Below are 144,179 nucleotides of genomic sequence, written 5' to 3' on the forward strand. Positions count from 1 at the left end.
GACAAATATTAATACTTTTAAATAGTAAGTGTTACTCAGAGGCGTAAAACTGTCACATGAACATCTAAAAACCTCAGCTTGCTTAACTATGGTCAGAGAGAAATATTTAAAATGTGAACTCCTTTCCCTGTAAGAAAAAAATACCCTAAGGATAATTAAATGTCTGGCCTCATACAGAAGTCTTAAAAAAACAGATTTTTTTTTTCTCCTTGGAGCCCTTGCAAAGAGCTAAGTGTATTCACGTTAAAATAAGTCTATTATGTCCCTGCAGGACTCAAGTTAATTGTAATAACAAGCTATATATAATTTTATAATAGTAAAAAAAATCCTTGCTCCCTGTGAGGCAAAAAGACAAATACATAGACAAAGAAAGTTCCTCTTCATATGGATTCTCTATCTCTGTCACTACCTCTGTCTCTGTCTCTCTTTCTCTTGTACTTTTTCTATTATAAATTAGAAATAAAGTTTAAATCACTTAGAAGATTATTTTTTATACCCAAGAAGCCAAGCAGGAGTATAATCTATTCTGAAATTCATGAGAAAATCCTTTAAAATGTCAGACAACATTTAAAACATTCTATGATTAAGGCATATTTTAATTTTCTTAATGTCAAAACTCTGCTGTGGGAAAAGCTTATGAACACTCATTTGATATTCACATGAGCTGATATTAAAATGGAGCCACACTCTTAGAAGTATCAATATCAGGAATTGAGAGTATTAAAAAAAAAGAGAGAGAGAGAGACCAGCCTGACCTTCAGAAAAGACAGTGCAAAATAAGATGAACCAGAAATGAAACAATTTTGAAACAATAATTTTTCTCGTGGATGTTACTCATTAAGCACACTAACATTCATTAATTCACACTTACATTCACTAACAGACCTGGGACAGGTATGCGTGAGTTTGGAATCTAAGATATTTCTAGCCTTTTAAACAAAATATGGAGGAAAATGAAGGGGTGAATGGCTGCTTCCCAGGCATTGATAGTGGTTGACTCATTGAGTACATTCAATATTTTACAAATATTTCTTAAGAATATTCGTAAGAGTGTACCAAATTCTATATATTAAACAATTTCTTCCTCCATTAGGCATAGGTTTCTTTAGTGGATTTTTGTAGGGCACTGAGCTATGTGCTGTGAATACAGGAGTGCCTGCCCACAGAGGGTGGCAGTGTAATGAAAAATACACTAAAAATATAACTCAGAATTGAATGTCATGTAGTGAACTGTGTTATGGAGGAAAAGCAAGAGAAAAATATGGGGTACAATATGATGGGGAGGTGCTTTTCTTGATGATGGTCAGGAGAGTTCTTTTAAAGAGGGACGCTGAAGCAATGAGTGCAGTAATCTCGGAAGTTGAAGATGTAGGAGTTAAATATATGGAGAAGAGCACTTGTGGAAAGGGCATAGCAAGGTCAGCAGTGTTGAGTTGGAAAAATGCTTTGCCTATCTGTGGAAAATTACTGGAGCAGAGAAAACAACGGCAGGAGAATTGTAGGTGTGAGGTTAAGTCCAAGAGATTTATTTCCATGTCAGGAGGAACGTTGTAAGCCAATGGCAAGAGTTTTAGACGTTATATTAATTGTGGGGCGGGGAGCCATTTGGGACTTCCCTGGTGGTCCAGTGATTAAGACTCCACACTCCCAATGGAGCGGACGTGGATTTGATCCCTGGTCAGGGAACTAAAATCCTGCATGCTGTGTGGCATGGCCAGAAAAAGAAAGAGGCAGAAGACATCCACTACATCCATGTGTAATAAATCCATCATGTTAAAAAAGGAAAAGCGATTAAAAGGTTTTCAGTAGGGCAATCACAGAGTAAAATAACCCGAGTCGCACTTCAAAAGGCTGCCAAGAGTAAGTGTACTCTCTTCTATTTTGACTATGAAGAAATGCATTTACTCTGGGTTTGGTAATAGCAGCAACCAACAGCAAACTATATGTTATCTCCTATTCTACAGCTGACTTGCCAGATGCCAAATCTTACTAAACGAAATATAAGAAGTCATAGTTTATCAGGGAAATATCAGTGTCTTTTGCAAATTCTCTTTTTACCCAAGAGAAGCTTTTGACCATGGTCTGCTTAAGAAGGGCAAAAGAAATCCAAAAGCAATACATTTTGCTTGAAAAGTAGTGAAAAAGAGAATAGAGAAGACCTGACATGTTGAATGGTTATCAACATAATTATCAGGATGTTCAAATGGAGCATATAAAAAACAACAAGGAGATAGAAAACAAAAAATCTTTTATCCCTAAAATATGTTTAATATAAACATTGCAAAATGAGAATACCACAGTCAATTTAAAATAATGCACTTTTATCCTAACTCTTCTCTGAAACATCTGCCTTATTATGATACACATGTGTGGAAAATACTTTGCCAAATGGTGGACAGATTTCTTGGCAAAATGCTGGTTTAGAGGTCTCTGGAAACTGTACCAAAATAGTAACTTTATGAATAACAACTTTTAGAATACACTAACTCACGTTATATGCTACTAGGAATTAGTCTTTGGTTATACATAAAATTGAAATTCAGGTAATTTTTATTTACTTACAAGAATACAGGGAAGGACTAGAATTTCTGGATGATTTTGTAGACCAACAGGAAATATTTAACCTACTGAAAAACACAATTCAAGTCCAAGAAATTTGGAATAATATCTTGACATTTAAAAGGAAACATTACTTTAATGTTTGTTACTACCATAAAAAATTAGGTAATGGGAACATTATGAATATTTAAATGAAACCTTAGATGAAAGTACTTTTTCATGTAAAATTAAGGACAATGATTTTGTTGAATCTTCACTTAACATACATAGCATTCATTTATTGTTTTATTTGGATTTGTTACCTTGTTAAAATCTTTATTTTCCCTTAAAAAAAACAACAAAAGCAGTTGAACTGAAAGTAAATATGCTTAATCAGACCTAGGATCATATATGTTCAAATTGATGTTATATTTATTTGATGTTATTTGGATACACAATACTATATTTTTAAGTTCTTTAAATGCACAGTAAACTCAGAACTTGAACAAAAGTTTAGTCACAAGTATCCCTATTTTTCTTAAATGTAGTCCTTAACTTCTCCATAGCCTAGCTTTTTGTGTTACTAATTTTACTGCATTAGAAAAACATTTAACATATTGGAGAAGAATACTGCTAGACAGATTTTTCTAATTGTATCTTCATCTGATATATATGTGGATATAGGGTGACACATAATTTACATAGCCAATTGTTTGACATGAAACTAAACCTCCATATTATATTTGCACTTTAAGATACAAAAATGACCCCTTATCTGCAGTTTTGTTTTCCACAGTTTCAGTTGCCAATGGTCAACCAAGGTCTGAATGTATTAAATGAAAAAATTCTAGAAATAAATAATTCAAAAGTTTTAAATTGCTGGTTGTTCTGAATAGCATTTTTCTCTATACATATTTTCCTTCCAGAGATGCTTTCTTTTTTTGATTCTGCTTCGATATTACATCCATTCAAACAACTTTAAGTATTTTCTATGCATCATTGACTTTCAAATTTTTAATTTCAGCCTGTTCACTCTTCTAAGCTCCAGACTTTTGGCCATACCACTTGCTTGTTATATCCACTTAGATGTTTCATAGGCATGTCAAATTTGCTAAGGTTAAATTAGAATATTTGACTTTATCCAACTACCTAGAATATTTCTCAAGTCTTCCTTCTCTCAGGGCTCAAGATAGAAACTTTTTAAGTCTCTTTTGAAGCTGAAGTATCTCTCCTCTTAGCCAAAATATCAGCAGGTTCTATTGACTACTTGCCAGTGTATCTTGAACCTATGTGCTGTGCTTAGTTGCTCAGTAGTGTCTGACTCTGCACCCCTGTGTACTGTAGCCCAACAGCTCCCCTGTTCTTGGGCATTCTCCAGGCAAGAATACTGAAGTGGATTCCCATGCCCTCCTCCAAAGGATCTTCCCATCTCAGGGACTGAACCTAGGTCTCCTACATTGCAGGTAGATTCTTTACCAGTTGAGTTACAAAGGAAACCTCTATCTTGAACCTATGCATGCTTTATATTTTTACTGTCACTAACTTTATCCATGGTCATCATCCATCATCTCAGTATCCATGATATACCTCTAACTGATTCACTTCTTATTCGTCTTCTTGCCTCCCTACTGAAGGAAACCAGAATATGTCATCCAGAAATATGCCTCTTTGACATAGAAATTATTTTGAGCTGAAGGCAAATAAGCAGCAATAAACACAGACAAAGCTCCCCTTTTTGTGCTTAAAGGTAGGATTTTTTTTTTTTGGGGGGGCGGTGCCTAGACTCTTGTTAGGAGTCTAGAAAACTTCCTTGGTGGCTCAGATGGTAAAGCGTCTGTCTACAATGCGGGAGACCCGGGTTCGAGCCCTGGGTTGGGAAGATCCCCTGGAGAAGGAAATAGCAACCAACTCCAGTACTATTGCCTGGAAAATCCCATGGACAGAGGAGCCTGGTAGGCTACAGTCTATGAGGTCACAAAGAGTCGGACACGACTGAGTGAATTCACTTCACTTGTTAGGAGAGGGTGTCAAGGGAATCTGAAAGGAAGAAATCCATGCTAAACTCACTCTTATCTTCCTAGTTAAGTAAGACTCAGACTACCATACCCATAGAGCAAACTGCAGCTGCTGCTGCTGCTAAGTCGCTTCAGTCATGTCCGACTCTGTGTGACCCCACAGACAGCAACCCATCAGGCTTCCCTGTCCCTGGGATTCTCCAGGCAAGAACACTGGAGTGGGTTGCCATTTCCTTCTCCAATGACAAAAGTGAAAAGTGAAAATGAAGTCACTCAAAAACTGCTAGATCTTGTCAATTCTTCACAAGTCTATAATTTCTCTGTCTTAAAAAATGTAAAAGCTTCCTGAGCTGGTCTCTTCTTTGGGTCCTCATTCTATGAAGGCTTCCTTGTACATGTAAAACTTTAATAAGATTTGTATGCTTTTCTTCTGTTAATCTGTCTTTATCAGTTTAATTTTCAGACCCAGTCAAATGAAAATGTTCAGAAATATAGGGTGTAACTTCACTCAAGTAATAGTATTTGCTATGTATTTGTACTCGGTCTCCCAGTTGGGTCCAACTCTTTGCAGTGCCATGAACTGTAGCCTGCCAGGCTCCTCTGTCCATGGAATTCTCCAAGCAAGAATACTGGCTGCTGCTGCTGCTGCTAAGTCGCTTCAGTCGTGTCCGACTCTGTGTGACCCCATAGACGGCGGCCCACCAGGCTCCCCCATCCCTGGGATTCTGCAGGCAAGAACACTGGAGTGGGTTGCCGTTTCCTTCTCCAATGCATGAAAGGGAAAAGTGAAAGTGAAGTTGCTCTGTCGTGTCCGACTCTTCGCGACCCCATGGTCTTCAGCCTGCCAGGCTCCTCTGTCCATGGGATTTTCCAGGCAAGAGTACTGGAGTGGGGTGCCATTGCCTTGGAGGGTATGCCATTTCCTACTCCAGGGGATCTTCCTAACCCAGGAATCGAACCTACATCCCCTGAATTGCGGATGGATTCTTTATCACTGAGCCACCTACTGGCATATGCTATGCATCATAATAATGTGCTAATTTCTTGCTTTAACATTGATCTGTGCATTCTTAGTAGAACATGATCACAGTGCTGCAAATGTAACCTTCATCAACTTGTGATGTATATCATACACAAATAATCTGTGCCTGTACTTAAACAACTATTATTACTTTTGGGATATGATCTCTGAAATATTTTCTGCCCTATTAGTAAACACGAATGTCACAGTCATCAGTGTTTGCAACCTTCCAGTGTAAGCTGGTGTGCCCTAAGGGCACTTTCAATGGAGAAAAATATCAGCCATCAGACTGCAGCACCCTATGGTGAGCCCCAAGAAAGCTCAGGATGTTACAAACACAGGATACTGGCTCCAAAACCTGAAGTGAATATGAAATGGATGATTTCAGTGAGCTCAGACTCTTGCATACTCTCATATATAGAAAAGCACTAAACTCCTTAACTTGGGATATCTCATTTTCTTTAACTAACAATAACATTTCGATGTTAAGACTACCTGCCCTTTGCTACAAAACTTCTATATAACCTGGTTCCTCCTCTCACCTCCTTGGAGCAGTTCTCTCAGGGTCACTTGAGATGCTGTCTACTGGGCTTGAAGTCTTAAAAATTCCCATGGAATAAAATATAACTTGCACCTTTTAAATTAAACTTAATTTTAAAAAATTAAGTCGACAGAAAATATAGAGAAAAATACATATATAAGAAGGTTTTTAAGATATAGGTGCCAAGTGTAAATTTGAAAAGGATAATAAAATGCAAGTATTTTTGTGGGTTGAAAATAGTAAGAACATGGTTGATATGTGTTTATTTTGGTAAATAATAATCTCTGGTGGCCTTGGCCTGCAGCAACTTGAAGCAGGGCTTCAGTCCACCAGCCAGAGATTGAGGTTGGGTCACAGTGGTGAGAGCACCATTCCTAGCTGCTAGATCAATGGTCAGTAACAAGGTCCTGGCCCTCCGGCTCTGCATAAAAAGAATTCCTGCAAAGACAGAGAGTAGTAAAACAAGTAAAGTATTTATTAGGAAGAAAAATAGTACAATATGTTTGGATAGATACATTGGCAGACTCAGACAGAGAAAGAGTCACTGAATCATGCCCTCGTGGCAGTTTGAATTATTTTTATCAACTATTTCTTCTGGTTTTCCTCTGACCAATCATTTTGATTTACCTGATTCAGAATTCATATCTGATATATCTCAAGATTCTCCCACTCATCTCTTAGCCAAGATGGATTCTACCAAAAAGGCATATGGGTAGAATATGCCTTGGCATCACTCACCTTTTGACCTCAAAGGAGCCTTTCTGTGCATGTGTAGTCTGGGAGCTCCCCTGTCTCTGAGAATGAGAAATATATGGGAGCAGGGGGCAGGGTCAAGCCCCCTTTCTCAATTGTCCTGCTATCCTTGTACTAAGTTTCCATCCACAAGGAATGAATCTCCATTCACCTTACCCTGAGGTGTTGGGGGGGGCGGTATCTACCTCCTGCCTCAATAGTATCATGAGAAAAGAGTTGGGGACCATGAAGAATGAAGGATACAAGTAGGGACAACAAAAGGTATGTGAAAGAGTTGGTCACTGCTGGGATAAATGGGTTCATCCCCATTTAGATCTTCCGAAGAGACTTGTCATGAACTTCAGAACTGTCTACACAAAGAACAGAAAATGTATCTAAGTTTCTATTCTTTTCTACTCAGGGAATGCTTATAGGTGTGAATTCCCTTACACTTCCAGGCTTGCTCAAGCAGAAGGGCTTCCCTAGGCACCCAGGAGGGTCATTTTCCAAAAAAAGATGTTGTTCTCTGCTCTTGACTCAATTTAGACTTTTCAACATTTGGATTCTTATGATTGTATGCTTCAGAGGGATGGTCTGGGAGCAAGGGGCATTGATTTCTCTCTTGGCTTCAGTCTCTGGAATGCTCTTAAAATTATGCAATATTCATTCAGCTGAGTTTTCTTGAGTGAAAAATTAATCTAGATGCCATTAGAGTAAAATATACTTAGAAATGCATTTCAACTTGAATATAAAACTGGTAATTAGAGAACTTTGCATATAAAAAAGAAAACTCTTCACCTGAAATAACCCACTGCCTGCTGTTCATTTGCATATCCTCACTTTAACAGTTAGATTCAAGCAGTCAGAATATGTTAATAGCTGCACCCATTTCATATCCTAATGCAGGAAATCCAATAGCTCAATGATAGGCATATATGTGCTTTACAGAGAATCTCTGAAATTACTTGGCAAAGAAAAATATTTCTTGCAGCTCCGCACAAGTTCTCAGAAAGCCCTTTCAGGCACTTCAGTGAGCAGTCCATCGGCACCAGTTTTAAACTGCAGAAATGGCATCTTTCTACCACAGGCACTATGTAATCTGAATTTTAATCATCTGCTTTTCTTACCATGTCTAATCCTTCTCTATCTATTCTCAAACAGCCAATCAATATAGCTTTACCTTATAAAGAAATCTGTTACATAAGTTCTTCTTTGGGAGAGAAATTCTGTGGCAGCTAATGAAATGTTCTTGGTTCAAATTAGGAGGTAGAAATTTAAAACTTAGTTAAGTAACCTTATATGACTCCCTGTTACTACACTAAATCTCTGTTTAATTTCATACTTCAGATTGCCTAAGCATCACTCAAGGCATTGTTTGGAATGAAGGTCTCTAATACCTACACCTGGAAATGTAAATTTAATTAGTACAGATGTGATCTGCATTTCAATACTTTTAGCAATCACATGGGTTATTCTTATACCATCTTGAGAAATTTTATTTTAGACTGTTGACAAAAAATACATGAATTGTGTAGCAAATGTCAATGGTATGCAGGAGTTACAAACACATACCTATATATGCTTAGTCGTTCAGTCATGTCCAACTATTTGCAACTCTGTGGACCATAGCCCACCAGGTTCCTCTGTCCGTGAGATTCTTCCAGGCAAGAATACTGGAGTGGGTTGCCATGCCCTCCTCCAGGGGATCTTCCCAACCCAGGGTTTGGACCCAAGTCTCTCCCTTGCAGGTGGATTCGTTATGGTCTGAGCCACTGGGAAGCCCATCTATATAATAAAATCTAAATCAAATATTTTCATGTATTTCAATAACTTCCTTCTCCCTAGTTCCCAAATATGTATATATAATTTTGTTTCTCTCTATGTGTGTGTATATATGTATGTATATGTATGTATGTGTGTGTGTGTATATATATATATATATATCCAACAGGAGAACATAATTGCAGTTGTAAATTAGAACATTGAATCCTAACTAGAAAGTATTAGCTCAAGTTGCCAAATGCTCAACACCTGCCTGGTTCTTTGGGATAGTATATAATAAAGTCAACAGATGTGATTTTTCACTGGACCAGAGGAGGATAATGTCAATTAGTTAATAAACTCAGCTTTATAGACCACTTGGAGATAATTATCCTAGAATGTGAAAATGTAGTACATGCTTTCACAATATATAATAGTTTATATATAATTAATCCCAACTCTGGTTTCTGTTTCATGTTCTATTTGCTTATTAATTTCTGAATCTGCAGTTCCTAGACCTAGAAAGTACTCAGTCAATGTTAGTAATTGAATAGATACTTGCCTATGAGTATATTTTTGGAAACTACAACAGTTAACTGGTATACTCGGACCCAAATGGTATCTCTCTTTACTTCCTTGTTTTGCTTGTCATAACCATTTGTATTAAAAGCCAATTTTGGGGGGAGGGCTGGTGGCAGCATTTCAAACTGAAGAGCCCTGCTTGGTGAGATAGTTTTAACACTTCATTTCTTGAGCGATATTTTGGAATACTTCCCAGTACTACCTTGAAAACAGGTGGGACAGGGAAAAGATGAGTCTGTCAACAGGGCTCTATTACTACTTCAGTTTCTGTCAAATAGTCCACTGGCACATTTACTTTTCCTTCTTAGCTATTCAAGATCCAAACATCAGGCTGTTGCCTGATGAACTGCTCCCTGTCAGTGTAGGCAGCAGTCTGGACAGAACACCAGTACCTCAGCAGCCTACTCAGATGAGAAGCACACAGCAACGTTCCATGTAGGAGGAATAATTAGTGGCGACCATTTGAATGCGTCAAACTTAATCCACATGGAAGTAGAATGAGCTTTCCATTGTGTCTGAATCCCCAGTTTAAAGTCAAGTTCACTTTTTTAAAGAATGCTTACTGTTGTCTGATTGAGTTTGGTTGTATGACGGAAACATAAATCTGGCATATAATGAACAGCATGCTAAATATACAGAAACCACTGTTTGAGCAGTTTGATTCAGAGGTTTAAATAGGCCACATTTTATTCATCTGCCGTTCACTGAGTTAAATAAAACACCCATGTGCCAGGAACCTTCTCGAATAAAGGACAGTGTATTAGTATAAGTTTAATAAAAAACAAGTGCTACTGTTTTTATCATATTTGTTTATTAAAAATAGCCCGAAAAATAATTTAGGAGTGCTCCCTGAGAGACTGTTTTGTAGGTATTTTCAACTGTTTTTATATATTTTTGATTTACTCTTCTGCTTCTTGTTTCACATTCATTATAAAGTTGTTTTATTGTATATATTGCATGAAGATAAAAATAAATTAGAAATTAAAGTGAACTTTAAGTATAGGCTTCTTTCTGATTTTGCTTAGCTGAAAAGGTAATATTTAATAGGTATCAAAGGATTCACTTTTGAGAAAATTCATTCAAAAAACACTTCTTTTGATATCTAATCAATTCCCAAGTATACACTGACAAATTTTGAAAAGTATGCAAAAATAGAAGTGATAATATTGTATATTTCCAAAAGTGATTTATAAAATTGTTCACTTTTGTCACAGCAAAACTATTTTCTTTTTTACTTATACTTTATAAAATTACTGTAATAATGTTGATTTGCCATAAGTTCTGCCCAGTAAAGTTTTCAATAACTTCTAGAAAATGGTCAAATCTTACAAAATTATTTTTCAACTTCAATTCAAATTAATTGAAAGAATTGCCCTGAAATAGTCCAACATAATAAGTTGGAATAAACTAGAAACGAAGTAAAATTTTAAAAGAACATTTCTATTTAAATTGATATTAAGAAATAATATCATTTTACCAGTCAACACTTTCATAATGCAGAGATATAAAAGAAGCTTCTTATCTGTAAGGAGGCAGATGCTCCTGAATTAATTTTTGTATATCACTTGGAATTTACTCTTTAGGTGACATAAAATTTATCATACATGGTATAAGGCAGAAATATTACAAAGAACCTCTGTGTCATTTATTGGACTCTTTTAAGAAAATAACTGAAAAAGACAAGGATCATTCTCTTAAGTATTCTTGTTGATGAGTTATTTTTATTCTATCAAAGATGTCAGCATTCTCAATTTTTAATAATCTTAAAAATTATATTTAAGTAAAAATTTTTAAATTTGGAAAATAAGTAAAAGGTTTAGGAAAGTTAACATCTATTGAATACAATATCACATAAAATATTAGAATTACTCAAACTAAAAACTATTCTACAACTAACTCTAATATGCTCAGATTTTCATAGAACCAACGCAGTATCCTCTACTCGATAATTTATAATCTAGTTGGATAACCAGGATAAGAAAATTAAAAACACAATAAAATTGTGTATTATAGTAATTTCATTTTTGTTATACATTTTTCTGGGCTCCAAAATCACTGCAGATGGTGATTGCAGCCATGAAATTAAAAGAAGCTTACTCCTTGGAAGGAAAGTTATGACCAACCTAGATAGCATATTGAAAAGCAGAGACATTACTTTGCCAACAAAGGTCTGTCTAGTCAAGGCTCTGGTTTTTCCAGTGGTCATGTATGGTTGTGAGAGTTGGACTGTGAAGAAAGCTGAGTGCCGAAGAATTGATGCTTTTGAACTGTGGTGTTGGAGAAGACTCTTGAGAGTCTCTTGGACTGCAAGGAGATCCAACCAGTCCATTCTGAAGGAGATCAGTCCTGGGTGTTCATTGGAAGGACCGATGCTAAAGCTGAAACTCCAATACTTTGGCCACCTCATGTGAAGAATTGACTCATTGGAAAAGACTCTGATGCTGAGAGGGATTGGGGACAGGAAGAGAAGGGGACGACAGAGGATGAGATGGCTGGATGGCATCACCAACTCAATGGACATGAGTTTGAGTGAACTCCAGGAGTTGGTGATGGACAGGGAGGCCTAGCGTGCTGCAATTCACGGGGTCACAAAGAGTTGGACACGACTGAGTGACTGAACTGAATTGAACATTTTGTTAATATTATATATTACTGTATATTAGGTGGTCTTCACAGATGGCAGGTAGCCATTGCTGGATATTCAAGAGATTCTGGGTTTGATTCCAGGGATCGGGGAGATCCCCTGGAGGAGGAAATGGCAACTTCCTCCAGTATTCTCACCTGGAAAATTCCATGGACAGAGGAGCCTGGCAGTCTACAGTCCATGGAGTCATAAGAGTTCTATAGGATTTAGCGATTGAACAACAATTATATAGTGTATTCTTGCCTGGAGAATCCCATGGACGGAGGAGCCTGGTCGGCTACAGTCCACGGGTCGCAGAGAGTTGGACATGACTAAGCGACTTCACTTTCACTTTCACACTACTACTCAGTGAAGGATAAGACCTCTAAGTAAAAGCCTGCTTGGTGAAGAGTAGGAGTGCTAAGTAGTGGCTTCATGAAGGAAATGGACTTGATAGGATGGTTTGTTGTCGTTCAGTTGCTAATTTGTGTCTGACTCTTTGCTGCCTCATGGACTGTAGACTGCCAGGACTTCACTAACTCCCAGAGTTTTCTCAGATTCATGTCCACTGAGTCAGTGATGCTATTTAAGCAACTTATCCTATGCCTCCCCTTTTTCCTTTTTCCTTCAGTCTCTTTCATCATCAGGATCTTTTCCAAAAAAGAAGAAGCAAGGTCATCTCAGAGATAGAGGACAATATATTAGCGGGGTGGGGGGGGGGGTGGGGGAGGGAGCGCAGAGAAGAAAACTTAATAATTGAGTATGGAGATAAGGAAACTGATCTGACTAAATATACCTAACATTTCTTTAAGGACTTCTTTTATGTATAAAGATATGAAATCATCTAGGAAGAGAACCAGTCCATATAGATTTTGAGAATTTAGAAAACAAAGATGTTTTTGCACAGAGTATTTCAGAAGTGAAAGGGTGAATTATTTTTCTTTGTTTCATAAAACATTGGACTGGAATGAGCTTGAAATGTTGCCAAATTTGTTATGAGTTCCTATAATTAGTACAAAAAGACACCAATAATCTGAAATTGCTGTGATCTTTACCTCTAAATGTATAAAGAAATTTTCAATGATCGTTTCTTCCACCCAAAGTTGGAATTAAATGACAAAAATCATAAACATTAAAAGGCATATCTTCTCTTTCCTTCTTCCAATCCATTTTAGTCCAGCAGAATATATTCTTATCCTTCCAAATATACTTCCATATATTAACACTGTAAATGAAATAAACTAATCTCTTCTTATTTTATGGAGACAATTCTCTTCTTCTTATGGCTTTATCTCCATATTTTTTCTACTTTTCCTATTCCAAAGTATTAAAAAGTTATTTTTCTCAGAATGTTATTTTATGGTTTTGAGCATTCACAAATTTTAAGAATCAAGTAGAAGAGTGATAAAGAAAAGAAAAAGGGGGGGTAGTGAACCTGATTTTTTCTCTTTGTGATTCATTTTAATAAGGAGCCAGAACCATTTACAGTAGTTCTTTAATACAACAATCAAAATTAGAATTTGAGAAATACTTGATGACAAAACAAAAGAATGACAAAGAGGAGTGAAAAAGATAAATGGAGAAATTTTAGTTGAAATAATCTTGTTTTACATTCTTCTAATGCTTAAGTTAAACACATGGTCCTAATTTTGTCTGTTTTGTTCAGATACACAGCAATATTCTAAAATTGAAACAAAGAGCAATAGTGAAATATCCCTCATTAAAAGATATCTGTTTGCAACTACTCTGTTTCTCTACTCAACAAAAGGAAAACAAAAATTCTCAGATTTCTAGAAGTGGAAGAAATAAAAGAATTAGTCAATCAAGTGATATATATATAAAGCCTAGAAGATTTGTAATTTTGAAGAACATACATGCAATACAAAGCTTACATTTATTAATATAACTATGTCTTTTATGTTATTTATTTTTAATTGAAGGATAATTGCTTTACAGTATTGTGTTGAAGTGAAGCGAAAATCTCTCAGCCATGTCCGACTCTTTGTGACCCCATGGACTGCACAGTTCATGAAATTCTCCAGGCCAGAACACTGGAGTGGGTAGCCATTCCCTTCTCAGGGGATATTCCCAACCCAGGGATCAAACCCAGGTATCCCTCTGCAGGCAGATTCTTTACCAGCTGAGCCACCAGGGAAGCCCCACAGTGTTATGTTGGTTCTACCAAATATCAACATAATTCAACCATAGCTTTATCTATCTTATATATATATCCAATTCTATATATAAATATATCCTCACATATCCATCTATCAGATCTATATTTCCATTCTAATATTTTTTCTAATATGCCGAAACAATTTTATCCCAAACAGCATAACTACTGTAATATATAATATCACATACGTATACATGCTCACTGAAGAAGAATTAGAAGCATGAGAAAGATGAAGAGAATGAGGAGAAGGAGGAGGAAAAAGTGGAGAGGATGGGGGAAGGAACGAAGAAGGAAAGAAGAGAGGAAAAATAAAGCTTAAAAAATCCTTTAAGGTTTCTCAGGATATATGAAAGATCACCTACTATGTTTGCATAGTGTGAAAAATTTTTACCTTGATTCAATTTACCTTGATTCATGGATTTAACATTCCAGATCCCTATGCAATACTGTTCTTTACAGCACTGAGCTTTACCTTTGACACCAGACACATCCACAACTGAGTGCCATTTGTACTTTGGCCCAGGCTTTTCATTCTTTGTGGAGCTATTTCTCAGCTCTTCCCCAGTAGCATATTGGATTACCTACTGATGTGGGGGTGGGGGTGGGGGTGCAGAGCGGGGCTCAACTTCTGGTGTCATTTCTTTTTGCCTTTTCATCCTGTTCATGTGAATCTCAAGGCAAGAATACTGAAGTGGCTTGCCATTCCCTTTTCCAGTGGACCATGTTTTGTCAGAAGAGGTGGTAAGAATACACAAAAGAACTATACAAAAAGATCTTAATGACTGGATAACCACAATGCCATTGTCACTGACCTAGAGCCAGATATCCTGTAGTGTGAAGTCAAGTGGGTCTTAGGAAGTGTCACTGCAAACAAAGCTAGTGGAGGCAATAGAATTCCAGCTGAGCTATTTCAAATCCCAATAGATGATGATGATAAAGTGCTGCACTCAATATGCTAGCAAATTTGGAAAACTCAGCAGTGGTCACAGGACTAGAAAATGTCTGTTTTCATTCTAATTCCAAAGAAGGGCAATGCCAAAGAATGTTCAGATTGCCTCACAATTGTGCTCATTCCACATAATAGCAAGGTAATACTCCAAAAATTTCAAGCTAGGCTTTAGCAGTATGTGAACCGAGAACTTCCAGATGTGCAAGCTGGATTTAGAAAAGACAGAGGAACCAGAGATCAACTTGCCAACATCCATTGAATCATAGAAAAAGCAAGGCATTCCATAAAAATATCTAGTTCTGCTTCATTGTGCTAAAGTCTTTGACTGTATGGGTTACCACAAACTGTGGAAAACTCTTGAATAGATGGGAATAGCAGGCAACCTCACCTATCTCCTGAGAAACCTATATTCAGGTCAAAAAGCAATAGTTAGCACTGGATATGGAATAACAAACTCTTCCAAATTGGGAAAGGAGTGTGTCAAGGCTGTTTATTGTCACCTTGCTTATTTAACTTAGTGGAGAGTACATCATGAGAAATTCCAGGCTGGATGAAACACAAGCTGGAATCAAGATTGCTGGGAGAAATATCAACAACCACAGATATGCAGATGACACCACCCTAATGGCAGAAAAAGAAGAAGAACTAAAGAGCCTCTTGATAAGGGTGAAAGAGGGGAATGAAAAATGTTGGCTTAAAACTCAACATTCAAAAAACTAAGATCATGGCATCCAGTCTCATCACATCATGGCAAATAGATGGAGAAAAAGTGGAAACAGTGACAGATTTTATTTTCTTGGTCTCCAAAATTACTGCAGATGGTGACTGCAGACATGAAATTAAAAGACACTAGCTCCTTGGAAAAAAAACAGCTATGACAAACCTAGGCAGCATATTAAAAAGCAAAGACATCACTTTGCCAACAAAGGTCCATATAGTCAAAGCTATGCTTTTTTCCAGTGGTCATGTATATGGCTGTGAGTGTTGGACTATAAAGAAGGATGAGTGCCAAAGAATTGATGCTTTCTAATTGTGGTGTTGGAGAAGACTCTTGAGAGTCCCTTGAATTTTAAGAAGATCAAACCAGTCAATCCTACAGGAAATCAACCCTGAATACTCATTGGAAGGATTGATGCTGAAGGTCCAATACTTTGGCTGCATGATGCAAAAGGCTGACTCGTTGGAAAAGTACCCTGATGCTTGGAAAGATTGAGGGTAGCAGGAGAAGGGGGTAACAGAGGTTGAGTTTGTGCAAACTCTGGGAAATAGCGAAGAACAGGGAAGCCTGGCATGCTGCAGTTCATGAAGTCACAGAAAGACAGGACTTAGGAATGGAACGACAATAATAATTTTTGGAAATCTCATGTGTAGTGAATTGTTTTTTCATATAGAAAGGTATGGGGAGGGGATGCTTATTCAATGCCTTTCTGCATATCTTGTGATAACTTTTTGCCTAGAATATCTTTTTAAGAATGTTTTTTATAGCATTCTTCTGATTTTATCTGCACCGCTCCCCACCATAGGACTATCAGGTAAGGGAAACCCATGTGAACATAAAACATACAACATTTGTTGTGTTATAGGTAATGAAGTCATTTGTCTCTGACCCAGAAATCTCATGTCCTCTGCCATCTCATGACACCACGGTGGGATAATTTGTTAGTTTGCAAGTATGGTAAAATCTCAAAGACTTCAGTTTTTGACTGAGGGAGATTTCTCTTTTGGGGGAAAGTTTCAATGAGGACCTTATAGACATGCATGGGGATATTAGATTAGTTGTCAATTCTACTTAATGAAACTGTGATTAATTTACTCTGTAGTCCAATGTAGTCAAATAACTGTATAGTAAAATATAATCACATCACAAAATCTTGCTCAAAAATGAAGCATATTCTGTAATGAATGAATTCTTCACTTTACCGAGATGATGGGCAAGCTTGGCTTTTGTTGTTTGGAGAATGAGGCAGAGCTTCAACCTCCACATTTGTCAATCTGTGCCCGTTTATTAGCACTGAAATTGTTCTAGAATCTAGCATCTAGTTAAGAGTAATTGGTAGATGATTTGATTGAAACTGCTGTCACCCATGTACCTGCTTTTTACAGCAAGACTGCAGATGTTAGAATATTATTTGTCAAGCACACAGTGAGTTAGAGAATTTAGAGATGCTATTTTTCCATGCCACAAAAATTAGAGAGGATATGCTGAAAAGATAATATACTGTACAGCTGGGTCAATCTTCCAGGCCAAAATGGAATGTCAAAGTGTCAGTTGTGATAATTATAAGATACATTATGATTAAATGGACTTCCATCTGGAGCTCTGGCAGAAGAATTATGCCTTGAGAAATTATGCCTTGAGAGATATAGCTCAAAGGGTTGATGGCACTTAGTACTGAGTAACCCCTGAACACATTCAATTGGCTATACAGCAGAATTCAGATTGATGGTCACTGACCAACTTTGGCACTCTGCTGAAATATTGCTACAATAGACATATCTTAATTGACTGTTAAAAATAAAATAGGAGCTTCCATATGATGTTAATAACCAAAAAAAATAAAACTTAGGATATGAATTTTTAATATTTAACTTAATTCTAAACATATTCTCTTTCTACTCTCTTAATTAGAATAATTAATGTTTTCTTTCCAAAAAACAGAAATTGCCTTCATGTCTAAATAACCTCAAATGATTGTAGTGTATCTTTCAAATAAAACCTTCATATCTTTGTACTGAATTAACACTGATGTGAGATTTAGGTGATCTTGCTCTCCCCTAATAACTTAATGTGATATTAACAAAATTTGTACTCAGAATTTGTGAAAATGTTCAAAAATTTAGTATCTAATTTCACTCAAGTAATAGTATTACTATTTGCTATACACATACTATTTCCAAAACATTTAATAGAGGTAATACAAAAGGAAGATATTTTAAGGACATTGATATTGAAACACTTACAAACAAATTAGGGATACAAAATTTATATGTTTGAAAGGAGGCAAGCAGTTAAATTAATTTAGAGATTACTAATTTGGGTATATATATGTGATTTGAAATTTTAATGCTCAGTACACTGAATATTATTTGTAGCAGTTCATTGAAAGTGCATGAATAATGAAATAATCAGAATATAAACCTTCAAATCATGTTAATAGTCATGATTTTCTTCTCTGGATACTACTGTGACATTATCTTCCTGGCTGGAAGGTTTAATTTTATGTATAAATTTAATATGTAAAAATATTAAATACTGACCTGTACATAGAATTTTAGAAGGCACTGAACTTAGCAATCTCACCAATGTGACTGTGATTCATTGAAGAAAAAAAATTGTTTTTTTACATTAATCCCTACTCTTCCTACTAAAAACCTGTGTTTAGAGAAAGTCAGTATATTCTTGGCTTTTTTAGTCTCACAGAAAAGTATAATTCATCTATACAGTTTACCTCAACTCTCTTCTTTCTGAGTACTGAGTACGTATTTAATACAAGTCTATCTGTTTCAAATGGTTTACATAAATTTTCACTGAAGTTAAACAATAAACTCTAACCTACTAGGTCTTATTGCAAAGAATTAAAATCTCAAGTTTTCAGTGAAAAATAATTATTGAAGTATAATTAACAAATTTGTAAGATATTTAAAGTGTACATTGTAATAATTATATATATATGTATGTATATATATATAGTGAAAGAATTTCCTGACTAGTTAATTAATGCATCCGTCAGCTCACATTTCTCACACATTAATCTTTGTGTGTGTGTGTGTGTGAGAACATTTAAGTTCTATACCCTTAGCAAATCTCAGTTATATAATACAGTGTTATCAACCATGTGCTGTGCTTAGTATCTCAGTCATGTCTGACTGTGACCCCATGAACGATAGCCTTCCAGGCTACGCAGGCCAGTGGATTCTCCAGGCGAGAATACCGAGGTAGGTTCCCATGCCCTCCTCCAGGGGTTCTTCCCAACCAAGGGATCAAACCCAGGTGTCCCACACTGCAAGTGCATTCTTTACCACCTGAGACACCAGGGAAGCCCGGTTATCAACTATAGTCATCATGTTAAACAATCATCATGTTATACATAAGTCTTGATTCATTCTACAGCTGAAAGTTTATATCCTGTTACCAACCTCTTCCTAATTCTCCCACCACTAGCCCTTGGCAATGCACTTTTCTAATCTCTGTTTTTATAAATTTTACTTTTTTCAGATTCCATGTATAAGTGATACCATGCAGTATTTGTCTTTCTCTATATGGCTTCTTTAACTTTGCATAAAGCCCTCAAGATCCAGCCAGGTTGTCACAAATGGAAAGATTTCCTTTTTCCTATGGCTTAATAATATGCTATTGAATACATATGTCTCACATCTTTATTCACTCATCCATTGACAGACATTCAGGTTGTTTCCATACCTTGGCTATTATAAATAACGCTGCAACAGATATGAATCTAGATACATCCTCAAGATATTGATTTTGTTTTGTTTGGTTATACACCCTGAGGAATTAATGAATCATATGATTGTTCTATTTTTAACTTTTTTGAGGCACCTCAAAACCAGCATTTTTTTTTATAATGTTTATAGTGGTTGCACCAATTTACATTCCATCAACCATACACAGTGTTTCCCTTTTTCCTACATTCTTGCCAACACTTGAAATCCCTTGTCTTTTTGATGATAGTCTTCCAACAGGTGTGAGGTATGGTTTTGGTTAACATAAAATCTCATTTTAATAAGCTAATATTTATGACTAATTTTCTTTCTAGATGTTTACATTTTCTTCTCTATTCATCTTTACTTACATTAGAGCTTGGGATTTGATTTCTGCTGATGGTGATATCTTGTTTTTCAATTTTTAGTTTTGCAAATGATATTTCATCTGGGGAAAGTGATATATCCACTGACAGATGAAAACTACATAAAGTGCATCAAGAGATTGGCATATTTTCTAATATCTCTTAAGTATCTTTTTTATCCACTGCTTTTTTTCAGATATGTGCTATCTTCTCATCAGATATTTTTACTTCTCAGGCATATTTCCCCTAGTCTTTATTTTAAATTCTCACCTTGTTATTTTGAATTTAGCTTCCATTGCTGATTTTCTAAAGCTTTTGAGAAAGGCTGGCAAAATGGAAATGAGGTCTGGCACAGGGGTGTTGAGATCTCCTGCTACTCAGAGAGATATAAAATAGATAAGACCATGAAACAAAATGTCCTTCTGGGTATTGGCAATTGTAGTGCAACTTTCATTGCTGTTAAAATAGTTTAGCCTCTAAGTACAAAGACCATTTTGTGGTTCATGCAGCTGTTTCAACAGATTGTCTTCTCCAGTGAAGTACAAGAAGAAATAAGAAGTGGATATTTGTAAATGACATCTGAATTTAATTATTTCTTAATTAAGAAAATGTTGTTGCATGATACCAAAGCACAACACAAAGAAATAGAATCAAATGGCTAAAGAGATTTTTTTTTAACCAATACAATATGAAGCAAAATGTAGAAAGAAAATGTCAGTGAAGATAAAAAGCAATAAGAGATTTAAGGAGAGACCTGACAGAAGATAAGTTATATCAGGAGCAAGACTCGTCATTTTGTTTTATTGCTTTTCTGACATTAATTATAAATGACAGGTGACCCGTCAGCTAAGTACAGGGTGTTCACAGAGACTGAGAAAGTTTTAGATCCTCTAGCAACTAGCCTGGGAACAAAGCGTACAATTTCAAGTTAATTTTAGCAAGACTACATTATAAATAGTGGTGTTAGCACTAATCAGCTATTCAAAACATTACAAACATTTGCTAATTAATTCTTGCACTGTTGATAAATAATGCTTTCATTTACCAAGGCATAGAAAAAACAACTCTCACAATGTTAAATCTCCGAAGTTTCTAAGTTTCAGGCAGTACAAAAGCCTATCTTTTTCATTTCTCAAATCGCATACATGAGAAACACACATATACATGGACTTAAAAATATACTTTCATAATAAAAATTAAATAACATTTTCATCACAAAAGAATGTTCCATAAGACCTAGTATAGGCATAGGGTGCAAACCTGTAGCCCATAAATTTTCAGTTTCCACTTCTTCATCACCTGACCTTCCTAAGTCCACATTAGATTGCTTCTTACTTCTGCAATTTAGTATTATCTTGATTATTCCCTCTCTGCAATTTATATTAATTTTCAAATTTGTTTTTATTTGAGATTTTTGACTATTTTATGTCTTCTCTGTTAGAAAGCACAATCCATGAAAGTAAGGACCATGTTTATTTCATTCATCACGTATCAGGTAGTCAAATATTTATTAAGGCAATGGCTTATCTAGAGGCATATGAAAGTATTATACTTTATACAAAGTGAGATTCTTGTATATTCTAAAACAGAAAACATACTTTTATTAATGTGTTTGTGTCTCACACGTGTACAGCTCTTTACAACCCCATGAACTGTGGCCTGCCAGTTTCCTCTGTTCATGGGATTCTCCCGGCCAGAATACTGGAGTGAGGCGCCATTTCCTCTTTGAATGTGTTTACACCTTTGCAATATTTAAGTAAATATGCATGTACATTTTAGAATCAATGTGAGTAGAAAAGTGCAATTTAATTTTAAAATATTTTCAAAGACTTCCTCTGTCCCTTGATTCTAAAACAGATCATTTCAACCAAACTAAGTACATTATTTGTTTCTTCTTTCTTGGCTGTGGAAGATGTTGAATTTTGAAAAGAAACACAAGAAATTGTAGGTGAATAATGAGAGCTACCATTTATTGCACCCTTATTAAAGGTCAGTATACTTTCTTAATGGCAGACGTATAAACTAGGTATTATTAGTATGCCTGTTATGGCCACTGACTCCAGTATTCTTGCCTGGAAAGTCCCATGGACAGAGAAGCCTGGTGGGCTGCAGTCCAGGGGGTCGCAAAGAGTCGGACACGACTGAGTGACTTCACTTTCACTTTTCCCTTTCATGCATTGGAGAAGGAAATGGCAACCCACTCCAGTGTTCTTGCCTGGAGAATCCCAGGGATGGCGGAGCCTGGTGGGCTGCCGTTTATGGGGTTGCACAGGGTCAGACATGACTGAAGTGACTTAGCAGTAGCAGCTATTTTGCATATTTAGAGAGTTAGGTAACTAATCAGAGTTATAAAATGAAAATACTTGTTTTTACTAGGGAATACACCTTCTAGCAAAACATTGCTGAAGGTCCTTTTTTTTGTTTATTGTGACACATCATCTTGGTAAGATAAAGAGTGCCATCTCTGCTGACAGTAAATAGCCAACAGATACAGATCTGGCATTTCTATCTCAGACCAGTACGGAGAGAAATGATGGCCAAAACTGTCCAGGAATTCAAGCAGCAGATCATTCTAGTTCTTGTTCACAGTAGCCATGATACTAAGTAAAATCTCAAATAAGATTTATGCAGTAAGGTCAGTATTGCTATAGGCATGTAATCAAAATCAAAGTTCCTTAAATACCTATAGCAAACTATCAAAGAATAAAAACTATGTAAGAAGGGATCATAGTTACGCTCTTTTAGTACTTCAGCCTCATCTCCAAAAGACAGCTCTTCATAATTTGGTATATAACTAAAGTCTCATGGGCTTCAGCTCTTAGTGAGGACAGGTATTCTATATTTGTAGGAACGTCTACATCTAAGCAATACTCTCAACACCTACACATCTGCACTAACACCACCTCTGCCCATCCCCAAAGATATCTGCAAGTATAATTTGAACGTTCCCTATACTCCATCAGTTCAGTTCAGTTCAGTTCAGTTGCTCAGTCATGTCCGACTCTTTGCAACCCCATGAATCGCAGCATGTCAGGCCTCCCTGTCCATCACCATCTTCCGGAGTTCCCTTAGACTCACATCCATCGAGTCGGTGATGCCATCCAGACATCTCATCTTCTGTCGTCCCCTTTTCCTCCTGCCCCCAATCCCTCCCAGCATCAGAGTCTTTTCCAATGAGTCAATTATTCACATGAGGTGGCCAAAGTACTGGAGTTTTAGCTTTACCATCATTCCTTCCAAACAACACCCAGGGCTGATCTCCTTCAGAATGGACTGGTTGGATCTCCTTGCAGTCCAAGGGACTCTCAAGAGTCTTCTCCAACACCACAGTTCAAAAGTATCAATTCTTCGGTGCTCAGCTTTCTTCACAGTCCAACTCTTGCATCCATACATGACCACTGGAAAAATCGTCACTTGGGTGCTATCCAAGATCACTTTCCCTTTAAAAGGTCAGATTAATTCCAGTTTTTATAAAGACTTCTGATTAAGCCCTTGACCATGTAACCTATGTGCTTCTGCAAGATTACAGGCAAACTTCTCTGCCTTTAATCTCTGCCACTGTCAACCTCTGTAGGAGATATTTGAAAAGACAAGTATCACAGTTTATTCCTTTGTCCCAGAGATTTCCTTTCCCCATTCTTTATTGGGGCAAGGGAGCCTCTTAACATAGTATATTATGACACTATGCAGTTTTTCCTTGAGAATAAAGCTGCAAGGGCTAACATCAAATGCTTGCCTGTTAGACAGTGGCTCAGCATATACAGGTATAGTTTAAAAAAATCACAAGACATTGAAATAATGCCAAGAAGACTAAAATAAAATGTGATTATGTGTTCAACTACTGGGAAAGTTAATTGTATTTGTAACATGAGCAAGAACTACTCAGGGAAACATCATTCTTTAGAAGCCCATGGGATTAAATACTGAGTGACTGAGAAACACCACCTATTTTGGGGATCATTTTAAAAGATGTTCCTTAGATTTAAATATTAGAGCAGATGGACATAGAACTAGACTGAAATTTAGAGATTTTTTTACAATATAAAGACCAAAATCCTTTCCTGATTTAAAAGAAAGAAAAGTAAGGAAGAATACAGTCTAAATTATCTGAGTTCATTTTGTACTTTTATCCTCCACATAAGCCATATTCTGCCAAACTATATTGTTTTCTTAAGTAGTAGTGAAGGATCCAGAAGAAGAATAAGACGCTATAATTTTCAGAGAAGGATATGGTGATTTCAGTAAATTGTTATTCTTCTATAGTGAAACTCTAGAATTGTTCATCAAATGGAGCTTATGTGACAATTGGGGAACATGGTAAAAATATGAAATAGAAAAGAAATAGGAAAACTGTAAGTGATCAAATGCATTCTCAAAAGCTATGCAATTTTTAGTCTCCTTTCCTTTTTTATTTTTCAATACATTATCAGATTCCTAGTCAAGAGAATGTTTGAGGTATGAGACAATGATTTAAAAAATCTTCATGTTTGGGGGTGTATTTTGTACATATGCATGAATAGTTAGATATACTCATAACGTATTAAACGGCTTTTAAAAAAGAAGGTTTTTAAGGATGAACATTAACCTGAGAGGAGATCTCTATGTGTACGTTCTTGTGCTGTCATGATAAATGTATTCATTGTGTTGAATTAAAAAAAGATAAAACATGCTCCTCAAATTTTTATATTTCTTTTCTTATTCAACAAACATTTATTAGATTATCAAATTACTATGTCCAAAATGAATAAGACATAGCTCCTACCTTTGAGAAACTCACAGTCTACTAGGGAAGACAGATGTAAATAACTACCATAAAATATGAAAAGTGCTATAATGGATGTGTATGTCAATGATTTAAAGGGAAATCTAATGGATGACAGAGGGTTGCATTGATTACAAGATCAATGAGTCAACAGTGTGATGACTGCCAAAAGATTAAACAAAAAATCTAGCTTAGATTTGCATATATTTAGGGCTCCAAATGAAGGAAATTATTTTATAATAGTTTAAAAACTTGGCCATATTTGGACCATTTCTCACTTTGGGCTATTACATTTTAAAAATAACTCAAAGTAGGACCATTCTAGAAATGGAATCCAGGATAAAGATTTATGATGTTCTGATATTGAAATACATAGAAAATGATAGGACTGTTTAATGTATAGAATTTAATGAGGAGAGTACATGGGTATATAAGTGCAGACTTCAAATATTTGAAGAGTTGCCACATTAAAAAATATCCAGATAGTTTGGAAGTGTATAGCTAAGATGATTTGAATCATTGCAGGAAGGAAATTTCTGTTATAAAACAAAAAGCTGCTTTCTAATACCAGAACTACTCAGAAATTGAAGGCAATATCTTAAATTTGCTCTTTTTGACTTCCTCAACTTAGAGGTGGTGAATGAACTGCCAGAACTGTTGCAGTGTGGCTTGGTATACTGGGTGGATGATGAGTGAACTGGGTTACTTCATGTTGTTTCTAAAGCTCATCTCTCTCAATTTCTCTGTCACACACACACACACGCACACATACACACACTCATCGAATCTGCATTATTTCTCTCAATCTTCCTCATAAAATTTCCCATCATTCAAATACACATTTATATATATGCAGTATATATCTGTGTAAATATTGATAGAAAAAAACAACTATCTGGATTATTTGGAACAATTTTTATTTGAAATGAGGCGAGGGAAAATCCTTTAACTATGGAGCATGTCAACAAAGACACATTAACCAATGATTATACATAACAATGAGTATATGCAAAAGAGATTATTCTAAGGAACTGCTTAATCTTTGAAAGTGGAACTATTTTTAAGTGGAGAAAATTATAAGGACCTTAATATCAGTAGCTTATAATGTTAGCATCTAATTTATTTTATAATAGGCTTGGCCTTCATTTTTTAACCTGGTTCTTATAAATAGGCTTTTGCAAAGATCCCCAGTGCCAGACCCATTCCTTGCACTCTAATTTCCATGTGCAAACCTATTTTTCATTTGCTTGTTTGTCTAGCATGAGGATGCTCAGTGGTTTCCAAATCTTTGTGACCCTATGGACTGTAGCCCACTAGACTTCTCTATCCATGGAATTACCCAGGCAAGAAATACTGGAGTGGGTTGCCATGTCCTTCACCAGGCAATCTTCCTAACCCAGGGAACCCCCAACACAGGGATTTAACTCGCAGCTCTTAAGTCTCCTGCACTGGCAGGCAGATTCTTTACCAATTGCATCACCTATTTTTCATTTGCTTGTTAATTTGTTTTTAAACTTTTGTCTGCATCCTTACCTTTGAGTTCTGCTTAGTTCCCCACTATTTCTAAAATCCCCACACCACTTTTCTCACACCTGTTATCTCCCAAGGACTTAGTTCCTGCATTGTTAGACTATTGATGATTGCATCCCACTTGCTTTGTTGCTGGGCTTACCTGGAATCAATTCCCTGGTTTTATATCTTTGTGTTGATTTCTGAGCAGATCTCCCTGAGACTTGAGCCATTTTTTAAAGTTAGACTTACCTTTCAAGTCTCTGTTGTTGACTTCCTATTACAAACTGAGCTACAAATATGACATTATTGTTTTTAACGGAAACAGTTGTCCTTACAAAAGTTGAAGGCTCATAATGTATTAGACGTCAAGTTAGTTCTTTAAGAAACATTTTATCATTCACCGCTCATAATACCATCCTATAAGCTGAATTGTAATTCCTCCATTTAAAAGAGATAATGACTAAGTCTCCAAATAAGATTTCTGTCAATGTCTCACACACTTTTAGTATTGAAGATAAAAATTAAACCCAAGTCATGTATTTTAAAGTGAAGCACTTTATAAACAAGTTAAAATAGGAATATTCCTCCTAAATTTTAGAGTTTAGATTTCCATCATGTGCCAAAAATTAATTTCCTAGATAAGCACAATAAAAAATTAATACAGTAGCACAAACTTAAAAATGGAATGGGCAAAGTAATAATATAATATCTAATATCATAAGAATAATCTATTAGGGAAAAATAGACTAGGATTTAGACATTAAACTATGTATAGTTACAAGAGATGAAAAAATGAAAGAAAGTTAATAGATATGAAAGAATATTACATCTAAATCAAACTTATTTTAAGAGCACTTATAATTTGGCTTTCTCAGTTATTACTATGTTCTCCATATTGTTTATCATGTATTTTTATATCAGTTTTCCAAGTAAATACATTAATATTATTTTAATGGTAAATGACATGTGCCAAAACATAAAACTGACTGAGATTAAGTAGGGTTAAAGAAGCAAAATTATTTCTATAACAGAGAAATAATTCTTTTTTTGTGCACTAACAAAATAATTATTTTGCTATTTTCCATAGTACTCACGGAGAAAGTGACGGCACCCCACTCCAGTACTCTTGCCTGGAAAATCCCATGGATGAAGGAGTCTGGTAGGCTGCAGTCTATGGGGTCGCTAGGAGTCAGACACGACTGAGCGACTTCACTTTCACTTTTCACTTTCATGCATTGGAGAAGGAAATGGCAACCCACTCCAATGTTCTTGCCTGGAGAATCCCAGGGACGGGGGAGCCTGGTGGGCTGCCATCTATGGGGTCATACAGAGTCGGACACGACTGAAGTGACTTAGCAGCAGTAGCAGCATAGTACTCAGGGCCCAGAATCCTGTGCCTACTCTGTCTATAGCATTAGAATACTCAGTAGAGAAAGGTCAGGAAGTTAGTTTCTTGTAATTTCAATTTTTTATTTTTTGTGACATTTTTAATAGAAAGAGACAAATCCCTAAAATTAGTACTTATTATAGATATGATTTTATTTTTTAAAGAGGCAAAGATATTAGGCTATGGTAACAATCTTAAATTTCAGTATCATACATTTAGCAGATATTTGAAGCTCATTCATATGACATGTTGACTATACATTGGCTGCAGCTTTGTAGCTTTGATTTCTCTTATCCTTTAATTTGTGATTCAAGCTAAAGGTATAACTGGGTTTTGTGACAGAAGGAAAAAAAGACATTAATAAAGCACATAACGGCTCTTAAATCTACTGAGTGGATACGGCATAACTTACTTCTACTTTCTCTTTTCTATTGGCCACTAAATCAAGTCACATGATCACGAGGGGGAGAAGTATATTACATGAATGTGGGAATGACCAGGAATATATAATCTCTTTTAAGGTAAGAAAGTAAATAACTATTAACAATAATATAATATACTATCTACTGTTTTATTTTCATATATTCATTTCCTATCTCTGTATACAAAACACATCTGCATATATTCAAGGAAGATGCCAAAATTTCCACCTCATCAAGACTCAGATTAAAAGTCTAGAATTTCAAGATAATCCATACATCAGGTCTGAATGTATCTCCACTCGATTTACATACCTAGGAACTAAAATATGATAACACAGAATGGTTCAGGAGGGTCAGATAACTACCATAAACACTTTGTTGTATTCTATAAAAGAGTAGACAATAGAGATGCATAGCAAAGTTAAAATACTGCTGGGCAGATGTTTTGAAGACCCTCTCTCTTGGTGGTATAAACTATTGTTTTATAACGCCCAGATTTTATTCTCTGTGATCAGCTCTTGGTTTTGACCTCTGGAAGATTTTTTTTTCCCCCCATTACCTTCTTTGGATAAAGCTGAAGAAGACATTGGAGATTGTCATTCTTAGGTTTGAATATCTTTCCAACTAGCTTTCTGCTCATAAAGATTAATGTATCACATAAAGTTTGCTTTCATCACCCAAAAGAATGCCGATGAATGTATCTTGTAGTCAAGGAGGCAATGCTGCCTACTACCCCTGACCATGATTTCAAGTTACCCTAGGGGCAGAAGTCACAAAGCTGAGATCAAGTCATAGGTAAAGCAGTTATTACTGGACACATTTAAAGTCCCAGGCCACAGTCAGTGGCCTATTAAAGAGCAGTAGACCCTGAAAGAAGAATCCCACAAGGGATATTCTTTATAGTATCCATTTTAGAAGATGTTATGGATTGCAAAAGAAACTGATTTTTCACAGATCAGAAGCTTATGAGAGTCAGGTTTTCTGCCATTTTCAATCAAAAAATACTAAATGAGATAAAATTCCCCCCTTTCTACATATTTATATTAATGGTGTGGAAATTACATGATTCATCAATTTGTAAGGAGTCATTCTTTAAGAATGCATTTATTATTTTTTGGAAATATGTTTTACATGAATATTTATATGAATCTATTTTAATATTCATTATTTTTATAGGGAAAAAGTACACTTGTGTAGGTAAAGGGTTATTGGTGAATATTTCTACTTCCTTCCATTGGGCACATGCTGGGTGTGGTAGATTACAATAATGGTTGCCATTTTTTACCTCTTCATATATTTGCAACCTTTGCCATGTGATGTCATTTTCTCCTACTAAATAGGAAGAACATATTTTCCAGTTTCTGAATTTATATTTGGGCTTATGACCTGTTGTGGACATTTGAATAAAATAGAAATGTCATTGTGCCAGTTCCAAGTCTAGGTGTTAGGGGGACTTTCATACATCTGCTTATCTCCGTGTACTTCTACTATTATTAAAAGCAGAACTTGCCTGAAGAGGCCTTTGACCCAGGACAAGGAATGGAATATCTGAGTGAGAGCTGATGTCTGAGATACCAATGAACCCAACATAAACAGCAGAGCTCCCAGGTCAGCCAGCCTAAATCAGCCATCACCCAGCTGATACCCAGACTGATAAGCTCATTGTTTGCATATTTATAAGGCTCTAGTTATGTGATACAGTAGAGTGATGTTCCCTTCCACTTAAATCTAGCTGTAGCCATGTGTCTGCTTTCCCTTTGGAAATTTAGGAACTGATATGCAATTTGCAAATCTCTGTGTGTCATAACAAAAGAAGTACTCTGAAGAAAGAAGGCTCCAATAATTCATATCTTTGAGTGCAGACAAGTTATACTAAAACTGTAAGAGAATCAAGACAGGCAACAGACATAAATGAGAAATAATACTGTTGTTCTTAGCCCCTTGTAACTGGTAAGTTGTTGTTTTTTCCTTTGCAAAATATTTAAAAACAGAATTAACAATAATAAAATAAATTTTTTAAAAATACTTATTCTAACATACATTGTAAATCAACTACACTCCAATAATTTTTTTTTTTTTATTTTTTATTTATTTTAATTGGATGTTAATTACTTTACCATATTGTGGTGGTTTTTGCCATATATTCACATGAATCAGCCATGGGTGTACATGTGTTCCCCATCCTTACCCTCCCTCCCACCTCCCTCCCCATCCCATGCCTCAGGGTCATCCCAGTGCACCAGCCCTGAGCACCATCTCATGCATAGAACCTGGACTGGACATGTATTTCACGTATGATAATATATATGTTTCAATGCTATTTTCTCAAATCATCCCACCCTCACCTTCTCCCACAGAGTCCAAAAGTTTGTTCTTTACATCTGTGTCTCTTTTGCTGTCTCGCATATAGGATCATCATCACCATCTTTCTAAATTCCATATATATGTGTTAATACACTGTATTGGTGGTTTTCTTTCTGACTATACTTCGCTCTGTATAATAGGCTCCAATTTCATCCACCTCATTAGAACTGATTCAAATGCATTCTTTTTAAAAGCTGAGTAATATTCCATCATGTAAATGTACCACAGCTTTCTTACCCATTTGTCTGCCAATGAACATCTAGGTTGGTTCCATGTCCTAGCTATTGTAAAAGGTGCTGCAATGAACATTCGGGTACACGTGTCTCTTTCAATTTTGGTTTTCTCAGTGTGTATGCCCAGCAGTGGGGTTGCTGGGTCGTATGGTAGTTCTATTTCCAGGTTTTTAAGGAATCTCCACAGTGTTCTCCACAGTGGCTGTACTAGTTTGCATATCCACCAAAGAGGGTTCCCTTTTCTCTGCACCCTCTCCAGCATTTATTGTTTGTACACTTTGATAGCAGCTATTAGGACAAGTGTGAGATAGTACCTCATCATGGCTTTGATTTGCATTTCTCTGATAATGAGTGATTTTGAACATCTTTTTATGTGTTTGTTAGCCATCTGTATGTCTTCTTTGGAGAAATGTCTATTTAGTTCTTTGGCCTATTTTTTGATTAGGTCACTTATTTTTCTGGAATTGAGCTGCAGGAGTTGCTTGTATAGTTTTGAGTTTAATTCTTTGTCAGTTGCTTTATTTGCTATTATTTTCTCCCATTCTGAAGGCTGTCTTTTCCCCTTTGTTATAGTTTCCTTCGTTGTTCAAAAGCTTTTAAGTTTAATTAGGTCCTATTTGTTTATTTTTGCTTTTATTTCTGTTACTTTGGGAGGTGGGTCATAGAGGATCCTGCTATGATTTACGTCAGAGAGTGTTTTGCCTATGTTTCCCTCTAGGAGTTTTGGTCTTACATATAGATCTTTAATCCATTTTGAGTTTATTTTTGTGTATGGTGATAGAAAGAGTTCTAGTTTTATTCTTTTACAATTGGTTGGCCAGTTTTCCCAGCACCACTTGTTAAAGAGATTGTCTTTTCTCCATTGTATATCTTGCCTCCTTTGTCAAAGATAAGGTGTCCATAGGTGCATGGATTTATCTCTTGGCTTTCTATTTTGTTCCATTAATCTATGTTTTTGTCTTTGTGCCAGTACCATACTGTCTTGATGACTCTTGCTTTGTAGGATAGCATGAAGTCAGGCAGATTTATTCCTCCAGTTCCATTCTTCTTTCTCAAGATTGCTTTGGCTATTCGAGGTTTTTATTAATTTCTATACAAATTGTGAAGTTATTTGTTTTAATTCTCTGAGAAATACCTTTGGTAGCTTGATAGGGATTGCATTGAATCTATAGATTGCTTTGGGTAGTATACTCATTTTCATTATATTGATTCTTCCAATTCATGAACATGGTATATATCGCCATCTATTTGTGTCATCTTTGATTTCTTTCATCAGTGTTTTATAGTTTTCTATATATAGATCTTTTGCTTCTTTAGGTAGATTTATTCCTAAGTATTTTATTCTTTTCGTTGCAATGGTGAATGGAATTGTTTCCTTAATTTCTCTTTCTGTTTTCTCATTGTTAGTGTATAGGAATGCAAGGGATTTCTGTGTGTTAGTTTTATATATGGGACCCTTACTATATTCATTGATTAGCTCTAGTAATTTTTTGGTAGAGTCTTTAGGGTTTTCTATGTAGAGGATGATGTCATCTACACACAGTGAGAGTTTTATTTCTACTTTTCCAAACTGGATTCCTTTTATTTCTCTTCTTCTCTGATTGCTGGGGCATAAACTTCCAAAACTATGTTGAATAGTAGTGGTGAGAGTGATTATCCTTGTCTTGTTCCTGACTTTATAGGAAATGCTTTCAATTTTTTACCATTGAGGGTAATGTTTGCATTATGTATGATATTGCATTATGTTTGCAATATTTGTATGATAAGGTTTATCATATATGGGTTTTATTATGTTGAGGAATGTTCCTTCTATGCATGCTTTCTGGAGGGTTTTTATCAGAAATGGTTGTTGAATTTTGTCAAAGGCTTTATCTGCATCTATTGAGATAATCATATGGTTTTTATCTTTCAATTTGTTAATGTGGTGTATCACATTGATTGATTTGTGAATACTGAAGAATCCTTGCATCCCTGGGATAAAGCCCACGTGGTCATGGTGTATGATCTTTTTAATATGTTGTTGGATTCTGTTAGAATTTTGTTAAGGATTTTTGCGTCTATGTTCATCAGTGATATTGGCCTCTAGTTTTCATTTTTTGTGGCATCTTTGTCTGGTTTTGATATTAGGGTGATGGTGGCCTCATAGAATGAGTTTGGAGGTTTACCTTCCTCTGCAATTTTCTGGAAGAGTTTGAGTAGGATAGGTGTTAGCTCTTCTCTAAATTTTTGTTAGAATTCAGCTGTGAAGCCATCTGGTCCTGGGCTTTTCTTTGCTGGAAGATTTCTGATTACAGTTTCAATTTCTGTCCTTGTGATGGGTCTGTTAAGATTTTCTATTTCTTCCTGGTTCAGTTTTGGGAAGTTATACTTTTCTAAGAATTTGTCCATTTCTTCCAAGTTGTCCATTTTATTGGCATATATTTGCTGATAATAGTCTCATGATCCTTTGTATTTATGCATTGTCTGTTGTGATTTCTCCATTTTCATTTCTAAGTTTGTTGATTTGATTCTTCTCCCTGTTTTTCTTGATAAGTCTGGCTAATGGTTTGTCTATTTTAATTATCTTCTCAAAGAACCAGCTTTTAGCTTTGTTGATTTTGGCTATGGACTCCTTTGTTTCTTTTTCATTTATTTCTGCCCTAATTTTTATAATTTCTTTCCTTCTACTAACCCTGGGGTTCTTCATTTCTTTTTCTAGTCGCTTTAGGTGTAGAGTTAGGTTATTTATTTTATTTCTCTCCTGTTTCTTGAGGTAGGCTTGTATTGCTATGAACCTTCCCCTTAGCACTGCTTTTACTGAATCCCATAGGTTTGGGGTTGTTTTGTTTTCATTTTCATTCATTTCTATGCATATTTTTATTTCTTTTTTTATTTCTCCTGTGATTTGTTGGTTATTCAGAAGTGTGTTGTTTAGCCTCCATGTTTGTATTTTTAATAGTTTTTTTCCTGTAGTTGACATCTAATCTTACCTCATTGTGATCAGAAGCAATGCTTGAGATGATTTCAATTTTTTTGAATTTACCAAGGCTAGATTTATGGCCCAGGATGTGAACTATTTGGAGAAAGTTCCGTGTGCACTTGAGAAAAAGGTGAAATTCATTGTTTTGGGGTGAAATGTCCTATAGATATCAATTAGGCCTAACTGGTCCATTGGATAATTTAAAGTTTTTGTTTCCTTGCTAATTTTCTGTTTATTTGACCTATGCATAGGTGTGAGTGGGATATTAAAGTCTCCCATTATTATTCTGTTTCTGTTAATTCCCCTTTCATAACTTGTTAGCATTTGCCTTACATATTGCAATGCTCCTATGTTGGGTGCATATATGTTTATAACTGTTATATTTTCTTCTTAGATTGATCCTTTTATTATTATGTAGTTTCCTTCTTTGTCTCTTTTCACAGCCTTTATTTCAATGTCTATTTTTTCTGATAAGAGTATTGCTACTCCTACTTTCTTTTGGTCTCCATTTGCATGAAATATCTTTTTCCAGCCCTTCACTTTTAGTCTGTATGTGTCCCTTGTTTTGAGGTGGGTGTCTTGTAGACAGCATATATAAGGGTCTTGTTTTCATATCCATTCAGCCAGTGTTTGTCTTTCGGTTAGGACATTCAACCCATTTACATTTAAGGTAATTATTGATAAGTATGATCCTGTTGCCATTTACTTTATTGTTTTGGGTTCGAGTTTATAAACCTTTTTTGTGTTTCCTGTCTAGAGAAGATCCTTTACCATGTGTTGAAGAGCTGGTTTGGTGGTGCCAAATTCTCCCAGCTTTTGCTTGTCTGTAAAGTTTTTGGTTTCTCCTTCGTATTTAAATGAGATCCTTGCTGGGTACAGTAATCTGGGTTGTAGCTTCTTCTCTTTCATTACTTTAAGTATGTCCTGCCATTCCCTTCTGGCTTAAAGAGTTTCTATTGAAAGGTCTGCTGTTATCTTATGGGGATCCCCTTGTGAGTTATTTGTTGTTTTTCCCTTGCTGATTTTAATATTTGTTCTTTGTGTTTGATCTTTGTTAATTTGATTAATGTGTCTTGGGGTGTTTTGCCTTGGGTTTATCTTGTTTAGGACTCTGTGGGTTTCTTGGACTCGGGTGGCTATTTCCTTTCCCATTTTAGGGACGTTTTCGACTATTATCTCTTCAAGTATTTTCTCACGGCCTTTCTTTTTGTCTTCTTCTTCTGGGATTCCTATGATTCAAATGTTGGGGCATTTAACATTGTCCCAGAGGTCTCTGAGGTTGTCCTCATTTCTTTTAATTCTTTTTTATTTTTTCCTCTCTGTTTCATTTATTTCCACCATTCCATCTTCCACCTCATTTATCCTATCTTCTGCCTCAGTTATTCTACTGTTGGTTCCCTCCAGAGTGTTTTTGACCTCAGTTATTGCGTTATTTATTATTGATTGACTTTTTTTTTTATTTCTTCTAGGTCCTTGTTTTTGCATCTTCTCAATCCTTGTCTCCAGACTATTTATCTGTAACTCCATTTTGTTTTCAAGATTTTGGATCATCTTTCCTATCATTATTCTGAATTCTTTTTCAGTTAGACTCCCTATCTCCTTCTCTTTTGTTTGGTTTGGTGGGCTCTTATCATGTTCCTTTACCTGCTGAATATTTCTCTGCCTTTGCATCTTGTTTAGGTTGCTGTGTTTTGGGTGGCTTTTCTGTAGGCTTGAAGTTTGTGGTTCCTCTTTATTGTGGAGGTTCTTCCCTGGGGTGGGGTTGGATGAGTGGCTTGTAAAGGTTTCCTGGTTAGGAAAGCTTGTGTCGGTGTTCTGGTTGGGACAGCTGAATCGCTTCTCTCTGGTGTGCAAAAAAAGTGTCCATTAGTGAGTTTTGAGCTGTTTATGGGTTTGGTGTGACTTTTGGCCACCTGTATTTTTGTACTCAGGGTTATGTTCCTGCTTTGTTGGAAAGTTAGTTTGGTATGTCTTGCTCTGAAACTTGTTGGCTCTTGGCTGGAGCTTGGTTTCAGTGTAGGTGTGGAGGTTTTTGGATGAGCTCTTGTCAATTAATGTTCCCTGGAGTCAGGAATTTTCTGGTGTTCTCAAGTTTTTTATTTAAGCCTCCTGCCTCTGGCTTTAAATCTTATTTCTACAGTAGCCTTAAGACTTCTCCATCCATACAGCACTGATGATAAAACATCTAGGTTAGTGGTGAAAAGATTCTATACAGTGGGGGACACCCAGAGAGGTTCACAGAGTTACATGGAGAAGAGAAGAGGGAGGTGGGAGATAGAGGTGACCAGGAGGAGAAGAGGGGGAATCAAAAGGGAGAGAGCAATCTAGCCAGTAATCAATTCCCTATTTGCTCTCTACAGTCTGAAACACTCAGAGACGTTTCACGGAGTTCCATAGAGAAGAGAAGAGGGAAGAAGGAGATACAAAGGAGATACCAAGAGGAGAGGAGTGGGATTCAAAAGGAGAGAGACCAGTCTAGCCTGTGATCAGTTCCCTAAGTGTTCTCCATAGCCCAGAACACCCAAAGAGATTCACAGAGTTAAGTAGAGATGAGAGTGTCAAGGGAGGAGATAGAGGTGACCTGGGGGAGTAAAAGGAGAGTCAAAAATGAAGAGAGCAATCAAGCCAGTAATCACACTCCTAAGTAAAAATGGGTATGAAGATTGCATTCTTAAAGGTACAGAATTGATAACAAATACCAAAAAGCAAAGATTAAAACTCTAGAGTAGAGGTTAGACTTTCAAATATACAATATTAAAAAACAAAACAAAATCGCAAAAGTTATTACAAAATATGAAATTTGCTTTAAAAATAGGGTCTGTTTTTTATAAGGTAATGCTGCTGCTGCTGCTGCTAAGTCGCATCAGTTGTGTCCAACTCTGTGCAACCCCATAGACGACAGCCCACCTGGCTCCCCTGTCCCTGGGATTCTCCAGGCAAGAACACTGGAGTGGGTTGCCATTTCCTTCTCCAACGCATGAAAGTGAAGAGTGAAAGTGAAGTCGCTCAGTCGTGTCCGACTCTTAGCAACCCCATGGAGGGCAGCCTACCAGGTTCCTCCGTCCATAGGATTTTCCAGGCAAGAGTACTGGAGTGGGGTGCCATTGCCTTTTCCATTATAAGGTAATAGTAGGTTTTAAAAAATGAAAATTAAAGGAGTAATACAGAACTTAAAAATTAAAAAAATAAAATAATTAAAAAATGATAATAGTGAAATATATCTAGGAGTTTCTCTGGAGCTGTTGAGGGCAGTGTGTGGTCAATTCAGTTTTAGACAGTTTCTTGTTCCAGCTTATACTTCTTCTCAGGGTCTACAGGTCCCTTCCAATGTAGCCAGTGCTAACTACAGGGTTTTAATCTCTTGCACCTGTCACTTCCAAAGCGATTCCCTTTTCTTTGTTCATTTTGGCTTCCTCTGTTTGCAAGTCTCTTCAGTATCTAACTTCCACCCTGACACAAGGAGGTGAAGGTGATCATTTATTTAGGGCCACTTGTTCAATTGTGTTTGCAGGGAGGGAGGAGCATTGCAAACCAATATCACTGGTGGGTTTGGGGAGTCCTCTCAGTGTCTGGGCCATACTGGGTTTGTCCCCGCTCATGGAGTATGCTCTTTCCCAGTCTACACTTCTCAGGCTCCAGAGTGCTCTGCAGGGGAACTAAGGAGGGGCCTAGGTTGCGTGCACTTCCCAGGTGTATGCTGCTGAGGTTCAGGTTCTTGGGTACTCCACAAAGGCACAGACTCGGTTGAGACTGTGTTTTGTGCCCTTCCCAGGTCCAGGCAGCTCAAGCGACCAGGTGCTTGGCGAGCACACTCTCCCCAGGTGCAGTGCATCTTATCACCTCCCGGTTCCAGCCACTCGGTTTCTCGGGTGTGCAGTGGGAGCACCATCTCAGGTGTGCTGTGTGTCTCCTCTGGGGAGCTGATCTCTGGCTGCGACCCTCCTGGTGGATGTCAACGATCCAGGATCCTAGGAAGACTTGTTTACCAACTGGGAGCCTGCTCGCAGTTTGGTACAGAATGCGATCTCTGGGGCCAAGTTTGCCCCTTGCCTTCAGGCTCTGGCTGTTGCCCACCTGCCTCTGGAGGGTGGGTAGTGGGTTGATCTGCGGCAGGCTAGCTCTCCTCTCGTATTTGCTCAGTCCTTTGTTGTGTGAGCAGCCAGCAGTGCCTTAGGTTAGAGTTTTTTGCAGGAAATTTCTTTCTCTTTCTTTTTTTTTTTTTCCTCTCTCTCTCTGGCTATCCCACAATTTGGGTTGCTGTCTCACGTTAGCTCCCTCAGATTGTCCTCAGGGCATTCAGGCCCGTTCCTTACCCTAAGCAATGCAGCCCACGACTTCCTGTTCAGCCCCTGCTTGCTGGTGGCGGACGCGAGCATCTGGGTTACCTCTTTGCTGGGAGTTGCAGTTAGGTGTGTAATCTGTGGACTTTATTTATTTATTTATTCCTCCTGGTTGTGTTGCTCTCTGAGATTCCAAAACTCCCCACAGACCCGCGGGTGAGAGGGTTTCCTGGTGTTTGGGAACTTCTGTTTTACCACTCCCTCCCCAGGATGGCTCTCTGTCCCTAACTCTTTTGTCTCTCTTTTTATCTTTTATATTTTGTCCTACCTCCTTTCAAAGACAATGGGATGCCTTTCTGGGTGCCTGGTGTCCTCCTCCAGCATTCAGAAGTTGTTTTGTGGTATTTGCTCAGCGTTTAGATGATCTTCCAATGAATTTGTGTGGGAGAAGTTGGTCTCCTATCCTATTCCTCCACCATCTTCTATTCTACCCTCCAATAATTAAAAAAAAAAATTTAGTCAATTGGGAATAGCATAAAATAAAAATAAGTATTCAGTTTTCTCAGACTCTGATAAAGTATTGAAATTTTGATCTCATAGTTGTATATTTTGAACAAATAGCAATAGTTTCTAAACAGGCAATTAAAACATTTTAATGGCATAAAGAGCTTTATTTTGTTTATAAAATTCTCTCAGATGTTGAATTTTGATACCCGTTCTCTTACAAAATCCAAACATTTTCATGTAAGTTTTATTATATTATGTCCTAAGTCTTATAACTAGAGGATAAAAATAAATCATACTGCAATAAACATATGGATGTTTAAAGACAGTTATCCAGAAATAAGAACACACACCTAAATAAATCAGGTGTGAAAATACGCTTTTATTTGATAAATATTTAATATGTATCATTCCCTGATATTTCAGTTGGTAAGAATCTGCCTGCAATGCAGGGGACCCTGGTTTGATTCCTGGGTAGGGAAGATCTGCTCAGGGAGGGATAACCTACCCACTCCAGTATTCTTGGGCTTCCTTTATGGCTCATCTACCTGCAGTGTGGGAGACCAGGGTTCAATCCCTGCGTTGGGAAGATCCCCTGAAGAAGGGAAAGGCTACCCACTCCAGTATTCTTGCCTGGAGAATTCCATGGACTACAGTCCTTGGGGTTGCAAAGAGTCGGACACGACTGAGCAACTTTCACTTTCATTCTCTTATAGCAAGCATTTTGAATCCATTATCTCATTTATTATTTCAGAAATTCCTTGAGTTAACTATAACCATCACCATTTTGTGGGGAGGGGACCTATATTCTGGGGCCTGTGCTTTGCCAGGCTCTACTGTCCCTCTTCTGGACACACCCCTCTCCAAAGGGTAAAGGGTCTGAGGCCTTAGTGGTATATGGCTACCTGTAGCTCATGTTTCCCATCCCAGACTATGCTCTGAGGAAACCCAGACTCTGAAACTCTCTCTCCGAAATTACCCATGTTCACTTTTAAGGTAAGTGTAAGCCTTTTTCTGGTGTCCATTCTCCCAGTACTTACTATCTTGCCAGATTTGGGGTGCACATGAGGATGAAGGGGCAGCTTCTTGAGGCAACTGTGGATGGAGATTGGAGGTTCTGGCTGAGGTATTCCTCACATCTTGAAAGAAGCTACAAGGTCTGAGACAGAACTAGGTGTCCAAAAGAAGTGAGGTAGGCTGAGGACCAGCTTTCCTAACCTACTACAAATGGCATAGAACTCTTGAGAGACCTCAGAATTTTAAACAGAAAGCTGACCTTGCAAGCTGTAATCATGTACTGTGTTTATGATGGAAGAGAATAAAACATGTTATTTAGCAGTTTTTGAATTTTATGTATCACTTTTAAACTAGATATATGGCAATTAGATGCCTATTTTTACTCCTGCCCCACTGTACAAATGAATTGATTGGGGCTTAGGTTAGGTCACTTTTTCAACTTCATGTAACTGGTAAATAGAAACCATAATGAAAACTCAGAGCATTTTAAAGCTCTACATGTTACTCATTTTAATTTCTCACTTCCCAGAAATGAAATGATACAGCTGAGCAGCAATAAATATTCAGGTTATGAGAAGAGTAAAATGTTACATAATTTAGCTAATACAAGGATATGTTATACATGTTTACTGGGGACCACCCAAACAGTTTGGTCATTTATCATTTTTATTGCAAAGGATCTAATATGTCTTAAATTTTTAGTAAAACTGTATAAATCCTTTGATCTTAATACCTTCAAATTAAAAAAGGAACATTGTATTTCCAATACTATATACAATGCCAAACATAAGAATAATTATTAAATAATAATATCTCATCTCTCTTGAAAAGATATAAGCTCCTTGAAGATATTTGTATATGACTTAATACTTATATGAATGAATTAAAGATTAAATGAAAAAGATTTCTTAGTACTTACTTCTATAATTGGCTCTGAAATCATTAAAATCCTGTAAGTAAAACAATAACCCTGGGCAAGGATTACAATGATTTCATTTTTTATCAATAATTGATTATAAATTCATAAGTTTGATGTAATTGTATCACCATTTGGTAATGTGAGAAAAGGAAACAAAAATCCTAAATAGAACAACTATTTCTAATAAGGTAAATATCTTATTTTGTTCACATATTAAGATTAAATTCCATATCATTTTTCCATTTCTACCATTTAATATTTTTCAGTTTTAAACATATATTATGTGTGGTCTTTCTATATACATTTAAATGAACTAAAGTTTCATCCAAGTTTCTTATCAAAATCTTTTAAAAGCAGAATGAGTTTCAACATATAGTAAAAATATTCTATCATTTAAAATTTTAAGAGATCAATTTGCTTTATTAAAGCATATAGAATCTCAGAAAAGTTCTCATTTTAAACTATATTTAATGATTTATTAACACCGGGCTGGATGAAGCACAAGCTTGAATTAAGATTACCAGGAGAATTATCAATAACCTCAGACATGCAGATGACACCACCCTTATGGCAAAAAGCAAAGAGGAACTAAAGAGCCTCTTGAGGAGAGTGAAAAAGTTGGCTTAAAGCTTAACATTCAGAAAACTAAGATCATGGCATCCGGTCCCATCAGTTTATGGCAAATAGATGGGGAAACAGTGGAAACAGTGGCTGACTATTTTTGTGGGCTTCAAAACACTGCAGATGGTGACTGCAGCCATGAAATTAAAAGACGTTCACTCCTTGGAAGGAAAGTTATGACCAACCTGCTGCTGCAGCTGCTGCTAACTCACTTCAGTCGTGTCTGACTCTGTGCGACCCCATAGATGGCAGTCCACCAGGCTCCCCATCCCTGGGATTCTCCAGGCAAGAACACTGGAGTGGGTTGCCATTTCCTTCTCCAATGCATGAAAGTGAAGTGTGAAAGTGAAGTCGCTCAGTCGTATCCGACCCTTAGCGACCCCATGGACTGCAGCCTACCAGGCTCCTCCGCCCATGGGATTTTCCAGGCAAGAGTACTGGAGTGGGGTGCCATTGCCTTCTCTGATGACCAACCTAGACAGCATATTAAAAAATAAAGCAGAGACATTACTTTGCCAACAAAGGTCCATCTAGTCAAGGCTATGGTTTTTCCAGTGGTCATGCATGGATGTGAGAGTTGGACTATAAAGAAAGATGAGCACTGAAGAATTGATGCTTTTGAACTGTGGTGTTGGAGAAGACTCTTGAGAGTCCCTTGGACTGCAAGATCAAACCAGTCCTAAAGGAAATCAGTCCTGAATATTCATTGGAAATACTTATCCTGAAGCTCCAATACTTTGGCCACCTGATGTGAAGAGCTGACTCATTTGAAAAGACCCTGATGATGGGAAAGATTGTAGGTGGGAGGAGAAGGGGACGACAAAGATGAGATGGTTGGATGGCATCACCAAATTAATGGATGTGAATTTGAGTAAACTCTGGGAGTTGGTGATGGACAGGGAGGCCTGGCGTGCTGCGGTCCATGGGGTCTCAAAGAATCAGACACGACTGAGCGACTAAACTGAACTGAATTTATTTTTACAAAGCTTTTTGTAAATATTATTTACAATAAATGTTATTTGAAAATTTATTAACTAAATAAGTTGTATTTACAAAATATTAATCTAAAATATTTCAAAGCTAATTCTAATTTCACAAAACCACTTCAGAATATTTCCATAATAGCTTTCAATCAAGTCAATTGTTTTCATCTCATATGTGTAATAGTTGTCTTGTTGTTTCTGGTTCTTGGAACATTTAAACAAAATTTTCACAGTACATTTAAATTAATACAGTGTCAAATTTATGAGATTTTTATGATTGCATCTCTGTGTTGGCTAACTGGTTTACCAACTCAGTTTGAAATTACTCTCAAATTAATACTGCCTCTGAAGGTTTCATGTACACTTCTTCCATATTGTCTTTGGAATGTATTTCTGACATAGTCAACTTATTCTCTCTTGATAATGTTTTAAATATAATTTTCCCAAAATAAAGCTTTTCTTGTAAATAAAATACAAACAATGGTTACTTGTAGCTTTTCTGCCCACTGACATACATTTATATCTTTCAAAGTGTAGCTGCAGATGTCAAAACAATGACATGCAGAGTAAAAAAGGGAAAAAAAGATTTCCCCATGATTCCTTTAAAAATAGACAGGAGTCATGGGAAATAAAAGCGATAGGCATTGCCCACAAACTGGATGTGTGTATAATAAAACTGAAAATAGTTAAGGTATTTTTTAAGGCAGACATGAGTCAATTAATTATAATATCTCAGTGGTTTTGAAGCAAATCACAGAGGTCAGTGTTTCCAACCAGGAGTACAGATGGGACACTTCTACAGAACTGTTAACAAATGTATGTGCTTAGGTCCCACCATAAACCTACTGAATAAGCATCTCCTGGAATCCATAAAGAAAAGAAACATGTATTATAAAGACTATTTAAATTATAACTTAGGAGTGTTACATTTTATATAGTCACTGACTGTGTCTATTGAGTGGGAAATAAAACATTCATATACATTATGAAGTTAAGTGTTATCCAAATAACAATGTCTTAAAAATCTCACTGTGATATTATAGTGGAAGCTGAGAAACCAATTCAATGTTGATATCATATGTTTTATATTTTCAGGAAGTAAGACATCTTTTCTATACCTCAGCTTTCAAATGTATTTGACCTTGAGACTTTGGATAGAGTGATGTTGTGATTTCTGAAACCATCCAAGAAACTGCATTGCACTGAAATAGTAGCTTAACAAAAGTTCAATTGCAGCATTTCTCATCTATGAGTGTAAAGTCAGTTTGAGTAAAGCCAGAAAGTCAATGCATTGTCTAATCATCTTCAAAACCATGCCTAGACAGAAAACTAAGGAAACTTCATTGATAATTCCTTGTTTGATGATCACTCCCTGTAAGTCTCCCAGAAGTGCATCCTGACATTTTATTAATATCTCAGATTCATAGAAACATTGATCATGAATTGAAGGCAATTTCAAGAAATTTTCTGACCAAGACTACTCATAAAATAGCTAATATTTATTAAGTGCTTATTGGATGCCAGGTATTCTTCCCAGCACTTTAAATGGATAAACATTTAATTCTTCTCACCTCCTTGTGAAATACCTTTATTATTATCTCACATTGTGGAGAAGGAAACTTATGTACAAAGAGCTTAAGTAAGGTGCCCACAGTTGTTCCAGTGGTAAGATCTGGCATTTGGACGCAGGCTGTCTGGAAGTTTTTGCACATAATGGTTATGCAATGCTAAATGTTACTATGTGTACTTTCCACATGGCTAGAAAAACCCAGGAAAATTAATCACTATACCCGAGGTTGAGTGACGTGAATCTGGTGTTTCCTTTCACTACATGTTTGAAGCTGTAGCACACTACCTCTCTCATTAATCCTTTATATCAGGCACTGTATCATCCAAGATCTGGATATCCTCCCCACCACCTTGGCTGTGCTACAGCACTGAAGATTTCTTATTTTCATTCTTGTATGTCTGGCATTGAAACATACCTGTTTTGAGTTTCTAGTTTCTAGCCCTCAGAGCTTCCTTGCCTTCAAAAAAAAAGACTTTGGATATACCACTATTATTGAGAAAGAAAAGACAGAAGAACTATTTCTTCATAAAGAAGCAAATGCACAGTCTAAACACAACCTGCTGGACTTTGTTAGCATGGTGAATAAAACATGCTTAGCAACAAGGTAATTCCTTCAGAGGGTTATCTCTCTATTGTTATTGTTATTGATCTCTGGCTGGTGGTGGAGAAAAATGAGCATTTCCGAGTTCTAAGTAACTGTTACTACTATCTCTTGAGGCGTAGAATAACAATGTTGTTTGCAAATGAATGGTTAAGAAACCAAAGGGAAAGTGTGAGGGTCTCTCAGAACTCTGGAAGAACAGACTGAATAATGATCTTATTTCAAGGCACTTTACAATGCCTTTTTTTGTTGTTGTTTTATGAAAAACTCATGCTATTTAGTCACTTACTTATTTTATTTTGCCATTTCTCCCAACGTGAATGTTCTATTCTAAATCATTCTTCTTGGTTTTAAATATATTAATTTAATACAAGATATCTAGAAAATACATTTTTCATTGCTGGTAATGTGGACTTTTCATCCTTTGTTTCAAATGAGGTTTATAATATATTATTAATAACTATTTATGATATATATTAGCAATTTTAATGTATTACACACATTTTATAAATATTTTTGCTTTTTCCCTCATCTTCTATTTTCAATTTAGATGTTCTTATATATAGTTTAATATTTTATAGCCCCAAACAGATTGTATTTTTCTTGATTTCACACACACAATCTCCCTTCCTCTTTTGGGACTGGATGAATATTTACCTACATCATCTTTTAGTAATTTTTATTTAATTTCTTAACATTTATCTCATTAAACTATCTTGAATGTGGATTGTGGATTGTTGGATTGTGGCCATTTGCTTTACCTGAGGATTTTTTCCTCTATTGTACTCCATAGAGACAAAGAAAAAAAACAACTTATACCTTTTATTTTGTCTCTTATTCACAGATATCTTTATTTACAGAAGTACTGTAGCTAAATCTGAAGTTTATATGAAAAAATTGTTTCTAATGTACTTATCTGAGACCAAAAAAAAAAAAACTTTTGTAATTGAAGAGCTACTTATTCTTTACATTTTGAAGTTAAGTTGAGGGGAAAGTGTGAAAATGTTCTACTTTAAATTCATTGACGTGAATGTGATTATTTAATGCAACAATATATAAAGGGAATATTTCATTTGGAAGTAAAACACTTCATACTACTTATATATACCTAAAGGTTTTTTTTTTTTTTTTTCTGGCAGAAAACATAGAATTATTCTATTATAGCATATTAATTTGGTAACTTTGTTTTTGTTGTTTAGTCTCTTAGTTGTTTCTGACTCTTTGTGTTGAAATGGTGATGCCATTCAACCATCTCATTCTGTCATCCTCTTCTCCTGCCTTCAATTCTTCCTAGCATCAGAGTTTTTTCTAATGAGTCAACTCTTCGCATCAGGTAGCCAAGTGTTGGAGCTTTAGCTTCAGCATCAGTCCTTCCAATGAATATTCAGGGTTGATTTACTTTAGGATTGACTGATTTGATCTACTTGCTATCCAAGGGACTCTCAAGAATTTTCTTCAGCACCACAGTTTGAAGGCAGAAATTCTTTGGTGCTCAACCTTCTTTATGGTCCAACTCTCACATCTGTACATGACTACTGGAAAAATCATAGCTTTGACTATATGGACTTTTGTAAACAAAGTGATGCCTCTGCCTTTTAATTTGCTGTCTAGGTTTGTCATAGCTCTTTTTCCAAGAAGCAAATGTCTTTTAATTTTATAACTGCCATCACTGTCCCCAGTGATTTTTGGAGCCCAAGAAAATAAAGTCTGTCACTGTTTCCATTGTTTCCCCATCTATTTGCCATGGCGTGACAAGATCAAATGCCATGATCTTAGCTTTTTGAATGTTGAGTTTTAAGCCAGCTTTCATTCTCCTCTTTGACCTTCATCAAGAAGTTTTTTAGGTCCTCTTCACATTCTGCCACCATGCAGGTGGTGTCATCTGCATATCTGAGGTTATTGATATTTGTCCTGGCAATCTTGATTACAGCTTGTGCTTCATCCAGTCTGGCATTTCATTTGATATACACTGCATATAAGTTAAGTTAAATAAGCAAGGTGACAATATACAGCATGACACACCCCTTTCCCAATTTGGAACCAATCCATTGTTCCATGTCCAGTTTTTTTTTTTTTTTTTCCATGTCCAGTTCTAACTGTTGCTTTTTGACCTGCATATAGGTTTCTCAGGAGACAGGTAAGGTGGCTGGTATTCCCATCTCCTTAAGAATGTTTCACAGTTTGTTTTGACCCACACAATCCAAGGCTTTAGTGTAGTCAATGAAGAAGTAGTACACGTTTTCTGGAATTCCCTTGCCTTTTCTATGATTCAACTGATGTTGGCAATTTGATCTCTGGTTCCTTTGCCTTTTCTAAATCAATCTTGTACATCTGGAAGTTCTCAGTTCACATACTGTTGAAGCCTAGTTTGAAGCATTTTGAGTATTACCTTGCTAGCATGTGCAATGAGTGCAATTGTGCAGTATTTTGAACATTCTTTGCCATTGCCCTTCTTTGGGATTGGAATGAAAACTGATCTTTTCCAATCCTGTGTTGCCACCATCAAATTATCCAAATGAATCATTTTGTGATCAAATAACCTTGCATTCTTATAAAGCTGCTCATCTATTATTTTAAAATAAGGCTAAAATAAGGCTTAAGAAAGTACTCCACCTTCCTACCTTCTATTTTCTAAGTACATACTCTGTAAACATTATAATTTGATTTTTTGCTGAGAAAACTTTTATATTTCTAAGTAATTGCTCTCTGTTTCCCTTCTCCCAAGCACATATACTCCCTCATGCTAGAGCCCCTGGCACAGTATCTGGTGTCTGGTTTCCATTTTAAAGAAAATAATGAGAATGAGAGCCATAAGACAGGCTTCTATCCACAAAATACTGTGTTTTAATGATCATATCCACTTACTGTCCAAAAATATGATGTACCAATATTTTAGGGCTGTCACATTCTTATTGACTCTGTTGACTGAAAAGTATATTTTAGTAAAAATAATTTTCTTCTGCCCAAACACATTTGGAAAGTTAAAATATTTAGATACAGTCTGAGTTAAACAGCTGCACTGAATTTTAAAAGGCAGTCTTTTTTTCCTTAGGTGCAAAATGGTTCCCAAAAATTCTGAAATATTTCTACAAAATTGGAGGGAAATTAAGACAATTATCCAGATTAATTCAGGATAACAAATTGCTTTTTAGGAAGAAAATGGTTGCTTAGATTTCTGTTATCCAGCTTAGCTATCTATATGGAAATTCTCCAGAAAATTTTTTTATACATTTCCTTGCTTTCAATATTTATATTAGTGTTTTATATTTAAAGGCAATTTTCTTGTAGCAAAATGTGACAGTGTGCTAAAAGAGAAAGTTTGTAAATTCACATTGGTAAAAAACAAACTTATGCTGATATTTCATACCTCAGCAATGAAAGTGAGCTACCTTAATTTTACATAAAATTTAACCAGTTAATGGATGAAAACACCTCTCTGTAATATAAAATGCTTCATTTTACAGTTTTTTTCCCTCAAAAAACTCTGGGTGTTAGCAATGGACAGGGAAGCCTGGCGTGCTGCAGTCCATGGGGTTGCAAAGAGTCAGACACGACTGAGTGACTGAGCTGAACAGTGAAGTTTTGTTCTTTTGTTCCTACAATCTAAGCACTGTTAAAACAACAAAGGAAAATAGCGTTTTAATTTAAACTAGGAATCATTTTATAAACTCCTCTTCATTTTGATCTATGGTTCTTTTATTGGCAGTATAAATAAAAAAAGAGTTCTAATGTTTTAAGGAAAAATAATTGTTAATATTTCATTTTTTTTCTTTTTTTCCCCAACAAACTCTGCAATTATTTTGTGAGAGCAGCCTCCTTTGCCTAATGCTATCTATTCTCCTCATAGTAAGAACTATAAAATTCTCATATTAGTTGCCTCATAAAGCAAAAGCTGTGTCTGAATATGATGGATATCAGGATGTGCTTCTTAGCATTACCAAGACAGACCAACTTTAATTCTTTCAACTATTTTCATAACCATGGGAATTGATTTCTTTATTTTCAAACAAAATGGGTATTGTCACTGAAATGTTGGATTTATCTTCTGTGGCCAGGTACAGCCCTGTACAAAATTTGATTCCACTTATTTAGAAGAGAATTTCATAAAGACCTATCACCAAAGAATAATTAAATGTGACCTAAGAAAGAGATTTACATGAACTTCTGATAATTCAAAACACTTACTAAGTATTGATCCACAATTATACCTCATGTAGTTACTTTCAGATCATTTTTAATCAAAAGTAAACAGATAAAGTTGGTATATCTTAAGCAATATACTATTAATGGTTGATTTCCTCTATTAAACTATATTTAGCTTTTCTCATAATGAGTAACTATGGACTATGAAATCATTAATATATGAGTGCTTGCTTAAAATACTAAATGCATTACTGATTCATCTAAAAACAAGACAAACATATGTAAGGAGAAAATCTTTGGAACAATCAAATAGCCGCTGGTATACTTTTCTTATTATCAAAATTCTAAATAGAATCCTTTACTGAGCATTAACTTATAAAACACATTTACTCCTCAAACATACTTTCTCTCAGGATACACTGGTGAAAATTGGAAAAACATGAGTCTAGGTAGCTCATGAGAATTGAGGTGGGTTTTTATGCATATGATCTTTGACCCTGGTGGATTTTCTCTGAATTGATTAGGTCCATGTACATGTTGCAGAGTACATCAGAATATAAATAATACAGAAAAAAGCTTTGAACAATTTTTAAGTTGTAGAAATTATTTAAGAAGTGGAGACTAAAAATAAGGATGATACATCAAGGTATGTGAAAGCTTAAAATTTTAAAATGAATACTACTACTAACCTGAAATATAAACCACTGTGTTATCAATTAAAATGCCAGGAAATATAAAAAATGTATTAATCTGCAATCGCAAGTGCAATTAATAAATCATCTATAGATCAAGACATGAAAGTCTAGTTAGTTAAGGCTGATAAAAAGAATTTAATATAATTAGTCTGGATTCATCAAATACATTTACCAAATAAAATAAATCACAGTATTAGTAAATATAAACATAAAAAATATAATTTTATATTGAAGACAAACTTTTCTCTCTCTCTATCTCTATATATATATAAACAAACCATAATTGGAATGTTATGTAAAGTTCAGAAAGATTAACTAGAGATAAAGAGTTCCTAGCTAGCAAAAACATATCAGCATATATTTGTAAAGAAACATTTTCTATTTGCTAAGAGATTATACATGTTTTAAATAGAATGTCTTAATTTCATCTAAAACCAACATAAAGATAGAATAACAAATTCATATTCAGAGAAATTATTATTTTACTATAGATCTTTCTTGTAATATAAATTGTGTTTATAAATTCTATTTTCCATTTTGTTTATGAATTCTCATTAAGAAAGTTAAAACATAAATGTAAAAACATTTCTCTACACTCAGAGCTGAATGGTCTCTGAAGTAGCTTGCAAAATTTATTTGCATATTTACATTATATGTAATTTATACTATGGATACCATCTAAGGTACAATATCACTAACTAAACTTCTTCTTAAGCTCTAACAAATACATTTCATTGGGTTTAGCTTCATTATCTCTATGAACGTTGATCTTCCATAAATTAAAACACAACCAAATTACAGATAATTCTAATGGTAACCAGTTCAGTTCAGTTCAGTTGCTCCGTCATGTCTGACTCTTTGCGACCCCATGAACTGCAGCATACCAGGTCTCTCTGTCCATCACCAAGTGCCGGAGTCCACCCAAACACAAACCCATGTCCATTGAGTCGGTGATGCCATCCAACCATCTCCTCCTCTGTCATCCCCTTCTCCTCCTGCCCTCAATCTTTCCCAACATCAGGGTCTTTTCAAATGAGTCAGTTCTTCACATCAGGTGGCCAAAGTACCAGAGTTTCAGCTTCAACATCATTCCTTCCAATGAACACCCAGGATTGATCTCCTGCCACCCTTATGGCAGAAAGTGAAGAAGAACTAGAGAGCCTCTTGATGAAAGTGAAAGAGGAGAGTGAAAAAGTTGGCTTAAAGCTCAACATTCAGAAAACTAAGATCATGCAAATAGACAGGGAAACAGTGGAAACAGTGGCTGACTTTATTTTTATTTTTCTGGGCTCCAAGATCACTGCAGTCGGTGATTGCAGCCATGAAAGTAAAAGACGCTTACTCCTTGCAAGGAAAGTTATGACCAACCTAGATAGCATATTGAAAAGCAGAGACATTACTTTGCCAACAAAGGTCCATCTAGTCAAGGCTATGGTTTTTCCAGTGGTCATGTATGGATGTGAGAGTTGGACTCTGAAAAAAGCTGAGTGCCGAAGAATTGATGCTTTTGAACTGTGGTGTTGGAGAAGACTCTTGAGAGTCCCTTGAACTGCAAGGAGTCCAACCAGTCCATCCTAAAGGAGATAAGAAATAAAAGGAATCCAGATTGAAAAAGAAGTAAAACTCTCACTGTTTGCAGATATGAGCCTGGTCAAACTCAAGTCCATTGAGTCAGTGACACCATCCAACCATCTCATCCTCTGTCATCTCCTTCCCCTCCTGACTTCAATATTTTCCAGCATCTGTGTCTTTTATAGTGAGACAGTTCTTCACATCAGGTGGCCAAAGATTTGGAGTTTCAGCTTCAGCATCCATACTTCCAATAAATATTCAGGACCAATTTCCTTTAGGATTGACTGGTTTGATCTCCTTGCTGTCCAAGGGATGCTCAAGAGTCTGCTTATAGCTCTTCCATTTGCATTCTTTATTATTATTTTTTTTTAAAGCAGGCAAAATTGTACCTTTCTTTTAATGGATACATCCATCATCTATTTAAGTAATCCTGTTTCTAGAGATGTCCTTTTAAATGTTTGAATATATAATTTAAAAATTCCATTTCAATTTTAAGTATCACTAAATATATGTATATGTATATATTCTTTTTCAGGTTCATTTCCCTCATAGATTATTGCGAAGTATTGAGTATAATTCCCTGTGCTATACAGTACATCCTTGTTGGTTATGTAACATCATCATTATGCTCAGTCACTAAGTTGTGACTGACTCTTTGCAACCCCATAGACTGTAACCCACCAGCTCCTCTGTCCATAAGATTTCCAAGGCAAGATTATTGGTGTGGGTTGCCATTTTTTCTCCCAGAGATCTTCTCAACCCAAGGATCAAAGTCTCAGACTTGTATCCCCTGCATTGGCAGGTGGATTCTTTACCACTTAGCCACCAGGGTATTATGTACAGTAGTGTCTATATGTTAATCCCAACCTTCTAATTTATCCCTCCCCAGATTCCCCTTTGGTAACCATATGTTTGTTTCCTAGATGCATGGCTTTTTTTGTATGAAGCTCTGGTGAAAGTCTTTGTTCAAGAAAAAAAATATGTATCTAATATGATTACTTGGTACTATCAACACAGTCAGCTTTCTATCCTTATGCATATTCTTCTTTGTCTCAATCAGCTTGTCTTGTTTTTAACAAAGTAAGAAAATGTCTTTTCCTTAGGTGGAGTATTCAAAATTATATTTAATTGCCTTCTCTTTTTGTGACTTTGAAAGCTCACCTAATTTTAGCTGAATGTGTAAGACTTAATTGGCAGGATGCTCTAGTAAAAAGAACAAGGATACTGGATTTAGTGGATTTAGGTCACCTAAGCGTTATCTTTTAGTAGGTAAATGGTTTTAAGCATGACACTTAAACTGCCTGAACGTCAATTTCATTATCCCTCAGTTTAAAATATTAATGTGTTTCCAATCTATACCAAAAGGTTATGTTGAAGGTAAAATTGGACAATGCAAACAGAGTACTTATGAACAGTAAAGTGTTATGAGAACATTTGTTCCCCTAAACTGTTATGTCTACTTATGGGGCTACGTAAAGCACCGTGTTTGAATTTTAGAACTACAATGGAATGCAAGTTTTAAAAATCTCTTTATTAGCATTCCCTCCTCACTGTAGATGAAAATAACTAATAAATCATCATGTTTTTGTGATCTTTGTTATTTGAAAACTATTGGTTTTTTTAAAAATATTTTTTTAAACTTTACTTTTTATGTGAATATTTCATAGGTTGCAGAAATTAGAGCAGTGCCAAGCAAGTGTCCGAGAAAGAGAGAAGAGGCCTACTGAACTGATACAGATAACATTATGCTTTTTATAGTAAACATGTATCTAGGGAATATTCTGAAGTGAAAAAATAGCAGTGTAAACAAAATACTGGTAAAATATTGGCAATAAAAAGTCACAGAGTTGAACATATAGTCAACTGAGGCTGACACAGGATAAGAAGAGAGCTCTGAAAAAATACATGAAATGAGATAATGCCCTTGTTCAGACTAACCATGTTACTTGCCATGGTTATCACCACCTAGAGATGAAGTGGGAGAAGGCAGTGTCACCCCACTCCAGTACTCTTGCCTGGAAAATCCCATGGATGGAGGAGCCTGGTAGGCTACAGTCCATGGGGTTGCTAGGAGTCAGACACGACTGAACGACTTCACTTTCACTTTTCACTTTCATGCACTGGAGAAGGAAATGGCAACCCACTCCAGTGTTCTTGTCTGGAGAATCCCAGGGACGGGGAGCCTGGTGGGCTGCCATCTATGGGGTCGCACAGAGTCGGACACGACTGAAGCGACTTAGCAGCAGCAGCAGAGATGAAGTATCCACCTGTTAGAGGTGCCAGATGGTTGGAAGTATCACTGGACAGAGTAAGAAGTTAAAGTGCTGCTATAGCAAGATTAATTACATTTTGAGTTAATAATATCAGTAATTAACATTGAAAGAGTGCTTCCTATGAGCCAGACACCTTCTTAAAAACTTAAACTCAGTATCTCATATATAATAATTATTATTCCCATATGTTGAAAAGCAGGATACATTTTAGAGTGTGGATTATTTACCAAGATCACACAAGTGGTAAATTGTAGTGTAAGAATTTGGATCAGTTGAACCAATGTTCATAATTTCTTTACAGTACTCTACTTCTTTTTAAATTCATGAGCAATTTCAATATATTATTTCAAAATAAAATTATTGTCTTTTTTTCAATCTCCTTAGACTCAACATGCAATGGTTCTTTATAGTTTTAAGGAATTACATTGAACAACAGTTGTCATTGTTGATCAATTTTTAATTGAGTGTTCGAAGACAGCATAAGCTCAGGGTTTACTTTTAGGAAGACCTGGTTAAAATCCTAAATCCCCCCCCCCTTTTTTTCCATTCTTACATGTAATATGAGGACAAGAGAATCCACTGTGAAGGATGGTTTTAAGGGATAGATGATGCCCTATATAAAAGTGCTTAGTTGTGGGCTGATAGCTGGCTTTGTGATTGTTTATTCCCCTTTATTTCTATTTCATATTCACAATATCTTTGTTATTTACATTTACATATATATATAACAGAGAAGGCAATGGCACCCCACTCAAGTACTCTTGCCTGGAAAATCCCATGGATGGAGGAGCCTGGTAGGCTGCAGTCCGTGGGGTTGCGAAGAGTTGGACAGGACTGAGTGACTTCACTTTCACTTTTCCCTTTCATGCATTGGAGAAGGACATGGCAATCCACTCCTGTGTTATTGCCTGGAGAATCCCAGGGACGGGGGAGCCTGATGGGCTGCCGTCTCTGGGGTCGCACAGAGTCGGACACGACTGAATCGACTTAGCAGCAGCATATATATATATAAAACAATTATAGAAGTTATTTAGAGCTACTGTTTATTCTTAAAATTCTGAATAGAATTCAGACATAGATAACTCCTATTGTCTCCTAACAGATAAGATTTTCATAGCAGTTGGATGAATACCATAGATTTTTTGGTCTGTGGTCTTATACTCTTTTAAAATATTAACATTTCCTTTTGTCTCAGAAATATTCTGATAACAGAAACCCTATCTCATTTAGGAAGATGAGAGGAGAGGGTGTCTATGCTCACTGGTCTTGATTGTTACATTATATTTTGCAGAGAAAAATAATAGGTAATATTGAATTTTGACGTTTAAAAGGTCTAAACAAAAGGCAATCTTTCCCTTCCACAGATGAAATCAGATTCTAGAAGATGAAAGCAAAGGGCAAAAATCAGATATACTTAGATGCTGATGAAAGTCCCCTAGAAGAAGTTCTGGAAATGATTTTGTGACTCACAATGAAGTAAAAAACCCAAAGATAGGATGAAATCCTCAATTAAATTTTGGAGTCTGTACAGAGGAATTCTGAGCATTGTTTCCCATATAGGATTGAGAAAATCAGCAAGGTTCCAGAATCCCCTCACAACTTGTGTGATTCAATAACACTAGACTACATATGATATGGCATGGTCGTCTGTCTGAATTTATTACGGACCCATCGTTACATAAGAGTGCTCAAAAATTCCCCATTGTTTACCAAAACGGTGTCAGTGTTACATGGAGAGTGTCTGTAGATTTGAAGAGTTTCATAGTCAGGATAAGGAGACCACTAAGTGATACATACAGACTCTTGACCAGATAGGAAATAAGACCCTGAGGAATTCAGAAGATACATACAATGAATATTTTTAAATTAATTTATTTATTATAATTGGAGACTAATTACAATATTGTGGTGGTTTTTGCCATACATTGACATGAATCAGCATTGGGTGTACATGTGTCCCCCATCCCAAACCCTCTCTGACCTCCCTTCCCATCCCATCCCTCTGGGTCATCCCAGTGCACCGGCTTTGAGTGCCCTGTTTCATGCATTGAACTTGGACTGGTCATCTATTTCACATATGGTAATATACATGTTTCAATGCTATTCTGTCAAATCATCCCACCCTTGCCTTCTCCCACTGAGTCCAAAAGTCTATTCTTTATATCTGTGTCTCTTTTGCTGTTTTGCATATAGGGTCATTGTTACCATCTTTCAAAATTCCATATAGACGTGCTAATATACTGTACTGGTGTTTTTCTTTCTGACTTACTTCACTCTGTATAATAGGCTCCAGTTTCATCCACCTCGTTAGAATTGATGCAAATGTGTTCTTTTTAATAGCTGAGTAATATTCCATTGTGTATATGTACCACAGCTTTCTTATCCGTTTGTCTGCCAATGGACAACTAGGTTTCTTCCATGTCCTGGCTATTGTAAACAGTGCTGTGATGAGCATTGGGGTACATGTGTCTATTTCAATTCTGGGTTCCTCAGGTGTGTATGCCCAGCAGTGGGATTGCTGGGTTGTATGACAGTTCTGTTTCCAGGTTTTTAAGGAATCTCCACACTGTTCTCCATAGTGGCTGTACTAGTTTGCATTCCCACCAAAGTGTAAGAGGGTTCCCTTTTCTCCACACCCTCTCCAGCATTTATTGTTTGTAGACTTTGATAGCAGCCATTCAGACCCGTTTGAGATGATACCTCATTGTGGTTTTGATTTGCATTTCTCTGATAATGAGTGAAGTTGAGCATCTTTTCATGTGCTTGTTAGCCATCTGTATGTCTTCCTTGGAGAAATGTCTATTTAGTTCTTTGGCCCACTTTTTGATTGGGTCATTTATTTTTCTAAAATTGAGCTGCATGAGTTGCTTGTATAGTTTTGAGTTTAATTCTTTGTCAGTTGCTTCGTTTGATATTGTTTTCTCCCATTCTGAAGGCTATCTTTTCCCCTTGCTTATAGTTTCTTTCATTGTGCAAAAGGTTTTAAGTTTAATTTGGTCCCATTTGTTTATTTTTGCTTTTATTTCCATTACTCTGGGAGGTGGGTCATGGAGGATCTTGCTGTGAATTCTGTCAGAGAGTTTTGCCTATGTTTTCCTCTAGAAGTTTATAATTTATGGTCTTACATTTAGATCTTTAATCCATTTTGCATTTATTTTTGTGTGTGGTGTTAGAAAGTGTTCTAGTTTCATTCTTTTACAGGTGGTTAACCAGTTTTCCCAGCACTACTTGTTAAAGAGATTGTCTTTTCTCTATTGTATATTCTTGCCTCCTTTGTCAAAGATAAGGTGTCCATAGGTGTGTGGATTTATCTCTGGGCTTTCTATTTTGTTCTGTTTTTCTATATTTCTGTCTTTGTGCCAGTATAATACATCTTGATAACTAGCTTTGTAGTATAGTCTGAAGTCAGGCAGGTTGATTTCTTCAGTTCCATTCTTCTTTCTCAAGATTGCTTTGGCTACTCGAGGTTTTTTGAATTTCCATACAAACTATGAAATTATTTGTTCTAGTTCTGTGAAAAATACAGTTGGTAGCTTGATAGGCATTGCATTGAATTTATAGATTGTTTTGGGTGGTATACTCATTTTCACTATACCTAGTCTTCCGATCCATGAGCATGGTATATTTCTCCATCTATTTGAGTCATCTTTTATTTCTTTCATCACTGTTTTATAGTTTTCTATATATAAGTCTTTTGTTTCTTTAGGTAGATTTAGTCCTAAGTATTTTATTGTTTCATCGCATTGGTGAATGGGATTGTTTCCTTAATTTCTCTTTCTGTTTTCTCATTGTTAGTGTTTAGGAATGCAAGGGATTTCTGTGTATTAATTTTATATCCTGTAACTTTGCTATATTCATTGATTAGCTCTAGTAATTTTCTGGTGATGTCTTTAGGGTTTTCTATGTAGAGAATCATGTTATCTGAAAACAGTGATAGTTTCACTTCTTTTTCAATCTGGATTCCTGTTATTTCTTCTTCTTCTCTGATTGCCATGGCTAAAACTTCCAAAACTGTGTTAAATAATAATGGTGAGAGTGGGCACCCTTGTCTTGTTCCTGACTTTAGGGGAATGCTTCTAATTTTGACATTGAGATAATGTTTGCTGTAGGTTTAACATATGTAGCTTTTATTATATTGAAGTATGTTCCTTCTATGCCTGCACTCTGGAGAGTTTTCATCATAAATGGGTGTTGAATTTTGTCAAAGGCTTTCTCTGCATCTATTGAGATAATCATATGGTTTTTATCTTTTAATTTTTTAACGTGATGTATCACATTGGTTGATTTGCAAATATTGAAGTATCCTTATATCCCTAGGATAAAGCCCATTTGGAAATGATATATGATCTTTTTAATATGTTGTTGGGTTCTGTTTGCTAGAATTTTGTTAACAATTTTTATATCTATGTTCGTAAGTGATACTGGCCTGTAGATTTCTTTTTTGTGTGACATCTTTGTCTGGTTTTGGTATTAGGGTGATGGTGGTCTCATACAATGAGTTTCAGAGTTTACCTTCATCTGCAATTTTCTGGAAGAACTTGAGTAGGATTGGTGTTAGCTCTTCTCTAAATTTTTGGTAGAATTCAGCTGTGAAGCCATCTGGTCTTTGGCTTTTGTTTGTTGGAAATTTTTGATTACAGTTTTTATTTCTGTGCTTGTGATATGTCTGTTAAGATTTTCTATTTCTTCCTGGTTCAGTTTTGGAAGGTTATACTTTTCTACAATTTGTCCATTTCTTCCAAGTTCTCCTTTATATTGGCATATAGTTGCTGATAGTAGTCTCTCATGATGTTTTGTATTTCTGTGTTGTCTGTTGTGATTTCTCCATTTTGATTTCTAATTTTGTTGATTTGATTCTTCTCTCTTTTTTTCTTGATGAGTCTGGCTAATTGTTGCCTATTTTATTTATCTTCTCAAAGAACCAGCTTTAATTGTGCCGATTTTTGCTATGGTCTCCTTTTTTTTTTTCATTCATTTTTGCTCTAATTCTTATAATTTCTTTTCTTCTACTAACCCTGGGGTTCTTCATTTCTTCTTTTTCTAGTTACTTGATGTGTAAAATTAGGTTCTTTATTTGATTTTCTTGAAGTAAGCCTGTATTGCTGTGAACCTTCCCTTTAGTTCTGCTTTTACTGAATCCCATAGGTTTTGGGTTGTTGTGTTTTCATTTTCATTTGCTTCTATGCATGTTTTATTTTCTTTTTGATTCCTTCCATGATTTGTTGCTTATTCAGTAGCATGTTGTTTAGCGTCCATATGTTTGTATTTTTAATAGTTTTTTTTTTCCTTTCCCCTGTAGTTGACATTTAATTTTACCACATTGTGATCAGGAAAGATACTTGAAATGATTTCAATTTTTTTAATATACCAAGGCTGAATTTATGGCCCAGGATGTGACCTGTCCTGGAGAATGTTCCCTATGTACTTGAGAAAAAGGTGAAATTCAATGTTTTGGGGTGAAATGTTCTATAGATATCAATTAGGTCTAATTGGTCCATTGTATCATTTAAAGTTTGTATTTCCTTGCTAATTTTCTGTTTAGCTGATCTATCCATACTATTAATTTCCCCTTTCTTATTTGTTAGCATTTGCCTTACATATTGTGAAGCTCCTATGTTGGGTGCATATATATTTATAACTGTTATATCTCCTTCTTGGATTGACCCTTTGATCATTACATCATTTCCTTCTTTGTCTCTTTTCATGGCCTTTATTTCAGAGTCTATTTTATCTGATATGAGTATTACAACTCTTGCTTTCTTTTATTCTCCATTTGCATGAAATGTCTTTTTCTAGCCCTTTACTTTCAGTCTGTATATGTCCCTTGGTTTGAGGTGGGTGTCTTGTAGACAGCATATATAGGGGTCTTGTTTTTGTATCCATTCATCCAGTCTGTCTTTTGGATGGGTCATTCAATCCATTTACATTTAAGGTAATTATTGATAAGTATGATCCTGTTGCCATTTACTTTGTTGTTTTGAATTCAAGTTTATATACCTTTTCTGTGTTTCCTGTCTAGAGAAGATCCTTTAGCATGTGTTGAAGAACTGGTTTGGTGGTGCTGAATTCTCCCACCTTTTGCTTGTCTGTAAAGCTTTTGATTTCTCCTTCATATTTGAATGAGATCCTTGCTGGGTATAGTAATCTGGGTTGTAGGTTTTTCCTCTATCATCACTTTAAGTATATCCTGCCATTCCCTTCCCGCCTGAGGAGTTTCTATTGAAAGAGCCACTGTTCTCCTTAAGGGTATCCCCTTTTGTGTTATTTGTTGCTTTTCCCTTCCTGCTTTTAATATTCTCTTTGTGTTTGATCTTCATTAGTTTGATTAATATGTATGTTGGGATGTTTCACCTTGGATTTATCCTGTTTGGGACTCTATGAGTTTCTTGGACTTGGGTGGCTATTTCCTTCCCCATTTTAGGGACGTTTTCAAATATTATCTCCTTAAATATTTTCTCATGACCTTTCTTTTTGTCTTCTTCTTTTTAGACTCCTATGATTCAAATGTTGGGGTGTTTCACATTGTCCCAGAGGTCTCTGAGGTTGTCCTCATTTCTTTTAATTCTTTTTTCCTCTATGTTTCAATTATTTCCACCATTCTATCTTCCATATCACTTATCCTATCTTCTGCCTCAGTTATTCTACTGATGGTTCCCTCCAGAGTGCTTTTGATCTCAGTTATTGCATTATTAATTATTGATCAACTCATCTTTATTTCTTCTAGGTTCTTGTTAAACATTTCTTGCATCTTCTCAATCCTTGTCTCCAGACTATTTATCTGTAACTCTATTCTTGTTTTCGAGATTTTGGATCATCTTTCCTATCATTATTCTGAATTATTTTTCAGATATACTCCCTATCTCCTTCTCTTTTCTTTGGTTTTATCATCTTCTTTTACCTGTGGAATATTCTCTGCCTTTTCATTTTGTTCAGATTGCTGTGTTTGGGGTGCCCTTTCTCTAGCCTGGAAGTTTATGGTTCCTCTTTATTTTGGAGTCTGCTCCCTGTGGGTGGGGTTGGACTAGTGGTTTGTCAAGGTTTCCTGGTTAGGGGAGCTTGTGTCTGTGTTCTGATGGGTGGAGATGGATCTCTTCTCTCTGAAGTGCAATGAAGTGTCCAGTAGTGAGTCCTAGGGTGTCTATGGGTTTGGCATGGCTTTAGGAAGCCTGTCTTTTAATGCTCAGGCCTGTTTTCTAGCTTTGCTGGAGAATTATCATGGTATGTCTTGCTCTGGAACTTGTTGGCTCTTGGGTGGAGCTTGGTTTCAGTGTAGCAGTGGAGGCTTTTGGGTGAGCTCTTGTCTATTAATGTTCCCTGGAATCAGAAGATCTCTGATGTTCTCAAGTTTTGTAGTTAAGCCTCCAGCCTCTGGCTTTAAGTCTTATTCTTACAGTAGCCTCAAGACTTCTCCATTCATATAGCACAAATGATAAAACATCTAGGTTAATGGTGATACAACTTTGCTACGGGGAGGGACACCTAGAGAGTTTCACAGAGTTACATGGAGAAAAGGGAAGAGGGAGATAGACATGATCAGGAGGAGAAGAGGGGGAGTCAAAAGAGGAGAGAGCAATCAAGCCAGTAATCACACCCCTGAGTGAAAATGGATACTGAAGATTAGATTCTTAAAGGAACAAAATTGATAACAAATACTAAAAAGCAAAAATTAAAAATCTAGAGTAAAGGTTAGACTCTCAAAATATTAAAAACACAAAACAAAATCAATCACACAAATTATAATATATATATTTATATATATGAAATTTGCTTTTAAATATAGGGTCTTATAATTTTTGGAAGGTAATAGTAGGCTATAAGGGAGAAGGCAATGGCACCCCACTCCAGTACTGTTGCCCAGAAAGTCCCATGGATGGAGGAGCCTGGTGGGCTGCAGTCCATGGGGTCACTAAGAGTCAGACACGACTGAGCGACTTCACTTTCACTTTCCACTTTCATGCATTGGAGAAGGAAATGGCAACCCACTCCAGTGTTCTTGCCTGGAGAATCCCAGGGATGGAGAAGCCTGGTTGGCTGCAGTCCATGGGGTCGCACAGAGTTGCACACGACTGAAGTGACTTAGCAGTAGCAGCAGGAGTAGACTATAAAATGAAAATTAAAGGGATAATAAGGAACTTAAATTTTTTAAAAAAGTGATAATAGAAAAAATATATCTAGGAATTTTTCTGAAGCTGTTGAGGGCAGTGTGGTGTCAGTTCAGTTTCAGATAGTTTCTTATTCCAGCTTGTACTTCTTCTCAAGTTCTATAGGCCCCTTCCAATGCTTAGTCAATGTTAACTACAGGGTTTTAATCTGTTGCACCTGTCATTTCCAGAGCAGTTCCCTTTTGTTTGTTTTGGCTTCCTCTGTTTGCAAGTCTCTTCAGTGTCTAATTTCTGCCCTGACATGGAGGGAGAAAGGTGGTCACTTATGTAGGCTCACTTATTTGGTTGTGTTGTGTGGAGGGAGGGATACTGCAAACAAATATTGCTGTCATATGTGAGGTGTGCTCGCAGTGTATGGACCACACTGGGTTTGCCCCAGCTCGAGGCAGTGTGTGCTTCCCAGGTCTACACTGCTCAGGCTCCAGGGTGCTCTTCAGGGTCACTGTCCAAAGTGGGCCCTGCTTTTAGTACATTTCCCAGGTCTAAGCCACTCAGGTTCTCAGGTAATCCGCAAGGGCACAGACTTGGTTGGGTGTGCATTTTGTTTCCTTCCCAGGTCCAAGCAGCTCAGGCAACCAGGTGCTTGGCGAGCCCACTGTCTCAGGTGGGCTGTGTGTCTTAATCGCCTCCCTGGGCCCAGTCACTCGGTTCCCCAGGTGCGCCAGTAAAGCACCATCTCAGGTGTGCCATGTGTCTCCTCTGGGGAGCTGATCTCAGGCTGTGACCCTCCTGATGGATGTCAACCATCCGTGATCCCAGGAAGAAGTGGTTAGCAACTGGGAGCCTGCTTGCAGTTTGGTGGAGAATGCAGGTCTCTGGGGCCGAGACTGCCCCTTGCCTTCCAGCTCTGGCTGTCACGCACCTGCCTCTCTGCCTCTGGCGTAGGGAAAGGGCCTATATGCAGCCAGCTAGCTCTCCTTGGTATTTGCTCAATCCTTTGTTCTGTGAGTGGGTCAGGCTGCATGTTAGAGCCTTTCACAGGAAAGTTCTCTCTCTCTTTTTTTTTTTTTTTCTCTCTCTCTGATGATCCCACAGTTTGGGTAGATCTCTCACGTTAGCTTGCTCAGATTGTCCTCAGTGCATTCAGGCCTGGTCCTTACCTTAAGCCCCGATTATACAGCCTGCACCTCCCTGTCCAGCCCCGCATGCTGGTGGTGGATGTGAGCATCTGGGCTACTTCTCCTCTGGCACCTGCAGTTAGGCGCCTATTCTGTGTTTTGTTGTTTTTGTTGTTGTTTTTTCTCCCGGTTATGTTACCTTCTGAGATTCCAAAACTCCCCACAGACCCACCTGTGAGAAGTTTTCCTACTGTGTGGAAACTTCTCCTCCTTCACGACTCCCTCCCCAGGACCGGTCTCCATCCTTAACTCTTTTGTCTCTCTTTTTGTCTTTTATATTTTATCCTACCTCCTTTTGAAGAGAATGAGCTGCTTTTCTGGGTGCCTAGTGTCCTCCACCTGTGTTCAGAAGTTGTTTTGTGGAAGTTGCTTAGCATTCAAATGATCTTTTGATGAATTTGTTGGGGCAAAAGTGGTCTCCCTGTCCTATTCCTCAGCGATCTTGGGATCGCCCCCGCATACAGTGAGCATTAAGCAGTAGAGCAGAAGAGAGAAAGAGCTAGGGCAGTGAATCCAGACAGGACTTGAATATGGGTAATTGTCTTTGATGAAACTTTTTGGAGCCAGACAGATAATTTAAAAAAATAATAATAAAAAATAAAAACCTGAATTCACTGAAAGAAACTAAGAGTGTGAGTAATTTTTCCACTTTAATAAAATTATTCTATTGCCACTAAACAGCAAAAAAGCTTGTGTTGGTTGTGTGTATGTGTGTACTCAGTCATGTCTGGCTCTCTGTGACCCTATGGACTGTAGCCCACCAGGATCCTCTGTCCATGGAATTTTCCAAGCAAGAATACTACAATAGGTTGCCATTTCCTATTCCAGGGAATCTTGCCAACTCAGGGATCAAACCACGTCTCTTGTGCCTCCTGCATTGGCAGGCAGATTCTTTATGTGTTGGTTAAGTTTAGTTTAAAAAGGTAAAGAAAATTAAAATGAAACCATCTCCACTCCTCCCTTGTATTTCTGCATAGTTGTAATTTATAACCAGTGTAATATTTTCCCCATTTTACTTGATGAACTTTCATCATCTAAGTTCATCAATTAAGAATACAGTATACCCAGATTGTCTCAGTTAAAATTCTGGCTTGGCCATTTATTAGCTGTGTAATCTAAGACAGATTTACTTGGGGGCCACTTCAGCTTAGTTTACTCATAAATAAAATGGAATTACATTTCCTACATTTCTATGTATTATAAAGGTTAAGTGAGATAATGTATGAAAGGACTTAGAAAGTATCTGGTGTCTGGCAAGTACTCAGTAAATGTTTCCTATTGCTGCTGTTACCAGTACCTTCACTATCAGCAATAACACTCTTGTGATAACAATGATCAAAAAGGAAGAACGCTTTCAAGAGAGCACAGTAAACTCTTTGCAGTTTTCCTCATGCATTTGGAACAAACCCTTAGAGTGATTCTGATGTTTAGTCTCCTTCATGCATTTATTCAATTATTTATTCCACAAACAAATTGAATACACTTAATCAGTACCTATTACATGCCAGACAGTGATATAGTAATGAACAGAAATAGATCATGGCTTCATGAAGCATATATTCTACTTATGGGAGCAAATAGTGAAGTAATAAATACATACAATTTCAAGTGGTAAACATTGGGGTAGGGCATCAACTGACAAACAACATCATCATCTCAGAGCTTGAAACAAAACAGTTTATTTTTCAATTATGTCACAAATAATACTGGGCAATGGTAGGCAAGGTGAAGTATGCTCTCTTCTCTGAACAGTCATTTAGTGCCCAAGCTCTTTAACTGTGTGGTTCTATGATTTTTATAGGTTACTCATTTGCCTGGTAGATAGGAAAAGGAGAAGGCATCTGCAGAATTGTGCCTTCTAGAATTGATTCTAGAATCCAGCCCTGAATAACTTCAGCTGTATTTCATTAACCAGGACTCAGTGACTCATTAAGTGCAAGAAACACTGAGAAATATGATCTTCATACCCACAGGGAACAAGAAATAGATTTGGTGAACATCTAACTTTGTCTTAGCAGTATGGTGACACTTTCTATATATATATATCCAATTAAGATGATACAGAAATGGGGCAAGTGTGTAGACAATATTTTAAGTGTGATCTTTCAGGAAGGGCTGACTGGGAGAATTTTGTGGTGACTTGAATTAGGAAGCAAGTGAGCTATTCAGATAGCTGAAGAAAGAGCAGTTCAAAATAACTTCAATAGAAAGATGGAAACCAAGGGTAGTGTTCCTGTAAGAATGCAAGGGCCATACTTTTAAAAAGGCAGTTTTAGTCCAATTGAGGGATACCCTTTAGATCTCTTTTCCTCAGATTCTTACCATGGGTTTGGCAAAATATTTTTGTAAATAACTGATAGTAAATATTTCAGTCTCTGTGGGACACATATGGTATCTGTCTTACCTACTCAATTGTGTCAGTATAGTATGAAAGCAACTATAGGAAAATAGCAAATTGTATGCATATGACTGTGTTCCACTAAAACATACTTTAGCAAACCAGGTAGAAAGCCAGATTTGGCTGGTAAGCTGTAGTTTTTTCTATGCATAGCAACATCTGCAGGGAACACAGAATTATTTTTTTATTTTTCATTATTCCCTACCAATCTAATTATTTTCTGCCTAACTTTTCTAACAAATGCATATTTAAGAAAATGCTACTTACTTTGTAGATTGACATGAATTGTTGTTGTTGTTCAGTCACTAAGTAGTGTCCAACTATTTGTGACACCAAGGACTGCCACATGACAAGCTTTTCTGCCCTTCACTATCTCTGGAGTTTCCCCAAACTCATGTTCATTGATTCAGTGATGCCATCCAACCATCTCAACCTCTGTCACTCCCTTCTCTTCCTTCCCTCCATTTTCCCCAGCATCAAGGTATTTTTTCCAGTGAGTCAGCCCTTCACATTAGGTGGCCAAAGTATTGGAGCTTCAGCTGCAGCATCAGTCCTTCCAATGAATATTCAGGATTGACTTCCTTTAGAATTGACTGGTTTGATCTCCTTGCTGTCCAAGGGACTCTAAAGGTTCTCCTGCACCACAATTTGAAAGGATCAATTCTTTGCTGCTCAGCCTTCTTATGATGGAAAGATCACTTTAATATGACAAATATTTATGGAAAGAATATTTTCAAAATTATTTCAGCATAAAACCTAGGAAAACAAGTCAATAGAGAGACTAAGAATTGTTAAAGATATTAAAGAGTGATTTTTCTTGTGAATATCTACCTGTGCTATAAATTTTTGAAATGCTGATACCTTAGATTTTTAAACAAAATACAGCTTTCTTTTCCTTTTAATATGATTAAATAGGTGGCTAATTTTAAGCTTGACTGAGGGAATCTCAAAGTCCACCTCCATTCCACTTAACTCAAGGTGTTCCTTGTAATTGCTGTTCATAAACCTTGATATGCCCTCAGAACTATGGAGACACATTTCATTAAAATAACTTTTGTTGAAAGTAGTGTCATAGAAACATAAACTTACTAAATTAACACTTGATTAATCAACTGCTTATAGTCTGATGAAAGATGTTACGATTTTAATTATATATTGCAAAAAAAACATTAAACATATACTTGTGTAATGAGATTTGTTTTATTTAACTGATAAGAGCTTAACAAATTGATAATAACTTTGGAAACTCTATTGTGCATAACCACTATTCACACAGTTAAATCATGGTCTTGATTTAATATTATTTCAGAGAAAGTAATCAGTTTTTGCTTGCTTTTAGTAAAATACATAGCATTCTCTGTTCTCAAATTGATGTGTCAATAATAGCAAAAAGAAATGATAAACAAACTGTGTGTATGTGTTTGTGTGTGGGGGGGTATGTGTATAAACACACACACACACATCTATTATACCTATATAATAATCTATCAGTCTAGATTAGAAACTTTGACAACTAAGACTATACTCTCAAAAATAAGAATAACATATTCATGTTTTTTATTTATTTTATTTTTTTAAGTAACCTAACAGAATCTGATGCAAGCAGCTGACTCACTGGAAAAGTCCTTGATGCTGGGAAAGATTGAGGGCAGAAGGAGAAGAGACTGAAAAAATGATAAATTATTCTAGAGATCATATATCTGGAAAATACTTTCTGCTTGTAAAATTCTTTAATTTTACCCACGAATGAAGGTATACAAAGTTGTCTCTGCTTGGAGAGCAATTTTAACAAAGGTTGGTTTCTCTGCTTAAGGTTATATTTTTGCCATTAAATCAAACGTCTAGATTAAAAATAAGTAAGGGTTTTTTCCAAGTCAAATATATTTCTTTTCACTGATATTGGTATGGGGAGGGAGGAGGGAGAAGGGTTCAGGATGGGGAACATGTGTATACCTGTGGTGGATTCATTTCGATATATGGCAAAACCAATACAATATTGTAAAGTTAAAAATAAAATAAAATTTAAAAAAATAAATAAATAAAACAAAAAAATAAAGTTCCACTTCTGTTTCATAATCTAATCAATAGTTTAAAAAGGCTTAAAACAATAGGAAAAGTAGAATTTCAAAAATTTCAAAGCCCTAAAGAAACATCATTGGAACGGCATATCTTTACAATTGTAACATGAGAAAAATCTAAATACAAACAAATCTTTGCATATAACTTTGCAAAACTTTGGATTATAACTCAAATAATTTAAGTATATTCATAATTTATTCCAAAATATCATGTAGCAATATGGGATTTAAAATTAGTCCTAGGTCAGTTACTTACTGACCAAATTAATTTGGGCAGGCCAGAATTCCCTCATGTGTCTGGGTTTTAGCATATAATCTTTTGGGTTTGTAAAATTAATGACTTGTGGTATGACATATGTGGTCCATTTGAAGACCTCTCATATTAACATCTCTGAATTCCCCTTGCTCTTGTCCAGGGGCAACCATTTTGTAATTGCTGTTGTTTGTAATTGTATAAACTGGAGAAGGCAATGGCACCCCACTCCAGTACTCTTGCCTGGAGAATCCCGTGGACCGAGGAGCCTGGTAGGCTGCAGTCCATGGGGTCGCTAAGAGTCGGACACGACTGAGCGACTTCACTTTCACTTTTCACTTTAATGCATTGGAGAAGAAAATGGCAACCCACTCCAGTATTCTTGCCTGGAGAATCCCAGGGATGGCGGAGCCTGGTGGGCTGCTGTCTGTGGGGTCACACAGAGTCGGACATGACTGAAGTGACTCAGCAGCAGCAGCAGCAGGGTACTTTTCACAAATGGATAAATGCAAACTTTTATAGATTCAGTCAACACACAATTTAAGCATCATCTGAAAAAGTAACATGAATCCTGGTTATTGTTTAAATACATTATGATGAAATTTTCTGGTCTGATAAGTAAAGTGATCTTCCAAAATTGGCTGAATGAGAGTTACAGTTTGGAAAAAATTCCAGTTGACAGTAATGTAAAACTTTTTAGAAATTATGCATCCTGATGCACAGAGAATATCTTCTGAAGAAACATAAATTCAGCAACACTAAGTAGAAAAATGTTTAGAAGATAAGATTCAAAAGATGTTTTAGGGATTCCTATCCAATTTATTACCCATCTATATTAATAATATCTACTTATATATGTCTAAAATTATGCAAATAAAACTAAAATAGTCCTCTTGACCATATATTAATAAGACAAATGTAATTACTTACAATTACTTTCTAATGAAAGCATCATATCACATTTTAATTGTCATATACGATGATGTATTTTACAATTTAAAGCATCTTTGATGTTATTAAAACAATTGAATTATATCATAAATTAAGGCCATATATGGGAAAAATAAAGTTTAGTAGTTATTTCTGAAAGCATTGTGCTGTAGTAACTTTCAGATAAATAATAAGTTACTTAATTTTAAATATGAAGAAGAGACAGTATAATTGGTTTAACAATGTATGTTGGGAGTAGTTGAGTGCATTACATCTTAAGAAATATAATAAAATAATTTACTGGACCAAAATTTATAAAGAAATTTGACTGCACCACCAAGCAGAGAATAAATAGATGTGATATTGATGGGGATTTCTAAATTTATTACTTCATATCTAAAAGCTAGGGTCTTCCTAGGTAGCAGTAGTGGTAAAGAACTTGCCTTTCAATGTAGGAGACATGAGAAGTGGGTTCATTCCCTGGGCTGGGAAGATACCCTGGCAGAGAGTATGACAGCCCACTCCAGTTTTACTATCTGGAGCATCCCATGGACAAAGAAGCCTGGCAGGCTACAGTCCATGGGGTTGCAAAGAGTCAGACACGACTGAAATGACCAAACACATCTAAAAGCTATCTCGTATTTCATTCCTTACACTTATTTTTTGAATATACAAAGTAATATTAGAATACCATAGGGAGATTAGAGAGATATATAACAAAAATAAATACAACCTCAATGCTCTCATGTATAGAATTATTAACTTATGAAGGACATATTAATATTTGTCATGTATTGTAATATGTTCTAGATGCTAGAGTTTTGGCAACAAACAAAAATGAAAATGTCATTATGAAGCATGTATTCTAAAAGGGTCAAAAAACAAGTAAATAAATCTAAGGTGTATATTTGAAGATGATAAAAGTTCTGGTGAAAAAGAGTAAGGGGAAAGAGAGCTCTTTGGGGGTTACTGTTTTATAGAAGATGGTCAGGAATGTTCTCTAATAATGGGACAATTGCACAGATATCTGAAATTACAGGTAGAAGACATTTGACTCTCAGATGCAGAAATGTCCCAGACAGACGGAGGATCATGTGCAAAGAGTTTGAGATTGTGAGATCCTTTGATATAAGTGAATGTTTTGATAAATCAGCATAGAAGCTGGCATGGTAACACATCCTGTAATTTATTTGGATGAAAAGAGAAGTTACACAAATTGATCACCAGTAAATAAAAATAAAATGCCTTTAGTTCTCTTATCAGGCTTCCCTGGTCGTGAAGTCGGTAAAGAATAGACCTGAAATGCAGGATAGCTGGGTTCAATCCCTGGGTCAGAAGATTCCCTGGGAAAGGAAATGGGAAGCCACTTCAGTATTCTTGCCTGGAAAAATTCCATGGGCAGAGGAGCCTAGTGGTCTACAGCCCATGGGATCACAAGAGTCAGATGATGTGAGCAACTAAATCACCAGTGCTCATGTCAAGTTGAGGATTACCAGGAGGGAAATTCACTCCAACATCTGTGGAAGAAAACAAGAGAAGGGTAGCATCAGAGTTTTGATTGCAGGCAGGAAGTGGAACCAAAATGTGGATTCTCAGCTGTGCTTTCTGACCTTACCCCCTGCCTGGAAAGGCAGAGGGCATGCATGGGAGGTCTTTCTTATAAGTCCCAAAGATGGTAAGGTGAAAGAGTGCAAGAGGCAGAGAGGGAACCAGGGAGTCAATTTAAGATGAAATGATCAAATATCAGTTCAGTTCAGTCGCTCAGTTGTATCAGACTCTGTGACCCCATGAACTGCAGGAAACCAGGCCTTCCTGTCCATCAACTACTCCCAGAGTCCACCCAAACCCATGTCCATTGAGTTGGTGATGTCATCCAACCATCTCATCCTCTGTTGTCTCTTCTCCTCCTGCCCTCAATCTTTCCCAGAATCAGGGTCTTTTCAAATGAGTCAGCTCTTCACATCAGGTAGCCAATATTGGAGTTTCAGCTTCAACATCAGTCCTTCCAATGAACACCTAGGACTGATCTTCTTGAGGATGGACTGGTTGGATCTCCTTGCAGTCCAAGGGACTCTCAAGAGTCTTCTCCAACACCACAGTTCAAAAGCATCAATTCTACAGAGCTTAGCTTTCTTTATAGTCCAACTCTGACATCCATATATGACCACTGGGAAAACCATAGCCTTGACTAGACAGAACTTTGTTGACAAAGCAATGTCTCTGCTTTTTAATATGCTGTCTAGGTTAGTAAATAACTTTCCTTCCAAGGAGTAAGGGTCTTTTAATTTCATGGCTGCAATTACCATCTGCAGTGATTTTGGAGCCCGGAAAAATAAAGTCAGCCACTGTTTCCCCATCTATTTGCCATGAAGTGATGGAACCAGATACCATGATGTTAGTTTTCTGAATGTTGAGCTTTTAGCCAACTTTTTACTCTCCTCTTTCACTTTCCTCAAGAGGCTCTTTAGTTCTTCTTCACTTTCTGCCATAAGGGTGGTGTCATCTGCATATCTGAGGTTATTGATATTTCTCCTAGCAATCTTGATTCCACTTTGTGCTTCCTCCAGTCCATCATTTCTCATGATGTACTCTGCATATAAGTTAAATAAGCAGGGTGACAATATACAGCCTTGATGTATTCCTTTTCCTATTTGGAACCAGTCTGTTGTTTCATGTCCAGTTCTAACTGTTGCTCCTGACCTGCATATAAGTTTCTCAAGAGGCAGGTCAGGTGGTCTGGTATTCCCATCTCTTTCAGAAAATTCCACAGTTTATTGGGATCCACACAGTCAAAGGCTTTGTCATAGACAATAAAGCAGAAAGAGATGTTTTTCTGGAACTCTCTTGCTTTTTTGATAACCCAGTAGATGTTGGCAATTTGATCTCTGGTTCCTCTGCCTTTTCTAAAACCAGCTTGAACATCTGGAAGTTCATGGTTCACATATTGCTGAAGCCTGGCTTGCAGAATTTTAAGCACTACTTGACCAGCATGTGAGATGAATGCAATTGTGCGGTAGTTTGAGCACTCTTTGGCACAGCCTTTCTTTGGGATTAGAATGAAAACTGACCTTTCCAGTCCTGTGGCCACTGCTGAGATTTCCAAATTTGCTGGCATATTGAGTGCAGCACTTTCACAAAATCATTTTTCAGGATTTGAAATAACTCAACTGGAATTCGATTACCTCCATTAGCTTTGTTCATAGTGATGCTTCCTAAGGCCACCTTGACTTCACATTCCAGGATGTCTGGCTCTAGGTGAGTGATCACACCATCGTGATTCTCTGCGTCATGAAGATCTTTTTTTTTGTACAGTTCTGTACATTCTTGCCACCTCTTCTTAATATCTTCTGCTTCTGTTGCTGCTGCTGCTGCTGTTAAGTCGCTTCAGTCATGTCTGACTCTGTGCGACCCCATAGATGGCAGCCCACCAGGCTCCCCCATCCCTGAGATTCTCCAGGCAAGAACACTGGAGTGGGTTGCCATTTCCTTCTCCAATGCAGGAAAGTGAAAAGTGAAACTGAAGTCTCTCAGTCATATCCAACTCTTAGCGACCCCATGGACTGCAGCCCACCAGGCTCCTCAGTCCATGGGATCTTCCAGGCAAGAGTACTGGGGTGGGGTGCCGTTGCCTTAGGTCCCTACCATTTCTGTCCTTTATTGAGCCCATCTTTGCGTGAAATGTTCTCTTGGTATCTCTAATTTTCTGGAAGAGATCGCTAGTCTTTCCCATTCTATTGTTTTCCTCTATTTCTTTGCATTGATCACTGAGGAAGGCTTTCTTATCTCTCCTTGGTCTTCTTTGGAACTCTGCAGTCAAATGGGTATATCTTTCCTTTTCTCCTTTACTTTTCACTTCCCTTGTTTTCACAGCTATTTGTAAGGCCTCCTTAGACAGCCATTTTGCTTTTTTGCATTTCTTTTTCTTGTGGATGGTCTTGATCACTGCCTCCTGTACAATGTCATGAACCTCCCTCCATAGTTCTTCAGGCACTCTATTGGATCTAGTCCCTTGAATCTATTTGTCACTTCCACTGTATAATCGTAAGGGATTTGATTTAGGTCATACCTGAATGGTCTAGTGGTTTTCCCTGCTTCTTTCAATTTCAGTCTGAATTTGGCAATAAGGAGTTCATGATCTGAGCCACAGTCAGCTCCCAGTCTTGTTTTTGCTGACTGTACAGACCTTGTCCATCTTTGGCTGCAAAGAATAGAACCAATCTGATTTTGGTATTGACTATCTGGTGATGTCCATGTGTAGAGTCTTCTCTTATGTTGTTGGAAGAGGGTGTTTGCTATGACCGGTGTGTTCTCTTGGCAAAACTCTATTAGCCTTTGCCCTGCTTCATTCCATACTCCAAGGGCAAATTTGCCTGTTACTCCAGGTGTTTCTTGACTTCCTACTTTTACATTCCAGTCCCCTATAATGAAAAGGACATCTTTTGGGGGTGTTAGTTCTAAAAGGTCTTGTAGGTCTTCATAGAACTGTTCAATTTCACCATCTGCAGCATTACTGGTCAGGGCATAGACTTGGATTACCGTTATATTAAACGGTTTGCCTTGGAAACAAACAGAGATCATCCTGTCATTTTTGAGATTACATCCAAATACTGCATTTCAAACTCTTTTGTTGACTATGATGGCTACTCCATTTATTCTAAGGGATTCCTGCCCACAGTAGTAAACATAATGGTCATCTGAGTTAAATTCACCCATTCCAGTCCATCTTAGTTCACTGATTCCTAGAATGTCGATGTTCACTCTTGTCATGTCCTGTTTGACCACTTCCAATTTGCCTTGATTCATGTACCTAACATTCCTGGTTACTAGGCAAATTTGTTCTTTACAGCATTGAATCTTGCTTCTATAACCAGTCCCATCCACAACTGTGTGTTGTTTTTGTTTTGGCTCCATCCCTTCATTCTTTCTGGAGTTATTTTTCTACTGATCTCCAGTAGCATATTGGGCACCTATTATTGATCAAACATCAATGATAGACTATCTTTTTTATAGTTTAGTGGCTTCAGTCATGTCTGACTCTTTGGTGACCCCATGTTTGTCAGACTCCTCTATCCATTACAGATCTTTATTACAGGAAATTAATTCCAAAGCACATATGAACTACCTTATTAATATAATATTCTAGAAAGCATTAAAACATGAAAGATGTATAAGTATTGCAGAGTAATAAATGAAAAACAATTTGTTATAAAACATTTGAAATAAAATGTCAAAAATACTAATAGCTTGAGTTAATGAACAAAACAATTTAGTTTGTGCATGTTTCCAAGTGTTTTTCTTTTTAAGGAATTCAACACTGTCTAATTTTGTCTAAAATGTTTCTTTTTATCACCTGATATACAAATAGTAATCTCTTGCATCTCTCACATAATGAGAAATAATCTAAAAGTAAGTATATAAATGAACTTCCCAGGTGGCTCAGTGGTAAAGAATCCACCCGCCAGCAGAAGATGTGAGTTCGTTCCCTGGGTCAAGAAGATCCACTGGAGAAACAAATGGCAGCCTGCTACAGTATTCTTGCCTGGGAAATCCTGTGGGCAGTCACCTGGAGAGCTGCAGTCCCTGAGGTCACAAAAAGTAGACGTGAGTCAGTGACTAAATAGCAGCCGCAGTACATAAATATATGTGTTTAAAAATACATAAAATGTTCATAAAAGTTTACAGGCAGTTGGTCAAGAAGTTGTCAGAATAGGACTGAATCCAATCCAGAAGTTTCCAGGGCCTGTGCACTAAATCCAATATGTCTTCTGCTTTTGTAAATAAACTTCTAGCGAAACACAGACAGACCATTTGCTGTGGTATTGCCTGTGGCTACTCTAAGCTATAATCATGGAACTGAATACTTATGACAGAAACCTTATGATGAGCAAAGCTTCAAATATTTACTCTCTAGCTCTTTATAGAAAATGTTGGCCTACTCCCAATCTTGTTTTATTAATTTGATCTTTGCCATAAATTCATAGAAATAAAATTATGTTAAAGAATAATTAATGTGACACAGAATATTAGAGAACTCAAAAGTTTTTAAAAGCTGTGAAAATAAATATAGGAATTTCACATTAGGCTGTTCAGTATTCTGCTACTATTAAAACCTGTCATATAGTTTAAAAAGAAATTTAAAAATCTGGTTCACATCAGAACCAAAATAGATTTTTAAATCAATACATTAACTACTTCATAGTATTTAGAGGACTCTTCCATTTCCAGATCTAGAAAAATTTATGAATGACCGTTAATATTATCAAAAGAATTTCTTTTTCTAAGAACAAACGCTCACTAAAAATAATGCTTTTAATAGTCATTGATACTGTCAGCTATTCTTACTTTATTTTCATACTCGTCTCAGTGAACTTGCTGTGCCTCCAACAGTTCTTTATAATGTTGTATCTTGGGAAATCAGAAACAAGAAAATAGTAAGTGGTGATATTATAAATAAAATTGGAAAATCTATATATCAGGTAGCATTATATTAGATATCTTCCTACAGAATTTTCATTTCAGCTTTGCCCTAATCCTTAATCACTACCAATCTTTCCCAACAAATTCTCTCTATCCCTCTTCCTCTCTCTTTCTCTCTTTCATCCATGTCTCCTGCTCCTCCTTCTCTTTCTATATTTCTCTTTATTCCTTTCTCTATGTTTCTATCTTTTCCTTAAGGCTCTTTTCCAACATCATTTCTTTCTTCACTTTCTTTCCAATCCTGAAAGTAAATGAACCAGTCCCCACAGTCCCCAGGGTTCTAGAAACAAGATGACTAAGGAGCAATCATGCTTCAGAGTTTTAGCCTCATGATTATGACTCTTTATATGAATTAAATTCTGATTGATTCCAGACATTTCTGGTATATTAGAAGTCCCTCAAAAAATCATACAAAACATTTAAGTAATGGAAAGTTATTTTTGGTGAAACATACCCACAGGTTATGATGTACACACAGGTTACTGCTAATTGAAACAAATCTTTCTGATGAATCCTTTTATAAAACAAGAATCTTTGGGAAATAAACTCTGCCCTTAAAAATGTTTTCTAAGTTTAGTGTTTCACAAATGGCAAAACTATAAAATTAGATTCCTATAATTATAAAAATGATAATATCAATGGTTTAATTTTAATTGTACTACTTAACACTAAGCAGATGGCTAAACTACTTTCATTGTATGTAAGGGAAGAACCAACTAAAAGTGATTAAAATAATAAGGATGTTCTAAGCCAACTCAATGAACATGAATTTGAGCAAACTCTGGGAGATAGTGGAGGACAGAGGAGCCTGGTGTGCCACAGTCCATAGGGTCATAAAGAGTTGGACAGACTTAGTGACTGAACAACAGCAACAGCAAACCAATTCAACAAAAGCAAAGAGGCAGGGAGGCCCAGAGTGGTTCATATACTGGCCAGTTCTCTAATACCATCTACTTCCAAATCCCATGTGAGAAATCACCTCAGCCAGTAAGTTCATTCTTTCTAATTTCTTCCATGATTCCATAATCTGTGCAGCTATAGTTTTTCATAATATTGAATTGAAATAGTATTAATACTTATAATTTTTGAATGTTTAAATTTGCAATTGTGTATTCATACTTTGAGTTTATGTTTACGTCATTTATAAGCTCCCATAAGGTAGGTTTTTGCTGCTTCTGCTCATTCTTTTCTCCCTAGCACCAAGTTTAAACACCGAAATGATTTGTTTGCTTAATTAAAAAATGCATTGCAAGAATTTTTAATGGTATAAAGAGTATTAAAACATTCCATGTGATTGACTATTTAGTCCCTTACAATAGAGCAAGAGATGAGAAAGCATAAATAATAAAATCTGAAAAGGACTAGTTCAGAGTCACATACATAGGATGAGAGCAAGTGAGGTATTCATCAGACTCATTAAATAAAGGAGGTGATTGGAAAAATGCCCTTTCTATTTCCCTTGTACGTGAAAGGCACCTAGGCTCAGATAATTCTTTTATCATTTTCTGGAAAATATTCATATATGATAAATTATCTTCCTATCCTCTCATTCAAATTGAGTATTTCTTAAGATCATAAATCTTGTTTGTTTCTGCTTTTTAAAGAAATATGAGCTTTTAGTCTTTCAGTCTATTATTCAGATAAACTTAAGTGAAGGCCACAGCAATCATCTGGGTAGTTCTCTTTAGGTAGTTTTTCAAGCTGGATCATTCAGGTCAAATACAAATGTTTTTCATTTGTGCAGTTTTTTTTTTTCCTTCCTTGATTTAATTTCCTCATCATTCCACTTCACATTGCCTATGTAAATTAAGCTGTCGTGCTCTAAACCACAGTTCCCCCTTGTCTATCTCCTCAGTAACAGCTTCAAAGTACTAAAAAGCTAAAATAGCTACAAAAGAACAATTAATTTGTGCAAAATCACAGAGGCGCTGTAGGTATTAAAAACACTACAATAAGGCTTTTATCAGCAAGCTAAACTGCACAGCATTAAGCTCAAAACTAATAGGGCTGAACATGCAGCACAATGATGCGGATGATAAAGGAATCTCAAGGACATGCAGAGAACTAGGGTAACATGATTTAGAAGTGAGGCAGTTATTTCAAATAAACATCTATATAAGTACATAGGAAAAACGCTGATCTGTTGGGAAAAGCAAGTTTGGACCAGTAAGGAAATTTACATCTATTTTTGGAGAAACTTATATTTTTATGGAAATTACTGTTGAAGATTCTGATAATGTACCCTGAGGTCATTCTGTATATACTTGTTGATTAGCAATTGGCTGACAGTTTGATATTTAAAAACGCAAATCTCTGAACTGTTAAAAAAAAAGAGATGGCTTATTAAATCTAAAACTGCCTGAAAGGATAACACTAAAACATAATCAAGAGAACCACCTCCTCTGGTGTTGAAATAGCAATGGAAACAATTACTTTAATCATCAATTGTTTATTTAATGGCTGCTCTTAGCTCAGTTCTGTGTTAGGTGCTATGGGCTGGAAAGGAAGTTAAGCTATTGCTGTAATTTCTAAGCAAACACATTAAATGCTTTCAGAACTAGATAGAGAAGAATGAATTTCTAATTGTGAAGTAAATACAGTATGCACTAGGACCTAAAGGGACGGATGATTTTATGTTATAGAAACTATGTGAATATACGCCTTTATTCCTTTGCAACCAGATACATTCAGGTCTAAATTCCAAGCCCTCCACTAACATACTGTGAGATTTTTCTGCAAACTATTCTTTTTCTTTGCAATTAAGTTTTCTTAACTGGAAAATGAGAATACATAGAACCCACAGTTGTTAAAAAGAGGACATAAGACAAAATACTTTGAAGTGTAGCACATAGTAGGTTTTCAAAGATATTCTCAGTTTATATTGAATAAAAATCTTCCCATAATGGCAAGTGAAGAGGGCACAGAAGCCCACTCCAGTGTTCTTGTCTGGAGAATCCCATGGACAGAGGAGCCTGGCAGGCTACAGTCCTGCTGCTGCTGAGTCACTTCAGTTGTGTCCGACTCTGTGCGACCCCATAGATGGCAGCCCACTAGGCTCCCCTGTGCCTGGGATTCTCCAGGCAAGAACACTGGAGTGGGTTGCCATTTCCTTCTCCAATGCATGAAAGTGAAAAGTGAAAGTGAAGTCACTCAGTCGTGTCCGACCCTCAGCGACCCCATGGACTGCAGCCTACCAGGCTCCTCCGTCCATGGGATTTTCCAGGCAAGAGTACTGGAGTGGGGTGCCGTTGCCTTCTCCAGGCTACAGTCCAGGGGCGTGCAAAGAGCTGGACAGGACTGAGCGACTAAGCACAGCACAGCATAGCAGCAAATATATGCTCACTATTATTACTATAGCTCATAGGATTAAATTTATTAAAAATCGAGGTTTTCTTTTTTTAATAAGAAATTATTTGGTCTAATGCCTGAATTTATAAATACAAACATTAAGATTCAACAGCAGACCTCTGAGATTCCTTTCAAAAATATACACTATGTTCAGAGTGCTCTGTAAAGAGCTAACAAATGTTGCAATGCTTTTTGGAATAATAGTTCCTAGTCTCCATCTAAGCACAGGAGAATATTACCAGCCTGTTATTTCAGTCTCTCCTTCTTATTCCAATATCAAACTCCAAGAAAATCTGACTTATTTATTACCTAGATTTAATGCTTTCATTATAATGTGGCCATGTGTCAAATGTCCATCTGCCTATAATGTAATGGGTAACTTAATATATACAATAGACTCCCAAGTTTATTTAGACTGACTTGTGTGAAATACAGTGGGGGATTATGAAGAGTGATTTCTCTAACAGTTCTTAAATATTAGGAAAGAATATTAACAAAGTGTAAGGTATCTATACCCAGAATTGTGGAAAAAACCCACTGCTTACTTTCTGCAATAACTATTGTGCTAATTCAATATATATTATAAAAAAAAAATTCAGTAGCACTCCTCATTAACAGATTCTGTGATATGCAAACAATTAGTAAATGTTACCAAGCAAATGAAAAATTAATACAACAGTGGCCCTCATTTTCACACAATATTCTAGATAAATGATTTATGCTTTTCTACACAACATTTTACTCGAAAAATTTTCAAACCTGCAAAACAATGAGGAAAAAAAAGTGTAAGTATACCTTCACTGATATTCACACTTACTCTTTCTCTCTTTATTTCTTGTTGTTTTTCTGGATCATTTGAAACTACTTGCAAACATCTTAACTTAATACTTTAGTATTTAAATTATACACTACTCAAAGGGGAAAGTGGGTGAGAGATAAATTGGTAGATTGGGACTGACATGTACACACTACTATATAGGAAATAGATAACTAATAACCTACTGTATAGCACAGGGAACTCTACTCAATGCTCTATAATGACCTATGGGGAAGAGAATCTAAAAAGAAAGAGTGGATATATGTAAAACTGATCCACTTTGCTGTACAGCAGAAACTAATAAAACATTGTAAATCAACTATACACCAACACAAAATATTAAAAATTATATATTATTTTATACTGTTGGTGGGAATGCAAACTAGTACAGCCACTATGGAGAACAGTGTGGAGATTCCTTAAAAAACTGGAAATAGAACTGCCTTATGATCCTGCAATCCCACTGCTGGGCATACACACCCAGGAAACCAGAAGGGAAAGAGACACGTGTACCCCAATGTTCATCACAGTGCTGTTTACAATAGCCAGGACATGGAAGCAACCTAGATGTCCATCAGCAGATGAATGGATAAGAAAGGTATGGTACATATACACAATGGAGTATTACTCAGCCATTAAAAAGAATACATTTGAATCAGTTCTAATGAGGTAGATGAAACTGGAGCCTATTATACAGAGTGAAGTAAGCCAGAAAGAAAAACACCAATACAGTATACTAACACATATATATGGAATTTAGAAAGATGATAACAATAACCCTGTATATGAGACAGCAAAAGAGACACTGATGTATAGAACAGTCTTTTGGACTCTGTGGGAGAGGGAGAGGGTGGGAAGATTTGGGAGAATGGCATTGAAACATGTATACTATCATGTATGAAACGAGTTGCCAGTCCAGGTTCGATGCACGATACCGGATGCTTGGGGCTAGTGCACTGGGATGACCCAGAGGGATGGTATGGTGAGGGAAGAGGGAGGAGGGTTCAGGATGGGGAACACATGTATACCTATGGCGGATTCATTTCAATATTTGGCAAAACCAACACAATATTGTAAAGTTTAAAAATAAAATTTTAAAAAAGGCAAAAAAATTGTATATTATTTTATAAACAGAAAATTCAGTTTGTCAGATCAGTTTTCAAAACCATTGTTACACTGATATTCAAAGCTATGTATTATTTATATTCAGTTCTTCTGTGTCTCTCCTACAATAGCTGCTGCTGCTGCTGCTAAGTCGCTTCAGTCGTGTCCGACTCTGTGCGACCCCATAGACGGCAGCCCACCAGGCTCCCCCGTCCCTGGGATTCTCCAGGCAAGAACACTGGAGTGGGTTGCCATTTCCTTCTCCAATGCATGAAAGTGAAAAGTGAAAGCGAAGTCGCTCAGTCGTGTCCGACTCTTAGCGACCCCATGGACTGCAGCCTACCAGGCTCCTTCGTCCATGGGATTTTCCAGGCAAGAGTACTGGAGTGGGGTGCCATTGCCTTCTCCGCCTACAATAGCTGGATGATATTAATTTCATATAAACTTTTTAATGACATAATGAATATTTTCTCTTCATATCAGGTTTTGTTTTGATGTATTATAAAAGGTGAAGGAAAATTACATATTTCGACTGAGCGACTTCACTTTCACTTTTCACTTTGATGCATTGGAGAAGGAAATGGCAAGCCACTCTAGTGTTCTTGCCTGGAGAATCCCAGAGATGGGGGAGCCTGGTGGGCTGCCCTCTGTGGGGTTGCACAGAGTCGGACAGGACTGAAGTGACTTAGCAGTAGCAGTGCTCCAAATAATTACAGGCAAAAATTATCAAAAAAAGGTTGGGGTCAAGGGAAAGAAACATAATGGAGAAAATAAAATATAAAATATTTTATAAATATTTATAAACAAATATAATATTAAACAAATATTTATTATTTTTTTAATTTAATTTTATTTTATTTTTTAACTTTACAATATTGTGTTGGTTTTGCCATATATAAACATGAATCTGCCACAGGTATACATGTATTCCCCATCCTGAACCCTCCTCCCTCCTCCCTCCCCATACCATCCCTCTGGGTCATCCCAGTGCACCAGTTCTAAGCATCCAGTATCGTGCATCGAACCTGGACTGGCAACTCATTTCATACATGATAGTATACATGTTTCAATGCCATTCTCCCAAATCTTCCCACCCTCTCCCTCTCCCACAGAGTCCAAAAGACTGTTCTATACATCAGTGTCTCTTTTGCTGTCTCATATACAGGGTTATTGTTACCATCTTTCTAAATTCCATATATATGTGTTAGTATACTGTATTGGTGTTTTTCTTTCTGGCTTACTTCACTCTGTATAATAGGCTCCAGTTTCATCCACCTCATTAGAACTGATTCAAATGTATTCTTTTTAATGGCTGAGTAATACTCCATTGTGTATATGTACCATACCTTTCTTATGCATTCATCTGCTGATGGACATCTAGGTTGCTTCCATGTCCTGGCTATTATAAACAGCACTGTGATGAACATTGGGGTACACGTGTCTCTTTCCCTTCTGGTTTCCTGGGTGTGTATGCCCAGCAGTGGGATTGCAGGATCATAAGGCAGTTCTATTTCCAGTTTTTTAAGGAATCTCCACACTGTTCTCCATAGTGGCTGTACTAGTTTGCATTCCCACCAGCAGAGTAAGAGGGTTCCCTTTTGTTATATTATATAATGTATTTTATAAAATAAAATATTTGTTCAGGAAATTGAACAAAACATGGGAGAAAATCAATAGTAGCCATGCTTTTGAAACTTCTTAATACAAATACAAAGGTATAAATGGAAGGACATTGTCTCCTTTTTTTCCTGTTATATACTGTCGTTCCTCTTGGTCTGTTCTCATAGACAATTCAGTGGCAATAATCCTGCCCTGTGAGGAGCCAGAAGTATTGAGTATAGCAGAAGGCAAACAAGAGCAGCAAGAGTAATAATAGCACTTTCCTACTGAACCAAGTAAGAGGAGACTGATGTGGCAGGATGGCATGCCTTTCTGTCAAAGTTAAAATTGATTTGACAAGAAGAGAGCAAAGCTGGGTTGAATACACTTCTTGGGTGGCATAGCAGAGTTCCTTATTCTGATTACTATCCCAGAAGCAAATCTAGGTGTTTCTGAGTATCTTTCATGAAGCAATTTTAACTTTCTTGCCACGCATTATTCATTTCCCTGCTGGTAAGGAAACCAGGGGTGCTTTCCTACAGAAACACTTTAAATGAGTGAAAATGTTATAGATAACATAGTGGACACATAACTAAAGAGAATATACTAGTGATGATCACACTGTTCTGGGTTTTGGCATGAGAGTGTTAATCTCTTAGGCCTTGATTGCAAACACCATTTTTAATTAAAAATCAGAAGAGCTCACACCCATACATTCCTGTGATGTATCAATGACCACACACAAGACTAGAGAATGGTACACAGATAAGGTGGAAACCAGGTTTCAGAGAGAAAGCCACTAAGAAGGAAATACAATTCTTGAAGAGAAAAAGCAATTATGTGAAAATAGAACAAAGCATTCTTAAATAAGAAAACCAATTTCATAACAGGGAATTGTTCATGTTATTATCATCTCTCAATTTTGTGTTAGTTTTTACTTCCACACATACAGAAACAACAAAAACAATTTAAAAAATATTTTAGTAACTAAAATGTTGGGTTCAGATCTGTCATTCCACTTATTAGCAACTTAGAAAATTACATGTTTTCTGAACGTTAGCTTTCTCTTCTCTAAACTTGGGAAAATAACATAATACTACTTATATATTAAGAACCTAGCATGATGCCTGGCATATTAGGGTTCAGTATATTTTGGTTTCCTTTCTTCCAAACTGTTAAAATTTATTCAATTAATAAATTTCATTGAAAACCTAATATGAAGCTAGATAATAAAGAAGACAAACTCAAATACATGTATGAAGGCTCTAGTATAGAGAAAAAGAACCTAATGTACACAAAATTTTAATACAAAATAAGCACTATAGGTAAAACACTAACTTTATGGTTCTTTTAGTAAGAAAGTGCACAAACTGTTAAAATAAGACAGTATGTAGTTACATGGCAAATAGTGAAATAATTATTTGTGTAAGATCCCCCAAAGTGGAGAATAATAGTAACTGTGCTAATCAAGAAATATTTCATAAAAGTGGTGAGTCTTAAACTCGAAAAAGTGCAGGGTGTGGATAAAAATAGTGTGAAGAAACTATTCACACTGTGGTTAATGAGTAAGAGTGAGGTAAGAGTGAGTAAGAAATTATCCACACTGTGGTTAATGAGTAAGAGTGAGGTCAAAGCAAGTCTGCCAATAGCAAAAACCCAATAAACGTGTGCATCAGCATTACAGTACAGTCAAGAGTAGTTTCACTAGCTCTCTATTCACAACTTACATGACCAGTAGTAATTTAAAAGCAAGCAATTAAAGTGAATACATGGCAAGATATTATGTCCTTATTTTCTTAACATTTTTATGAACTCTTGTTTCTACAGACTTTGTCTATAAATTTCCCTAAATGCTGTTTTTTTTTTTTTTCCCCCTAAACTCTAATCCTGAAATGTGGACATACATCTCTGTGTGTTAACTTGAGTAACACTACGAAGATGCAACTTTAGAAAGATGTGCCAATAGAGGTACATCTTGATTCTTAGTTTCATATTTTCTATTATATTTTGTATATTTTATAAAATTGTAAATTAGATAGGAGTACTGTGAACCCTCATCACTCAGCTTTCACAGTTTTCACCATTTGCAAATCTTCAACAAATACCAATTATTATTATTATCATCATTTTGATATTTTGGTCCTAAAAAAATAGATATGATTTTATTTTTCCCATGAATATTGCAACATTCACCTCAAACAAATATAGATTTTGTTAAAACAGTGTCAACAAAGTTATTGAACTGAGCTACTTAATATTTACTCAACACTTTCTAAAACCTTGTTTCCATTCAAATTTCTATTTTTCTTTTATTTGTGAAAATTTATTTGCAGTAGATATTTGAAGTTAGAGCTAAATGAGTTGTGTTTGCTTGATATGTATCTTTTTCTTCAGTTTTATTGAGATATAATTGACAAAATTATAAGATATTTATATATACAGCATGGAAGTGGGATATAAATTTATTTGGTGGCAGTACTCCCCCCATTGAGTTAATTATCACATCCCTCTTCTCACATATTTACTTTTTTCTTTTAGTGAAAGCAAAAAATTTCAATTATACACTACAGTATTTTCAACTGTAGTCACCATGTTATATATTAGACCAGGGAACTTATCCATCTTGTATATGAATGTTTGAAAGCTTTTACAGTCTCCTCCTATTCCACAACCATCCAGTCCCTGGTGACTACTTTTCTACTCTCTATTTCTATGAGTTCATCTGTTTTTTCTTTAAAAATATTGAATTCTATATATAAGTGATACTATGCAATTTTTTTTTATGCCTGGCTGTTTTAGCTACATAATGCAACCTGTGTCAACCTATTTGTCACACATGACAGGATATCCAACTTATTTAAGGCTAAAAAATGTTTTATTTATATTTCTATAAATGTATTTGTATATATTTATATAAATATTTATATATCCACATACAAATATCTCCATTCTCATACCTGAACTGGAGAAGGCAATGGCACCCCACTCCAGTACTCTTGCCTGGAAAATCCCATGGACTGAGGAGCCTGGTGGGCTGCAGACCATGAGGTCGCAAAGAGTCGGAAACGACTGAGTGACTTCACTTTCACTTTTCCCTTTCATGCATTGGAGAAGGAAATGGCAACCCACTCCAGTGTTCTTGCCTGGAGAATCCCAGGGACGGGGGAGCCTGGTGGGCCGCCGTCTATGGGGTCGCACAGAGTCGGACACGACTGAAGCAACTTAGCAGCAGCAGCAGCAGCAGCATATATGAACATTATATATATAACATATATATCTGCACATATATACATAGTAATTTTCTTGATATATTCATCTATTGAATACTTAGGTTGTTTTCAGACCTTGACTATCATGACTATTACAGTGAATATGGGCATACAGATATATCTCTGAGATATAGTTTTGTTTCCTTTGAATATATACTCAGAAATGGAATTGCTAGGTCATATGCTAGTTCTAATTTTAACTTCTTGAAGAACTTTTATATCATTTTCCCTAGTGGCTGAACCAATTTGCATTCCCACCAGTGTACAAGGATTCCCTTTTCTCTATATCCTCTCCGCATTTGTTATCTCTTATCTTTATGACAATAGCCCTTCTGAAAGGTGTGAAGTGACATCTCATGATCATTAATATCTGCATTTCTCTGATGATTAGCAATGTTGAGCACCTTCTTATATACCTGTTGGCCATTTATATGGTTTCTTTAAATGGGTCTCATGTATTTCATATCTCTTCCATCCTGTAACATCTTCCCTTCCTCTTACTCCTAGTTTTTGGTTGAAGAAGTTAGATAATTTGTTGTGTAAAATTTAACGACTTTCAACTTGGTGGAGTTTTCAAACATATACTTCTATTTTCTGTATTTATTATAAGCCAATTTTTTTATGGAGGCATGATTAAATTTTTTAATAATTTTAGCAGTAAAACACTTTAACAAATCTGTTTATACTGTGTCTCAGCAAATCAGATGGCACATCATGTCTGATTTTCTGACACTTAGTCAAGTAATGTTTGATCAATAACTTCTGATGTTGATATCCTGATTCATCCATTGTCCTTTCACTTTTTCTCCAACTAGTTCTGCTAACTATTGATGTGTTTGCCTAGATTAATTATTTTGTTGTAAATGATGCAATGATGATTTTCTAATCCTATCAGTGCTTCTGCAATTATTACCAGGAGTCCTTCATTTAAGAACTCTCACTCATCAGCTATAGTTATCCTGAAATTGAGTTGTACAGGAAATGCAGTATCAATGCTTGATTAGAGTCATGCATTTATCATTTTCAGAATTGCTAATTGCATGTGTTTCAGTGAGTTTCAGTCTTTATTTTGTTTGATGCTCTGCCTGTCAGCCTTGGCCAGTGACTACCTCTTCAACTTGGCTTTTATATTCTATTAGAGACATTGATATTTTCCATACTTTCTGACAAAATAAAATACTCCAGGCCAATCTTGTATATTTTCTGACATAGATCCAGAATCATCCATTTCTTGTTCTTTTGGTGAAAAATCATATTTAGAGATCTCAATCTAAATTTTCTATGTGCTTATTGTCTATCATGATTCTAAAATGTTTATAAAGACAGAGATAAAAAATTATTTTTTAGAAAATAGGAAAAATGTGTTTATGTTTTTTTCTAATTCAGATCTAAGTTTAATTTCTTCTATTTTATATTTGTTTTTGTGCACACACAAAATGTTTTCCCTTAATGACATTTACTTAATTCCTATTTACTTTAACTTGTAACATTTCAGAATATTATTGTCTTTACTAAAATTAAGAACATGATGCAGTTTAAGAATTTTTTTAGCTATTGCTTTAGTGTAAATCTCAATAAGAATATGCAATCATGAAATAATTTTTATGTGTTATTATGGTACTATTGATTTAAAAGTTATGTTCATTGGTTTCCATTTAATTTTTTCTTGTAGTTACTGTGCAAAATGGATCATGTTAGAAATCGTTAAACTGGTGAAGGTAGAGTTTTTTCCATATGAGTTTAAAAGTTTATTTCAGATATGATTTTTTTCCTGTGGTTCTCAATTCTTTTCCAGCATTATCATCTATAGGCTTACAGAAATGCCTTATTCATTGCTATGGTATCTCATAACATTGCCTCTGTGAGTGCAAATAACACATTTTACAAAGCAAAATGTCAGCTATCAATGGGTCCGTGGAATTCACAGGTCCTACCACATGTTCCATTATCCAGTAACATCTGTCTTGACAGAATAATGAAGTGTTCTGCTGAAAGCTCAGTGATTGCACCAGCCAAGAGACAGCTTCTTGTTTGGCTAGGATGTGGCCTTATACCAGTGTCCACCATTTGATATCATTTTCCCTAAAGTCTGAATGCATTAGGGAAAGGTTAAAGGGCTCGTCTTTACCTTCCCTTAATTATCCTGTGCAGTGTGGATCTTACTGGTCTCCTTGTTGTAAGTGATTTAGAAGACCCCCCATTCCTTCTAAGGTACTTGAGCATACTATGCCACTAGTTTTATTGAAATATTTTTCTTTATTGATGTCCTAACTGATCGATTGTTTCTGTAAGGGGATTTGAGGAAATTTATAAACACAAATTGAGTGATCATTTTTCTCCAACTGTCCATTTGCTTTTTAAACTAGTGTGCATATGTGTGTGTGTTTGTGTGCACTTGCACACCCACACACATGCACTCAGTCTCTCAGTTGTATCTGATGCTTTGCAGCCCCATGGACTACATAGCCCATCAGGTTCCTCTGTCCATGGAATTTCCCAGGCAAAAATACTGGAATGAGTTGCCATTTCCTACTGCAGAGGATAGTCCCTTATACCAGTGTCTTTTATGTGCAGATTCTTTATCACTAGCTCCACCTGGGAAGCACTTTCCAACTATGGGCTCATTGGTAACGAATTGCCTGTAATGCAATAGCCATGGGAAACACAGGTTAGATCTCTGGGTCTGGAAGATTCCCTGGAGGAGGGCATAGCAACCCGCTCCAGTAATCTTACCTGGAGAATCCCATGGACAGAGGAGCCTGGCTGACTACAGTTCATAAAGTCACAGAGTCGGACACGACTAAAGAGACTTAGCACACACAAGGTACATTACTCACTCAATTCTAGCTTTAAGTCCAAGATGTTATCAGATCTTTTCTGTTATGTTTTTTTAGGAGAGAACTCATTAATAATTTTGGGTTGGAATCAGCAAGATTTGTGTTTTGATTTTTGGCTCTGCAACTAGTTTGAAAATTTTAATAATTTACTTAATTTTGAAAAATTTTAGTTGCCCTTTCTATAAAAACGTGATCATCATATTTACCTAAGGGAGAGAGGGATACATACATCAATTAATGTCTTAGAGAACTAGCCATAGTATTGAGACATGGACATTTATCTTTTCTTCCCATTATAATTTAATTTTCTATTCACTCACATTTTAATTTGTTAAAGACATCAATTAAAGAACAATGTATGCTTTTATTTTTAAATTCTGTACCTTAAGAATAAACTCCTTAAGAAGAAAATTGTCTAGCATCCAAAAATATTGAAGGAAAGACATTTGGTTTATTTATTTTTTTGATGAAATATTTACCAAATTAATGCTGTCCAATATCAGTTACATCAAAAATATTTTGGCAGCAAGCCATCAGAAAGTTTAACTGCTTTGGCTGAAAAGGTTGGTTTCATTAAAAATATTGACCACCCATTTTTTCCGAAGTACTTATGCTGATTTGTCATATCAGACAAATACACTTTACAAATAGTCACTGACAAAAAAGAGTAGAGCATGTTTGTGTCTTTAGTATTTATTTATAACCAATATGTATAATAGTTTCAAATATAAATTCCTAGAAATTGAAGACCATGTTGAAAGTATTTTCTGTATCACTCCTAACATATTGTGAAAGATCAATAAATATTAAACCAACACATTGTGCTTTCACAAAACTAGACATGAATCCATAAAGTGACAATCCAAGCACCAAGCAAAATATCGCATTTGGAACTAACCATGTAAAGAGGCAATAGGGAACAGATTAAAGGGCACAGCTGTCTCGTTTTGCCAAGTTTAGTTGGAAAATAGCCCAGAGGATATGGGAATATATGACTGTACATCTTTCCTATAGACTCATCTCTTCCAGGCTCCAGGGGTTTTTAACAACAGCACCTTTCCTCTTTGCTGCAGATCTGTGATGCTCACACATTGACAGCAGTTAGTTATTCTAATGATTGAACTAAAATTTTAGTGTGGCACTCACCCCCCAGTGACTAATGAAGATTCTGAAAAACATGCTGCTTTCAATTCAGTTTCACACAACCTTAGTTGCTTATATTTGAGATGATAGTGGAGAAATTAAAGAAAATGAAAAACATAGTTTACCTTTTCTTTAAATATTATTTCACCGATTTTTTTTCATCTAGTAAAGCTATATCTTTAGTCTTGAACTGCATTAAGGTGCAACTTATATCTTCTCATGTATCAGATATCACCAGACACACTGGTCTTTTAAAAATTACCATTATATATTCATTATCAGTGTTCTTATGTACTTAACATTGCGGAATGCTTCTAGGAATTCAGGAAAATAGTATCTGGGATTGGGTAAGGGGGAATTGGAGGAGAGTAGTCAAGGGTACAAACTTTCAGGTACAGGATAAATAAGTAGTAGGGATGTAATACACAGCGTGATGAATATAGTTAATAATGATGTGTAATGCAGAGGAAAATTAACAAAAAAAATCCAAAAATTTTTTATCACAAAGACAAATGAATCTTTTTTTCTCTTTTTATTGTATCTATGTGAGATGATGAATGCTAGCTAAGCTTGTTGCGGGAATTGTGCAATTTATTGATGTATGTCAATTATATCTCAATAAGACTAGGGGGAAAATCAAAACAGAATTGGAAAAGTTGCCATTAAATTAGTTAATAAGAGGTGATTTTAAAATTTCATTTTAAAATTAAATTAAGGATAACACACACAAGTTTACTCATTTCTCTGACTGCTGCCCCCACCACCTGCCTTTCAAAACCAATGATCTGTTCTTTATTATCTATTTATCTTGTTATTTCTTTGTTTATTCTACTCCACATATAAGACAAAACCCAGTCAGGTCCCATCTCTGGGTGGAAGAGGAGTTTGATCACCTCCTATGGTCTTCAGTAAGCAGACCACAAGTTAGGGACCATCCCATAGAGGGGAGGCACTGTGATAAACTCTGGTGTGAATGTGTGTGTGAGTGAGTACCCTGGTTTGTCCTCATTCTAGGGTACTTGTGTGGCTTCACGGCCTTCACAGCTACAGAGTCTGAGTGGGCCCTAACCCGTGATATTGTGGTGACCTCATATGGCTTAAGACGGTATCTGTCTCTGGGGGACCCGATTAAAATGGAAAAAGTCACTGTCTCCCTGGGCCTTTGTAATCTACTGAAGTAAATATATAAACAAGGCAATCACAAGATGTGCTAAGCACAATAAAAGCAATACCCAGGGTGTGATGCAGGAGGCCAGAGAAGGCCTCTGAGAGTTGGATAACCAGATTGAACAAATAAAATACAGGTCATCATTTAAATTTAATTTAAAACAGCCAACATATTTTTTTATTTGTATATATGTGTCCTGTGCAATAGTTGTAGCATTTCTACAGTAAAAATTATTGTTACTCTCAAATTCAAGTTAAACTAGGCATCCTGTATTTTAGCTGGGAATTGTAAAGTGACATTGAAACTAAGACTTGAATGAAATGAAAATGCTGACTAAACAATCCACACACAAAACATCCAATAGATGATCAGCTAAGTGTCTGAAGATATGCAAATGACACCACCCTTATGGTAGAAAGAGAAGAAGAACTAAAGAGCCTCTTGAGGAAAGTGAAGCAGAGAGTGAAAGTTTGGCTTACAACTCAACATTCAGAAAACTAAGATCATGGCATCCGGTCCAATCATTTCATGGCAAATAGATGGGGAAACAATGGAAATAGTGAGAGACTGTTTTTTTGGGCTCCATAATCACTGCAGATGGTGACTGAAACCATGAAATTCAGAAACCATGAAATTGCTCCTTGGAAGAAAAGCTATGATCAACCTAGACAGCATATTAAAAAACAAAGACATTACTTAGCCAACAAAGGTCTGTCTAGTCAAATCTATGGCTTTACCAGTAGTCATGTATGTATGTGAGAGTTGGACTATAAAGCTGAGCATGGAAGAATTAATGCTTTTGAACTGTGGTGTTGGAGAAGACTCTTGAGAGGTCCTTGGACTGCAAGGAGATCCAATCAGTCAATCCTAAAAGAAATCAGTCCTGAATAGTCATTGGAAGGACTGATGCTGAAGTTGAAACTCCAATACTTTGGCCACCTCATGCGAAGAGCTGACTCATTTGAAAAGACCTTAATGTTGGGAAAGATTGAGGGCATGAGGGGAAGGGGATGACAGAGGATGAGATGGTTGGATGGCATCACTGACTCAATGGACATGAGTTTGAGTAAGCTCTGGGTGTTGGACAGGGAAGCCTGGTGTGCTGCAGTCCATGGGATCTCAAAGAGTTGGACATGATTGAGCAGTTGAACTGAAGTGAACTGAAGTGTCTGAATCCAGAAAGGTTTTGATTCAGACTAAGCCATGAAATTAAAAGACGCTTACTCCTTGGAAGGAAAGTTATGACCAACCTAGATAGCATATTCAAAAGCAGAGACATTACTTTGCCAACAAAGGTACATCTAGTCAAGGCTATGGTTTTTCCTGTGGTCATGTATGGATGTGAGAGTTGGACTGTGAAGAAGGCCGAGTGCCAAAGAATTGATGCTTTTGAACTGTGGTGTTGGAGAAGACTCTTGAGAGTCCCTTGGACTGCAAGGAGATCCAACCAGTCCATTCTGAAGGAGATCAGCCCTGGGATTTCTTTGGAAGGAATGATGCTAAAGCTGAAACTCCAGTACTTTGGCCACCTCATGCAAAGAGTTGACTTATTGGAAAAGACTCTAATGCTGGGAGGGATTGGGGGCAAGAGGAGAAGGGGACGACAGAGGATGAGATGGCTGGATGGCATCACTGACTCGATGGACATTGAGTCTGAGTGAACTCTGGGAGTTGGTGATGGACAGGGAGGCCTGGCGTGCTGCAATTCATGGGGTCGCAAAGAGTCGGACATGACTGAGCGACTGATCTGATCTGATCTGATCTGAAGCTGGCTAAATAAATGTGCCATTGTGCTTTGATCTTGGTGAGTGAAGATAATGATGGTTCAAGATAATGTTAGAGAGATAAGTAGAGTCAGAAAGTATAGGTGAACCTTGGAGATATCATAGATTTTATTCCAGACCACCACAATAAAGCAAATATCACAATAATTTGAGTTCCAGGAATTTTTGGTTTCCTAGTGTATATAAATGGAGAAGGCAATGGCACCCCACTCCAGTACTCTTGCCTGGAAAATCCCATGGACGGAGGAGCCTGGTAGGCTGCAGGCCATGGGGTCGAGAAGAGTCGGACACGACTGAGTGACTTCACTTTCACTTTCCACTTTCATGCATTGGAGAAGGAAATGGCAACCCACTCCAGTGTTCTTGCCTAGAGAATCCCAGGGACCGGGGCGCCTGTTAGGCTGCCATCTATGGGGTCGCACAGAGTCGGACACAACTGAAGCGACTTAGCAGCAGCAGCAGTGTGTATAAAAGTTATATTCACACTATCTGTAATCTATTAAGCATGCAATAGCATTATGAGTAAACAGTAATGTACATGCCTTAATTAAAATACTTTGTTACTAAAACTGCTAACCATCATCTGAGCCTTCAATGAGTCATAATCTCTCTGCTGGTTGAAGGGACTTGCCTCAGCGTTGGTGGCTACTGACTGATCAGGATGATGGTTGCTGAAGATTGGAGTGGCTGTGGTAATTTCTTAATATAAGACAGTACTGAAGTTGGTTGCATGGATTTGTTCCTTTCACAAATGATTTCTCTGTACCAAGCAATGCTGTTTGATGCCATTTTACCTACAGTGGAACATCTTTCAAAATTGGAGTTAATCTTCTAATTTTTTGCTATTGCTTTATCAAGGAAGTTTCTGTAATATTCTAAATCCTTTTTTTGTCATTTTTACAATATTCATAACAGCTTCACCAAGAGTAGATTTCATCTCAACAAACCACTTTCTTGGTTCATCCATAAGAAGCTATTCTATAATCCATTCAAGCTTTTTCATGAGATTGTAGCAGTTTAGTCACATCTTCAGACTCCAATCTAATTATACTTCTCTTGCTGCATCCACTTCATCTGTGGGTACTTTCTCAACTAGTTTGAACCCTTCAAAGCATCCATGAGAATTAGAATTAACCTCTTCCAAACTCCTATTATTGTTCATATTTTGAGCTCCTTCATGAATGTTCTTAATGATCTTAGATGGTAACTCATTTCCAGAGGTTTTCAATTGACTTTACCCAGATTCATCAGAGAAATCACTACTGTAGCAGCTAGAGACTTATGAAATGCATTTCTCAAATAACACAACTTCAAAGTAATAATGATTCCTTAATTCATGAGCTGCAGAATGGATGTTGTGTTAGCAAGCATGGAAACAACATGAATCTTATTGCATATCTCCATCAGAGCTCTTGGATGACCAGGCACATTGTCAATGAGCAGTTATATTTTGAAATTTTTTTTTTCCCTGACTAGTAGTTCTCAACATTGGGCTTAAATATCCAGTAAACTGTGTTGTGAGCAGATATGCTAGCATTCAGGGTTTGTTGTCCCATTTATAGAGCACAGAGTAGATTAGCAAAATTCATAAAAACCCTAGGATTTTCAGAATGGTAAATGAGCATTGATTTCAACTTCAAATCAATAACTGCTTTAGCCCCAAACAAGAGAGTAAGCCTGTCCTTTTAAGTCAGGCATTGGCTTCTCCTCTCTAGCTATGGAAGTCCTATATGTCATGCTCTTCTGATATAATGCTATTTTGTCTGCAATGAGTATCTCTTGTTTAGCTTAGCCACCTTCATTAAATATCTTATCTAGATCTGCTGGATAACTCCCTAGAAATGCTTTGCACTTTTGTGTTATGGAGAGGGCTTTCTTTTCTTATATCTCACAAACTAATCTTGGATATCTTCAGCCTTTCTTCTAACTGTCTCAGCTCTTTCAGGCTTCATAAAACTAAAGAGAGTTAGGGTTTTATTCTGGATTAGACTTTGGCTTAAGGGATTATTGTGACTTATTTATCCACTAAAACTTTCTCCTTATCAGCAATAAGGCTGTTTTATTTTTTTACCATTTGTGTGTTCACTGGAGTAGCCCTTTTAATTTTCTTTCTTTGGAATTAACAATTTGACTGTTTGGCACAATAATCCTAGTGTTTGACCTCTCTCTGCTTTGGATGTGCCTTCCTCATTAAGCTTAATCAATTCCAGCCTTTGATTTAAATTGAAAGATGTGTGTTTCTTCCTCTTGATTGAACACTTAGAGGTCATTTTAGTTATTACTTGGCCTAATTTCAATGTCAATCTGTCTCGGGAATACGAAGGCCTGAGAAGAGAGAGACAGATAGGTTAGTTAGTGGAGTAGTCAGAACACACACACACAATTTTATTAATCAACTTCACCATATTATATGGGTGTGGTTTGTGGTGCCCCAAAGCAATTATGCTAGTAACATCAAAGATCACTGATCACAGATCACCATAACAAATACAATAAAAATGAAGTTTGAAATATTGCAAAAATTACCAAAATGTGACACAGAGACAGGACATGATCAAGTACTGTTAGAAAAATATCACCAATAGACTTGGTGCAGAGTTGCCTTCAATTTATAAAAAAACAATTCTGTGAAGTACAATAAAGCAAAGTGCAATACAATGAAATATGCCTGTATTGAACCCTCCAGGTAAGGAACATGGACTATATTCTGAGTGTATCATATATCTCTTAAGAGGTTGTAAGCTAGAAAGATACTGTCTGATTTATACAGTAAATTCTCTAGTCTCTATATAGAAAATAGGTCGAAGGATGAGGCAAAAACCGAAGCAGTGAATGTGACAATGACAAAGTTTCTAAGGTTAATGTGAGAAACATTTTAACTTGAGTTCATTGGTAGTGGCAGGACAAGAGAAGGAGATGGATTTGAGTTTGGCATTTAAGATAGAATCTAGAAGACTTGGTAGGAGGAATGAGAAAAGGTGGAAATTAAGAATGACTCCTAGGTTTTAATCTCAAACAACAGGATGTATAGTGACGGCATCTCTTGAGATAAAAAAATGTTTAGAGAAAACATAAGGGGTGATCTTGGTAATCAAATGATCTTTTTTTTTTTTTTTCCCCCAATCATGGTAAGTTTGAGAGACATGTTAGACTTAGGAATAGAGAGGTCAAATCAATTTTGTTGCTATCTGAAAGAGGAGGGTAAGAGTCATCAATGAAAATGACTTCAGTTCAGTTCAATTCAGTCGTTCAGTCGAGTCCAACTCTTTGCGACCCCATGAATTGCAGCATGCCAGGCCTCCCTGTCCATCACCAACTCCCGGAGTTCACTCAAACTCACATCCATCGAGTCAGTGATGCCACCCAGCCATCTCATCCTCTGTCGTCCCCTTCTTCTCCTGCCCCTAATCCCTCCAAGCATCAGGGTCTTTTCCAATGAGTCAACTCTTCACATGAGGTGACCAAAGTATTGGAGTTTCAGCTTCAGCATCAGTCCTTCCACTGAACACCCAGGACTGGTTTCCTTTAGGATGGACTGTTTGGATCTCCTTGCAGTCCAAAGGACTCTCAAGAGTCTTCTTAGAGCAAGGCTAAGAATGATTCCAGAAACAAAAATAATTTATATAGAGAAAATCAAAAGGTTCATAATAAGTCCTGGTGCAATGCAACATTTAACAGAGTAAAAGTCAGCAACAGAGGCCTAAAAGAGCCTAAAAAGTTAAGTCAAAGATGCTAAGATAAAAAATATTTAGAAAAGACCAAATGACTGCTCATCTATACTGTAATAGATTGGTGAAACATATTTACAACAGTAATTTATTTGTTTGATTGGCTAAATGGGATCTTTGTTAACTTTGAGAAGAGATCTTCAAAGATATTAAGTGAAAAATTCAAATACAATTGTCAAATATTTTGTGACTGAAATCTAGATTTAAATAATATTTATATTGCTATTTTTTAAGATTAAAATACTAGAAAGTCTCTAATATAAACTACCCATCTCCAAAATATCATTCCCTATTAAATTTTCTTCCTTAGCCTAGGTTTTATATGCACCTATTACATAAAATCACTGATTTAATTTTTATGAATTCAAAGAAATTAGGGATGTATTTCTTAATCTCAGAAAAGAAAGTAGAAGAAACTGAAAAGTCTAAACAAATTATATAATACCACTTCATAAGTGCAAACATAGAAATATCAGTAAAGTTATACAAAATTCTGTTTGGGAAGTTTGGTGCATCTGCCTTTAAATCAGAGCACCTAACAATATGCTGACCCTTGAATTCCAACTAAGGAGTCTTTTTGAATTATTGCTTCTTCTTCCTGTTCCTAGATACCAAATCTAGTATATTACTTGCATTAAAAAAAAAAACAATTATCATCATATTTCTTACTGTCCTTTGGCATTCAAATGAAAATTTAGTGCTACATTATTAAAGAAGATGATATTAACATCACCCTACAAGTTAATTAGTTGTTTTAGAGCAGACAGAATATTATGAGAGGAATTTTAAAATATACTAAATATATCAATTATAATACACTCCTACTATTTTTTATCTGAAAGATCCAAATGCATTCTCTAAACTTTGTTAATTTAATCTTGCCAAATTTGCTGAAAAACAACTAAAATAATATGCATTTTTATCCTCTATGAGTTAGTCCATTAACATTGAACTTTATGAGTCAATCTATATTCTTGCCTTCCCTAGAGGCAAGAACAGCTCATATTCATGATCCTGATGCATATTTATGCTTCATTGTTTTGTATCCAATTAAAATGTGTTATAGATTCCACAAAGATGTGTTGTTTCATACTGATATTTGTAAAAAAAAAAAAATGTGTTCGGTCTTTCCATAATGCTTAATTGGAAAACGTTCCTTAATGAAAATAGTCTGAAAAGAGGAGTTTGAATGACTGGAATTATCATTACTAAGTCTGAAGTGAATGAAATACTATGCTGAGTCATATGTAGGGAGAAAAATATTATCAAATTTAAAATACTAGATGTATAATTCTCCCCCACATTAAATTAATGTCTCCAGAACATTGCAAATACCATCTCTATTCACCAGTGTCTTCAAAGAGAGTTACCAATTGAGCATTTTTCATTATAGTAAACAGCACAACTGATAACTATACTGGAATATTAATGTTATTGCTAACAAAAAGTGATAAATTATAAAAATATGATTTTTTTTCATAAGTTGGAGAAAAACACAAAAACTATGCTATATGATCATTATCATCAGCAACTAAATATCATAGACATACTTGTGGTCATCAATGTAAATAAGGAAATGGCAATATAATTCTACCAAAACATTTTCAAATGATTAGCTCATCATTGGAGTCAATTTCAGCTGAGAGTTTTATTATTGTGGGGAAAAAACTGGAAATAATCCTGTTTCCAGTTTAAAGAAAAATTAACTACTAGTTCAGTGACTTATGCTACTGGTGCTAATGAACAAATATTATAAAAGTTGCTTAAAGTAAATCTTGAAATTTATTATAGTCCTATGCTGTGAAAGTGCTGCACTCAATATGCCACCAAATTTGCAAAACTCAGCAGTGGCCACAGGACTGGAAAAGGTCAGTTTTCATTCCAATCCCAAAGAAACGCAATGCTAAAGAATGCTCAAACTACTGCACAATTGCACTCATCTCACACACTAGTAAAGTAATGCTCAAAATTCTCCAAGCCAGGTTTCAGCAGTATGTTAACCGTGAACTTCCAGATGTTCAAGCTGGTTTTAGAAAAGGCAGATGAACCAGAGATCAAATTGCCAACATCTGCTGGATCATCGAAAAAGCAAGAGAGTTCCAGAAAAACATCTACTTGTGCTTTATTGACTATGCCAAAGCCTTTGACTGTTTTGCATCACAATAAACTGTGGAAAATTCTGAAAGACATGGGAATACCAGACAACCTGACTGGCCTCTTGAGAAACCTATATACAGGTCAGGAAGCAACAGTTAGAACTGGACATGGAACAGCAGACTGGTTCCAAATAGGAAAAGGAGTACATCAAGGCAGTATATTGTCACCCTGCTTATTTAACTTATTTGCAGAGTACATCATGAGAAACGCTGGGCTGGATGAAACACAAGCTAGAATCAAGATTGCTGGGAGAAATATCAGTAACCTCAGATATGCATTGACACCACCCTTATGGCAGAAAGTGAAGAGGTACTAAAAAGCCTCTTGATGAAAGTGAAAGAGGAGAGTGGAAAAGTTGGCTTAAAGCTCAACATTCAGAAAACTAAGATCATGGCACCTGGTCCCATCACTTCATGGCAAATAGATGGAGAAACAGTGGAAACAGTGGCTGACTTTATTTTTCTGGGTTCCAAAATCACTGCAGATGGTGATTGCAGCCATGAAATTAAAAGACACTCCTTGGAAGGAAAGTTATGACCAACCTAGATAGCATATTGAAAAGCAGAGACATTACTTTGCCAACAATGGTCTGTCTAGTCAAGGCTATGGTTTTTCCAGTGGTCATGTATGGATGTGAGAGTTGGACTGTGAAGAAAGCTGAGCACTGAAGAATTGATGCCTTTGAACTGTGATGTTGGAGAAGACTCTTGAGAGTCCCTTGGACTGCAAGGAGATCCAACCAGTCCATCCTAATGGAGATCAGTCCTGGGTGTCATTAGGACTGATGCTGAGGCTGAAACTCCAATACTTTGGCTACCTCATGTGAAGAGTTGACTCATTGGAAAAGACCCTGATGCTGGGAGGGATTAGGGGCAGAAGAAGAAGGGTATGACAGAAAATAAGATGGCTGGATGGCATCACCAACTCGATGGACATGAGTTTGACTGAACTCCGTGAGTTGGTGATGGACAGGGAAACCTGGTGTTCTGTGACTCATGGGGTCGCAAAGAGTTAGACACGACTGAGTGACTGAACTGAACTGAATCTTAATAGTATAGTATTTGCCCTTTTGTTCTGCCTTAACAGTTACATTTTTACTATTTTACCAAATAAAATATACAATGATTTAAAAATTTGAATAATATTTATGAGTTTTGTCCATTCCACTCTATTTTCACTCCCTGGATGGAAAGATTCTCATCAGTTTTAGTTATTTTTTGTTAGTATTGCCTTCATTTTTATAAATAATGCTTCAGTATTTTTTTTAAATTGAAGTGTGATTAGTTTCTGGTGTACAACAATGTGAATAAACTGTATGTAAACATATATCCCCTGTCTCATAAGCCTCCTTTTTACCCCCATCCCACCCCTCTAGAATCATAGAGCTCGAAGCTGAACTCCCTATGCTATGCAGTAGCTTGCACTAGCTGTGTGTTTGACACATGATATGTGTATATGCCATTGCTTCAATATTACTATTTCCCCAGTTAACAGGAGCATACAAAGCCCTGGCTACAAGGGAGCTTCTATGAAGAGACCAAAGTTACTTCATATGAGAATTCATTTGTTCTGGTTTGGTGTTCAGTTATTTATTTTTTTTCTGCTAATTTCTTTATGTCATTATCATTGCCCCAAATATTACTCATATGTTTTTATATTCTCATACATTTGGCAGGGAGGAGAGTTTTTTTTTTTTCTTTTTTTCTCTCAACTTGAGTATCACAAGGGAATAAATAAAAATAGGTATTCAATTTATTGTTAACTTGGAAATCTAAATTCATTTTCAGGATCAAGTTAAACAAATATACTTTTGTCTACTGTTATACGGGATTCTATATTAAACTTTCTCTTTCATCTCAGTGTTTATTCTATTACATATTAGATCCTAAACAATAGAGATGGATTGATATATATAGTAAACAAAATCTAGTTGCCCATTATTCTGAGTAGTCTGTTCATTCATTTAGTCAACAAGTATTTATTGAATGCTTGAACTATGAATTAATAAAAAGCAATGATTTCTCCTCTCAGTGAGATTACATTCCAATGGGGAAGACAGGTATTAAACAATAGACATTATTATCCACAGTAAGTCTTTTTGTAAAAGCTATAGGATAAGTTAACTGTTACGTATGTAGTATGTTATACAGTGATACATTCTATTGAAAAATAAAACATAGAACAGGAAAATAGGATTAAGAATGCTAGTCAGGGTGAGGCAGGTACAAGTTGAAATATTAACTGATGGTCTTCATGGGTTTTATTTTAGAAGTTAATATCAGCAAATTCCTGAGGGAAGTAATAGAGTAAATCAAATGGATATTTGGTAGAAGAGGGAGCATCTAACTAAAGATGCCAAAGCAGGAGTGTCAGTTCAGTTCAGTTCAGTCGCTCAGTCGTGTCCAACTCTTTGGGACCCCATGAATTGCAGCACGCCAGGCCTCCCTGTCCATCACCAACTCCCGGAGTTCACTCAGACTCACGTCCATCGAGTCAGTGATGCCATCCAGCCATCTCATCCTTTGTCGTCCCCTTCTCCTCCTGCCCCCAATCCCTCCCAGCATCAGAGTCTTTTCCAATGAGTCAAGTCTTCGCATGCCTTCCAACTAATATGTTCAAGCAATAATTAGGAACCTCATGGTTGAAGAAGGGTATAACAAATAGTGCTATGAATTTCAATGTGTACCTAGGGTATTGTATACAAAGCAATGGATTTTGAATTTTATAAACAGAAGACTTCAGTAGTTCATTATATTAGTGAAATTGCCTTTTTATTTATTGAATGTTGAATGGAACTGAATATTTATTCTACAAACATCAAAGTTATACTTATGTTAATTTTTCTGGAATTTTGCCCTCAAGAATACAGCATTGTTTGCTCCTAAGACTGCTTAGCATGAACACACATTTTCCTTGGCAACTTAAGTTAATTGCTAGTTTTACAGTTTTTTTTGTGCTAAAGTGATGACCACCTCTCACTTTTTAAACTTTGTTTCTAAAATATCTGGTACAAATTAAAAATCCATTAAATGTATAAAATACTTCCATAAATTTTAGAGGAAGAAATTATGATCCAACCCAAAATATCCAAATGATTTTAGCCAAGAGAAATAAAAATCTGTTGAACAGTAAAATATTTTAAATAAGCAACTAATACATTGAAAGTAAACAATTCATTGTCAAAATGTAATTAGTGAGTATTTATGCTACTTTGGAACTAAAAAAGGGAGAACTTAATATTGATTGGGTGAAGGAGGAATGTGAGAGAAACTTTCATTGGAAGCTGATAGAGAATTAGGTGATCAATTTTCAGCCAGACTACCTTTGTGACTTGAAGCTGATGGGTGTCTTGCATTCAAACTGTACTTGAACATAAAAATGCTGTGCTGTGCTTAGTTCCTCAGTCCTGTTCAACTCTTTACAACCCCATGGACAGCAGCCCATCAGGTTCCTCTGTCCTTGGGGATTCTTCAGACAAGAATACTAGAGGAGTTGCCAAGCCCTCCTCCAGGGAATCTCCCCAACTCAGGGATAAAATCCAGGTCTCCCACATTGCAGGTGGATCCTTTACCATCTGAGCCACCAGGGAAGCCCAAGAATACTGGAGAAGGTGACGGCACCCCACCCAGTACTCTTGCTTGGAAAATCCCATGGGCGGAGGAGCCTGGTAGGCTGCGGTCCATGAGGCCGTGAAGAGTCGGACATGACTGAGCGACTTCCCTTTCACTTTTCGCTTTCATGCATTGGAGAAGGAAATGGCAACCCACTCCAGTGTGCTTGCCCGGAGAATCCCAGGGACAGGGGAGCCTGGTGGACTGTCGTGTCTGGGGTCGCAGAGTCGGACACGACTGAAGCAACTTAGCAGCAGCAGCAACAGCCTATCCCTTCTCCAACTTGTTGCAACCACATGGACTACAACTTGCCAGGTCTCCCTGTCCCTCACAATCTCATTGAGTTTTTCTAAGTCTCTGCCCTCAGTCAGTTCACTCACTCAGTCGTGTCCGACTCTTTGTGACCCCATGAATCGCAGCACACCAGGCCTCCCTGTCCATCACCAACTCCCGGAGTTCACTCAAATTCACGTCCATTGAGTCTGTGATGCCATCCAGCCATCTCATCCTCTGTCGTCCCCTTTTCCTCTTGACCCCAATCCCTCTCAGCATCAGAGTCTTTTCCAATAAGTCAACTCTTCGCAAGAGGTGGCCAAAGTACTAGAGTTTCAGCTTTAGCATCATTCCTTCCAAAGAACACCCAGGGCTTATCTCCTTTAGGATGGACTGGTTGGATCTCCTTGCAGTCCAAGGGACTCTCAAGAGTCTTCTCCAACACCACAGTTCAAAAGCATCAATTCTTCAGTGCTCAGCTTTCTTCACAGTCCAACTTTCACATCCATACATGACCACAGGAAAAACCATAGCCTTGACTAGATGGACCTTTGTTGGCAAAGTAATGTCTCTGCTTTTCAATATGCTATCTAGGTTGGTCATAACTTTCCTTCAAGGAGTGTCTTTTAATTTCATGGCTGCAATCACCATCTGCAGTGATTTTGGAGCCCCAAAAAATAAAGTCTGACAAGGTTTCCACCGTTTCTCCATCTATTTGCCGTGAAGTGATGGGACCAGATGGCATGATCTTAGTTTTCTGAATGTTGAGCTTTAAGCCAACTTTTTCACTCTCCTTTTTCATTTTCACCAAGAGGCTTTTTAGTTCCTCTTCACTTTCTGCCATAAGGGTGGTGTCATCTTCATATCTGAGGTTATTGATATTTCTCCCGGCAATCTTGATTCCACCTTGTGCTTCTTCTAGCCCAGTGTTTCTCATGATGTACTCTGCATAGAAGTTAAATAGGCAGGGTGACAATATACAGCCTTTATGTACTCCTTTTCCTATTTGGAACCAGTCTGTTGTTCCATGTCCAGTTCCAACTGTTGCTTCCTGAACTGCATATAGGTTTCTCAAGAGGCAGGTCAGGTGGTCTGGTATTCCCATGTCTTTCAGAATTTTCCACAGTTTATTGTGATGCAAAACAGTCAAAGGCTTTGGCATAGTCAATAAAGCAGAAATAGATGCTTTTCTGGAACTCTCTTGCTTTTTCCATGATCCAGCGGATGTTGGCAATTTGATCTCTGGTTCCTCTGCCTTTTCTAAAACCAGCTTGAACATCAGGAAGTTCATGGTTCACATATTGCTGAAGCCTGGCTTGGAGAATTTTGAGCATTACTTTACTAGCGTGTGAGATGACTGCAATTGTGCGGTAGTTTGAGCATTCTTTGGCATTGCCTTTCTTTGGGACTGGAATGAAAACTGACCTTTTCCAGTCCTGTGGCCACTGCTGAGTTTTCCAAATTTGCTGGCATACTGAATGCAGCTCTTTCACAGCATCATCTTTCAGGATTTGAAAGAGCTCAACTGGAATTCCATCACCTCCACTAGCTTTGTTCATAGTGATGCTTTCTAAGGCCCACTTGACTTCACATTCCAGGATGTCTGGCTTTAGGTGAGTGATCATATCATCGTAATTATCTTGGTCATGAAGATTTTTTTTTGTACAGTTCTTCTGTGCCCTTAATACTCTCTGCCCTTGCTGCTGCTGCTAAGTTGCTTCAGTCGTGTCCAACTCTGCGCGACCCCATAGACGGCAGCCCTCCAGGCTTCCCCATCCCTGGGATTCTCCAGGCAAGAACACTGGAGTGGGTTGCCATTTCCTTCTCCAATGCATGAAAGTGAAAAGTGAAAGTGAAGTCGCTCAGTCATGTGCAACTCTAGAGACCCCATGGACTGCAGCCTACCAGGCTCCTCTGTCCATGGGATTTTCTAGGCAAAAGTACTGGAGTGGGGTGCCATTGCCTTCTCCGATTCTCTGCCCTTAATATTACTCAAAAGAAATCCTTATCATTGTCCTCTTTCCAGTCATATTCATGTGACACTCTATCTCCCAATGGATAATGTACTGTCGTTGTTGGTGTTGTTCAGTCACACAGTCATGTCTGACTCTCTGCAACCCTGTGCACTGCAGCATGCCAGGCTTCCCGTCCTTCACTGTCTCCCAGAGCTTGCTTAAACTTGTGTCCGTTGAGTCAGTGATGTCATCAAACCACCTTGTACTATTACCATTTAATATTTTATGACTAACATATACTTTCATATTAAAATTCAGTTATGATAAGAGAAAATAGAGAATGGCATGACTGTACCTCATAGCATATCTATTAAAGTGTGTTGTTTCTTCCTATGATTATGTTATCCTTTTATAATATTTTAAATGGTTTACTCTGGATTAACTCTAAAGCCTAGTTCTCAAGTAAGTTTACTTGTCAGCAGTCACTAAATTTGTATTTAACCGCTCAATTTAACAATAACATAAGTTGTTAACTGTTTTTTAATAATGGTGTGTTTTAATGTTTAGAAAGGCCCTATATGCATGTGAGAGAAAACCAAGACATTCATAATCTCTCACCACAACAAACGTTCTGTTTCTCAAATCAACATTTAATATTAGCACTAGAATTCATTAATATTGATAATTATCTTAGAAAATGTGTACAGTTCTCTTGAGAACTCTCAGTGTATTTGAGTCCAAATTAAGGAAACAGAGTTTATAAGGTTTATGACCATTTTTAAAAGCAAAGTTCATTAAAATATATCAAAATGATTTGTTAAGATATCTGAATATATTTATGCTTATATTTTAGGTAAAACAAACAGAACACTTTGAACAAAACAAGAGTGGAGAAAATTAGATATCCAAAATGGATTTTTTTCCCTCTTCTCCTTTAGCCAAATTAGAGATGTGTAATGATGCTGTGTAAAACGATTCAGTGGGAGTTATTTATTCTCACCACTCATTGAGCTACACAATTGTCCTGCTTTCCTTGGGACTTGCCTTTCCAAAGGTAGCTGGGTAAGCACCCAGAAACAATGAATAGGCTAAAAAAACAGTAATTTATTTAATGAGATCCAGGGTAAAAAAAAAAAAAAAACCTCTACAAATAGGCACTCAAGCAATTTAGAATGTTGCAAGTATCTACTTTCTTTACTTAATCACACAACTGCAATTTTCAAGAGACTGAGTTAAATGTACTTAACCTATGCCATGTTAATTCTTATAGTTTGTAATACCGCTAAATGTTGCAATATTATAAATGAGTGGCATGAACAAACACATAAACTTCTACACATTCTTGTAAATTTTTATCCCCTTCAAGTAATTGTTATGGGAGCTATAAGTATGCTAACTTTATAGAACTATTTTAGAGACTGGCCCTTTGGAAGTGTTTGTTTTGTCAAAACTTACCGGCTACCAGAATGTTGTTCCCACCAGCTTTTTATTTTTGAAAGATGACTTTCACTTTTTCAAATAGCTAAGAGTTCTTACCAAAATCCACAATCCTATTTCAATTCAAAAACAATGCCTCTAAAGTTATGAGACTGTTTACTTATGTGGATCAGAATTCTCTGTAATGTTAATTGTCAATGGTTGTAGACAATCTCAAGAGCAGTGACATTAACTTTGTAATAAAGATGATCCAAGACACAAAAGGCAAGTTGTTATTTAGTGATGTAGAATTTTTAATTTATATGAAAGTTATATGCAAATTATTTTTTAAATAACCTCATTAAATATACAAAGGTAAACTTCGTGTAATCACAAATGAGAAAAATATAATACCTGAAGATCAGATCAGATCAGATCAGTTGCTCAGTCGTGTCCGACTCTTTGCGACCCCATGAATCGCAGCACGCCAGGCCTCCTTGTCCATCACCAACTCCCAGAGTTCACTCACACTCACGTCCATCGAGTCAGTGATGCCATCCAGCCATCTCATCCTCTGATATAGTACAATATAATGATAACCTAGAAATTACCCCAGAAACTCTATCAGATTCTAAATGACATGTACAAATTTTCCTATTAAGAAAGGGATGTAGAAATGAAGATTTATAGGTTATCACAGGTTTATTCATAACATTGGAAAATGAAAACAATCTAAGTGTCCAGAAATAGAGGATGGATAATTGTGCAGTCATTAAAATGTTTGTGAAACGTATACATGCTGTAAGAAATTGTCATAACAACTGTAATAATCAGGATATAAAGTGAATGTACCATATAAGTGCAACAATTATTTATGCTAGAGTGGAGACACACAATAATAGCTATTTCTGTGGTGGCACAGGGAAAATATTGTCCGGTGACTAATTTTCTTTTTATGCACTTCCTATGATATATTACTAATAGCAAGCATGTCTTCCTTGTATGGTGAGACGGAAGGAACTGCGGTTGTGATTTACTACATTTTTAAAAGGAGATAAATAAGAGGGTCAGGACACAGATACTGACTCCAGGAGTTCAAAACCTTGTGCTGGTAAACGATTTGTGGATAGTGCTGCAGATTTTCTGAGAAATGCAACTCAGTAGACATATTCTTCCTGTCAAAGTTCCTAGAAAAGTTGTGAGGTTTAAAACAGACTTTAACCCCCTTCATGGATTTCTATCTAACCTCTCTAATTCTCTCCTTTACCTGCCCAAGCCCACATCTGTGGCTGCTTGCAAAAACAGCCCACTCTTCACTGCCTCTCTCCTTGACAAAATTCACTTCATTTGGTACTACATTAAATTAATTTTCAAAAAAAATTTATTATTTTTATGTGCAGTAAATAATGAATTATCATTTAAGTGGCAAGAAATGATAGGTTTAAATATCTAGGATATGTTTGGTTATTTAATGAGAAACAGTATTCTAGCCCCCAAAAATCTTATATTGAATCTGGGTAATTTCCTGTGTCCTTGAAATTATGCTCTAAGCACTTCCTTTTGTGCTATTAAAATTCATTTCTGAAAGCTAAGCTTAGCTGAATTTAGCCATCCAGTCTTTATGCATCTTTCATATATATCTCTTCTCAATAAAATGTATACATTTTATTGCCAAAGAGTTTTCAAACAGGTCTTTAAAAAATTCTTCTTTATAGCAACATTAAAGGAGCTAATGTCTTCCTTTCTTTCAGTGAAAACATTTACTGGGACATTTCTGGTGTCAAGTGGTTAAGACACCACATTTCTAATGCAGGGGACGTGGGTTTGATCCCTGGTTGGGCAACTAACATCCCAGATGGCATATTACATAGCCAAATATATATATATATATCTCTCTCAAATGAGTTACTTATTTATTTTTTATAGTTAGGTCTATTGAATTATAATTTACCTATAGAAAAATTCACAATTGATTTCTTCTTCTGGCCAAGATGGAGTAACAGGGACCAGATTTACATTTTGCATGAACCCACTTAAAATTTGGAAAATTTGTAGGAAAAAATGATTTTTAGATATGACTTATCAGGCAGTTCAGGACTGTAACCCATGACAAAAGCAAACCAAATAAAATGAATGCTATGATCGGCCCAAGATACTGATGCAGAGAGCTCCAGGTCACATCACAGGAAGGTGGAAACCAGAAGGAACCTGTTAGGATTTATGTGTTAAGGGGACGAAACTGAAAAAAATTCAGGGAGGATGAATAGATAATGTTTGCAAGACATTGAGCCAGAAAGCAAAGAGCTCCAGAAAGAGTTTGTGAGATCGTCAGGGTTCTTCTCTTAATATTCAGTTAAAAAGTATCAGCACATGTAGGTCAGGACATGAACCAATACTGAAGAAATAAGCACCCAAAAGCAGCAGATGGAATCACCTGGCTCACACAGAACCAGCAGTCATGTACAGATGTGAAGCCAGGACCATAAAAATGGCTAAGCAGCAAAGAATTGATGCTTTCAAACTGTGGTGCTGGAGAAGACTCTTGAGAATCCCTTGAACTGCAAGGAAAAAAATTTCCCTAAAGGAAATCAACCCTGAATATTCACTGAAAGGACTGATGCTGAAGCTGAAGCTCCAACACTTTGGCTATCTGATCCAAAAAGTCGACTCATTGGAAAAGACCCTGATACTAGGAAAGATTGAAGGCAAAAGGAGAAGAGGGTAGCAGAGGATAAGGTAATTGGATGACATCACTGACTCAATGGACATGAGTTTGAGCAAACTCTGGGAGATTGTGAAGGACAGGGAATCCTGGCATGCTGTAATCCATGAGATCGCAAAGAGTCGGACACAACTTAATGGCTGAATGATAACAACTTAGATGTATTGCCTAATAGTGGGGCAAATTGCACCCTAAAATTCTTCTGCTCCATCTAATAAAACTAAAGCAAACAAGAGTTTATAACTCCTCATTGCCTGAGATCTTATCAAGAAAGAAGAGGAAGTTTTTTCCTGGTGGGCTCTTCTATCGTTATAGGGTGCCAAATCTCTCTTCTAGTCTCTTGACTCTTTAATTGAGGATTCTCTTTAGAAATATTTGCATTAATAAAGAAACCAAAAGAATTTAAGGAACATAGGAAACATTAAGAAAATATGGCTTGTTCATAAGGAATATTCCTTCTAAAATCAAGCTTAGTTGTATGAATAACACAGATAAATCTCAAAATCATAACATGAGTGAAAGAGCATCTTTCAGAAAGACATATATGGTATGATAACATTTATGGAAATTTGTATAATATTAATAGTGTTATCAGTTCTTTTCAAATTTGTACATGTATGTGTACATGCAATATCACACAAAGCATAGACTTCACACACCAAATTCATAACAGTGATAGACTATGGTAACGAAAGAAGGGAGAAAAAAACGAATTGGTATAATTGAAAATTTGATTTCAACCTTATCAGCAATATTTTACTTTTTACTATTAAAATAACATAAAGCAATCATGACAAAATTTTCTTTTTTATTAAACATTTATCAAATTACACCATCATTTAGTTTACTCTATTTTTATGAATATTATGTTTAGAAGTTATAAAAATATTATATTAGTTATTTGTATTCAGTTTTAAAACTTTCTTGCTTTATTCTTTACTATGCTCTGCCTGTTCTAGGTGGAGAAGGAAATCGCAACCCACTCCAGTATTCTTGCCTGGAGAATCCATCTATGGGATTGCACAGAATTGGACACAACTGAAGCGACTTAGCTGCAGCAGCAGCAACAGCCTGTCCTAGGTGATATTTAGGTGTCCTAGGTGATGTCCTGTTTTTAAATAGGTGACCTTGTGTTTATCTCTAATGGATTTTATTTGTTTTAGTTTGAACAGTTAACTAAATCTTAAAGGCAATGTAGGTTAGTTTTTTTAAAGCTTTTAGAAACATTAGCTACATAAACAGTACTATTATCTATGAATTTAGCATATTGGCAATTCCTTTATCCATATCATCTAGATATTGTTACTGAATGAAAAGAAATAATGTTTCCTGTTGAATGCTACACAATTTTTCACCTTGAGGTGATGCTTGGCTACTGGCAACCACTCTTGCAGTTCAGCATTAATACCCATTGCTAGTCTAATCACCAGAGTCACTATTCTCAGAACTAATAAGTAGAGATCAATACTAAGGACTTTATTGTAATAGGGCACAGATTTACATAGTGATTTCTGATTAGCCATACAAAAATGCTATTAAACTTCCAAGTAGGGGACTAAAACCATGTGTGAATTCTAACAGAGTCTGAAACATTAAGTGTGAAAGTGAATGGTATATGAAGGTGTCTCTTCTCTTTTTATGAACAAAGCATAAGAGTGTGTGTCAGAGCAATCTGAGAGGCAAGAATGCATCATAGTCATCATCAAGTGTTCCCACAATCTTCTATAAGCAGACTTAGAAGCTAGGTCAAAAGTTTGTTGATAAAATAAAAGGAGTTTGAAACAAAAGTCAATATGAAAGCTACTAAGAAAAAGTTGGCTTAAAGCTCAACATTCAGAAAACGAAGATCATGGCATCCTGTCCCATCACTTCATGGGAAATAGATGGGGAAACTGTGGAAACAGTGTCAGACTTTATTTTTCTGGGCTCCAAAATCACTGCAGATGGTGATAGCAGCCATGAAATTAAAAGACGCTTACTCCTTGGAAGGAAAGTTATGATCAACCTAGATAGCATATTCAAAAGCAAAGACATTACTTTGCCAACAAAGGTCCATCTAGTCAAGGCTATGGTTTTTTCCTGTGGTCATGTATGGATGTGAGAGTTGGACTGTGAAGAAAACTGAGCACCAAAGAATTGATGCTTTTGAACTGTGGTGTTGGAGAAGCCTCTTGAGAGTCCCTTGGACTGCAAGGAGATCCAACCAGTCCATTCTGAAGGAGATCAGCCCTGGGATTTCTTTGGAAGGAATGATGCTAAAGCTGAAACTCCAGTACAAACCTCATGCGAAGAGTTGACTCATTGGAAGAGACTCTGATGCTGGGAGGGACTGGGGGCAGGAGGAGAAGGGGACGACAGAGGATGAGACGGCTGGATGGCATCACTGACTCGATCGATGTGAGTCTGAGTGAACTCCGGGAGTTGGTGATGGACAGGGAGGCCGGGCATGCTGCGATTCATGGGGTCGCAGAGTCAGACACGACTGAGTGACTGAACTAAACTGAACTGAAGAGCATCAAAGTAAGCACCTATTCAGATTTCTAGAATTCAATTAAATTGATTGCTTTGTTCTTGTCTATGTTGTCTGACAGTTATCATAAAGGAAAAAAATAATAAAAATCATCACCATTTAGTTAGTTACCGGCATGCTTCAGTTTATTGCACTTGACCTGGTGCTTTGAAAAAATTGAAGGTTTAGGGCAACCCTACCTCAAACAAGTCTCTTGGTACCATTTTTCCAACAGTGTTTGCTCACTTCATGTTTCTGTATCATATTTTGGTAACTCTCACAATATTACAGACTTTTTCATTATTAGTATATTTGTTATGGTGATCTGAGATCAGTGATTGTAGATGTACTATTGCAAACAGATTATAACTTGATGAAATCTCAGATAATGGTTAGCATTTTTTAGCAGTAAAACACTTTTAAAGTATGTGTATTTTTAGATAAAATGCTGCTGCACCCTTAACAGACTACAATATAGTATAAACATAACTTTTAAATACATTGGGAAAACAAAAATTTTGCATGACTTGATTTAGTGTAATACTTGCTTTACTGTGGTGGTCTAAAACCAAAGCTGTGACACCCTCATGTATTATTTCATTCAATAATCAAAATCATGATTACAATAAATGCATTTTTTTTTAAACTTAGAAAGTCAACCTATGTAGTCAACTATGTAGTTCCTTTGACTCTAAAATATTATCTGAATTTAGTTTTGTGTTCTAGATTCTTTCTGATTTCTATATCCATTTTAAGGAAACATTCTTTTGTATGATATGTATTTTCCAAGGCCATATGTTTTGTGGCAGTTTCTAATATACATGAAGATATTACACATTTATATTACTATCATTGTAAATATATTTTTACATACATACTTAGCTAATGTAGGGATTCACAGATCATATCTCACTTTAGTTTCCCTTATATAAATGCATTTAATTAGCAGCTTCTAAAATCTATAAATTTATTTTAATGATTGCAGGAATTAGGTTCAGACATAATTCTTAGTTTATTTGCATTTTCCTATTATTTGCAGTTGGGTTTTTGTTAATAAAATTTACAACTAAAACATCTGTGTTTTTAAAGTTTTCCAAAATATAAGAATTGTCTGCTTATTAATCAACCTATAAACCTTTGATGCATTTTATAAATTTTATTTGAAAGTTCAGATTACGTCAGTCGGAATATTTAGTGCAGATATATACGTCTCTCAAATTCTTTTCAAAAATTACTTTTAAAGACATTTGTCTCACAAACCATGCTCTTGCACAAAATATCAAATAATAGAATTTTTTAGTATTTATCTTGTTAGACATGCAGTCTATGATTTTCCAAGAAAACTTGACTGGAATATTTGGGATTAATGATTTATTGTGGAATGGATTTTAAGCTGACCGATATATAATAAGATCATTAAGAAAAAAATAAGAATGGACACAACATTTTCCTTTCTCCAGTCCTCAGGGACTCCTTGTCCTGCATGGTTTCCTCAAGATAATGGCAAATGGCTCATCAATGACATCTGACATTTCCTTAATTACCCTCAAGACACATGACATGGGGAGGTTCTGATTTGAATTTTTCCAGGAGATATTTTCTCATTTTAGCCTGATTCTCATTCCATGCTTCAGGTAACAGGTTTCTTCCAATGTTAAAAGCTTTATTGCTGGCTATTATCAGTTTTTCTCCTTACCTGTCAAAGTAAGGTAATTTCCTCTGATTCTCTTCCTTTTTTTTTTTTTTTTGCCTAATATAGTCACATACTTTAATTTTCTGGAAAGGCAGGTAATTTTTATGCACTGTGTGAGAAAAATGTGCTATCTCTGGCTTTCCTAATATTAAAACTACATATGTCTACTGATTAGACATTTTGCTTTTTTATTGATTTTGAATTATCTGTTTTATACATAGTTTTTAAAATCAACAATCAATTATTGCATTTCTAGGGACAGTTTCACATTCCATTTAGTACTACAGTGGGATTTCTCATCAAAATGAATTCCCAGTAAATGAAAATTTTAAATATTTTTTATTATATTCAAGCTAGAATTTTGCCCAGGCAAGAGTTAGTGGGAGAGTTACATCAGAAATATCTCATTCATGGGGGAGAAGTATTGAATTTGAAACCAAAGGATATAAGTTAAATAATTTCTCTTTGTGACTCTGAAACAATTTGATCATCCTTCTGTATTCTGTTCCAGTGTATAAGAAGCATGATTAAGAATCCCTGCCCTACGTACTTCACAAGGGAAAGTGCCTATGAAAACACTTGGTAGACCATGAATGCAGTCAACTGTTAAAAATATAGCCTGTAAAATACAAATAAAGAAAAGACACTTTTCTGAGGAAGTAAGAACTCCTGAGGTCATGCCTTCCAAACTTAAGCATTCCACGGCATGTACAGTAATCTTTCAAAAACTCCACTGTATATACTTTGTTTAGTCAGATCTTAGAGGGTATAGAAAATCTCCTGCTTCTGTAGCTTTATATTGTAAAAATGGATAATCCCTAAGTCATTCCCTAAGGGAATATGAGGCTATCAAAAGCTCTTCCCACACAACTCTCTCCAGCTGAGTTGATACACATACCTTTTCAGTTCAATGTCAAGCTCCCATTGAACTCTGTGTCAGTTGAACAGCTCCTTGAGCTTCCTTATAACCTTCATTGTGGGTTTGCTCACTGATGCTGAGATGTTGCCACTTGAAGCGCTCTCACTGCCTGTGCCCAGGGCTAAAATTCCAGCACACATATCAGACAACTGGAAAACATGAAATGTTCAAGTCTTACTGGGAGGCTGTCTTTCTTTAATATTTCACATTTGTCATTCTATCTTATGAGGTCGGACATTGTAGAAAACAAAGAGAAAAAGTGGCTTCGTATTTGCCTTAAGGTAGGGGATAAAGTGGAAAAGGAATAATGTATTTTATATTTGACACATTCAATTTTTAAGAAATTGATATTAACAGTTAAAGTGCCTAAAATTAAGTCCTACATAAAACTAGGTTTATTTTTTTTTCTTCCAGTGAACACAGTGACCTTTGCTTTTCTAAGATGATTACTTGGAATGTAATTACTTATTGGCTAAGTTCTAACCCTAGGCTCTGGGTAATTCACTCAACTTCCTTCAAGCTCCTTCTAAGATATAGAATGGAATTGATATTACTAACCTGGCCCAAATTTTGTGGAGAATAATTGAAATAATATACAGGAAAATATATTTTAAATGAGTAGACAACATTATAATTGGTATATTATTCACCTTCAGCAAGATCTGTACAATGCATATAGACAAATCTCCAGACAAAAAGGTAAGACATGAGACTGTTATATTAAAGAGCATAATATATAATTTTGGATCCACCAACCACTTACACTATTCAAGAACAGAATAAATAGATATAAATTTGCTAAACTTTGTGCCTCAATTATTTTAACTAAGTATTCAGGGAGGTGAAGGTTAATAAGCACTGAATTAGCAGGAAGGGTTACATAGAGATGTTCTGGGAGGCTTGGGAATATATAGGATTTATATAGGCAGAGGGTTGGACAGAGAAACTCACAGATGAATGGACTAAAACTCATGAGTGTATGATGAGGAGGTATATGTCTAGAGCAAGAAGGATATTAAGCTGTTATGAACAAAAAATAAGTCTGAAATATATTCAGGTAGGTAAGGTGAAATAAGGTTAGACACTATGTTAAGAGTAAAGATGTACTGAAATTAGTGACTGGACATAAAAATTAAATAAAAGTTTCTGAGCAATGAAATTTTTATAATTTTTCTGAATTGTTCTTTTTTTTTTTTTATTTTTAAAGAAATAGTCTAGCAATGACGAAAAAGAGAAATTGGATTTGGGGACTAGCTATGAGTTTGTGGTACCTATTTATGTTAAAGGTGATGATGTTATATACAGAAGTACTAAGGCAGAAATAAAGAAAATGAAAACAACTCACAGGAAAACAATAGTATGGTAGAGACTAAGCATCAGCTCTAAGAATGAGCAAATCACACTGTGAAGATCCTGAGCATTCCTCCTACCCTACCTATTGAATATGAGTAAAATCTAGTTAAAATTAACATCAGTAACAACTATATAGAAAGAAAATAATTCACCAAGAGGAAAATCTGACATCTATGTATTAACAAGAAAGAGTTTCTTTGTTCTCACAATGATAGCAGTTTCTGGATTGATTTTAAAAACGTTCAGATAACATCCACCTGATTTTTTTTTTTTTTTTTTTTTACCGTCAGCTTGCAAAGCTGTCTTTGCAAAGTGACTCTTTCAGTGACTAGGATTCAACAACATGGAGCTCTCAAGAGTCTGGGGTCTGAGCTGATTTTGCAAAATTGCTCTCTGCTAGATATACTTCTGAAAGCAGTTGTCAAATCAAACAAGGCTGCATTGGCTGCAAGCTATTGAAAGCAAAAAGACAAACATAAAATAAATGGTTGACCTGGCTCAGCACTGCAGTGAAGGAAAGCTAAGCATGTCAGTCAGATCACTGTACAATTCTTCCTGGAACAGATAAAACACATAGGAGGAGAAGGAAAAAATAAAACCTGAAACCTGGAAAAGGATGAAAGACCAAGGAAAGTAATAAAACCCTGTGGAAAACAAAAGGTAGGCACAGCACAGGAGAAAAGCCAGATTCATTTTTATTTAGTAGAAAATTTAAGCATTCATTTCCCCTTTCTTTCAAGTTGATCACCTTAAGGCCATAATGGTTCACAGAAACAACCCAAAAAGCACAGGAGAGCAGCAAGAGCAGCTGATGGGGAAAAGAATCAATGAAGACAGGCTGGTTTACCTTTGAAGAATTATTAACCACCAGAAAAGTCAAAATGCTTAAGAAACAAGGTGATGTAAGTCAAAGAGGAGAGTGTGAAAGATTTATTTTTAAATCCAGTTGACATGCCGGTTTACCCAGTCAAGAACTAAGGTAATAGCTTAAAACATCTTGGGAACTTTTCTATGAAGTATGGTAAAGCAAGAATAGAAAGGGCTTGCCAGCTCTGTAGGTATTCACATACTTATCGAATTTCTAATTACCCAAAGGCATCCTTTTTTATTTTTTAAAAAATCTGATGATCTTTGTTCACTGCTGCTAAAAATTTAATATCACTCTAAAAGTCACATTGACTGTATGATGAATTAAATTGGAAGAAATAATCCTTTCTGATGAGTCTCTGAGTTTGCTTTCAATGACATCCTTTATGTAATTGGACAAGTGGTGATTTTACTGAGAAACAAAGTCTGTGGCCATTTTCAACTTATTTAAAGAGAGTTTGAAAAATAATTTAATCATAATAGAAACCACCTCAAATTGTAACTTCATTCTAACTTACGTAATTATGGCGCAAGTTGCTTATGTACATAGTTTAGCTTCAGCGTATTTGACAATGTGCTAAAGATAAACACAAACTATAATGTTTCCCAGGTTTCCTATTACCTTTCAGTAATTAAATACCTAGAATCTTAAAAGTGCATTACAATTTTCCGAAGTATTTTACATACAGTTAATGTTTTGGGGAAACATAAAGAGACAAAAATGATAGCTAGACAGCCCTCATACACAGGCACACCAATATCTCCTTTGTAGCCCTTTGAAGACTAAAAAAAAAGCCTCACACAATGTAAGCATTGTGAGTTGTTTTATTTGAGGCAAAATGAGGACTATACAACAAAAGACAACATCTCATAGCTCTGAAGGACCGCTCCCAAGAGATAGATGGGGGAGGTCAGTACATAAGTGATTTTGGTGAAGGGGGTACATACAATCAAGCATACATCTTTGCAGAGAAGTGCTGCTGCTAGCCTCCTGAAGGGTATTGCTAGTCACAAAGAGCAGGTGCCATCATTTATGATTTTCGTGCTTTTCTCAAAATGAGGAGATGCAAGGATTGGGCTCATCAAATCTCCTGGAAATACCTAAATATTGGAAGACCTGTTCTGTCAGTTTTTGCCAGTGTACCCAGCACCTCATTCTTGTTCTCCATCCTAAACTCCTTTCAGAATGTGTTGAAGATCAGTGACTATAGTATATTATGACTTAATCCTAATAGAGGCAGGTGGGAGTCTATTGTATGTAGTTTCTCTTCCTGCCATCCCCGTTTCTGGCATAGAGTTTCTAAGACCTTAGAATCTTCTGTAATGAGAGTGATTAAGGTGTCCCTTGTTATGTTAATGACGGCTTTTGGGTCAAATAGAAAGATGAAGGCTGGTTGTCAGTGGAACCAATCACGTCACCAGAAGGTTGAAACTTTCAGTCCCACCTCACCCCCAATCCATTCAAGAAGAGGGGAAGGTCTGAAGATTGAGTTCAGCCACCAGGAGCTGATGATTTAATCAATCATGTCAGTGTAATGAAGCCTCCATATAAAGGAGAACAAGGATGGTGTTCAGAGCACCTGGTTGGTGAACTCTTGGAGATTTGGGGAAAGCTGTGCTTTTGGAGAAGATATGGAAGGTCCTCAGTCTTTCCCTTTCCTTGCCCTATGCATCTTTTCCATTTGGCTATCCCTGAGTTAGATCCTTTTAAAATAAATTGATAATCTAGAAAAAATATTCTCAGAGTCTGTGCAACTCTCTAGTAAATTAATCAAGCCCAATGAGGGATCTCAGGAACTTCCAGTCTATAGCCAGGCAGTCAGCACAAGTGATACAAGGAAGTGCAAGTGAAAATCTGGACTTGAGATTGGTGTGTGAAGTGGGTGAGAGGGAGCCAGTTTTATAGGACTAAAGCCTTAATCTGTGGGGTCTCAGAATGGAATTGAATTATAAGACAGACCACTGGTGTCTAAGAATCGCTTGGTGTTCATTGAGTTGGGGGGGAGAGGAAACACATTGTAATTGGTATCAGAATCACATTACCTATCTCACTTAAAAATTTCATGTCCTTTTGGCTCCCTTAACTTAGTTACTCTGTTCACCTTTTCTTCTACCTAATAATCTTCTCTAATCCCGTGACAGCACTACTATCTTATTAAATCATTTTTCACTTTTTTAAACTTCTAACCCTGTGATATCCCTATTGATTCTCATCCAATGATTTACAGTCTTAATTCAAAAATAGTAAGGAAGTAATCAAACAGAAAAGCCTTCAACTTTCTCTCATTAAGCTAAAACTCTTACATCTTCCCCATCTTGACATGGTTCTGTCTCTCTGTTCTACCTCTGTAATCTTCTGTCTGATGAATTTCTTCTACTCAGATTGTAATCATTTCCTAGCATTGATATCCTGAGCTCCTAACCTCCATCCAACGACTGTTAATTGCCCCTTCCAGTTACTCCCAAGGTTTTTCTCCTTATGTTTACTATTTCTTTCAGTTTATCTATTAACTTATTTCAATAGCATGTTGAATTAGATGAACCCTTCACCCTTCCAAACAGAGGCTACAATATTCACTTATATACATACACATATGAATACATATATATGCATGTATACACATAGAACACATACATATATGTATGTATACATATAAACATACATTTTTTCATTTAATATTCCAGTAAATCATATATAATTCATTCTCTGTGTGAATCCAGTCTTTCAACTACTTTATGAAGACCTTAACCAAAAGAACATCATCTTTTTGGTAGACTTTGTTTAGTACAATCCTAAATTACAGGAAAATAGAGAAATAATTATAGTTTTCATAAACAGAAAATCCAGTTTATCGTATTATTAACATCTTACTTTAGTATAAAAAATTGTTACAATTGATGAACTGGTATTAATACATTCTTTTTAAAGTTCATGGCTTAGATTTCCTTAGTTTTCTGTTTCTTCAATTTTATTTTTCTTTTATAGGATCCCATCCAAAACACCATATTACATTTAGTTAGTTTAGTCATATTTCCTTAGGCTTCTCCTGACTGGAACAGTTTTTCAGAATTTCCTTGTTTTTATGACAGAATTAATTGCTATTAGAAGAGGAATGGAGAGTGCCCCAGATCCCTAGTCTTATCAAGGCCTTATGTACATTTACCAGACCCACTCCCACAACATAGATCTTAAACTAACAACATTAGGACTAGCAATAGAAAGGGCTTACCAGACCCACTCCCACAACAAAATCTTAAAATAATAAGATTAGTCAGAAGGTGCTTGTTAAGAAGGAGAAACTTGTCCTCCTCCAGCAAGATACATTGTTGTTATATAATCATTAGTACAGAGCTTAAGGAAAAACATAACCTTGAGCAAGATGAGTTGTTTTGTTGTATAATCATCAGCTCTGGGCTTAAAATAAGCTTATGTGACTAAGACAAAGCAATGTAGAAAAAAAGCATTTGTCCTTTTCCTTGAGAGGCCCAGACCCCTTTCCCCTCCCCTCCTCTGGGACCCTGGACTTCTTATCAACCTACCTAAGAATTAACTCTCACTACCATATGGATCATTCTAGCCTATTACCTTTACTTATCTAAAAATTCCCACACCAATACTGAGTACCTGGCTCCCTTAATCTCCCATCCATTTCCTTGAGTCTGCACTTCTAGTACATTTATATATCTGTATCAGAATTGTCAATGATTTCACCTGTGGAAAACAATTGTATCTACTAGAGTACAGTGCTTGTGTGCTACTCATGTTGCCTTTCTTCTTACTGACATCACTTGTTTCCAGATAAATAAGATTCTGATGGAAACTTTTTCCCCGAACAGTAGAGCTTTAGTATGGATAATGCTCTGGGTATATTTTAAAGTGATGTCCCTACCCTTTCCAGAAATATAAGGATATTTTTCAAGAGCTGATGGGATTCCTGGAGATAGGACTCATGAATAAGTGGAGGTCCCCCTAAGACTGAGGCCCCCAGAATTTTCTCATTTTCATACTAGTCCAGACTCAGTTCAGTTCAGTTGCTCAGTCTTTTCTGACTCTGCAACCCCATGGACTGCAGCATGCCAGGCCTCCCTGTGCATCACCAACTCCAGAAGTTTACTTGGACTCATGTCCATTGAGTTGGTAATGCGATGCAACCATCTCATCCTCTGTCATCCCCTTCTCCACCTGCCTTCAATCTTTCCCAGCATCAGGGTCTTTTCAAATGAGTCACCTCTTCTCATCAGATGGCCAAGATATTGGAGTTTCAGCTACAACATTAGTCCTTCCAATGGATATTCAGGACTGATTTCCTTTCGGATGGACTGGTTGGATTTCTTTGCAATCCAAGGGACTCTCAAGAGTCTTTTCCAACACCACAGTTCAAAAGTGTCAATTCTTCGGTGCTACAGACTAGTCCAGACTCAGCCTTCAGCAAATTGTCAAAATTAGTATTTCAGTATTTCCACAATTTAAGCTGCTTTAGCAGCTGCTTCTCCAGGGAAGCAGATCTCAGTTGTGAGTCTCTGTATTCACCTGACACTCCAGATTTTGGGGTGACAGTTTGATAGATCTGAGAAAAGTAGTTGATTTATAGTTTGTCAGCTTTTCTGTTGTTGTTGTAAGAACAGGAGTGATGACTTTCAAGCTGACTTTACATATTGTAGCTGAAAACAGTTCCTCATGTAATTTTAAGGAAGCATCTAGACTAGGTAGACTTTCCTGACTAATTCAGATAAGCCTTTTTTATATGCCCCCAAAGCCATCTGAGAGCATTATGAATTCAATTATTGTACAAACTTACTCACTAGTTATCGCCTCAGGCCAAAAATTAGAATCAGAATTTATTCACTTGACATGTATAATCGTGAGGTAAAAAGTGTTATGGTAAAAGTTCCAGAGGTAGATGTTTTAACAACATGAATAAAAGCTGGAAAAAAAAATAGAGAAGACTGGGGAAAAGTAAAAAGCTGTTTCAAATACCAAACAGTGATGCCTGTGAGTCAACTTTTAGTGAAGGGACTCATAGTCTTATAAAATGCTATGTAGACCCTGCGGTGATTTGTATATTTTCACAGAACATAATAATTGAGACTTACATTTATAATCTCAAGTTATGAAAATGCCAGAAATACAAAACTATGTGTAATATATTAAATGTAATAAAGCAGGGATGCATCCCAATGTATTTTAGAGCAAACCCCATACTTATACATTAACACATACAAACTATTTGGGACTTAGTCAGTTTCTATCGTCTGAAAAATCACTTATACAGAATAACTCAGTCCACCAGTGTTCTCAGTGGTGGTGCTGGTTTAGTTGCTAAGTTGTGTCTGACTCTTGCAACACCATGAATTGTAGCCCCCCAGGTACCTCTCTCATGAGATTTCCCAGGTAAGAATACTGGAGAGGGTTGCATGTTGTTCTCCTACTGTCCTCAGTAGGTGAATCATTTCTGCATATTTTAGGTATGAACTATCTAGTATCATGTATAATTATAGAAAGCAGCAGCCATTTAAAATAAATATTTTTCTTATCCAGGTAATATTATTATGGATAATTCTCTACCAATATCTTGAAGATATGCATGCAATCAGAACTGGCTTATAGTTGCCTTCTTTTCAGTAAGAGTGAAAAGATAGCACTGGGATACTACCTGATGATAGATTTTCTTTTAGGTACATGGAAAAGTATTTGATTGTTAGTGACAGAACCATCCTTTACCCTTGACAGAACAACAAATGCTCACATTGTGACTGTATCTTGCAGGTATTGTTCAAAAGCACTTTGGAAAAGGTAACTTGCATTTTCCTTGTGAAGCTGTTTCTAATAGGTACTTGCAGTGCTTATGAAGCTGATTATTGATTCTTAGTGGAAGCCTTATGACTGATTAATGGTTCTTAATGACCAATAATTGATCAAAAGATCCTTCCAGATTGCACACAAACAAGGCATTTTTAGTAGAGCAGACACAAGTTACAAAGCTTATCATAGTTCAGAGTTATACTCCTTTACTTCAAAATCTGGCCTGGTGTACTTCAGAATCTTAGTAAAAGACTGACATTATCAAAATGATACTCTCAGGAGATGATTTTTGTTGCTGCTGGGTATAACAGGTTAGAGGAGCAGAAGCTGGTGCTGAAGAGGTTAGAAAGGAATCACTTTATAGACTTTTAGATTCAGGCTGAGTTTGGCTGAATAAGAACTCTGGTTTATGGCTAAAGCAATGCAGACTAATGGCAGGTATGTGAAAAATTAAGAGGAAAGCTTTAGCAAGATTTGGAGACACCCTGAAAATAAAAAGAAAGATGATAATATTTACTTGTCATCTTACTGAGTAGAAATATCATGAATTATGAATTTGGGAAAAATTTTATACAAGAAATGAATCATCTATTGTCTGTCTGAATCAAGGACTGGGCTATTTTACAAAATAATGAATGCTTCAATATGGGGAGATATTGTACATTCCAGTGGGATATGTGAATATATTGTCCAGTAATCACAATTAAAGCACAGTGCTGAGGGGGATATCTTGAATGGCCCTTTTTCCAAAAATGGGAGTTAGTCACTCTGTTAAAGGCCTTATTGGGAGTTGACAGAAATAGCTCTATTACTAGTCATATCCCTAAGCTCTCCTCAGAAAATAAGGAGTGAAAACAAACCACGTTGCTCTTTTTTGAAGAATACTAATATCACACAATGTATAGTATTTCCTTTTCTTATGTGATCTTTTTCTGTCCAGAACCAACTGAAGAAAGATCTAAGAACATCATCTGCAGAAATTAGAATATCCTGGAGAAAAGATGATAGTAGGGTTGTCAGATAAGATACAAAAAGCCTAGTTAACTACGGTTTTCTGATGAACAACAGAATGTTTGTATTTCAAACATGTCCTATGCAATATTTGGGGCATGCTTATAATAAACAAGCTATTATTCACCTAAAAATTCAGGTTTATCTGGGCTTCCCACATTTTAATTGGCTGAACATGGCAACCTAAATAGGGTAAACTGGATGATAGATGTCTTTCTCCTGATTGGCTACTCGAGTGACAGAGCATCTAGTTTTATTCTGATATTACTACCTGCCTCAAGCATGATTAGAAAAATTAGAAAAAATAAATAAGAGGGGCAGGGCTGGTTTTACAGTGGGAAGCTCCCCACCCTTGAAGAGACTAAAGAGAAACTGGCTACTAACCCATAGCGACTTCCCTGGTGGCTCGGACGGTGGGGCGTCCGCCTACAATGCGGGAGACCCCGGTTCGATCCCTGGGTCGGGAGGATCCCCTGGAGAAGGAAATGGCACCCCACTCCAGTGCTCTTGCCTGGAGAATCCCATGGACGGAGGAGCCTGGTTGGCTACTGTTCATGGCGTCACAAAGAGTCGGACACGACTGAGCGACTTCACTATCTAAAAAAAAAAAAAAAAAATTGTTATGGGAGGATCAGAGTGTGGTATGGTGTTGGGATACCTCCATGAACCAGTTGAAATATCCAGTGAGCATGCTTCTGAGATTTTTGTGATAAATGAAATTGTATTCCCACAAAAACTGGATGCCTGTCAAGATATTTCAAAGAATATAACTGTTTCAGAGAAGAACTCCTAAAATGTAATGTGCCAAAGAATCCCCTGGGGATCTTGATTCTTATCAAGAATATTTTTCAGAATATTTCAAAAGGTCTAGGATAGCACCTAAAATGTTACATTTCAAATAAATTCAAAGTTATTTCCCAGGCTGAAGTCCCATTTACCATACTTTAAGTAGCAATGTAGTTGACCATTATCTAGAGTCCACAGTCTGACTCACAAAATTTCACTAATGAAAAGTTGGTCTTATCAATGACCTTAGAGAGTTTTGTGAGCTAGAAACACTAAGATTTAATTAAACAAACGATTGATATAAGAATCCAGAATGCTATGCTATTGGCCACCCTCTTTCTCAATAATAAATTAAAACCTCACATAGAATGTCAGTTCTCTACTTAAAATGCCCTGAGCCTCCTATTACTCTCAGAGTAAAAACCAGTCTCCTCAGGGCATCTGAGGCTCTGTATGCCCTGGCTCTCCTTCATCCATCCTGACCTCATCTGTTGAGAAAGACTCTCTACTCACCCTCTCCATCTCCTCTCCTGCTGCCCTGGGTTCCCTGTTGTTAATATGAACACCAGACACTCACCTAATATACATTCTCCTGATCCCCAGCCTTGTTTTGCCAAACTCTCTTTCTTCCAACATCTACATGGCTTTCCTTCCCACTTACTTTAGGACTTTACTTAAAATGTACCTTTGGAATGAGAACACCCAGACAGGCTCATTTTATTATTATTATTTTTTTATTCTAATTTTATTTTATTTTTAAATTTTACATAATTGTATTAGTTTTGCCAAATATCAAAATGAATCTGCCACAGGTATACACGTGTTCCCCATCCTGAACCCTCCTCCCTCCTCCCTCCCCATACCATCCCTCTGGGTCGTCCCAGTGCAATAGCCCCAAGCATCCAGTATCGTGCATCGAACCTGGACTGGCAACTTGTTTCTTACATGATATTTTACATGTTTCAATGCCATTCTCCCAAATCTTCCCACCCTCTCCCTCTCCCACAGAGTCCATAAGACTGTTCTATACATCAGTGTCTCTTTTGCTGTCTCGTACACCAGGTTATTGTTACCATCTTTCTAAATTCCATATATATGCGTTAGTATACTGTATTGGTGTTTTTCCTTCTGGCTTACTTCACTCTGTATAATAGACTCCAGTTTCATCCACCTCATTAGAACTGATTCAAATGTATTCTTTTTAATGGCTGAGTAATACTCCATTGTGTATATGTACCACAGCTTTCTTATCCATTCATCTGCTGATGGACATCTAGGTTGCTTCCATGTCCTGGCTATTATAAACAGTGCTGCAATAAACATTGGGGTACACGTGTCTCTTTCCCTTCTGGTTTCCTCAGTGTGTATGCCCAGTAGTGGGATTGCTGGATCATAAGGCAGTTCTATTTCCAGTTTTTTAAGGAATCTCCACACTGTTCTCCATAGTGGCTGTACTAGTTTGCATTCCCACCAACAGTGTAAGAGGGTTCCCTTTTCTCCACACCCTCTCCAGCATTTATAAATTGCAGCTCCTTACCAAACCACATCCAAGATGATCCCTCGTTCTGACCTCATTTTTTCATAGCACTATTATCTAAGATGGTATATACTTTACTAATGTATTTAATCAATTGCTTATTACCTATAATCTCATGTTAGAATATAAACTACATGAAGGCAAGGATGTAACACCACTGCCTTGAATAGTATCTGCCTCGTAGTAAGCTCTTAGTACATAATTTTTCATTTGATTTCAACTAAATTATTTGAGAGGAAGAATTATTGAGTGGGAGGTTACTTTGAAAGACTTGAACAAGGGGGAGGATGTTGGAAAGTCATAAAATACATTTAATCCATGGAACAGTAAGTCTGACAAATCGTTCCTCATCCTTATCATGTCTTTATAAGCCTGATTGTTATTCCACTGGAGTCAATGTGCTTTTTAACTAATGAGTTCTAAAAAGTCGCTTTTCATATACTTGTTTTCTGTCTTATTCTCCTTTCTCCTTAATGGGAATACCCATTTTGTTAAATCAATATTTTTAATAATAGCATGGCAGAGTTAGGTATTATGTGCAAGCTGTCCATTTTTTTCCAGATTGTTTGGCAATTATTTGATATGATCCAGTATAAGCTGATTTTATAACCCACATTCTAAGAGATTTAGGAATTCAGAGTTTAAATAAAAATTTTTATTTTGTTTATCAGTGTCTGATAACATAAGATGTTTTAAAAAACTAATGGTAAAAACTAAGGACATAGAATTGTTCTTTGTGTAATACTCTCCATTATGAAAGAGGAGGAAAAAGTAATAGACAGTCCATGGTGTATAGGGAAAAGTTTACATAGAAAATTAGCATCAAACATTTCAACTGGCCCATATTTAGTAGTACAGTATATTTTTCTTTATTCCAATTTTCTTGAAATATTTGACATTTAAACATATGAAAAGGAACTACTTAAAAACAATAATGGTTGGTTAAGAAAATTAGGAAATACAGATGGGATACAGATTTTTATAAAATAATAAGGATAAGGGTTAGACAATAACATTGATTCATCAGGAATTTATTGAGCACATTCTATGTGCCAGCTATTTGATTTGGAGTACATTAACATTAAATGGAAATTTTAAAGTTATATTAAAGATAGAAAAATACCAAGGTTGTGGAAAAATATGCCTAAATTCTAAGGCAAGGAAATCATATGAAATATCATGTTTTTCCCCAAAAGGATTTTATACAGTTTTGGATTTAAATATCTTTTGTAGTGTCTTTTCTTAAATCTTTATCAACATGTTCTGTATAAAACTTTTTAAAAATTTTACTAAATGATTAAAGCAGTTATCAAAACTGCATTGGAAACAAACTTTTAGCAATAAAATTATTGAAAATGATTAAAATATCTTCTTTTTGTATCTTAAATCTAAAGGTAAGCACTGGCATGTGTTTTAATATTACTTTCAAGTTAAGACATAATCTTGAGAGCAAATTTGTGTTGTTGTTGATGTTATTGTTACTCCTTTATAAATAAGCTCAAACTCTTGAAAAATATATGATGAGTAGTTTCCTAATGGTCTATAATACACATATTTTATCTTATATTTAAAAATTTGAAATTGAGCATGTATTAGAAACTTTTTCTTTCCTCTATCAAATTTTAAAACAGCCTAAGTTATTATTATGGTGGAAAATATCATTCCCATCATGCTGAAGTGAATTATTAATACTATTCATGTAATGTTATAAAGAAATTTAAGGTTTCATATAATGTTCAAAGAACCGATTACTTTTCTTTTTACTATGGGTGTCAAAGCATTGCTATCTAACCTGGCCATATGCCAATTCCTGATCTGCAAGTGTTGCTTCTGCAGTAGAAAGACTTTGTACCATAAAGTTATCAACTCTTCACTCCCAACCACAGCTAATTAATTAAACTAGAAGGCAAAACCAGACCTATATCATCTAGCTACTTCATCCTCACTTAACAAGGTAAGTTGAGACAATCAGATTCTCTAATTCAGAAATCTAAATTCAGAGTCTAAGAAAGAACTGTCTACTTAAAAGTAAGAGGATAAAATAATATGTATAAATGCATGATTGGGCAGACTATGATACATCATGTAAAAGACAACCTAATGGAAAACAGAGTCTGTGAGTAAGCAGAATAAGTCAATTCAAAGTGTGATGAATAAAGCAGACATACATATTGTGAATAGAAACATATATGCAAAAAACTAGAGCAGAGATTGGTGACCTTCTCCCTCTAGAGTGACTTGGGCCAGTGTAATCTAATACTGCCCTCCTGCTCGATTCTCTTCAGCTTACCCTATTATAGTCTTCATGTTAAAACTCTCATAGCTTCATATGTATCATTATAACAATACCTTCCCATTTGATTTAGTTTGACTGCTTTCTGTGCTTCTTTTACTATCTAAACTATATCACAGTGGCTTGGATAGTGGCCCCCAAAAAGATTTGTCCACAGGAACTGTGCATGTGACCTCATTTAGAAAAAAGGTCTTTGCAGATGAATGAAGCTAGAGATCTCAGGATGAGATCAATCTCCATTGTCCTGGTGGGTCCAAAATCCAATGACAGGCATTTGTATGAGAGACAGAAATGAAAACACAGACCCAGGGGAAGGGCATGTGGAGACAGACGCAGAGATTAGAGTGATATAGCTGTGAGAAATGTTTTTCGTCAACCAGAACCTGAAAGAGGCACAAAAGCTTCTCCCCTCGGCCCTTTGAAGGGAGTGCAGCCCTGCTGACAACTTGATTTTGAATTTCTGGTCCAGAATCATGAGACAATAATGTCTATTATTTTAAGCCACTGAGACTGTGGCTACAGCAACCATAGGAAACTCACATGGATCTTAAGCATTTTTCCCCAGTAGGAAGTGAGTGGCAGGGGTTTTCATTAATAGGTTTTGAATGTATAAACCTTGCCTCTATTTTCTTAAATAGAACATTGAGGATGTAATTTAAACTGTTTCCTCAACTCTGGATATACTTTATAAACTTTGCCTTCATATTTTACAAAGATAATGATGTGCCAGGGACTGTAGATGTTGATAGAGCTGTTGGCCCCTTACACCAAGTGGCCCTAGGTTACCAGATCTTCTTGAATTATTATTTCTCATTTATGGCAGTATTTTAGTTTATTCATCTACTCTCTAATTGTTATGATATTATTTCTCATGAGTTAAACCATATTCTAACAAGAATTATTCATTTAGGAATTTACTATGCATAATAGTGTCTATCTTTTATAGACATGCAGTACCTTCTAAAGCTACTATCTATAAGATAGTAGAACAAAAAAACAATTGTGATTTTTTTGAAGTTATTTTTAGATTTGTTTTGTGTTTGAAGAGAGACATTAAACATTAGGTCTTGTCTATGGAATTTGGACCAAATTATTTAGCATCTTGTTACCTTAGTTTCCCTATTTGTAAAATGGAGATAAGGTTAATTACATCATAGATGTGTAAGAAATTATTAAATGTATATAAGCATTTTGATCAGTATAGTTTTATATTAAACATTCAATAAGTATGATTTAGTATTAACCAGTCAAAGCTGTTATAACTATTAATATATAGGAGGCTTCCTTGATGGCTCAGTGGTAAAGAATTCAACTGCCAATGCAGGAGACATGGGTTTGACCCTGGGTCCAGAAGATCCCCTGGAGAAGGCAATAGCAATCCACTCTACTATTCTTGCCTGAGAAATCCCATGGGCAGTGGAGCCTGGCAGGCTACAGTCTGAAAGTGAAAGAAAGTGAAAGTCACTTAGTTGAGTTCAACTCTTTGAGATCCCATGGACTGTATAGTCCCTGGAATTCTCCAGGCCAGAATACTAGAGTAGGTAGTCTTTCCCTTCTCCAGGGGTTCTTCCCAACCCAGGATCGAACCCAGGTCTCCCACATTGCATGAGGATTCTTTACCAGCTGAGCCACAAGGGAAATCCGAGAATACTGGAGTGAGTAGCTTGTCCCTTCTCCAGTGGATCTTCCTGACCCAGGAATCGAACCAGGGTCTCCTGCATCTCAGGTGGATTCTTTACCAACTGAGCTATGAGGGAAGCCCACAGTATATGGGGTCCTAGAAGAGTCAGACATGACTTAGTGACTAAACAACCTTAATTATTTAGTTATTAACAATTTTAGTTTTTTATATTTACTGGTATTTTCATCTCCTAGAAATGTACTTGTAGTAGGAACAACATAATTGCATTTTATATCTATCTATCTTCATATATATATTTTAAAGTATAAGTACATAGTCTCAGACGAATAACCAAAAGGGAGTAGAATTTCTTCTACCTGACTAAATTTTTGTGCTTGCTTTTATAGTACATATTTTTATTTCTGAGTCATTTTTTATATAGGCTATTCAAAACTAAGCTTGTTAATTCCCCTGACATCCTTCCTTTGATATACATGGACAAAAACATAGCTAGATTGTATCTTCCTCAAACTCAAACACAGAATTTATCTTCAATTTTTCTTCTCACCTTAAGATTATATCTAATTTGTTAACAATTCTTTCAATTCCAGCTCCAAGCCCCACACTTTTAGACCTAATCCTACTTCCAATTCTGTAGCTCAGGTCTTATTTTCCGTAGCATGAGATATGGAGAAAGCCATCTACTTTGCCTCCTCTAGAGCATGTGTGTGTGTGTGTGTGTGTGTGTGAGACTAAAGAAAAACAACATAATATATTCTCAACTTTGTGAATGATACATTTTAAAAGAAAGAAGCTGTTGCTAGCTCTCACTCACCTCTAATGTTTCAGAAGGCTTGCCATTCCTTGGTACTGAAAAACTTAAGTGTGATTAACAATTTTGACACAGTAAAGGTTAAAAAATCACCTGTACTATCCACAACTCTTCTTTCAAGTATTATTCCAGCTGCTAGCATCAGTCAAGTTCCTGGTAAAGGTCCCAAACCAAGCGCTAGAGGAAAACAGGCCCTTCCTTCTTTTTAGATACTCGGCTCTTAGAGTTTTTTGCATATTAAAATTATGTATAATGACAAAGTCCTAGAATTTCTACATTTCAGCAATAATTTGGTTAAAATAGGAGTTTATGACAAAACAATGCATTTAAGAATTTTAAAAACTATTTCTGAAGTTAAAACTAATGATACATAGATGGAAAGTTCAAGTTCAAATGATAAAATACATTTCAACAGACTGTTTCTACTTCATTTATGCATGTACTAACTGCATACATACACACATACACAAACATATGATTTCACAGACTAGTATGAAGTACTTGTCCCTATTAGAGCTTTTTATGCCTCCCCAATATTCTTTGGCGGAGAGAGGATTTTTACAAGATAATCACCAGTATTATACCATGAAAGAATACTAATATTGGCAAGATGAATTTATCGTCTTTGCGTAGTCACGCTACAGAATCTAATGATCCAGTTACCTATCCAAAGTGCCCACAACAGGATCAACAATGATACTCTAAAAATGTGAGAGTTGAGCACATCCTTGGCAGTCTAGTAGTTAAGACTCTGCTTCCAATGCAAGGGCACAGGTTTGATCCCTTGTCAGGGAACTAAGATCATACATGCTGCCTGGTGCAGCAGCCACAAATACAAACAAAAAATAATGATAAAATATTGGTAATTCCTTGGGACCAGTGGTTAGGACTCAGCACTTGAACTGTTGTGAGCCTGGGTCAAAACATAAATAAAAAATGAGATCTTAAAAAAAAAAAGAATAAAAAGTGAAAGTTAAGGCAGCATGTAAAAGGCCCAGATAAAAGAAATTTCAGAGCCCCCATGTGAGGTTCTCTCTCTAAGAAGTGAATGTATATTTCATTGCTTTCAGAACTTCCTCACAGGCACTTCATTTCCTTGCTTTGACACTTTTAGATGGAGTGAACATCCTTGGCAACTGCACCCAAAAATGTTTGCCAGGAGAGATAAGAAGGATCTATTCTCTTTAGAGACTGCTCTGCAATATTGAGAGAAACCTGAGAGGGCTGGAGCTATAACCGAGGGAATGGACTTGGGCTCTAGGATCAGGCAGCTGAGCCAATAGGCACAACAGTCTCAGTTCTTGCTGCCAAAACTACTCCAAGAAAGCCCCACCTGGCAACTCGAGGACTTCTCTTGGAGTCTTGGATCACAACAAAGATAAACTAGGAATAAACATGAGTGTTTTGTTGGTATGCAAGGCTGAGCCAAAATGGAAAGGACACTTTCCCATTTCAACCACACAGAATTGATAGTAGAAAAATGTCACTATCAGGAAAACTCTACATACACACAAATTCTTGGTCAATCTTCATAGCAGGAAATAAGAAAAAAACTACACTGAAAAAAACAAAAAGCTGACTCCAAGTCATAATAGTCAGGGAGAATTGAAATCAGCAATGACGCAAAACTGACAACCATCTAGCTATGATCTCAGGGTTACAGGGCATTGAGAGTTCAGAAAGCAATCCCAGATGCTCAGAGAGTTAAAACAGAGGTCCCTTTATAAAGCTGGGACCTGTGAAAAGTCAATCAGTTGGCTTAGAAAACTCTACAACTGTGTCTGGGAACACATCACAGAAGTATGCCACCTGGCTGGGCCATAAGAAGAAAATGCCTCTTGCTAGAAATCTGACCCACATAACAATGCTGTTTGCAGTGAATGGTTTGGATTTTAGATGTCTATGGATGGTAAAACCTAGTGCTCAAATTCACATGGATTTGGTTCCCATTGTAAGTACCAAGGTAGTCATGTTCAGAAGGTACTTGACTGCATTTGACTTCAGCTGTGTTAGATGCCTCTTGCTTTCTGCTCTAGGGCTTCTCTTGGTGGAATACCTGTAAGAACCTATTCAAGAATTCCAACTCATTCGTTAGCCTGGAAATTCCGGGGAATTGACACTGTAAGGGGCAGCCATTGACCAATTGAGAGCAGAAGCTCATATACATCTTTTGTGTTTCTTGCAAGCAAGCTTGCCAAGGGTAGCAAATAAAAATATCAGATACCAATTAAATTTGAATTGTATATAAAAAGGAAATTTTACTATAAGTAAGTTCCATGCAACATTTTGGATTTATTTTCAAATTGTTGTTTATCTGAAGTTCAGATTTACCTAGTACTCTGTATTGTATCTCCCAATCCTGCTTGAGAGAAAAAGTATAAGACACATTCAAAATCACTCCTCAGAGAATCCCCGTGGAGAGTAGAGTCTTATTTCCCCACAGCTGTTACCAGCTTGATTGCCCACTTTTCAACTGGCTTCCTTCTTTCTCATTTTATGCTGGCTGGTATCTCATTCTTCTATGTAAGGATCAGTTCTCAAAGTAATAACACACAGATCTTGTTTACTTTGAGAGAAACCATAAAAAAGTGACTCTAAAAAATACACCTTCAGGATGGAATTCTAGAACTAGATAGTTCATTGGGAAGCAGCAACTGAGCATTTGTATTCTCCTAAAATTCTGAAAGAGATGGGAATACCAGACCACCTGATCTGCCTCTTGAGAAATCTGTATGCAGGTCAGGAAGCAACAGTTAGAACTGGACATGGAACAACAGACTGGTTCCAAATAGGAAAAGGAGTACATCAAGGCTGTATATTGTCACCCTGCTTATTTAACTTATATGCAGAGGACATCATGAGAAACACTGGGCTGGAAGAAGCACAAGCTGGAATCAAGATTGCTGGGAGAAATATCAATAACCTCAGATATGCAGATGACACCACCCTTATGGCAGAAAGTGAAGAGGAACTCAAAAGCCTCTTGATGAAAGTGAAACTGGAGAGTGAAAAAGTTGGCTTAAAGCTCAACATTCAGAAAACGAAGATCATGGCATCTGGTCCTATCACTTCATGGGAAATAGTTGGGGAAACAGTGGAAACAGTGTCAGACTTTATTTTTTTGGACTCCAAAATCACTGCAGATGGTGACTGCAGCCATGAAATTAAAAGACACTTACTCCTTGGAAGGAAAGTTATGACCAACCTAGATAGCATATTCAAAAGCAGAGACATTACTTTGCCAACAAAGGTGTGTCTAGTCAAGGCTATGGTTTTTCCAGTGGTCATGTATGGATGTGAGAGTTGGACTGTGAAGAAGGCTGAGTGCCAAAGAATTGATGCTTTTGAACTGTGGTGTTGGAGAAGACTCTTGAGAGTCCCTTGGACTGCAAGGAGATCCAACCAGTCCATTCTGAAGGAGATCAGCCCTGGGATTTTTTTTGGAAGGAATGATGCTAAAGCTGAAACTCCAGTACTTTGGCCACCTCATGCGAAGAGTTGACTCATTGGAAAAGACTCTGATGCTGGGAGGGATTGGGGGCAGGAGGAGAAGGTGATGACAGAGGATGAGATGGCTGGATGGCATCACTGACTCGATGGATGTGAGTCTGGGTGAACTCCAGGAGTTGGTGATGAACAGGGAGGCCTGTTGTGCTACGATTCATGGGGTTGCAAAGAGTCGGACACAACTGAGCAACTGAACTGAACTGAACTGAACTGAAATGGACTGAGGGTGATAATTCTTAGGATCATTCTCATTGAATGGTAGTAGAATTATTAAAATTTTCATATATGATAGATTGGGATGGAGCACTGAGGAAAGTGGGTACTGATTTATCTCTCCACAGACTGTGTAATTAGTTAACTATTGTTAATGGTTTAAAAATCCAGTGTCTGTTAACTGCCTTGAAATAGAAAAAAAAAAAAAAATGAACAAACAAAACTATGGGCCAACTCTAAACTTGAGGAAATCTGCAAGAGGTATTTATGTTTTTATCTTTGTTTCTGTTATTGTTGCTTGTGATGTAAGGCACTCTTCAAGTTACATATTATCACATGAGGAGAATCAATTCCATCATTTCATTTATTGAAAAATTTGTCTTGTCTTCACTGGTTTGTGATGTGGTCTCTGTCTGATGTTGTTTTCATATCCCTGGGTGTCTATATCTGGGCTTTTTAATCTGTTCTATTTATTTTTCCCTGAACCAACGCCAAGGTATGTTAATTATTATAGTTTGGGCTTCCCTGGTGGGTCAGAATATAAAGAATCCGCCTGCAAAGCAGGAGACCTGGGGTTCCATCCCTGGGTTGGGAAGATCTCCTGGAGAAGGCTATGGCTGATCTGGGCTTTTTAATCTGTTCTATTTATTTTTCCCTAAACCAGCACCATGGTATGTTAATTATTATAGCTTAACACTAAGTATTTTAGCTGATAAAGAAAGTGAATATTCCATGTTGTTCTTCAAGAAAGAATATTGGATATTCGCTTAAAAAAAAAAAAAACACTAGGTTTTCTATGGGATTGCACTGTACTATAAATAAGTTTGGAAATAATTTTAGAATCCAAAAACATGCTGTGTTTGTCTATATAATTAGGCCTTTTTAAATGTTTCTCAATAGTTTTATGATTTTTTCCATTGAACATTCATACATACATGGTGAGATTTATTTCCAGATAATCCATATTTTCTCTAGTATTGTAAATAGTATCTTTAAAATTTTCATGGGTAGAAAACAAATAGACATCTATATTGATTTTGTATCTAGCATCTATGATAAACTTTATTATAATAATAATTTATCTGCAGATCTTCGGATTTTCCTCTGAACAAAACCATATTATCTGCAAATAATGACAGTTTTCTTTCTTTCCTGATGTTTCTTATATTTCCAATTATTTTCTTGCTTTACTTTACTGCTTAGGATTTCCAGTGAAGTTCTGAATAGAAGTAGGGGAAGTGGCCCTTCTTGTTACATTTCTGATTCTTTCAATGATCCATCACAATTATGTTTGATGTAGGTTTTCCACACTTGGGAGTTGAAGTTAAATAACCTTGTAGTCAATGTTGTTAAAATTCCGCATTTCTTTAAATTGGACTAGGCAAAATGCAATCCTAATTAAAATTCTGGAGGCACATTGAAGAAACTGGCAAGATGTTTATGAAGTTCATATTAGGAATGCATTTCTCCCCGCCTTTCTCATCTCTAAGCAATAGATTAATTTGTTCTTCTAGAGCTTTATATAAATGCAGTCCTTTGTGTGTACTCTGTTTTTTTTTTTTTTAATTCTTCCATTCAGCATAGTTATTTTGAGATTCATCCATGTTGTGTGTACAGTCAGTTCCCTTACTTTTTTAAAAAACTTAAGCATTATTTTTTTATTTTTTAGAGAAGCTTTGCTGCTGCTAAGTCACTTCAGTCGTGTCCGACTCTGTGCGACCCCAGAGATGGCAGCCCACCAGGCTCCCCCGTCCCTGGGATTCTCCAGGCAAGAACACTGGAGTGGGTTGCCATTTCCTTCTCCAATGAATCAAAGTGAAAAATGAAAGTGAAGTCGCTCAGTCGTGTCAGACTCTTTGCGACCCTGTGGACTGCAGCCTACCAGGCTCCTCAGTCCATGGGATTTTCCAGGCAAGAGTACTGGAGTGGAGTGCCATTGTCTTGGTTCACAATAAAATTGAGCAGAAAGTACAGAGAGTTTCCATATCTTCTTCCATATATTCCTAGTCCAACAGATACATAGTCTCCCTCAATATTGATATCCCTCACTGTTGATACATTTGGTATAATTAACTAATAGATACTGATAAATCTTTATCACATGAAGTCCATAGTTTATATGGGCTCACTCTTGGTTTTGTAGATTTTATGTGTTTGTATAAATGTATAGTGACATTATACCACTGATATAGAATAATTTCACTGTCTTAAAAATTCTCTGTTCTCTGACAGTTAATCTTTTTCTCCCCTGTAACCCTAAGCAACCACTGATTCTTTTATTGTTTCTATAGTTTTGCCTTTTCCAAAATGTCATATAGTTGGAATCAAGAGATATGTATTCTTTTCACATTGATTTATCTGACTTAGCAATATGAATTTAAGGTTCCCCCACATATTTTTATGACTTGATAGCTCATTCCTTTTAGTGCTGAATAATATTGTAGTGTCTTGGTGTATCACGGTTTATCCTTTCACCTACTAAAAACATGTTGATCACTTTTAAGACTGAGCAATTTAAATAAAGTTTCTATAAACATCCATGGGGCAGGTTTTTAAGTGTATATGTTTCCAATTCATTTGGATAAATAACAATGATCATGATTTTATGGTAAAAGTATAGTCATAAACTACCATTCTGTTTAACAAAGTATCTGTACCTTTTGCATTACCATCATCAGAGAATGAGAGCTCCTGTTAATTAAAATCCTGACAGCACTTGGTGTGGTCAGTGTTTTTGGATTTTAGCATTTTCTATCTTTCCTTTTTATTTTTTAAATTATGAAAATATGATAGCACATTTTCAGGAGACTTGGAAAATACAGAACAAAGTTACATATAGTTCCACTATATATTACAATTGCTTGTTTTAAGTAGAAAAATTAAGATCTTTAGTTTGAGTTTTAATATCAAACACTTAGAAAATAGTAGAATAAATGTATGGACAAGTAGAAGAATATAGTAGATCTGAAAAGCATTATGATGCAATATGACATAATTAAGATTTATACTATTTTCACATAACAGTGGGATACAAATTCTATTCAAGTTCCCATAGACTATAAACTAGGAGACACTGGAACATATCTAGAGACATAAGACCAGGTGCAAAAATTTCACATTCTAAAGGTATTGAAATCATACAGATTCTGTTCTCTTTTTAGGATTTTATCCTTTCTAATAGGTGTTTCGGTTTCCCAGATGGTGGTAGTGGTAAAGAACCCACCTGCCAATGCAGGAGACATAAGACACTAGCGTTTGATCCTTGGGTTGGGAATATCCCCAGGAGAAGATAATGACAACCTACTCTAGAATACTATTCTTACCTGGAAAATCCCATGGACAGAGGAACCTGGTGGGCTACAGTTCATTTGGTTGGTCAGTGGGACACAACTGAAGCAATTTATCACAATAGGTGTTCAGTGATATCTAATCGCTTTAATTTGTGATTCCCCAATCATTTATATTTACTTGCCTTCTATTAATATATATCTTCTTTGGAGTGATACCACTCATATCCTTTTATTTTTAATTAGGTTGGTTGTTTTCTTACTGTTGAGTTTTAAGATTTCTTTGTATATTTTAGACACCAATCTTTTATCAGATGTGTCTTTTGCAAATGTTTTCTCCCAATCTATGACTTGTCTTTTTATTCTCCTGGTATTGTCTTTTACAAAGCAGAAGTTTTTAATTTTAATAAAGTCCAGCTTATCACTTCTTTCTTTCATGGTGCATTTGTTATGATATTTTAAAAGTTATTGCCATACTCAATTTCATACAGATATTTTCTCCAATATTATCTTCTAAGAGTTTCATAGTTTGGTATTTTACATTTAGGCCCATGATACCTTTTGATTTACTTTTTTGTGAGGTTATAATATCTGTATCTAGATTTCTTTTCTTTTTGCATCTGTATGTTCAGTTTTTCTGACACCATTTTTTGAAAAGAATGTCTTTGCTCCATTGTATTTCCTTTCCTCTCATATCTGGGTCTCCGATTCATTTTGAGTTACTTTTTGTATATAGTATAAGATAGAATCCAAATTCATTATTTTGCATGTGGATTATATATTTATTTTTTCATATTAATTTTTTTAATCTGAAATGTTGTCTAAAATCATTTCATCAGAATTTATCCTTAAGGAGCTTTCTTTGTGGAGAAATCTCAGGTTTTCTTGGTGAATTTTCTATTTGCTTTAATTTGTGAATGGTACTTTTCTGGAGTAAAGTATTCCAGATTGATAGTTAATTTATTGTTGAATATTTAATTCTTTTTATTCACTTTTTGTTGATTTTGAGTCTTAGTTGTCAGTTTGCTGTGTATCCCTTGAAGATAATCTTTATTTCCTGCCTGTTCTCAAGATTTTCTCTTTAGCTCTGGGTTTTATCATTTTTATTACAATATGATCACATGTGTGTTTCTTTTTACTTTTCTCTTTGAGATTAACTTGATTTCTCAGGTTGTTGTTTGGTGTTTTTTAATAGTCATGGAAAGACTCAGCCATTGTAATTTCTACTATTAACTCTTTCCTCCTTATCTGTCTCATTTTTTGGAATGTCCATTAAAACTAAACTCTATTTTTTTGTGCACTATCTTTCTTCTGATGCAAACTCTAGTATAAATTCTCTTCTTCAATTGCATCTAACCCCTTGTTAAGTCCAATTTTTAAATGTTTCATTTTGAAAATTGTAGTTTTTTATTTCTAGAAGGTCTATCTGATTCTTTGTCTTTCTACTATTGGCTTTTATCCTGTCAGATTCCTTATTGATATTTTGAAGTTTTCATTTTGCTTCTTTTGCCATATTCAATGTAAAAGTTTATAAGATGTGACTGATAATTGTACATAAAGTCTTTCCCTGGAACATTTCTGGTTATCTTGATTCCTGGCACTTTGTTTCCATGTATGATATATCACTTTTCTGTTTCGGTACACTTATTACCTCTGAACAGTAATTTGAAACCTATTTCAGAAGTACTTTTCTCCAGAGTAGATTTTTACTTGCTTCCACTAAGCAGCTTGGCACTACCAATTCAGTTGGGTCCTCAACCCAGCTCAGAGTTTAAGGTCACCTGGACCTCCCCGGTGAGGGAAATCAAAACTGCTAATATGTAGCAGAGCCAGTTATTTCCACAGCATTTCAGAATCCTTTTTCCTTCCTTTTTATGGCCTCTGTTTTTCTCAGTGACAGGGCAAAATTATGTTTTGGTGTCAGAGATCAGGTTTGCTTGTCTTTTATCATTGTCTTGAAAACATGCATTAAGATCCCGTTTTAATATGTTGTAGTCTTCTATTAAACTAAACTCTTTGGGAAGTTGCATAACCTTTATGCCATCTCCTTTTCTCATGTAGACATCATATTAAGTTCAAGATAGCCTATTCAACAGATGCTCTCAAGACAAAACAGTTTATTATTCAGATCTTTTCATACAATCCCCATGCTTATAGTTTTCTTCTATTTTGACAAATAGTTTCTTAAATGCAGGATATTTCTTAAATATGCTTAAAGAATTTAAAAAATATTTTATTTAGCATTCCTCATTGTTTTCAATAGAAGTGGTTCAAATAGTCTTTTGTCTCTGGTAATAGAAACCCTTCCTTTATGATACTTAATGCAGGAGGAGATGTTGGGTTGCTTACTAATCTCCCATTTTGGTGTTAGTATTAAGGATGAAGACTTGAAGAACTTTACCTAATGAGAGTCAATCTTTATTAGTTGATAGCTTTAACAGTTTGACATAGGACCACAAAGAAAAATACTCTGTTTCAGATAGATGGACACAGGAAAAATCTTTTCAGTAGACTCATGCTCTAGGCAATAATTAGATATATGTTAGTGGTTTATTAGAAGAAAGCACAATATGTATTGCCAGTATATAAAGTCCCACCATACATAACTGCTAAGATATTGCATTGTAACATTTCCCTTAGAGAATTAAAGGAAAAAATAGAACTCACCTAATCACTGCTAAAGGATTAGCAAACCATGTTTAGTGAAGAGAGCAAGAGGGTGAAGGAAAAGCACAAATACCATATTCTCCAAGTTTGTGGGAATTTGAGTCATTTGTGCTGTTTTACTCGGAGAAGGCAATGGCACCCCACTCTAGTACTCTTGCCTGGAAAATCCCATGGATGGAGGAGCCTGGTGGGCTACAGTCCATGGGGTTGCTAAGAGTCGGATATGACTGAGCCACTTCATTTTCACTTTTCACTTTCGTGCATTGGAGAAGGAAATGGCAACCCACTCCAGTGTTCTCGCCTAGAGAATCCCAGGGACGGGGCAACCTGGTGGGCTGCTGTCTCTGGGGTCGCATAGAGTCGGACACGATTGAAGCGACTTAGCAGCAGCAGCAGCAGCAGCAGTGCTGTTTTACTGGAGTATCAGTTCAGTTCAGTTTAGCTGCTCAGCTGTGTCTGACTGTTTGCAACCCCATGGACTGCCATACGCAAGGCCTCCCTGTTCATTACCAACTCCTGGAGTTTACTCAAACTCATGTCCATTGAATCAGTGATGCCATCCAACCATCCCATTCTCTGTCATCCCCATCTCCTCCCATCTTCAATCTTTCCCATCATCAGGGTTTTTTCAAATGAGTCAGCTCTTCACATCAGGTGGCCAAAGTATTGGTGTTTCAGCTTCAGCATCTGTCCTTCCAATGAATATTCAGGACTGATCTCCTTTCAGATGGACTTGTTGGATCGCCTTGGTGTCCAAGAGACTCTCAAGAGTCTTTTCCAAAACCACACTGTGGCATATCAGTACCTTTCCCTTAACCTTAATCAGAAGACCTCAAACTTTCAAGGTAATGGTATGAGAGTGAAAGTGCAGATAATCTATTGGTGTCCAAACAAAGACTATGGAGGACTACTTAGGCAGATGCAACTGGAGATTCCTTAAGATTCATTATCACCTAAAACCAGTTGTGTCCACAGAAGGCACACCTGTACAGCTAAATACAGCCTCGTGTGGAGAACACAGTAGTATTACACTCCTGACTTCTGTATTTAAAAAGAAAGTAAGAAACATCACTCTCTTTTGCTATGATTTGAATTATTCTACCAAAGGGAAAGTGTGGCATATACTCTTTTTCTCAGCACCTTCAGTTCCAGTGTGAAGGAGACTTTTTCTTTAATAATGTAAGGATTAGTGATCAACATTAGCAAATGAGAAGTTGATTTTTTTCTCTATAAACACTTCAGTCTGAAACAACTGGATAGTGCACCACTACCCTCCGAAATTGGAAAAGGGAGTAGGTCAGCTCTCCCTATGGCTTGAACAGAAGGTGATAGAATAAAGAAGCAGTAACCTCGGCAGAGCATGGAAAATTAGAAAATTGGAGGGAGACCAAGGAAAAAAAGATGTCTATGGGTTCATGATTGGCTCTCTGTACAGCTTGTTTTTCTCAGGTCATCCATCATACCTGCATCAGCATACTCTCTCAGTGACTCCAGACCCTCAATACATGAATATATTTATCTAATACCAACATATAAAATTGCTATTTTGAATTTTTTGTTTGTTCATTTATCCAAAAAAAGCTAAAGCATTAGTTACTCAGTTGCGTCTGACTCTTTGCAACCCCCTGGACTGTAACCTACAAGGCTCCACTGTCCATGGAATTCTCCAGGCAAGAACACTGGAGTGGGCTGCCATTCTCTTCTCCAGGAATCTTCTGGACCCAGGGATCAAACCCAGGTCTCCTGCATTTCAGGCAGTTTCTTTACCATCTGAGCCACCAGGGAAGCCTGCTATAAAATAAAGCTATTGCAGGCTATTCTTCATATTTGATGATTATTTTAAAAGTGAAACAATCCTAGGATATTAAATAGATTTTTGAAAGATAACCTAAACATAGATACATTCATTTACTATAAACATATTCAGTATAATATATATTTGATCTAAATGTCAGAAATAAAATAAATTAGGTACTAGCAAGTTCAGGAGAGTTGACATGAAGAAAGCATTCTGATACTTAGAAAAGTAGTTTCTCAAACCTAAATTACCTCTAATTTCTAACAAAATTAAGTAACTCATTTCATCTTGTTTATTTAATTATCTGATGAAAATAAAAAGTCAGGGAGCATGGCTCAATCAAAGCAAAGAAATATTTAATTTTCATTTTACGGTAAGGCATACAGTTTACTTGTTAACAATAAAATGTTTTAAGCCATATGCTACTTATGGTTTTCTTTAAAGCTAGATTAAAATGTGCTAATTAGAGTGTAGGCTGCATATATAAATATACTGCTCTATTGCAAACCTGCTCTGATAAGGACCTATTTTGAATCCCAATAGAAAAAACTGCTATAATTGTCAGACACCCAAATAAGTAATTCACCTCAATCATGTTTTAATCTATCAAATGCCTGGTTCACAAATGGCTTAATCATATTTTATGTAAACTTTTTGTAATAAAATGTATGATAGATAACAATAGTGACATGTGTACCAATGATACATATTTTTTCCATATTCACCAGCTCTTAAATTTTCAGCACAGATTTATTTGGGGTTTCTCAATACTGTCTTCACATTGGAGACCATTTCATAAAATGAAGCACAGAAGTCTAGTTTTAATCTTAAGGCAGGTATTATGATACTTTGGCTCACCTACTAACCACTTAGCAAATTACTCTACACCATTCACTGTCCTTTTTGCTGAAATTACACTTTAACACAGATTTATCACTATTCCATGGGGTCGCAAAGAGTCAGACACAACTTAGCAACTAAGCATGCACATCTTTGTGTGAAAGGAAGATATTTTTGAAAACAGTATATTAATATAGTAAATGTATCTCAATAGTAACCCCTTATTTACTTCTGGAAAATTTTAAAAACTTAATACACAGCTTTAAAAGGTAGCAGAAAAACACAGATAATTTTGTTTCCTTCATACTTTAAGTTCTAAATTGAAGTCTAATGGAACAATGAAATTACTATTGTTTTCAATTGTTCCTGGATTGTGGAAAAAATAATCTTAAATATAAAAGGTAGAATTAAATGCACATTGAAGAATTAAAGATAAAAAATGAGAGAAGAATACTTAGAGGAAAAATTCATTTAAAAAATAAACAGCATTTTTTTAATGTTAAGGGAAAACTTTTTAAATTTCTATGAAAACTTTAAGCTTTCTAGTCAGAAAGGAAAAGAGCAGAAATATAGAGTCCAAAAAGGTGATTTTACCAGGTTTAAAAATGGAATAAAGCTTTAAATGATTTAATTTCTTTACCGTTTTGCGCTCCCTATTTCTATATGCATTTTCATATATCTCATTTCTTTTCACAGCTCCAATCCTTCAAATCTTAGAAGTAGGCTATAAAGGGAGTAAGGGTACAAGTATGCTACATGAATATTGGATTGAATTAAGAAAGGGATTCCTAGAAAAATGGTGTTGGTTACCTGGTCTTATTTTCAGAGCGATTTCTTCCTTTCTTCTCTCTTTCATAACTATCTTCAACCAGCTCTCTTGTAAAATACCCATGCATTTTTCCTGCTCAGTCAGACTTTATTAAATCTCAGTACGTTTTGATGTTATTGCTGCTTTGCCGTAACTGTGTTCATAAACATGGTGGATTAGTTCAAAGAGCTTAATTTTGTTAACATACAATATTGTGTTTCCTTATGACTTCAAATTAGCTTTGAATATAGAAATTAACTTGGTTGATCATACAAGTCATGAAATACCACATTATTTTTAACAATCTCTCTTGTCATTGGCCAACAGTTAACTAAATATGGACTTGGACAGAACGTTATTAGATTTGCACCCAAAGAAGCTTGCAAGGAAATACATGTCTTTTCACTGATGAATGGGAAGCATTGCTTGTTATTCTGGCAAGGATTTACCATGTCATTTTCTGGAAAGCCAAGTGTTGACATTGATCTTAATTGGTACCCATCAAATGCCATATCTTCTTGACGTAAGATTGAGTTATGGCCATCACCAATCATTAGCACTCTAAATATTTATATAACATTCCTTTACATTGGAGTTTAAAATTAAGTAAATATGCAAGAAGTAGAAGCAGGACTATCCAGATTTAAGTTACTAAAGAATTCTGTGCCTGAGAACAAATTTGACATACAGAATTGAGTGACATCTTCCTTTAAAATTCTAAGAATAGTTTTTACATTCCAAGGCTAAAAAGCAGTTTCCTATGGTTCCAACCTAGTAAATTTCCATGCTGAACACAAAGGAATTATAGAAACAGATACTATTAAGTTAATGATGAAAAATACATTCTAATTTTTAGCACTTATCTTTAAGTAAGTAAGAGACCCTACAGATTGTGTTTTGTTATTTCTAAAGCATTTATTTGCAGGAGAAAGATGAATTTTTAGAGATGTCTTATCAGGAAAAAAAAAGAGAGAGAAGAGATAAAAATCTATGTAGCGTCTCTCTCCTAAATAATAGGTGATTATATTCTAAGTCATTTTTGCTCCCAAAGAGATACTGAATTAGGGGGCCTATAAATATACTCTGAGGATTCTTAGCAGGCTTGTTTATTTTACCAGGAAAATATCCCATGCACAATCTTCTACCTGAGAAAGATGGGATAGAAATTTCTGGGAAAAAAAATGACCTTTTTATTCTCCAACTCTTTATTCTTCTCTATAATCAATATAGTTTAAAATCAAAGGAAAAATCAATACTTTTCTTTATAAATTATATTTTATATATAGTATAGGATTTTGTAACAATGAGACCTAATGACTTTTAACTGAACTCTCATACTAAAGCTTATTTAATCCTTGTGATGCCTGTTAAAATGCCATATTTTACAGAAAACATTATTCATTTAGGTTAACAAACTTTTCCAAAATCACAGACTTAATAAGTATTGAAGCTAAATTTCAAACCCAAGGCAACTTAACATAAAATTCTATATTCATTCCCATGCTTTCTAGTCACCTGAAAGCTTGTATAATAGTGCAGCTCCATCAGTCCACAGAAATGAATACCATTTACACTAAAACACTGCCTTGCATTCTATCAGGTAAAAAAAAAAAAAAAATTTTCAAATACATTGGCAAATACATAGAATTTTTTTTCTTATTTAAGGAAGAAGTATTTTGCCTAAGGTCACACAGCAAGTGACTGGCAAAACTTAAATGAAAATATAAAAGTAATTTAAACATATCTAACAGTGAATATTATAATTTATAATGCACACTATTTAAATGTCTCTCTCCTGCTGGGAGCATTTGATTAAAAAAAGACAAGGGGAAGTGTAATCAAATTATCTATTTAAACTACCTTGCCCTACAGAGTATATAGATTTAATAACCTAATAGCAGGTCCAGTAGTAAAATATGATCTATGATTTTTTATTAATGGAAAACCATTGCTGCTTAAGTGTACACTCTTCTGTCAAAAAGACAAAAGTTGAAACAAATAAAAAATAAATAGGAACAATATAAATGCCTACTGATATTTCTGTAGAAATCATTCATAAACTTTTTTTAAAGAAATCACACATGAATCTTTCAGAATAGAACAATATCCTAAACACCCCATCAGAAGAAAATGTTGACCCTTGCCTTATAGGATTTTACTGCAGCTGAACCACAACTAGCAAAGAATCTGGCAGAAAATAAGTAGTATTATATTTATAAATTGAATTTTACTTTATTTCAAGTGACCAGTTTTGTTTATTTGATGTCTCAGGTGATGTATGAATGGTATTTGCTTGACAACATCTGATTTTAATGTATCATTGGTAAAGAAGACAGTATCCTTTTAACAATTTTCCCTATTGCTTAGGAACATAGAGCAACAATAGTACCTATTTTTCTTCTTTAGAATTCTTCAGACTCCTTATTTTGTACTCACATAACTTTTTTTCTTGTGTTCTGCAGGTAATTCTACCTCTCTATTACCTCCCATTCTCTTAATATTCTTAATTTTGGTTTTAGTCTGATATCACTCAACAGTTTTAGCTGTTAAATACTTTGTGTGTCATTTCCTCCATATTAAAAAAAAAAAAAAAGATATAGCACACTGGAAAGTTCTAAACATTTAATAAAAATTTCATTTGCCCTGGAGAAATATGACACAGCAGTTTAGTTAGAAAGAAGTCAAATGAAATGACATCCCTACCACCCTGGTGAAATTGAAAATTATTTACTGTGTATATACTAATAATATTCTTCAAATGAACTCACTTAAATGGTGGTAAATCAAAGATGTCACACAAATAAGTTCCTCATTTTATATCCTTAGCAGACTCAATACTGGAATAGTAGTAAATCAAAGATGTCACAGAATTATGTCTCTTGTTTCTATCTTTACCAAGAGCAGCATTGGAAATTACATTATAATCTG

Source organism: Bos mutus, chromosome 1 (assembly GCF_027580195.1).
Source record: "Bos mutus isolate GX-2022 chromosome 1, NWIPB_WYAK_1.1, whole genome shotgun sequence".
NCBI classification, from domain to species: Eukaryota; Metazoa; Chordata; class Mammalia; order Artiodactyla; family Bovidae; genus Bos; species Bos mutus.